General features: G+C 43.4%; 1 protein-coding gene across 4 annotated transcripts; it reads right to left on the reverse strand.

Moving 5' to 3' along the window:
• Positions 1 to 44,500: 44,500 nt before the first annotated feature.
• ONECUT2 (one cut homeobox 2) lies at positions 44,501 to 100,994 on the reverse strand. Of its 4 annotated transcripts, none has more exons than XR_006889977.1 (3): positions 99,337 to 100,994; positions 57,067 to 59,507; positions 44,501 to 56,418 (listed from the first exon to the last, which is right to left on the reverse strand). XR_006889977.1 is itself a non-coding variant. In XM_046670816.1 (2 exons), the coding sequence occupies exons 1-2, from the start codon at positions 100,565 to 100,567 to the stop codon at positions 59,221 to 59,223; spliced, it is 1,518 nt and encodes a 505-aa protein (XP_046526772.1). In that variant the 5' UTR covers positions 100,568 to 100,994; the 3' UTR covers positions 44,501 to 59,220. The 4 variants fall into 4 exon arrangements, 2 of the variants coding, with proteins under 2 accessions (XP_046526772.1, XP_046526773.1); XR_006889978.1 differs by having other exon boundaries at positions 44,501 to 51,992; positions 56,236 to 59,507; XM_046670816.1 differs by having other exon boundaries at positions 44,501 to 59,507.
• Between the last annotated feature and the right edge of the window lie 43,185 nt (positions 100,995 to 144,179).

Here is a 144,179-nt window from a genome sequence, read left to right on the forward strand (position 1 = left end):
GTTTCTTTTCAAAATGCACTTATTTCGGAAAGTATAAAGTGTGCGGAACAATATGGCACCGAGCGGAGTGGTGATTGCGGGTGAGTGCTCAAGAGAAATAGGTTGATGCTGCCAACGTTTGCTGAATGGCACTAACGTGATGAGCCATAGTGGGTGGTCCTGCCTAGTGGGACCTCCACTCCCTGCGTGCAGTGAGTCTTAGAAGACCTCTGGGAGGTGGGTGCCCTCAAGGGAACACGCTGCTAATCTGGGGTCCCCGGAGAGGAGGAAATGCTTTTGCTTTCACTGTGGGAATCTTATTAAGCCTTTCTACAGAGAAGAGGAAGTGGAAAACAAATGCGGCCATGACAATCAGTTTCTTACAATATACTTTGATAGCATCGGCTTAGTTGTTTTTAGCTGAAATCATTAGCTTCCATTTTTAGTATAACAGCTACTGGCTAAATTAGTCTACAGTAAGCCATCATGATGGATGCTGGAATTAAAAACATTTTTGGAAAAAAGCCTGGTTTGAGCCGTAGTTATAAGCGCTTGGGCAGGAATCGGGTGTGGTTTCTGGTTGCCTGATAGCTGTCACTCGTAGCAGTGAACTCCTGAAATGGGAACACATGACCAAGTGCCTTCTCCTTCCGGTCTCCCCTCTGGGTCCAAGCTTTCCTTTCCTGACATGTTAACAAATAAGAGATTTTGAAGCAGGAGTGTGCTGGCTCGTTTTAAAATTTCAGGTTGTTAAACACAGCAATCATTAAAAATTCTATATCTTACAATTAAATTATATCAAAAACAAAAGTAACAAATACTCAAAATTCATCAGTTCCCAATCGTTTTACTATATTTTATTATCTTTATTCTAGAGGTTATTTATGCTTATTGTACCCATAAGGTGGAAATACTTAAATTACATGAACTGCTCTGCCTCTCTTGCCAACTTTGTTCAGCAACATCACGTTAGTAGCTTGAAATGGGCTGTGATAGGACTATTTACACTATGGAAATCAGCACATACTACAAATTAGGACTTGATTGATGGTTTTGCTGATTATCTAGACTTAAGAAAGTGATGGAAAAATGTTAATAGTACAGATTAAAAGTTGTTGTGTCTGTAGCTGTTACATTGTGCATAGCACAAAAACTTGGGGAATATTCTCCCATTATTTGACAACTGCTATCCGATTTATCCAAGTGAAGTTTCTACATATAAAGAAGTTGTTTCATGTTTGTCTCACTCATCAATGTAAGCAAAAACTTCAGCATTCATGTCGGAACTATACTTGTTGATCACTTGCAACCATAGGTTGGCTACAGATGCAAGAGCTTGGTGAAAATCAACAGAAGCATTCTTTGAGCATCAGTTGACTGTATGGAATTTTCAGTAAAGAGTATTGTGTATTTTATTGTTATTTGTAAATTGTGTGTCCTATCTCTTTTACATCGGTAAAATTTATCGTAAAAGTACTCTCACACATACATGCATAGATTGTTTTCTGAGAGGGCTGGTTGGTGACTATCTAGGAGCACACTGCTGCCTGAAGAGGACCTTTTCTGGGATGATGGAAATGGAATATGTGGATTGCATGCTTACCTTGTTCTACAGTCATATAGAGGCAGCTCTCACTCTCTGTCACTGTCTATTTAGAATGGAAGCTCTTCGTGGTCACTAGATACTTTAATCTGTTTAGTAAGATTCCAGTTGTCTCCAGCAAAATCCCACGGGCCCGTTGCACTAACAGAATCCCTGAAGAGTGAATGTGTGACTCTCCCAACCAGTTCCAGGCAGAGGGCTGGAGGGGGAAGGACTTCCCAGTGGCGAAGTTCTGCAGAGCGGGCTTTTGTTCTCCCCATCTCTCGGCCCAGGAGAATCGTAGCAAGGGAGGACCACACGTGGCGGTTTGTGCTATTCAGGGAAGATGAATCGCTCTTTCTTAAGATGGGCACTGGTTCTCTGAGTGCCGGTTCTTGTTTCACAGGGGCCATTTCTTCATGTAAGGCGGAACCTCCTGATGTCCGTGACAGCTGGCGACAGTGAGGTTGAGCGCTGTGTCCAGGGCTGGCCCTGAATGCCGCCCAGGGTCCTCACTGATACCAGAGCGACCCACTCACCACAGTGTCGTCACTGTACCCTAGTGCCTCTGGTTTCACAGTTGCTGGTTTTCCCGAATCAGAATGATCTTTTCTCAGGACTGGCTCTGCAGACCAGCAGTTTATTTTATTTGTGTCTTTCTTATATTGAGTCCATGCCAGCAAAGAAAACCCCATGTCAAACTGTGAATTGCAACCTCCTCCTACGACTCAGAACTTGACCAAAATAAGACAACTACTCTCTGCAGCCACTTGGCCTTCTGGGCTTCTGCGGAGCTTTCTTTTGTTTCCAGTCCCATGTTATCCTTTCCCTCAATCCCTTGATCCTTGCGAGCTCAGGATATCTTCAGGGTCTTATGTCTGATCCCTTCCATATCCCCTGAAGGCCGAGTGTCCAGCTGAGCCGTGGGGGTGCTGTCCCATACGAAAGGTTAGCCTTGCCTGCCCTTTTTGAGAACTGAGTGTCTTCGGGAGCGTGCTCAGACGTTTGATTGTGGCTGCGCAACACGAGGTAGCATTTTGAGGGGATGTGGCAGCTCGGTTACAGTCACTTCTCAAAGAAATTTAAATGGATTCCCCCAGACTAAGGATATGCACCACCGAATGCTTCTGCCTGTTATTTCTGTCTGCATTAGCACCATCTGGACCAAATTATCTCCTGATCAAGTTTCACTCCCAGCTGACTTGCCCACAAGTGCCAGAAAGAGCTGAGATTGTTCCTGAAGCACCAGTGGAGGTGGCCTGAAGACTGGGAGGCAGAGCAGAAGCAGACAAGCCACCACACCTTAGGGACCCTGCGGGAAGTCTTGGGGCCAAGACTGTGGAGGTGTCTGACACAGACACGGCCCCTAAGTGGCGAGCAGGCCACTGTTCTTGATTCAGTCATCGTTTGGGCCCATCAAGTTTAGCAATAAGAGACGTGCACTAGGTGGTCTTTGACTCTGGATAGGGCACAGCCAAAGGAAACAAATTTAAGTGACAGTGAGGAGGGTGGAGAGTAGGCAAATTGGGAAGGTTTGTAAATATTGAAACAGTTTCTGAGAAATGTCATCATTTTAAAACAATATTCACTTCCTGCTTTAGTCTGTGCAGGTGGAATCCTGTTTAAAGCAGGGGCCTGGATAGGTTGACCCTCATTTTAGTATACAGATTTCTATTTCTGAGACTATCCAGTGGTGTGCTGGTCCCTGCTTAATGACTGGCTCTCTAGGATGGGGGGAAGACCCTAATTTATAGCATTGGCCGACTTCCATGGTGTAAATACTCCCATCATGGCCAATTCCAATCTACCTTTGTGATGTCACAGATGGCAGAGTTGGGAAGAGATGCCAATAAATGGCTTTTATGAGCCAGCACGAGCAAACTCCATCACACTGCTGACTCTATTCCTTGTCAGAGACTTTGCTTACCATGTCTTCTGGAATGTTCCTCCACCCCACTACCATCCTGTCCTGTGCAGAGCAGAATCCCAGAGAACCTAAGCACTCATGGAGGGAAAAGCTAAAGGAGGAATGGGGCAGATGCCTTTGAGAGCCTCGGATGCAGCCGTTGGAACTGGGTTCCCCACAGGGGATGTGAGAGCTTGGAGGAGACGGCCTGTGGACCGCAGCAGGGGCGGCCCTCCTCCAGAGAGGCCTGAGTGCGGCTGGCCCGAGGGGCGACAGGAGGCTCGGGGCTCTTACGCCGCGCGTGCTCTTTAATTTGTCTGGATGTTTGAAGAACACTTGCTCAGTCCACCCGCAAAGGTTGCGGTGAGGGTCAGCTGAGACAACGTGTGTAAGATGGCACTGTGTGTGTAACGAGCTACTGATAAGTTAACTAACATCTATGACTATTTGGACATGGTACTGAGGACATGCATTTAAAAAAATATTTTTATTATTATAAATTATGAAAAGAAAGTAAGATAAATAAAACAGAAAAAGTCATCCATAATTTCATGACACTTTGATGAATCTCATACCACGTATTTTATGCATACATATCTTACATACTTTAAATTTATAAAAATACTCATATTGTTCCTACTTTTCTATACTCTGTGTTGCTTACTGAATACTCTTTCATGAACATATTGTATCTGTTATTACATTGCAACATAGTTTAAATAGCTACACAACGTTATATTGTATGGATATATTGGAATTTGTTTACCAGCTCTCAATTATTGGAACTTTTTATTGTTTCTGTTGCTTGTATTTGAAAAAATCCTCATTGGCAAAATCTTTGGACATATCCTCAATCATTTCCAGAGGAAAAATTCCTAAAGGTGGATTTTCTGGATCAAAGGATATTTTTGCAGATTTTTAGAAAAGGATTAAATGAGGTCATGTGCATAGTGTGCTTAACACAGTGCAGTGCTTGATATGTGTATGTGTGTGCGTGTTAGATGGCAGCTGTTATTAACTTGAGTTATGCGTTTGGTTGGCAGGCTATCGCTGCGTTGTTCTCGCCGGTCGCTTTATTCTAGGAGTTGGAGCTTCACTGTGTTGTTTTTCGGGGGGTGTTACAAAGGGAGTGTGGTGGCAGAAAGTTCAGAGCCTCCAGGAATCAGGGATCAATTCTAGCCCTGCCTTTCATGTTCCTTGTTGTGTGTGCTTTTGGTCACTTGCCCTGAGAAGGTCATGGGTAGAGGGAGAAGAAACAGACTAAGAGCTGTCAATCCTTATTCGTCAATAACTTCGCAAAGAGTTTGAACGTTGGGAGAAAGTTGAGTTTCAGGTGAAAGCAATTTGGGGGATTATGCGGATTTGACTTAGCCCTTACGGGTCTGCAGGTCCCTGAGCATCGCCTGTGTGTGTCCCGCACGCCCTCCTGTCCCCACATGGCTCTGAGCCGGCTCCCAGAGGGCAGAGCGGTCCATCCAAACCGGGCAGGCTTCCAGCTCAGGTAACCACTGCACTTACGCCATTGTCCCTTTAAGAAAGGTCAGCGGGGAATGTGTTCCTTCCTGTTTACGCTCCTGAAGGTTTTCATGTCCACACTAACCCACTGCGGGCCTGGGCCAAGGCCAAGTTGCCATCAATATTTTAAAGTAGCGGTGTTATAAAATTTATGGAAGACGCACAAAGGACAATTCCCTGAAGTGACGAGCCCGCTGAGAGGGGATATTGGCTAAAAGGAGATGCCCCGCTTTGGAACAGTGTGAGATGGAGTGCCAAGCTGGGCAGAGGCTTTGTGTGCGTGGGCTCAGAGCCGAGGGGAGTGGGGAATCTGACCTGGTTTCAAATCCCACCTACAACTGTTAATTTATTTGGTTATCTATTAACAGTCTCCTGGCAGCTTACTTTTATGTTTAAAATTAAGTGCTTGATTGATTATTTTCTAGAACAGTGATGTGATGTTGTTCTATGCTTAAGCCAATCCATTAGTGGGCTCTCTCATTACTGATCTCTTTTCCTTCCTTTCTTGGTTCATTGTGTGTACATGTGTGTGTGCGTGTGTGTGCACTTGCGAGTGCGTATGTGTGCGCCTGAAGGTTGGGAGAGTTGGAGGGTGGAGGAAAGGCCTCTTCGTTCTGAAAATGAAGCAAAGTTGGGCTGTTATAGATTCCCCAAACTACGCAGCCACAAGGATTTTCCAGTGTCCAAGGAGGGGTGGGTATTTCTTGGCATGATTCACAGGTCGAAGCAGAGTCCCAGAGAATTTCTTGTTATGGTGATTTCATTGATCAAAAATCTTCGCATAAGCTTCTATTTTTAAAAACCTCTACTCTCCTTTTACCTGCTTTGGAGGTATCTTCAACTATTTACATATTTCTAAGATTTGCTTCTGAGGATTGAGACTCATTGTTTTTTAATTCGGTTTATTAAATATTAAATATATTAGAAAAATAACATCTATAAAGCAGAGCCTCTTGACTCTTGTGCTCGACAGGTTTCTCGGTGTTCTGCTTGCTTATTGGTCCCTCTGCCCTTGGGGTGGCCAAGTGTAGCCCAAGGTGGCCTGACCTCCCAGGCTGTTCACCTCTGGCCGCCCAGAGTAGTGCCCTTCCATGCTCCTCAGAGCAGCACAAGCAAAGCAGGATCTGACCTGCGTTCTACCTGAAAAGGTTGGGAAACGCTGGAAGAAAGTGTCAAGGATGAAAATCACATGAACATCTGTGTCCGCAGCACACTGTGTGAGAACTAACCTGTGCCGTTTCTTTTGTAACCTGCCCTGATGTGGCAGAGATGGTCCTTTCAGCTTATAGATGGGAGGAATAGGTACCCGGCAGTGTGATTCAGTCCCTCAGTGGTGAAGTGAGGAGATGCATCTCGCCCCACCTGCAGACGTGCTGCCTGCGGACGTGCTCTGTCGCAGAGCCGTCATATAAGGAAGTCCAGCTCCCTCCGCCCTTCATCTCATAACCCCAGGGCTCATCGTGAGCAAACAGCCCCTCTGTACCACGGACCATGCTTTCAAGAAGAGGCACATTCCTAAAAGTTTCCATGGAGACAGAAGTTTTGTAAATCTAATTACATTTAACATACATTTGGGAGGGATAGGAATCTAAAGGAGATCTTCGATGAGGTAAAGAATCTTTCTCTAACACACTCCTGCCTTGGCTAATCTGTAAGTCTAGATTTTTGACTCAGGCTAGAACCTGTCTGAGTTCCGCTGACATGTCTTATTAAGAGAAAGAAACTGGATTCCATTAGGTAAAAAGTGGATGGAATAATAGTCCCCAAAGCCATTATTGGAAGTTTTATAATGGTAAAGAACATGAGGATGGCCGGTGGGGGTCTGGGCTGGGGGATGGTGCTAATTTACCAGGTGACCTCTCAGCTCTTGTCCTTCCCAGAAGTTTGGGCATTTCAGTTTGAGAGGACCCACTGCTTTGGCTTCAGAAGCCTAAGTAACTAACTACTCTGGCTTAATGAGAACTATGATGCGGCAGATAGGTGGGGTCGACTCCGTCTGGAGCCACTCCTCCTAAAAGGGCACACAGCTCTTCTGAAAGGAAATCCTTATTCCACCCTGCCTTAGTGTCCTAGGGCTGCTCTAACAAAGTACCATAAACTATGTGGCTTAACACCCAAGAATTTCTTCTCTCACAGTTCCGAAGACCAGATGTCCAAAGTCAAGGTGTTGGCCAGGCTGCGCTCCCTCCAAGGCCCTGGGGAGAATCCTTCCTCGTCTTTTCCAGCTTCTGGGTGCTCCAGGTGTGCGTTGGCTTGTGGCTGCATCACTCCATCTCTGCCTCTGACTTCATGTGGCCTTCTTCTCTGTGTCTGTGTCTTCTCTTCTGTCTCTTATAAGGATACTTGTCATTGGATTTAGGGACCACGCAGATAGTCCAGGATGATCTCACCTTGAGATCCTTAATTATATCTGCAAAAACCCTTTTCAAAAATAGATCACATCACAGGTTCTGGGGGTTAGAACATGGACGTATCTTCCTTGGGGAGGGGAGGACCATTTAACCCCCTAGGCACTTTCTTCTTGCCTTTCTGAGAAACCACTCCTGGTCTGATGGGCTCACATCTCCTGCCTATGAGGCAGCATCAAATGGTCAGGGCATAGAAATGGGGTCAGTGCTGAGGTGGGTGGTTACAAGCACAGAATCCTGCAGAACCTGGCACCCAGTCCTGGCTCCCCCTGTGCCAGATGTGAGACCTGAGCAAATAATCAAACCTCTCAGCACTCCGGTTCCTCCGCTCTAAGATGAGAGAGTAATTCTCTCCCCTCGGCTTGTTGTGCAGACGACTGAGATGACGTAAAAAGCAAATACTCTGGACCAGAGCGATCCTCGCCGTGTAGCCATTATTATGAGCTGGGAACGGAGGAACCTGGGCTTCGGTCCTGCCTGTGACCTCTGGGGGGTCCTCACCCTCTCTGAGTGTCTGTGGAATGGGTACAGAAGAGGTGATCCGACAAAATGATTTCTAGCCTTTCCCACCACAGTGGCCTTGAGCCCTCAATCAGGCAGAAAGTGCCCAGGAGCCCTCTGAGGCTCTGGCAACTCCCAATTTTGACCGGCTTTAGTTTAGTTCATACCATCTCATAGCCTGGGCCTCCAAAATAGCATGGAGAATTTCGCAGCACATTTAAAAAGAATGTTTTTTTGCTCAGGTTTCATTAGGAAAATGGTTTCAGTGGGTTGCATTTCACTTCTCCTGAGAAGGAAACAGGTTGTGGAATCCCTGAGTTAGAGAATAGGATTCTCTATTTAGTCCATTCTCGTGTCCGGATAAGATCGTCCAGAAACAGAGAAATCGTAACAGGTTAGAGGCACCTGGGCAGCGCCTGTGCAGAGCTCGTCCTCAGAAAGCACAAGTGGGATTGGAACCTAGCGATTGAGAAATTGAAGCTCAGAGAGGTCAGGTGACCTGTCCCAGGTCACACAGAGAGGTCTTCCAACTCTTAGACCAGAATTCTTTTTTTCTAAGATTATTTCATCTGAAATCGTTTTTGGGTCCCACTGTTCAGAACACGTTTTTATTAAACACCGTTGTGCTACTGTTCAGATATAGTTAAAAGATATATTCACTCTTTCCAGTGAAATTACGATTTGATGCAAAGTTCAAAGGACAGGAGGAGCCTGGATGAGACAGAGCAGAGGGAAATCTTTCCAAATGGAAGGTCTGGGATGACGATCTGGACGCTCCTACACAATTTTTCAGTCTCACTGTAGAAGAGGACACATATTTTATTTGCAAACCAAATCTTGATTTAAGAGGATAAATCACATCTATGTTTTTCTTCCCACAGTCTGGTCTCTGAACAGGACTTTCGCTCATGCAGACTTATTTGGCAAAGTTCTCAAGATCTGTTTTCCAGCATCAGCATCTTATCGACCTGAGCTACATACACACACTTAGATATTTACTTTTTAGAGAAATAAAACTTCAATACTCATGAAAAATATGAGCCCTCCCCCTCCGACCCCCGACTTGCTCAGCTCCCTAACTATTGGAATAGTTTTTCTCATCAATTCAGAAATTAGTCTGACATTTACCTGGGGGCTGTGTGCTAGATATTAAGGGCTGTTGAGGGACAATCTGTGTAGTATGGGAGGTGACATCTGTTCTGCAGAATGTGGCCTGCCTCGTGGGGCCAAGCTTTCACCTGTGTGATGAGTCCTCATCTTTCACATTGGCTTCCTGCTCTACTGACTTTCAGTCTGTCTCTCTGGGAGGTTCTGGTGGCTGAGGAGAAAGCACTGGGCCTTTGACGAGCCTCACACATCCATCCAGGGCAGGCTTAGCCACAGAGCAAACCTTCAGAAAGGAAAGTGCCTTATTTTCCCCATGGTGGCGTGGTATTGACCAGCGTGTGTGTGAGTGTCTGTGCTTGTGTGTGGACAGGGCAGGAGGCGGGGAGGAAACCAATTTATAAATCACATCTTGCAAATCCTTCTATTCCGAGGTGGTTGTAAACTCATTTCTTTGCTTTTCCTGTGCTTTGATTTATGGATTGGGATGATGGGGACTGTGTCGCTTCTTCTGGCTGTGAGTTTGGATTTAGTGGGGTGCTTCATAAAAATGTCCGCTGATTTGCATGCCCTGGGCTGATTGAGTTGCATTCTTTATATGACCATTTTTAGATGGATTGTCTCTGTGGGCCTCTGTCCTTTTGTTTTCTGGGGTTCAGAGGTTACATCAAAAACCTCCCTGCCTGCTGCCTGGTGTGACCTTTGAACTCCAAAGGGCACAAGATCATGAGGCCATAAAATCAGGCACAAACACTAAAGGTGTCATTCTGATTGTCCTCTGAGGACAGGAGTTTAAGGCTTGATCACATGATTCAGGGTGGAGGAAACCCTGAGAGCAAAAAGCAGGGAACACATCTGAATCCCAATCTATAGCCAGGAAGGACAGAAAAGAGCCTCAGGGCATGCACACTGTGCAAATTGCTGCAAATGTCAGTTGTATCTTGCTCCAGCCATTTCTGGTGGGACAGCCCCGAGAATGTCAAGCATACCATATCAGCAGACTGTTAGGTTATTTGTTCAATTGTGTCATGATAAGCAGGCTCCCTTTTCTGTGTGCTGCCTGCCGGGGCCAGCCTAAAGACAGCAGGAAGTCATCGGGAGGAGTCCTATATGCTGGCACGCGGCATTCGAACCCTCAGGAAGGACAGCAAAGCGAGGCTGAAATGTGAGACCCGTGGCCTGCGTGGCTTACAAGGAAGAGCTTTAGATTAACTGTTGGTTTTTTAAAAGGGGAAGAAGCCCTGGCTCAGTGTCAAACCTACAAAGAGTGTGTCATTAAAAAAGGGAAAAATCTATTTGGAATAACGATAATGGTCTCCTTGTGGCTGGCTAGCATTTCAGGGCAAACCAAAACTAACATGCCGGGGAAATGCGATGGAACTCTGTAGGGCCGGGTTGAAAAGTGAAGGCTCAGGCTCAGGATCCTTGACACCAAATAAATTATCCAGAATATTCTAAAACCATAAATGAACTTCTACTGATTTATGCAGAGGTTTCCAAGGTCTTTCAAAAATGCATGTGAGGAGCATTTACGCTCCCCAGTGGCATGGAAAATGTTGCACAGCAGCAGAAAGGAGCCGGCTGAGCGGGGCTGAAAGCCTACAGCTGCAAATCAGCTGCCTTCGTGGAAAAAAGCCTGTGACAGGCTCAGGAGGTGAGGGAGGGGGCATCCTTGGAGAGGTCAGGGTCCACTCTGGATTGCACAGAGGGGGATACCGAGCCCCACAACAAAGGTGACCTAGAGACATCTGTCCCCGGATGTTATTCTCACACCCACACCGAGTGGAGGGGAGGGACATTTTTAAAGGAGAAGCGGATGTGTAGAAATCTGAGCTTCCCCCCAAGGGCACAGAAGGGGACCCTCCTGACCTGAAATGCTGACCAGAGGCTGTGGGTTTGAAGGCCTGAGAATTTTAGGCTAAATACTGAGAGCTGACTACAGCGAAGGAATGAGGGGTCCAGGGAGGGATGGCGAGAGGGAGAACAGGGGGTATGGGGCCACTGGAGGGGATGAGAAGAGCTTCAGAGAGCAGGTGGCTCTCTCCAGGGTGGCTGCTTCTTCTCAAGCTGGGGAGGGATTTGGAAAAGGAAGTCACTTTGTGTGGGGTGGAAGGCAGTAAACTGCAAGGCTGTAGGAGAGTAATGATCAGAGGACAATTTAGGTTGAGGAAGCTGCTGGAAGCGGGCTGGGGAGAGGGCAGAGAACACCTCTGGTAGGGCCAGTTTTTCACAGAGGGATGGGGAAGATGCTCCTTCAAGCATCCACATAGCTGGTTACCCTGGTCCGTAGGCCCTCGGTGGGCTGTCTGCCTTCTCCACCTGTTTGAAGCCCACGTTTCCTCAAAAGTCTTGGTTAATTACCCCCACCTCCAGGAAGTCCTCCTGGACCAGCCATTCCAGAGTGATCTTCCCTTTTTGATCACATGGAGTACCATTCATTTAGTGTGTATTGTGCTCGGTTTCCTGCTGTCCATCAAATAGACCGCACATGTGCATATGCATTTCTATGTGTCTGTATGATCCTCGACATCTAACCCCCTTCCGCAGTTCAACTAAAGGCTCCTCCAGAGCAGGAACTTCATCTTTCCTCTCATCCATCCCCTCTCTAAAAAAAAGTCTTGGAGAATTGTTCTATTGACTTCTTGGGTGCACTGCACATCTTCCTTTGGTGGATGTTGATTTTATTAGAAGCTTAGTGGGAGAACAATGATTCAAACTCCTCCCCAGCTCCCCTCCCGCAGTTCTCCATGAGTCCATGGATGTGTAGGATAGCCACACAAATGACAGCACTGTCCTATGTCACCTCTACACAGCGAGATGGGACAGGGGCCTCAGGTGGTGCCTAGGGCACAAGAGTTGAGTTTTGATGGATGTAAAGGGTAGGTCAGGCTGGGAACAGGGGCTCTGACACCTGGGCCCCACCCTCAGAGGTTCTGAGTTAAGTGGTCCAAGTTGGGACCTTGGCGTAAGTATTTCTTACAGGCTCCCCGCATGGCTCTAATGTGTAGCCAAGGTTGAGAATCACTGGTCTATCTGGTGAGGTAAGACCGTCTCCTGGCTCCCAGCTTTACCCCTCACAATTCCCACCCACACAGGTCTGCTGTCTCTGAATATCAACTCCAGATTAGTGGGAGAGGACATTTGATTGGCTCAGCTTGGGACCACGTGTCCACTTAGGTCCAATTGGCTATGTCCAGTGAAGGGTGGTGAAGCCATGAATTACAAAGCTGGCTGTTGCTACTCCTTTAAATTTGGAGTGTATTTCCCAAGACTGGGATGTTGTGAGTGGGGCAGACATCCCCAGAGATAACTGGTACAATTCCTTCTGCCGTTATGGTATCAAACTCTACTACGATTGTTTGCTTTGAGGTCTGTGAACTCTTCAAGGGCAGAGGCTGCCATTTGGGAAACCCCATATACGAATCAAATTTTTCGCTTTCTGTATGGTATGATGCTTTGACACCTTGGGGCCTTGCAGACCCAGGGAGGGACTGCCCCTCCCAGGGTTGGCTGATTCCTAGAGACACAAACAACTTGTCTGCAAACCCTCCTTTGATATGCAAACCAACTAATCCCAAATCCATGCACCCCATCCGCCTCCTTTCATCCAGTGCTGGCGGTCCAGGACATTATCATCCTGCCCCAAATCACACAAGAGCTGGGTCCCGGACAACTGGGGACCCCGCCAGCAGCCCAGAGCCAGCTGAAGTTCTTCAAACTATCCAATGCCAAGCTTGCTCAGCTGCTCACCCTGCCTCCCCATTCCGTCCCATGAAAACTGCAATAAAGACTTTTGCCCATGGTTTCCCCTCGCTCCTTCTGCTTCTGACTAACCCTGGTGCTTCCCTGTGTGGCCCTGAGTGGTGTGGTGTGGTGTGTTGTGCACCCTCTTCTTGGGAACTGTGAGTAATAAACTACCTTTTCTTTTCTTTTTCTTTTTTGCATTTGTAGTCACCCATGTAACAACCATGCAGAGCATCTTATATAACACTTTTAGCACCCCAGAAGGTTCCCCAGCACCCCTTCTAAGTCAACACCCACCCACCCATAGGTAACCACTATTCTGACTTCTATAAGTTTTAGATGTTCTTGAACCTCATGTAAATGAAACTCTTTTGCACCTGGCTTCTTACATTCATCCTTATGTCTCCGAGATTCTTCTATGCTGTTGCATGTATTTGTAACTTGTTCTTTTTTATTGCTATGTAGTATTCCATTGAATCAAGATGGAACCTATAGGACTTGCTCACGGGGTGTAGCAAACTACCTTTTCAGTGGCAATTGTCTTCTGATCTGTTGGCCTCACCGTAACTGAGTAAAAGCAAAATCCTTGGTACATTGTAAAACACCCCAGCGCCTGGCACTGTGCCTGCCACATAGAAGGTCAGTGATAAATATTTGTTAAATTGAATAAATGGATGGATAGATGGATGGATGGATGAGCAGACTCTTGAGAGTTCAGTGGGGGCATGGGTGTGACATTTTCTGCCTGATCCAGCCCTCAGTGATGGATTTCTGCACTTCTTCTCCCATGCTGCTTCCTCCATCATAAGAAGAACATAGGCAATTACAGTGGAATAACAGAATGGAGGGACCAGTAACTCCCTGAAGAATCGCAGTCAGACTGAAGACCCAGGGTAGAAGAAAAGGTGTGAGGTTAGCATCCCTGATCTTGTGGGAGCCCTTCAGAGGGTTTGTAAATAGAAATGATGAATGAGCATGCTCTGACATTTATGTCACGGTGCCAGGACTTTCTCTCCCCTTCTCCTCACATTCTTTCTCCGGGATAAAAGATACTTGGCACCCAAGAACAGTTGTCCCTTCTAGTCAAAACTGGGGGAAACTGACAAACTCAATCCTAGTTCATTAGCCCCTCGATGAATTATGGGAAATGGAGGGACATCGTGACTGGAGCACAGTTAATGAACCCAGGATCTCCAGTGATGGATGGATGGGTGGAAATGAACATTAATCTAGTCTCACCCACTGCAATGATGTCATTTTTAACCAACCGTGAACATCACCCAGAAACCAACCTGGAGACAGAGCAGTGATAATAGGGGGTGGGGTTGCCGAGGGAGAAATGTTAACCAGATTTCAGCATCCTGACAGTCGGTCCTGCTACAAGTTTAAATGCTCCGTTTAGCTCTTGAATTAAAACAAGACAGGGCTAAAACTTTAATCAATCCAGTTCAGCTGCCACACTCAGACATGAGCAGAGAATAAAATGAAGGTCACAGGAGAAGTCCGGGAGAGAGAATTTGACAGTCCGTGCAGATGAATGGGGTTATGCCAAACGGCCTTTGAGATGAAAAGGAGGCCCAGGCTGGCAGTTCATTTGGAAGACGAGTGGCAATCCGTCGATAGCTGGGGCCAGATTCCTGATCCCTGTTTTTCTAGAGCATGCAGGTGTGTGTGTGTATGTGTGTGTGTGTGTGTGGGTCTGTTCACCCGTCCCAGTGAAAAAATAGGTAAGAAACTGCCAAAAAAGAAAAAAACTCTCCTATTTCATGTTCACCAAATTTCAGGCTTATTTACGTTAGTTAGCAACTGATTTCCATGGAAGGTTAATTCATATTTTGATGTACATGGTACTCCATCTCATAATCAAATTGCTTTAGTCTGAATTCCTGAGCTCCAGGAAGAGGTGGGGATTTTGAAACCTGGTGCACACCCCTGGTAAGACAGGGCTGTGGCAGCGAGAACATAAGTAGCTAATAGGTTGCAAAGCAGGGAAGAAGGGGGCACCAGGGTCCAAAGACCAGCTTCTCTGGACTTTGCCCAGCATCCTGCAGGCACCCCTCCACAAGGTACAGGGGGAGGGGGCAACAGTCTCTGCGTGCTACGAGAAGCCCTGGGGGAGGGGGTGGAGGACAGTGGGCACAGGTGCCTGGCAGTGGGGAGCCAGGAGGATGGTGTGGAGACCTCAGGGACCATCGGTCACATCTGATGTCACTGCAGCCCAAACGCTCCCCTTGTGACACCCACCCTCATTGCGTTGGGCTTTCATAGCCTGGAACTTAGACACTATCCTGGGAAAGGAGGAGAGAGGCCCTGTATTAAGTAAAGCTGCCTCCATCCTGTCTGTCCAGAAAGGCTGGTTGTGCCCTGCCTGTCAGCAATCTCTCTGACTTCATCTCTTCCACCATCTCTCTCTCTTTTCTCAATCTCTCTCTGCTCTAGCCACACTGGTCTCCTTGCAGATCTGTGTATGCCAAGACACACTCCTGTCTCAGGGCCTTTGCACTTGCTGTTCTCACTTCCTAGAATGCTCTAAGCCCAAATATGCTCAAGTTCCCACACCACTTTACTGTATAAATGTCACATTTTCAAAGAGGCTTCTCTGACACCTTATTTAAATAACACCACTGTCCATCACTCTGTCTTGTTTAATTTGTCTTCGGAGAATTTATCACTACTAACGTGATACATGTATCTGTATAGATACATGTATCACATGTATCCTATCATATGTGTATGTATATATATGTATATGTCATATAAACCCCCATATATGTATGCATATATTTGTTTGTTTATTGTCTCCTTCCCCTCATTTGCATGTCAGCTCCACGAGAGCAAGTACTATTTGTAGCCACAGTGCTGGGAAGAGTGCATGCGCACGAACACACAGCCTGCTCCACTCCCCTGCTTGGGCACACGCGGAGCTCAGGGGACTTGGTTTCAATCTGCCCCTCAGGGCTGCTGTCACACACCTCTGCCTCCGGGACTGCCATTTAAGCCCTTGCTTCCTTCTCAACTTCTCCACTCCCTCAGCCCAGAGAAACTTTATCTAGCCTGGGGCAGAGCTGTCTGGCTCTGACTGATCACGTATTCTTCCAAATCTATTATTTATGCCTCAACCGTATGCCCTGAGTCCTTCAGGCCTGAGGCCTCTTAAGCTCAAAAGCCAGGCTTTGAAATACATAAAGCTTTTCCCCCCTTAAAACTTCAGTCTCTGCTGTGAGTTTCCAAAAGCGTATTTTGTAATGTAGAAGCGAAAACTTGATTCCTTTTACTGCATTTTGCAATGTCATCGCTTTCTTAATGCAGGACGTGTGAATGTCCCTGTGGCTGCCTATATCGGAGGGCAGGCCAAAGGGTAAGGAGTTGGGTGGGGTTAGTAGAGCAAAATATTATCTGCCACATACTCTAGAGGACCTGCCACTAAGTACTGCAAGTGTAAATAACCTCAGTAAAATCTCTTTAACGGCACTTTCTAATTGGTGCTAAGGAATTAACAAATATAACTAAAAATAATAAAACCCAGTGTGGCTGGCGATGTGGGGAAACACGATGCCTTGCTGATACTGCGCCCATTTTCTCCAGTATTCCTAGAGAGCAGTCTAGGAAAGTGTAACAGGAGCCACGCAATAGTTAATCTCCCGATGATGCATTGATACCGCCCCTGGAAATCCTCTCTGGGCCATATACTTATGAATCTAAACCAGAAGAAGCAAATGAAAAACCATAATCTGTTCAAAGATAATTGTGGCATTATTTAGCAAGAATGAAAACACCCAAGACAGGAAAGTGGCTAAGCAGACTATGATCTGTTAAGATGGTGGGATTGTAGCTAAGTCTTTGGGGTCAAGGAAGGATAATTACTTTAACAAACACTAAACCTTAGTGGCTTATCACAGTGCAAGTTTGTTCTTGCCCACATCCCAATCCCCTGTGGGTGGGGAGGAGAAAGGCGTTTCCCTGCTCTACAGTCACTCAGGGACCCGGGCTCCTGCCATTTAGTGGCTCCACCGTTTCCTCTCTGTATCTGCCAGATGCATGAGGGAACAGAGGGATAACAGAGGAGTGCAAGGGAGATCTCATGAACCAGATCTGGATGCCTGGAAACATTACTGCTACCCACATTCTAGAGGGCAGAACTCAGTCATCTGGCTGCACTTAACTGCCAGAGGGGCTGGGAGATGTCGTCTCACTACCTGTCCAGGATGAAAGGGTGGCAGGGTTTGGTGAACATGTGGCAATCGTTAAAACGATATGCGTGTTGACTCTGCTGACACATGGGAAATCAAATGTTAAGTTGTATTAAACAGAAAAAGCAGACCACAGAAGCACTAATTAGGACTAATTACTATTACTATTACTAATGGCTATGTAATTGCAACTACGTATGTTCACCAACTCAGAAGCGATTTTAGAGTACTGTGGGCTTTGTAGTTGTGGGGGGTCTTTTTTCCTCTTGTGAAATGAAGAAAGTGTGATCGGGTAGAAAGAACCGTGAACGTGGAAGGACGTGACTGGAGACTCAGTCCCATTGTGCCGTTTACCTTTTTGAGACTTGTTCTTTAAAAACACAGAGGCTTTTTCTCAATTATGTTTTTTTTCTGGCTATAAAATAAATGCCTTTCAATGTAGAAAATTAGAAATATGTTGTTTAAAGTATCTAATCGTTTTTCAGCTCACTGGTAACCACTGTTGACATTGCTTTCCAGTCTTTTTTCCAGGCCTATATTTACATACAGTCAAGCGTCACTTAACGACAGGGACACATTCTGAGAAATGCTTGAGGTTATTTCGTGGTTGTGCGAACATCATAGAGTGTACATACACAAACCTAGATATATTCCTACTATACACCTAGGCTGCATGGTGCTGATCTTACAGGGCCACTGTCGTATATACAGCCAGTTGTTGACTGAAACATTGTTATGCTGTGTGTGACTGCATTTGAGGTCTTACACTGTATGCCATTTCGTAGCCAGCATTTTTAACTTAACATCATCTCTTAAATATTTCCCCTTGCCACTAAAATTATTCAAAAATGTTAATGCCTTTATAATATTACATTTTATAGATGTGCCATCATTTAAACTACTATCTCATTGAGGGACACTGTTTCCATATTTTATTGGCATAAATTCCTTTCTAAGGAATGTCTTACCTATGTCTCAGCCCACATTTCTGATTACTCTTTAGGACAGAGTCCTTAAAGAGGGATTACCAGGTCAGAGAATATCATTATTTTCAAGGTTCTTGATACACATTCCCAAACTGCCTTACAGAAAGGTCACATAATTTATATTCCTCTCTCACTTCACCTCTGTAGCATCTGGTACTATCAATCTTTCTATTTTTTTACTAATTTGATAAGCAAGAAGCTATATTTGGTAACTTTGTTTTTAATTCGTTTGATTGCTTTTTGTGTCTGAATAGCTCTTCTTATGTGTATTAGGCAGATATTTATATTTTCTCTTTTGTAAATTGTCTATTTATAACATTTACCCATTTTTCTATTTTTTCTTATTGATTTGTATAGATGTCTTATATAGCAAGAATATTAACCTTTTACCTGTATTGTATATGGCTAATATTTTTCCAGTTTATTGTTTGCTTTTATTTTATTTTCTATATCTAGATATTTAAAATCTTTGTGTGATATAATCTGTTAGTCATTTCCTTTGTGACTTCTTGCATTATTTTATGCTTGGAACATTCTTTCATTGTGGGGATCAGATAAATAAATATTTACCTATATTTTCTTATATTTTCTATAATTTTGGGGTATTATAATTTGAACATATCGGCAATTTATTTTATTTTATGACATGAAATGAGAATTTAGGGGTTTCCCACCAGCAAGAGAGCCAATTTTCCAAAAATCACGTTTGAATAATTCATTCCTTCCTCACTGACCTGTAATACCTCCTTTGTTAGCCATGAGGCTCTTACTAAAGTGCAGATTTTATAATCTGTAAAATGGAAATAATAATCTGTTACTCAGCACACAGAGTTGTCATGAAAATCAAATGAGATAAATCTATGAAAAATTGGTTTCTCAAATTCTGGAACATTCTACAAATGCTTTGGGGGCTAATAAGACTTAAGAAATAGAGGGGCCAGCTGGGTTGCACAGCAGTTAAGTTCATGCACCCCGCTTCAGCGGCCTGGGTCCACCAGTTCAAATGCCAGGTGCGGACCTGCGCATAGCTCATCAAACCATGCTGTGGTAGGCAACCCACATATAACGTAGAGGAGGATGGGCACAGATGTTAGCTCAGGACCAGTCTTCCTCAGCAAAAAGAGGCACTATCAGCTCATGAGAATTTGCCGGTGTGCGTCCATGCTTTCAGTATAGAACAGAGTAGGTACTAGGTTAAGGAGACAACTGGAGTTTGCGGTCCAGCTCTGTTACTAAATTGCTGAAACAGAAAGAAAAGAAAAAATAAATGCCAAAATGCTTACCATTTTCCTAAAGAAAACATACATGATAACATACAGTCAACTATTGATTGGCTTGGGTTTGAACCACTGTGAGGGTTATAAGGCCCTTCATATTTTCTTCTTTCATGCTCATGTCTCTCTTTACTCATATTCACATCTTGCCAAAGCTAGGAGAAGAAAGGATGGACTGCTTTTTACCCCAAGTTTTATAAAGATGGGGAGGGAATGTTTTTTGGGGGGGAGTAAAGATGAGGGGTGGGAAGTTACAGTACAAGAAAAAATTAACAACAGAAATTACATTTGGGCACTGTCTAGAGATTTCAGTTCTCTCTCGTTATCCTTATCCCCTGGATCCCCAGATGAGAGCTGGCTGGATTCAACAGTCCAGTCAACTGAACAAGGATTTATTGAGATTCCGCCATGAGCAGTACACTAGGTCTTTCTGAGAGATACACTGAAATGGAACAGACTGTTGCGTGTTTAAGGAAAGAACACTGTAACCCACCAAAAAGCCAAGCGAACTAAGGCAATACATGGCCAAGGGCCAAATGGGGTCACAGAAGAGCCGATGGGAATCATAAGTGCTCCTGGTGATGGGAAATAGAAAAAACAAGATGGCCACTAAATATATGCCACTTTGTTTGTGTGATCAGTTTAGAAAAGAAGATGAAGAAATGACGGCCATAGGCAGGTTCAGAATACAAACAAAGACGACCGAAGTCAAAGTTAGGTCTGTTCCCCTAGGGAGCAGAGCAAATGGAGTTCTTCTCTTGAAGGAAATAGGCTCTCGGAGGGAAAGGCAGCAAGAAGCTAGGGATGAATGCTGGGGTGGAGAGCTGGAGTGATGGGCAGATTTGTTAGTCAATTCCTAAAAAGCTATTTCCCGTGAGCAGAAACTTAGGGATGGAGATGGGTTTGTGGGGTGAAGGTTGGGAAGAAAAGAAGGAGGAGTCATGGAGAAATGGCTGAACATTTTCGTGGTGTTTCATTTCATCATTCAAACTATTAGATGAAAGTGGTTTTCCAAAGATTACATGCTCCAAACGTTTAATCAGCTCTGGGCTGGTATGTTCCTGACAAACCTGGTCTGAGATTTTTCTGGAATTTTTGTCTCCCTTGGGTTTTGACAGCACCCCAGGAGTGGAAGGTGACTGACACTCTTACTGTCCCACGGACTTGACCACGTCCATCCCCGTACAGCCAATCTCAGGGTTCTAGTGCTCCCAGCTTTCCTGCTTTCCCGAATTTCTTTCTTCCAAAACAAAACAAAGCCATATTGCTCAGTATTCAGAAAGCTGTGAGTCTAGACAGGGGATTATTAAGTGGGGTTTTTTTTTTCGTGGAGGGCAATGGTGAGAGATCTAATATCCACTCCACATAGCCCTGGGTAATTTTTTTTCTGTCATCTTTAAGGATGATGCACAATGTGTGAATATGGCCCACAATTGAGGCCTAATTACGATTCTCCAGCGGGCGCGCAGCATTTTGGAGGAAGTCTTAAACGAGCACTTAAGCAGTAATGCCTCTGAGCACACCACTGTGGATTTGGAGGAGAGCTTTGATTCCTGTACCAGGAGCAGACTACTCCCATGCTGCTCCCACAAGCACTTTTATCACCAAGTTATTAGACCATTATGGTCTACGATTGTCTTTTACCGTCTTTGATTTTTTTCTGTTGTCAGACGTGAGGAAAGTGATGTGTAACACGATCCAAAATGCTCTTGTTTGTTTTAATCCACTGTTTTAATATATTATGGCTTCCTGCCATTACCCTTGTCTGGCAGGGCCCCAGGGCCCCTTGGAGACAGTGCGAGCCTGGAATGTGCCAGGCACTTTGGGGCTTTGGCACGAAATGTGGGCATGCGCACTCCTGCCAGGTGAGGACTCAGAGTTGGAATGGACCCTGGAGGTCACTAGGGAGGGGAGTGGCCTGGGGACTGGGCAAGTAGAACTGCTCCCCCGCCCAAGAGATCTCTTACAAGCTGTGCGTCCCAGCAGGTGCTTGCATGGATTTGGGATCCAAAGCGTTCTTGGGCTTGAGGTGTGTGTCAGTTTCCCCAAACCCAGCTTGGTAATGTTGAGAGAGACACTGACCTCCAGGAATTGCTTCAAAATGAGACTTTCATGGGGTGGGGATGGTCCCCGGTGATGAGGTGTGTGATGATTGCACATAGGCCTGAGAAACTCTAGATTGGCCCTGTCACTAACTGGGCAAGTCCCTTTCCCTTTCAGGGCCACTTGGTTCCTCACCTCTTGAAGGAGGACATGAGACTAAACAACCAAGGGCCCTTTCATAATTCCCACTTTTTCCTGTAGACTACTGTCTTCTCCCCAGCCTTCCTGGTGGTGACTGAGCATCTTATACATGATGGCAGTTTCCCTTCCACCACGTGATAAACTGTTGGTTGTGAAGGCCAGTGGCCAGTGAGCCAGGGAAGGCCATGACCAGAGCTATCTATGCCTCCTTTGCTTTTGTTGGTGATCACCAAAGTCATTTGGGAAAGTTCTCTGGGAGAGATAACAAAGCCTGGATGCTGGTGGGGAGAGTGATCATCCCTATTGGCCTTTACCTACAGAGCAGCCAGGACTTTAAAATGAGACTTTGACCCTTGAACTTGCCTTGAACCCCTCGTTTAACCAACCAACAAAATTTATTGAGAGCTGAATATGTGTCAGTGCAGTCGCTCTTTTCCTCCTTATATTGGCCCCATGAGACATGCAGGAAGAGTGTTTATGCCCTCTTTAAGATAATGCAACTGAGGCTCGGAAGTGTTAGGGAGCCATCGCCAGGACTGAGTGACTACACAGAGACTAGAATCCATGTCTCTTCACCATCAGGCCAGTGTTTCCCTGCTATATTGTACATAACAAAACACAGACAAACCCTTATTCCTCAGTTCCACCAAAGCCCTCATTGTTGAGGGTGAAGAGGAGAGGAAAGTGTTGGCAGTGTCTCTACATACTCTATAAAAATATTTCAGCTTAAAAATGTCTCATCTTTGGAGAGGAAAATTAAAAGACATCCATGTGCTGGGGCTCTGTTTAAACTTCCATTGAGACAGATCTTCATTTGACAGTGAAAAAATTACGTTTTGGCCAATGGACCTTTGGCCACTGTGAAAATCAAATTCAAAAGTCAAACTCTTGTTCATTGTCTTATGGGCAAAAATGGCTTTAGGATAGGAGGAATATTTCCCTTAAAGATGATTGGCCTTTTGGCTCAACATGGCAAATGAACACAAAATCCCAGTGAAATGACTGTGAAGAATAAATTTATAACAGCACTAAGAATGGAAGTGGGGAGGGCATCAGTGGCCCAGAGATTCTAATTTCTGTAAGACATTCAATTAATAAACCAGAGCAGAGGGATATGCAGGAGTGAACTGAGCTGTCTGGAGAAGGCCAGGTTTCCTCATGTGCGTGCTGGTGCCTATAATAGAACTCTTGAAAATTTTTGGCACTGAGCGGGGAAAGGGTATAAGGAGGTGTCAGCTCTCAAGAACTGAGTTCACCATCAGGCACCACCACTGCCCTGATTCAGGTCAGAGGCCAGGTCATGTGTGGAAATGCACATCTTCTTAGAGGAAACCCATCATGGCTTCCCACATTAGCCAACTTCATGTTCCATTCATAAATATGAATGGACAATCCAAGATTAGCAGGCAATAAAGGAAACAAGCAGCACACAGAGAAAACTAACATGGAAAACAAAACCCAAAGGAAAAAGATATCTCAGGAGTGGATAGAATTTTTGAAAATCTGATTAGAGTGCTCAGAGAGATCCAAGATCTTATGCCCATAAAGCAAGAACAGGCTGCTATGAAAAAAAACTCCAGAAAACAAAAAAGAATTATTGGAAATTAAAAATATGACTGCCAACATAAAAAAATTCAATAAAATAGCTGAAGATGAATTTGATAAATCTCTCAAAGCACAGAGAAAAAAAGGTGAAAATATGAAAAATATGAGAGGAAAATTACTAGACAAATTATCAGTCCAAGAGATCCAGCATTCAAGTAATGAGAGGTCCATAAAGAAAGAACATAAGGGAGAGGGAATGATGACATAAATTTTAGCAACGTGTGTCTAACAATGAAAGGAAAACACAAGTTTTAAAATTCAAATGGCACAATGATTTCTGAGCAGGAAGGTGAAAAAAGACCCATATCTTTAGGTGAAGCAATTAACCACAAAAATAAAGAGAAGATTCTAGACCTGCACTGTCCAAGAGAAGAGCCAAATGCCACATTTGAGCACCTGAGATGTAGTTAGTCCAGATTGAGATGTGCTGCATGTGTAAAATATACACTAGATTTCAAAGATTTAGAATTATGAAAATAATGTGAAATATCTAAATAACTTTTTTTTTTTTTGAGGAAAATTAGCCCTGAACTAACTGCTGCCAATCCTCCTCTTTTTGCTGAGGAAGACTGGCCCTGAGCTAACATCCATGCCCATCTTCCTCTACTTTATATGTGGGACGCCAACCACAGCATGGCTTGACAAGCGGTGCCATGTACACACCCGGGATCTGAACTGGTGAACTCCGGTCCGCTGAAGTGGAACATGTGCACTTAACCACTATACCACCAGGCCTGCCCCTCTAAATAACTTTTAAAATATTGACTACATGTTGAAATTCTATTTTGGATATATTGAAGTGAATAAAAATATACTACAAAATTAATTCCACCTGTTTCTTTTTACTTTTTTTGCTGAGGCAGATTCACCCTGAGCTAACGTCTGTACCAGTCTTCCTCTACTTTGTATGTAGGTCCGTGCCTGGCATCTGAACCTGTGAACCCGGGCTGCCAAAGCAGAGGGCACCAAACTTAACCACAATGCCATGGGGCTGGCCCTTCTTTTTCCTTTTTTAATGTGGCTGCTAGAAAATTTTTAAATTACATATGCGGCTCACATTATATTTCTGTTGTACAGTGCTGTTCTAGAAGCATCCAGAGAGAGAGAGAGAAAGAAAGAGAGTACTAACAAAAGAATAAGAGTATGATAGGCATCAGACTTCTTATTGAAACACTGGAGGACAGAAGATAATGGTCTTTAAATTTCTGAGTGGGGGGAAAAAAGACCTTAAATCTAGAATTCAATATCTAGCCAAACTATCAATTAAGTATGAAGATTTAAAAAAACACTTTTCCAGCTATGCTGGATTCAGAACGAATTTAGAATCTTTATTTATCAAAATAACTTTTCTTTCAAAAAACTTATTTGAGGATGCACTGTCCCGAGAGTACAGTAGAGAAAGAAGCAGCTTGTGGTCCACGAAACAGGGATAGCATCCAGGATGTAAAACGGAAAGGAACTGCAGGATGAAGCCTCTGCAGCAGACCTAAAAACACAGCTCAAATTAAAACACAAAGTCAAAGGACCTTAAAAAGAATTTCTCAGAGTGAGGATCATTTAGCAGGTCAGATAATTAAGAAGCTGGGAGTTCTTAGTCCAATGGGGAGGAAGACTTACCTTTTTTTCTCTCAATAAGAAAAATGAAGCACGATTAGAAATGCCAAAAAAAAAAAATTGAAAAGTTAGAGAAGAAAATTTTGATTCAAATACAAACCCAGCCTGATTTGGAGCCCCTGATGGAACATAAGAGAATCCACTTGACCTTAGCCTTTGGGGCCTTCTCCTCTGAGAGAATCAGTGACAAATGATCATATTTCTTTTTCAGTGGATCTAATCACACTATTTCTGCAGTGACTAATAGTTACACAGGCACATTTACATAATTATAATTCAATGGTTACTAGTTTCAGTTTTTATAATAAAAACAGAAGACAATTATAGTTGTAGAATAGAATGTGCATGTAATAATTGACACTGTCAAGGTCATGCTGTAGCTGGGGAATTCAAGTTGAGGGCAGGAGGAGTGGGCAGTGAGTGTAGGGTGCAACTTTCCTCATTTTACTTCCAGGTGAGACAAGAAATATTGTGTAAAGAAGTTGAATAAAAATAGAGGGTTATGTATATTATTTAAAAGTATAAAAGGCAACTAACAAAAAAACTAGACACACTAATATAACTAACAAAACCCAGAAGAGAGAGAGATGAGTGGAAATGTGGTGAGCTAAATTCCTCTTCTATCAAAGAGAACGGAGATGACTTGATATTATCTGCTGCTGGTAAATCAAGAAATTGAAATCTAAGCACATAGGTTAGAATTATGGTGGTAATGTATCAGAAGAATTAAAAACAAAAGGTTAAAATGAGTTTCCTATGAAGTGGGCGATTGATATGGAGAGTTTATTTAATGCCAGTCTATGCTGTTTGAATTTTTAAATTCTATGCATTTATTATTTTATAATATTTTTGAAAATTATTTATAAAAAAATGGAGTTAACAATAGGTGTAAAGAAAGCCCTAATTAAAGAATAGTTCTTCCCTGCTGGTGACATTTGCGAGCGTGGATCTTTAGCTAATGATGCTTCTACTTGTCCTTTGGGGGTCCCTGCTCTGCGGCTGAGTTCCTGTTCTTTGCATTGACACACTCCATCATTCTAAATCAACATGTGCACTTAACAGTGCTATTTAAGCCTTAATAAATATTGTATCAACATTCGCGGGGGATGGTATGAAGAGAGATGGGAGTTCAGGAGAGAGGGACTTTTCTTGTCGGGGCCATTGTAAGTATATTTGTCAGAGATGGACACAAAGAGGAAACAAATTTTCACTGAGACTTTGGAAAACTTCGTGGAAAAACTTATAGGTGTCCTTTTACATTTCCTTGGGACTGGGAGAAAAGTCAAGGGCTCTCTAGATTGCCCAGGGCTCATGCTCCCGGCTCCAATTAAATCTGCCTCCTTTCATTTGTTTTGTAGCCCCTGAACGTTCTCAGTTGTATAACTGCTCAGAGGCCATAGTGTCTGTGCGCTTCTCAGAGCCTTCCCACGGGAGGGAAACTCCCTCCCTTTCCACTCTAGCCAGCACTGGGACTTGCCCTGGCCAGAGAATGGTGTGCTCCACCAGAAGCTAACTTTCCTTGGCTCAGACCTGAGGTTTAGGGCCCCTCTTTCCAGCAGAGCACTGCTCATGCTCCCTCTCTGCTTCAGTTGGTTCTCTGCCAATGAATGTGCTGCTCACCCTTGGCTAGTTCCTGACCTCACTTCTCTTGCTTTGTTGGGTGGCTCCTGGCTCCTCTCTCCCCTGCATCTGACCCTTCCCATTCTCATTGTTTCCCACTTGCCTCTAAATCTCATGTTCCATTATGTGCAAGACAGGATGCTGATGATACAAAACTGAATAATATTCAGCCCTCTCTTCCAGGCAGCTCACAGGGCCATGAGGAAGATGGCGAGTTGTGGGGTAGGTCTCAGGCTAGTAGGAACATAGGGCAACATAGAAATGCACAGCAGAGACCCCTAAACCAGACATGTGTCTTAAATAAGTAGGAGTTCATCAGCCCAATAAAAGTATTCCAGAAAGAGGGAAGATCATGTATAAAGGGCTATGGGCTTGTGGATGGAGTCTTAAGGTACCTGAAAATGGCTCTCTAAGACTGGGCTCTAGGGTGGGAGGCTGGATGGTAACAGGTGAGGCTAGAGAGGTGGGCAGTTTTCAGATCAAGAAAAGCTTTGAAAGACATGCTGAAGACTTTGGAATTTATCCTAAAACATTGGAGAAACATTGAAATAAGTAAGGGAGGGACAAAATTACATTAATGATTTAGAAAAAGTGATCAGGCTGCAATGTAGACAGTGAATTAGAGTGATAGTTCCGGAGGCAAGAAGATTAGACAAGCTACTTTTAAAAGATCCAATAATGAAATGATGGGTGTGAAGCCTTGAACCAGGGCAGAGAGACAGAGAAAGGGGCAGATCTGAGAGATATTGAGCAAGTGGAATTGTGACCAATTAGGTAAAGGGATGAGGGAGAAAAAGGAGGCAAGGAGCACTCCCAGTTTCTGGGTTGGGCAATTGAGTGGCATGGTGCCATTCACTATGATGAAGAACACAATTAGGGCTGATTTTGGAGGAAAATGTTGGGTTGAATTTTAAGTAGGGTTTCTGAGTTTCAGACATCTATGGAGTACCTAATAGGGAATTAGATAAATTTATATGAAACCCAGGAGAAAGATTTGGACTGTATATAAAGTGTTGGGAGTTGTCAGGGTATGGGTGAGATCAGCCAGGAAGACTCTTTAGAAAAGACAGAACATTAGGGGTTTTCATGGCTGGTCTAAGGAAGATGAACACTGAGAAGAGACTGAGCAGGAGTCAGAGATGTACGAAAGCCCAGAGGAGGATGGTGTTTGGGGAGCCAAAGAAGAAGAGTGTTTCAAAAAGGAGGGAGTGGTCAACAGTGTCAGGTGCCGCATAACGTTATGGTAAGATGAGAATTGAAAGGGTCTACTGGGTTTACCAAGTAGGAGGTCTTTAGAGTTTTTGACAGGGCAGTTTTTCAGGAGGGTAATCCAAATGGATGTCAGATTGAAGTGGGTTAAGAAATGAATGAGTCTTGAGGTAGTGGTGACCATGAGAGTAAACTATTGTTTCAAATATCTTGATATACAGGGAAGGAGAGAAGGTATCCAGAGCCCAAGGGGACGGTTTAGGCTTAGACCGGATAGGTAGTATTCACTTTGGTGGAACGTAAGAATGAAAGCGAATACGGATAAGTTTGGAGGTTGGCAATTAGTCAAGAGAATTCTTTACAGCATGTTGGTGAAACTGAGAGTGAGGGTAGGTGGGGAAGTACACAGACTTGAGAAGAGTAAAAACTGTTTGTAAAACCTGGGCCACAGTGCAGAAAGTGGAGCTGACCCAAAGTATAGTGAAGGCGTGCCATGCCAAGGTGAAGGTTGCTGATTTTGGAAACCCTGACTGCGTGGTGGCAGCAAATGCACTGCTCTGTGGTTTTCTTCTTCAGCCTAAGGACCCAAGCATGTAGCAGAGAGAGCAGAGAGTAGGATGATTTCTAGGCTGGTTGTCTCAAGGTATGTGGCGTGGAAACTAAGAGAGGCAAAGGAGTTGAAGAGCTTGACAAGAGTAACACTAGAGAGTAAGTTCACTGCTCTAGACCAGATAGCAAAGGAAATCAAGACGGCAGGAGGCTGATAGAGTGAAAGAATAGAATAGATTGGAAAAAGCTCCTTCAAGAATAGATATTATTTTTGACGGTAGTTTAAAGTCATTCCTAGTCAAATTTGCTGAAGAAGGTGGGGGATCAGACAGGAAGCTATAGGATTAAAAACAATCACAAAAACCAAGCTCTAGTGTTGACGTAGAGAAATTGGTTTTCTTTTGTGATTGTTCCAATAGCCCTGGAACGAACCCTACAAAAGATCCAAACACATTTGAACCATGGCAGTAGTGTTGGAATGAGTTTTCTCCGTCAGGTTGATTACTCTGGATATGTACGTGTGATATTGTGATTCGTAAAAAGAGGTATTTATTTGGTCTTCCTCCCATTTCTGGCACAGAGCTCCTAAAACCCTTGGAATTTCCGATGTGATGAGAGCCTAAAGATGTCTCTTACGTTAATAAGGTGACTTTTGGACTGCACCTAAGGGTAGGGGTTAGTTGCCAGAAGAACCAGCCATGTGATTGGAGGATTGGGACTTGCAGACCCCCTGAGAGGGCAGAGGGGCTGGAGATTGAGTCCAATCATCAATGGCCAGTGATTTAATCAATCATGCTTATGTAATGAAGGCTCCATAAAAACCCAAAACGAGAGTGTTTGGAGAGCTTCCGAGTTGCTGAACATGGTAGAGATTCTAAGAGAGTGGTGCCTTGGGAGAGAGTACAGAAGCTCCAAGCTCTTTCTCCATACCTTGTCTTATGCATCCCTTTCATCTGGTTGTTCTTGGGTCTAGTTTGTGAAAGATGACATGAGTGGAGCCATATTAAAATAGAGTCAGAGCAGCCATTTCAGAGGAACCGGTTTGCACGTCTTGTTTTCTTTATCTTCCAAACTGGACCAAACCACTAACATTCCAAGAAGTCAGTAAGTCAGTAAGGACAAGGATATCTTTTTTTTTTAAAGATTGGCACCTGAGCTAACATCTGTTACCAATATTCTTTTTCTTCTTCTTCTTCTTCACCCCAATGCCCCCCAGTACATAGTTGTATATTCTAATTGTAGGTCCATTCTGGTTGTGCTGTGTGGGATGCCACCTCAGCATGGCCTGATGAGCAGTGCCATGTGCACGCCCAGCATCCAAACTGGCGAAACCCAGCGCTGCCTAAGTGGAGCGTGCGAACTTAACCACTCGGCCACAGGCCAGCCCTGGGATATCTTGTTTGTAAGGACTGATGGAACTGGACTTTACTAACGTCCAGATCGCTAACCAATCAGTGAAGTACACGTTTTGCGTTCTGCCTGATGCTGGAACCTCAAGCCAATCTATGAAGTATAAACCCAGCCTTACCTCACCTACCACCAACGAACTCTTCTTTAATACAGCTCACCTCACCCTCCCTTTTCCCCATAAAATCCCTGAGTCCCTCTCTTGTAATTGGGGCACTGTTTGGGTTTCTACCTGAATCTGTGATCCCCAAATTGTAATTCTTTGATCCCAAATAAACGCTTTGCCTCTGAAACTGGTTTCTGTTTTTGCAGTTTGTCAAGTGAGTAACATGTTTCTCTGAGTTCTGTGAGCCACTCTAGGAAATTAATCAAACCCAGTGAAGGGGTTGTGGGAACCTCCAGCCTATGGCTGGTTGGTCAGAAGCACAGGTGGTTAACTGGCAGCTAAAGCTGGGGGGACTGTCTTACAGGACTGAGCCCTTAACCTGTGAGATCCGATGCTATTGATGCGGATTAAGGCTGCCCCAGGTAGAGAAGCCCAAGGTGACCTGGCCTACATGCCGAACTATATGACCCGGTGGATTTTTACGGTATGAATTAGGGCTGCCCCAGGGAGAGAAACCTAGGGCCTCCTCACCTACATGCCGATCTATATGACCAGATTCGTGTCTAAAGTTATATGACCGCACAATAACCAGACCCCATCTGCACTGAAATCATTTAATGACTTTTTACATCATCTTTTCTTTTTCCAGTAAAAATAAGTCACGTACCCATGCCTTATAAATTTAGCCCTAACCCTCAACTCAGCGCAGCAGCAGGAGCTCTGACTGCCCGTGGGTCCTGTCCCCATGCTATTCTGTACTATTCTCTAAATAAAAGAGCACCACTGCCAGACCTTGAGAGTCCAAGAAATCTTTCTTTCGACTCCTCGGCTCACCGACCCCGCATCACTATCTCTGCATAGATAGTGTCAGAATTGAGTTAGATTGTAGGATACCCAGCTTGGTGTTCTAGAATTGCTTGCTTGTTGTTGGATATGTGGGGAACCCCCTCCCACATTGGAATTTGGATGTGGAACCCAATTAGTAGGTCTTAGAGTATTTGTTTAAAACACATTCACATTACTTTATAATGTTATTTAACTATTACGTATTTACCTTGATTCCCAATTGGATTAGGAGCTTCTGGAGGAAAATGGATTATTTTATACTTTTTGTGTACTTTTGGTTGCTAACATAGATGCTGGGCCCAAATGAGAGTGCTCATAATCATTCGTGAAAGGAATAAGCAGACGAAGTCCTTGTCTTGAGAATAAATAGAAATTAAATGCTGTGCTGTCTGGACTCTTATCAACAAGAAAGCTCTGGGAGTGGGCATTTTTGATACCCTCTATTGCAAATCATTGAACACAATCATTGAAATTCAGCTACAGCGCCAGCACATTTCAAAGAGGTCTGATAAAAATGCAAAGTTTATGCTGTCTCCGATGACTTCAGCTAAGTAAAAATAAGCCTAGAGGGGAAAATAAACTTTTTCTGAAACTTCACACAGGGAGAAAGCAGAAAGTTTCTCAAGTTTCTGAGCAATGACTAGTATTTCCAAAACAGAGTTTGATTAGGAATGTGAGAAGCCAGAGGTGGTTGTGAAAAATAATGGGGCAATTGGGAAGCACAGGTTACCTTAATCAGGCATGGAAGCAATAGAAATGCAAATCTAGGGCCCCCTCTGCATCCCCTGGCTGAACAGAAACACCTAGAGGCAGAATCAATTTTTCACTGTTGCCTGATGACTGCATTTTCTATAGGTTGAAAGCACCAAGGCAGGTAACTTTCAAAGTTCTCAGGAAATGACAGGTAAATAGATTAAAAATCCTTTGGTCCACCCACCCTCCCTGGCCTCTTTCCTCCACTGCAGAGGGTTTGGTGTCTCCGTCCAACCCTTTAGTCCTGGATACAGTTTTGCAAGCCCAGCTCCTAATCGGTTTGAGATGGTCTCCTGGCTTAGGAAGGAGAAGCAAAGAGATCTCAAGCTAGTGGAGAGCAGCCAGGATGGGCTCTCAGCAGCAGGAGGGCCTGGAGGGCCCCTGGGGAGAGCCTGGAAAGGCAAGAGAAAGGGCATCAAGGATAAATTCCATCTGCTTTGGAATTTTGCTGAGGGCCTGCTCTGCATACACACAGTGTGTGTGCATGTGTGTGTGATCTGGTGACTTGTTTTTCTTCTGCATTGAAGATTAAAGCATATTTAGGGAATGCTGGACCAAACTGCTGAGACTGGAACTTTTCTGGGAACTCTGGGACTGTTGTCTCCATTGTAATGGGAGATGAACAGAGACAGGCAACTTTTCTCAAAGATAGGGCTGCTCCTCTTGAGTCCAAGCTTGGAAAGACCTGAGGGCGGAAGGGAAGCTGGTTGCAGCTCCGTTTCACTGCAGGTGGGCTCTTAGCCCTCAGTCTAGAATTGCGCTGAGCTGGAGATTCTGAAAAGGTGGGAAACTGGGGGCAGGGAGGGGGTCAGAAGAAAGGCACCCCACTCCTTAAGTGTGGGCTGCACGTAGTGACTTCCTTCCAAAGAGTGTGTCATGGGGACAGGAAAAAGTAACTTTACAGTGGAGAAAATGGACAAACATTACCTCAGTCATGTGAGCAAGGTTAGCATCAACAGTCTAAGTCAGGTTGATAGTTTAAATCTTGATTTGATGTGATGAGAATGGTGCCTTACTTCTGTGGTCTTCCTCCCCCATGCCCATAATCCTAGTCTAATCAAGAAAACATCAGACAAATCCCAATAGAGGGACGCTCTACAAAATGCCTGACCAGTACTCTTCAAAACTGTCAAGATCAACAAAAATAAGGAAAGTCTGAGAAACTGTCTTTGCCTAGAGAGGCCTAAGGAGACGTGATACCTAAAGATAATGGCTCCTAAAGTAGGAAAAAGACATTAGGTAAAAACCAAGGAAATTTGAATAAAATATGGACTTTAATTAACCATAATGCGCCATTCTTGACCCATTAATTGCAGCAAATGTACTATACTAATGTAAGGATTTAATAGTAGTGGAAACTGGTTAGGGGGTATTTTGCAACTCTCAGGACTATCTTTGCAATTTTTCTGTAAACCTTAAATTGTTCTAGAAAATAAAGTTTATTTTAAAAAATAAATGTACACATGAGAAGATGCTCAACATCATTAGTCATTAAGGAAACACAAATCAAAACCAGAATGAGATGTGACTTCATACCCAATAAGATGGCTACAATCAAAAAGACAGACAATAACAAACGTTGGCGAGGATGTGGAGAAATCGGAACCTTCACATATTGATGGTGGGAATGTAAGATAACGCAGCTGCCAAAACAATTCATGAAAAAACATAGTCTTTTTGACAAATGGTGCTAGGAAAATATGCAAAAGAATGAAGTTTGACCCCTACCTCACTCCAAATATAAAAATTAACTCAAAGTGGATCAAAGACCTGCATGTATGAGCTAAAATTATAAAACTCAGAAGAAAACAAATGTGTAAATCTCCATGATCTTCATTTAGGGAATGAGTTCTTAGAACACAAACAATCAAAGAAAAGTATGATGTGAAGTAGGGGGAGCAAGAATGAACTAGAACCCATGGGGTGAGCTGGAACCCACACCTGTCTCTCACTGTCTGCAGACCACCAGCTTCCATGATGCGGGTGTTGTGGGGAAAGCTGGCACCTTTCAGCACGGAACGCAGCCAGCAGCCCGGGATGGGAGCAGCCGAAGGAAGATCTGGAGCAGGAGCTGCAGGCTGGGCCACCGCCCCGCACCAGCAAGGAGAGTCAGCAGATGGGTAGCCCCACATTTGATCTGCAACAGTGCTGGAGCCCTGTGCCGACCTTCCTAGCATTAAAAACAAAACAAGGCAGCTGCTTTCCTTCTGTCTTCCAAATTTTATGCAGAATGTCTCTTATGCCTCAGGCTAACCCAGAACTAAGTAGGGAAGCAAATTCTGGGAAATAAAGATGTAAGCAAATAGTTCAAATCCACCAGAAGGCCTTAGCATCTCCTCCAAGCGCTCTTCTCTATCGCCTAATCCCAGTGTAAACTCCCTGTGTCGTCCTTATTCCTGCATCATCTCTTCAGCCCTGTTTCTTCTATTGCACTTATCATAACTTTCAATTGTTATTCTACATGTTTATTGGCTTAATGATTTATTACATATGTCCCCATTACTTATCTATCAGCTCCCTACAAGCAAAGACTTGGTCTTATTTACTTCTGAATCCTTAGGATCTAATAATGATGATGATGATGATGATGGTCAACAGTAATATCGGCAATCACTTACATAGCTCACATCTTGTGCTAGGCCAGTTGTAGTGGTTTATATAAGTTAGTTTTTGCTTCTTGAACATGGAGCCCAGTACCTAGCAGACAGCAGGTGCCCTGCCTCTGACCTGGACTCCTGTGGGTGCCCAGTGGGATCCCCATGGCTCAGCTCAGTTGCCTAAAGATGTGGGAATGGATGAAAAGGGATAACCTAGTGGCTACCTCTTGTTTTGAGAGAAAAAACTTGCTAGAAACTAACTTGGAGTTTTTGCAAAATCCCTTTTCTTACCTGAAGGGTCTGTTTGTTCTAAACAGATTTTGTCCCTACCCACCTCTGAGAACATTTGGCCCTCAAAAGCATTGCCGACAGGAGCATAATCCTCTCTCTGGGGCTCTCTGCTGTCTGGCCAGCCCCTCCGACATCCCTAGATGGCCTCCCCAGCTGTGTAGTCCCATCTGCCTGACAATCAGGGCTCGTTGTCCACCACTCACTAACTCTGAAGGAATGGACTTTGGCTTCGGGACATCAGAGATGACCAACTTCAGTGTGGAAAGTCATTGAATCTTCTTTAAAATTTGCTTTCAAACACTCTTTGCTAATATATCATTGATAGGGCTCTGTTATTTGTGGTTATATCACTTTATTGATCCCTATTGCCCGTGGGCAAGCTGAATGACTGAAGAAGCACGAGCAGGATCATGGAGGAGCATCAACACCTCTCTAAAGAGCCTCGACCCTGATGTGCTTCTGATTCTCTGGGTTGTTCCTCTTGATTTATGCTTGAAGCTGTTTGTGGAAAAAGGAAACACCCTTCAAATTGAAATCATCTTAAAAGTTAAGGAAAAAAGTTTAATAAGAGAAGATACCAAACAACCCACCAAAATGGATGGTAGCAAATTCATGAGCAAAGGCAATTCTCCTGGGGTGGAAGGTCTGTCTTTGGATCCCTCCACCTCCTCTTTCTATTTGCTTCCCCTACTTTAAGCCTTTCTGTCCAAACTGCCTAGACCAATTAAGTTATCTCCTGGGAGGAAGATGGTCTGCTGAAATGAGTTCATCCTGAATGTGAAGGTGATTTAATATACTAACCTTGGCACAGGTTAGGTGCATTTTCAAAGAGAACACCTTTTAAATGAGGGCTCTAGGAAGACTTGTGCACTGCTGGTGTGAGTGTAGACTGGGGGTGTCTTTCTGGACAGCAGTCCTTCCATGCTTGGTCAAATTAACTATACACCTACATTATACCCAGCAATTCCACTCCCAGTATTTACCCTGTAGACAGTCTCACACGGGGCCACACGTGGCCATGCACAAGAATGCTCACTGCAGCAATGTTTATGGTGGCAGGAGTGGGAGGCAATCTGGGGTCTATCTCTGGGGGTGGTAGATGGTTAAATGTGGCGATGCACTCTGTGGATGACACTTAGAAGCAATGAATCAGAGCATACACAGCAACATAGATGCCCCTTTAAAATCGGGCAATGAATGAAAACTATAAGAAACAGAATGAGATCTCTAATATAATGTCATTTACATAAATCAAAAATACACGCCCCCAACAATAAACATTTTGTATGAACACATACAAACAAAATTATAAAATGGGTTTGAGGGAAGGGAATGGGGACAGAGCAGAGTGTGTCATTCTTGGCACTGCTGACTGAGGATTCTTTGCTGTGCAGGCCTGTCTTATGCCTTTTAGAACCTTTAGCAGCATCCTTGGCATCTACCCACTAGATGTCAGGAGCCCCTTCCCCCTAGTTGTGAGACTCAATGATGTCTCTAGACGTTGCAAGGCCTCCTCGGGGGAAAATCACCCCAACAGAGAATCACTGGTATAGAGAGCAAGGATAAAGGGAATTGAATGAAAATGTATATGCAAGAGATGGGCCTTAAGGGAAAACAAATAAGAATAAACACTCAAAAGAGGCCAATATTTAACCCAAAGAATACATTTGTATGGTGGAGTTTCAGGAACCAATGTCAGAACAGTTAGCATTTTTTCTACCGCACGCCATAAGGGCACTGTCCATTCTGCTTGTGCATAACGTTTTCCACTGCATGCAGGAGGGACAAAGTTATTCTTTGCTTCTTAGGCTGGTGGTGTTGTAAAGAAGCTGTGCCAGAAGGAATTGTCGGAGCGTGGCTTTATCCTGAGTACTACGTGGCTAGATTTGGTCTGGGAGATGCAGCTGCTTCTCTGAGGGGAGAGGAGCTGCACCTTTGGTCCAGTGGGCCATGAATTGTCCTTCCTCAGCCTACTGAGGACAAGGACCCAGGGCCTCTTGTCTTCTGCTCTGCTCTGCCCTATGGGTGGAGGTGGGCCACTCTAACCCTGCCAAACAGAAATGCCACAGGACTCACACTCTTGACCTTCCTTCTCCTCCGCTGGACCCGCCGTAGAATGCTGAGCAAGCAGAGGCCCAGCCAAGAGAGAGGCAGCCTAGGGGTGGTGGCCAGTCATGAGTAACTGTGTGCAGAGGATGGTTTTGGAAGCTGCCCGTGGCTCTGGATTTGACCTTCTCACAGCAGATCTTAGAGAAGATTGGTATTTCACTTTGGACAATTTTTCTTAGGAAAGAAATGTCTCTAATTGTAGCATAGGCCAGTTTCTGCAGAGAAGAGGCCTTTCAGCACACTCCTGCTCAGTCTTCCTTTGCCGTAAAAGCCAGTGGGAGAGGATCTTAGATCTTGTGAAATTTAAGTCTTACAAACATATAACGTCATAAAATTTAATCCATATGGATGATGTTGGGCTTTGTGGTTGGAGTAATGTTGAAGACAGATTTGGGGCAGCTACCCTTGGTGCACCTCTGGCAGAAGTGGCTGCTGAACCCAAGCCCTTACTCCCCAATTCTAGACCCTACGATACTATGATAAATGACATACTATCTCTCTCCTTCACTCTCTTCTCTTTTTCCCTTCCTCCTCCTCCTTCCCTGCCTCCTGTTTCTCCTCTTCTCTTTCTCTTCTATCCTCTTTCCACAAAATGTTAAGAGCAAACTACAGGACTATGTAAAGCGAAGCAGAAAAGTATAAATGACAAATTAATTAACCATAGAACTGAGGGGTCTTGACCGAGGTCCCGACCCAGGAGTATTTTCTCATACTGACTGTTACGAGTTGAATTGTGTCCTCCAAAAATTCCTATGAAGTCCTAAACCCCAGTACTTCAAAATGTGACCTTACTGGGAAATAGGGTCATTGCAGATATAATTAGTTAAGATCAGGTCATACTGGAGTAGAGAAAGCCCCTAATACAATACGACTGGTGTCCTTATAAAAAGGGGAATTTTAGACCCAATGTATAGAGAGAACACCCTGTGAACATGTGAAGGCAAAGATTGGAACAACGCGTCTACAAACCAAGGAACGCAAAAGACTGCAGCAAACCACCAGAAGCCAAGAGAGAAGCCTGGACCAGACCTTCCTCTAGCGCCTTCAGAGGGAGCATGGCCCTGCCCATACCTTTAGACTTCTGGCCTCCAGAACAGCGAGATAATAAATGCATGCTATTATTGTATTTTTCTTTAATTTTCTTATTGAGGTAACACTGGTTTATTAACATTAAGTAAATTTCAGGTGTATGTCATTATATTTTGATTTCTGTGTAGACTACATCGTGTTCACCACCCAAAGTTGAACTGCCATCTGTCACCGTACACATGTGCCCTATTATTCCTTTCACTCTCTGCCCTCCCCCCTTTCCCTCTGGTGACCACCAGTCTATTCTCTGTGTCCATATGCTTGTTTGTTGTTGTTGTTTTATCTTCCACATATGAGTGAAATCATGTAGTATCTGGCTTTCTCCATCTGACTTATTTCATGTAGCGTAATGTGGCAAATGGCAAGATTCCATCTTTTTTATGGCTGGGTAGTATTCCATGGTGTGTGTGTATATATATATATATATATATATATACACACACACCACATCTTCTTTATTAGTTTGCCCTGATTTGTTATGCAGCAATTGAATACTAATTCATACCCCAATCCCCATTCCCAGATGACCAGTCATGTTTCAACAGGGAAGTGGGAGGGAGCCAGGCTGAGCAAGATGGGGTGGCCTGAGCCATTGATAATTGGGAGCGTGATCAGGTAAAAATGGGGGCCACTTCCTTTGATGATTTTGTCTGTACTTCCATAATTTGCTTTCACAGTGCTTCTTTTAACATCTATTCATCATAGTTTTAACCATCATGTTAATATACTACCTAAAAAAAAGTTGTTGGAAAGGTACCAGTTTTGGAAGATGTGCTCCAGGTTAGCAACTATTTCCCAACTCTGTCTCTACCTTCAGCCTGCATGCCATGTTCATAAACTGACCCATCCTCAACACCTACACACAGGCTGAGGGTGGCTGTGATTTTCTTTGGTAGGAAGTCCTGCCCCACAGCTCTGCCACCTACTGGTGGCCCAGAACACCTAGGGCTGTCAGCCTTCATTAAATTTTGATCCCCCTTCTCGTGTAGCTAGGTCACAGTGTTAATTCAGCTTACGTCTTAGATATTTAAAGAGAATAGAGCCTCTTAATTTTCTATTTCTGATCTTCAAGAGTTCTATCCAGCTCTTCTGGGTAACGAGGTAGAAACTTAGTTTCACCATTTTATCATATCTCAATTTCTTGCTGTTTAAACCATCTGTTTTAGGAAATAGCTGACTCTTTTAGACTTCCTCCCCTTTCCTTCCTCCTCTCCCAGTTAATGTCTGTTTTTTTTTAGGGGAGGGAGGAGGGAGTGGGGGAAGACAGATAGGTAAGTGTCTTGGGTTAGGTTCCCTGGGAGGCAGACTCTGGGACTCAAAGACCCACATGCAGGAGGTTTATTGGGCAGTGGTCTTGGGAACAACCCCTGAGAGCAGGCAGGAGCGCAGGACTGATCAGAGAGAAAAGTTGGCTGGCAGTTTTGGGGTAAGTTCAACTCGGGAGGATTATATTAGGAGGCCCCTTTGGTCACAAATCCAATCCATGTCCTCCAATTCAGCTCAATAAAATGGATCAAAAAAAAGAGAGACTTTAATTTTTGTGTCTGATTTCTCAATTAATTCTGAACTCAGGAGGAGAAGACAGGAGGCTTGTTTATTGGTCTCCTGAAAATCCAGCCAGCATGATGAAGCCGAAGGTCATGATGACAATAACAGTGACAATGATGATAATGAGGACCATTTAAAACTCAAAGGAGGTTATGCAAAAATAATTCTTTTAGGAGATGTATCTGTAGCAACTGGTTCATACTGATACCTGGTACTTTTTTTGTGGTTTCAGTTTTGCAGCTCTTAGCATCTTTTAAAAATTCATTTTTGTGGGCACTTTGAGTACACACAGTCAACAGTGAAATCTTACCTGCACTTCAACATGCTTCTGTGTGGTTTGGGAAGTCCCAAACCATTAGTTGTCAGCTCCACGGAGTTCCATGCACGTGTCCTGGAGGGAGTTCCCAAAGGTGAAATGAAGACTTGGAAATGTGAGTAAGTTCTGAGCAGCAGTAACTACAGCATCACAGCTGTGAACGCATTTTTTGGAGATGTTAGAAGGGCGCTTGAACTGTTTACCTTCATTTCTACCCATCTCTGCTGCTTAGCAATCAGGACTTCCCTTCGAAAGAACACAGGAGTAGTCCCAAGCTGTGAGTACTAGTCTAAGCTCTGCCATTAACTAAAGGAAACTCTACATAAATAAGATCTTAGCCCTGGAGTCAGGCTGCTTAGCGTGTGAGCTGCAGCAAGTTACTTAATCTCTCTAAATGCCACTTCCTTCATCTGTAATGTGGAGATAATTATAGTGCTTACCTCACAAGGTAGTTGGGAGAACAAGATGAGATAAACTATGTAAAGTGTTTATCACAATGTCTAGCACATTGTAAATATGTATACATGTAAGCTGTTACCATTAGAAGAGTACCAAAAAGATGATTTAAACTCTTGAGGAGCACTTAACTATTCAATGGGAATAATAATAATATCTGCTCGTCAGGTCGCAGGGGAAAATGAGATGAATGAATGAATGGAAGAATAGAAAAGTATTTTCTAATCTGCAAAAGTATCATTATTTACATCAAAATTTAACGTATGTTCTCCCTCTTTTCTAACACAGGATGCAGATAAAACATGACCTTTTGTTGTAATGGCTATGACTTATTTTAACTGATCTTAGCATAGTTCGGTGTAATGTGAGTGTCAGTTTGTTCAAGCTTCAATCTGGGGACAGTAAGTTGTCCTAATCAACGGTGCTCAGCCCTGGCTGGTCAGTGAGCATTCTTTCTGAAGGGTCTCACCCCCAGGGCAGCCACACACCATGCTTCAGCAATCATCTCAGTCAACACCAGGCTCCGCTAATTAGCATCCTGAATGCCGGAAGTGGAGTTTTAATGTTGAGAATAGTAGCCTATCAATTATTAGGAGGAACTTGACACATGGACTTTGGTAACCAGGGCTAGATAACCCCTCTCACCCTCCCTCGCATGCACAGGGTGTAAGAATTCAGTGAAAACTTCAGCCTGCACCGTTGGGGAATGGAATTCATGGAAGGTCTGATCCCTACAAGACCCTGTGTTCCGTCCTCAGGTTAAGAGGTTGCCTGTTGCCTGATGCTGCCCAAGGGCCAAAAAAACCTGCCTCTGGAATGTCATTGGGTCTTATCTGGAGCTGGTTAGAGCTCAGCCTTCACTGAGCTCACATAGCAAGTAGTGTGCACAGTGTTGGGCCTATTTATTTGCTAAATAGAATTTGTTAAACAAATGTCTGTATGTGGCCGTGTTTGGTCTTGGACTCACTTTCTTTAAAATCTAGCAGAGTGTTGTGGGGAAGTGGGTAATTTTTGCCCATCTCAAAGCCTCTAGGGGGCTACCATTAGCTACCAGGAAGAGCCTAAATGTTATGCATAACCAAATTGGCTTAGTCAGTTCATGACAATTTTTATGAACAGTCATTTTGGGGCAGAGCAAGGAAGTTTCTTCCTTTACTAGTTACACTTCTATTGCCAAGGCTAATTCTTAAATAATACCTTATGACTTGGTATTCACAGGTATGCATTGCCCCAAGTGCCATGACCTGGCTCTTCTCCTTTCACTTGGGGAATCCGTGTTTAATAGACCCTTTCATGTGGGCTTTGAAGCTGACGGTCCTGGGCTCAAATCCTGGCTCCACTACTGTGTTACCTAGGGGAAGTTACCTAACCTCTCTGAGCCTCAGATTTCTTTTTTATAAAATGGGAGCTATCATTAACAGTTCACATCTGTATATATCTTTAACAGCTCACATCTGTATATATCACACTGATATTCACAATAACTTTGTGAACTAGGCTGGGCAGTAACACATTGCTATATTCTTATTCCTAATTTGTGGGAAAACTGAGGTTCAGAGAATTTAAGCGATTTGTACATATTAGTAAGAGGTAGTCCTAGGGCATAAATTCTAATCTGACTCAAAACCCCAGTTTCTCTCCCAAATCAAAGCTAGATATATAAATGGAAGCATGATTCAGACACCTAAATATTAATAATGTGAAGAACATGCTGCACATTTGAGGTTAGCTGTGTGGGGGAGGGATGTCATCTACTCCCACAAACCTAGATTACTTAGCCACGCATTGCATTGTGCTCAGTGAGGCTTGTTAATAAAATGTAATGCTTGGAAATCTCTGTGAGATGAGAGAAGTCTTTTCTGAGCAGCCCAGTTTGTTATGATCCCCTTTTCTTCTGAACACTTGGCATTTTTTGGTTGCTTGTGCCACTCATTTGAAATCTAGCAGAGATTCCTTGACAGTAGAAGTAATTTTGTGGTATCTGTTTTATCACTCCAACCAGAGGAAGCATGCCCCTCTAATCTCAGGGTCCCCGTGGTGCAACACAGAGTGACTAGGTGCAAGGGGATCAACTCTGACCTCTGCGTCTGAATGCCGGCTCTACCACTTTGTCCTTGGGTTTTTGCATCCTATTTCTTATTTGTCAGAAGGGCATAATGATCCCTGCCCCAGCTTACTGCACAGGGTTGTTGTGCAGTGCAACGAAGGAGGATTATGGAGGTGACAGCACAGTAAGTGTCTCCAGTGTTGGCTACCACCATTGTTATTACTTCCGGAAATAATTATGCTCAGTGAACAGTTGTGGACTGACCAATGTTTCCTTCTGCTTGACGGGTCTACAGGGATTTATTCTTTCTTTTTATCTTCCTTTTGCAAGGGCCTCCTGTTCTTAAAAATGCCCCAATTAAGGAGGGAAGAGTCCAGGGAGCAGATAAAAGTAAGAGAAAGGATTTGCAAGGGCTGTGGCTAATAAGTTTGGGTATTTTGACTAAATATACTCCATACCATCAAATGGCTTTAACCAAAGGCTAGACAAATAGCCTCAAGTCAACAAGCTTCCCAAGAGAGAAAGTATTTTTCTCCAATGAGCTCAATTCAAAGGGTCCACCTAGTCCATGAAATTTCTCGTTTTTGCTGTCCTAATGGGGCTAAACTGAGGCTGGAGATCTCTTAGCTTTGAAATTTGCAGTTTTAGCCACTGTTTCCCTTTCTGAGTAACAGTGATGGATTATTAGAGGCAGAAGATGGTGAGGTGGAAGAGTTATCAGTGATCATCTAGTTTAGACTTGGCATAGCATGTTTATTCAACTGCTCTCTAAGAGGCTTGACTAAATAAGGACTACCATTTGGAGAAGCATGATGCCAGTAGCAGAAAAGAGGGATTCCATCTTAGAACCAAAGGTCATGCTATTTGGCCTTCAAGATCTCCACGATTGGCCTCCAGGTAGTGCTTGGCCCAGTGCTGATCCCTGCATGTGCCTGAGGAAGCCCAGGATTCCTCTAGAGTCTTCTAACAGGAAGAACTCCACACGTGGCTCCTGCCTTCCCAGGGCTTCCCACCAGCCCTGCATATGGAATGGCTTAGTGAGCAGCCACCGGTAGCTGAGGCTGGTAGTTCATCTGCCAACCAAACAAGTGTCTAAATCGTTCCGGTTTGCATATGATCTTCTTCAACCATATAAAGTCAGCCTAGGGGTGATACCCACTTTGCAAGTTCGGGAGTTGTAGATTGTTTTTTCATAAAATGAGTCCAAGCTATACAATGAAGGCATTTGAAAGAGTTGGCACAGATAAGGGTTAGAATTGTGGGGAAAAAAATGGACAAACAGTAGGCTTTACAGAAGTGTTTTACAAATTTGGCTGGACATTAGACTCTCTAGGAGAGCTTTAAAAAATATAGGTTGTAGTAGATTGAGGCAGATTGTAAAATATGGCCCCAGTCTTTCACTCCTCCTTTGGCAATGTGCTTGTGCAGCTCTTCCCATCAAGAGGCGGAGTGTCTTTCCACTCCTCTCTCAGTATATCTGGGCTGGACCTATTATAATTTCTTTGGTCAGTAGGATACAGCAGAAGTGATTATGCCAGTTCCATGCCTCGGCCTCAAGGATTGTCCAAACAAAGGCCATCCTAGACCGGCCAGTCGCCAGTCATCCAGGGAGCTGACTGCAGATGCAAGAGTGAGCCCAGCCAAGACCAGAAGAACCACCCAGTTGAGAACAGCCCTAACTGACCACCAGCAGAATTATGAGCTATAACATGGTTGTTTCTTTTAAGTCATTATGTTTTAGAGGGGTCTGTTACACAGCAAAAGCTAGCTGATACATAAATGTTTGAGGTCCACCTCTGTTAAATCTGATTGGCCTGGGATGGACCTAAGTATCAGTATACTTTAAAAGCTCTCTGGGTGATTCTACCGTATATCCAGAATGGAAACTGCTAGTCTAGATAAAGGCACTTAGCGCTTCACGGGCTGGGTTATAGGTGGGTCTTTTTACTTAGACCAAGGTTTACCTAATGGAACTCCTTTGAAGTTAGGGAATATATAAGTTTAAAATGAATAAAAGAACTCTCTAACTCATTAACTTTTAGAAAATAATAAGCCAAGATATGACCTATACTAAAAATTCAAAACTTTTTGACAAAAGGTGGGACTTCAGATAAAACCCATCCTAACCTTAACCTTGTTGGAGAAACTCCAGCCTAGAAGAGTTTAAATGACTTGCTCAAAGCCATATACCCAATTTGTGGCAGAGCCTAGATTCCATATGAAGTTTCCTGGTTCCAAATTTGTTTGTTTTTCTCTATTCTTCTATATAGTGACAACAACATCATCCTTTTGGACTCACCACATGTGACCTCATATGGAATCTGTTCAAGAATAAGGTTAGGATAGATTACCTCTAAAGCTTTAATGGGTTAATAATAAGGTAATCTTTACAGGGGCATCCCTCACCTTTTGGGACAGATAACATGGATGACAGATTTGTTGATTATAAAATGTGCCTTGTGGGGCTGATCTGGTGGTGCAGTGGTTAAGTTTGCATGTTCCGCTTCTCGGCGGCCCGGGGTTTGCTGGTTTGGATCCCAGGTGTGGACACGGCACCACTTGGCAAAAGCCATGCTGTGGTAGGCGTTCCATGTACAAAGTAGAGGAAGATGGGCACGGATGTGAGCTCAGGGCCAGTTTTCCTCAGCAAAAAGAGGAGGATTGGCAGTAGTTATCCCAGGGCTAATCTTCCTCAAAAAAAAAAAAATGTGCCTTGCATCCTGTCAGAGGTAAGTAGTTGCAGTCTTACTAAGCAGAACAGCTTTGCTGTTCTTTATGAAACCACAATGGGAGGCAGTAGGGGAGGGATGCTTAATCCTTTTCATGAAAAGAGAAAGAAGCCAACTGAGCCATGGTCAATGAATGAAAGCAGTTTATTTGACATTAATTGCAGAATTTACAGCACTACCATTTAATGATAGGAATAAAAATAGAAAGAATCCAGTGTAAGCAACGTTACAGACAAAACATCAGGATGGGAAATGAGCAAAGTTGAAAATGCAATTAACATTCAAAGAAATCTTCCAAAAGACTGGGAACTTATCAAGGGGTAAGCAGCCCCTTGATCACTGTATGTGATCCTCATCCCCACCAGGATTTCAGGGCAGCCACTGAACATATACCCTGTTGACCATCCCTGGAAAATCTTTCAGCACAGTCTGACTTAACATGTCTGAGATGGGGCAAAATCTGAGTTTTGGAAATACAGCTCAGGGTGAAAAGAAAGTAAGAATGTGGATTAACTAGTCTGTGGGTTTTCTTTTTCAAAACAGAAGGGAGTGCAAATTTTAGGGGTATATTTTCCTGATTTTAAATATGAGAGGTGATGTCAAAGGAATTGATTAAAAATAAAAGTTTAAAGTTTTCCCCTGTGATTTTCTTGGAGATAATATGTGTAAAAGCAAGGAAAGTGAACAAGTGGTGTGCACTTGACTCTTTGATCTCTTGTCACCTTGGAATCTGGATAGAGACCTATGACAGGTAGCTGGGTTTCTAAAGGGCTGGGTTTCTGGAAGAGCTGACCTAGAAGCCATGTGGCAGAGCACGGGCTCTGACAGGGAGGGTTATTTCCCATGACTTAATGAGTCTCTTCTTTCCATTTTAAAACTTTAAATAGAGCTGGGGCAAACTCTTTTCTCTTTTCCTCTTCCTCCTTTCCCTCATTTTAATCACCTTTAAATACCATAAAGCAACCAACAGATTGGAAGAAAGGATTTAAACCCCACAGGCCAGCATGTGAAATTAAAAGGTGTTTTAATACCCAAAATAAACACAGCTGAGGTCAGGGCCTAAAGTGAGAAAACAGCCAGAAATGACTCAATCCTGAGAACAAAGACCAAGGAAGGGAAAGATATTGGAACTTGTTCTCGCTCACTTTGGTGGAAGGATAGTTTCTCTAGTAAGAATTCATTGACCAAGAAAGAATCCTACAGTGGCTCTACTAGTAAAATGTTAATTTGGGTAGAAATATTAGAATAGGAAGGATGAAAAAATCAGCTGGGTTCTTTCTCTGCAGTCCAGGAACATACCTGCTTGGAGAAAAGCAAAGGATGAAGAAGAGAACTAACTGGAATGTTGGTCAACCCATGACATTCTTTGGCATCCTAGGCAGGGGAGAAGAGACTGAACTGCTCTAGGATTGAGGGGGGAAAAATAAGACTTGGTGGTTGAAATTTTGGATTAAAAGAGAAACCAGCACCAAGATTATGCCTGTGTCACCTCAGTCCCTGCCCGCCAGACGTTCTTCATCATTTTGTCAGTGTGGAGGTTGTCTTCTTGTTTCAGGACCTCCAATTTGCCAGGCGTCTTACAACCTTTTGTGGTAAGACATTTGCTGGCACCACTGAGACTTGTGCAACACAAGATAATATAGAAAAGAAAGGAAATAATACTCTGGTTTCAAGGAAGTATCTGTTAATGGCATGACTACCTATCCAAAGCTGGATAGTCTTTCAACACTTAACCTTTCTTCCCAGGTAGCCGGTTCCCTGCCATAATCTGAAAAAACTTTCCTAGATAGTAAAGTAACTCTTAAGCTAAATGCTGAATTGAGTCAAAGCAAGAGAGACGGGGAAAAACCCCAAGTTCTACAGCTTTTTGAATATGACTTTCAAGTAGAGATCAAGTAGATATCAATGGGTCACGTTCTTGGTTAGCTCAAGAGCTGTGGTTCAGCCTGTCCTCTAAGAGAGATCAATAGCATGGGCAATGTGCACGGCCCCCTGAGAGAGGAGCAAGGCACAGAGAGGCAGTGGGGTCTCTTTTCCCCTCTTGAATTTTTCCGATCAAAGAACTGGGAATAGATAAAATATACAGTAGGAACAAAATGACAGCAAAACCCATCCATACCTTTCTTTGTTTACCAAATAATCATCTGCAAAAGTTATAGATGGGAGAGCTAAACCAGGATGCAGAGGACGAGTAATAGGGGGATTCTGATTTGGAAAAGCCCCACTGGATTGTGGGAACCTGGACCCTTTGCCATAGTCAAGATGAAGGAAACACCTTCAGTGGTGGCTCAGGGAAAGCCAACCAGTGGGCTGCCATGGCCTTGGGTGGTGGAGCCCAGCTTCGGGAAGGGTGAGTGCCTGGTGCCTCCCGAAGATTCAGGATTGCTATTTTCTTTTCCTTGCTTTTCCTGTAAGATACAATTGGGGTCTGCCTTCATGCTGGCATGTGCTTGAGGCCAAGGGATCTCAGAGAAGTGTTGGGGACAAGAGAGAGTGAGGTTAGAGAGTTTTGGCCCAGCTCTCTTTAAAGCTGATAGCTGTGGAGATCTCTTCCTAGTACCAAAACCTACCTTCTAGCCCATGACCTTTCATTTCCCAGGCCAGGCCCTCATTCCCCCATGAGAGAAGGGGCGAAATCCAGGCCAAGCTGAGGTAATTCCATAGTTCTGTGTCTCCAAGGAGAAGGACATCCACTGGCACAAAGCGTTGAGTAAAAACCCTTTAATAACAAAATAACATTCATGACGTAGCTACTTCAGTTGTCTGGAAAACTCAGCTTACACTTGATTCAACATGTCACTTTCCACAAAGTTAAAAAAAAAAAAGGACATAAAATGGCATAACAAAATATACCTCGAGTTTCATAAGACAAGTCTTCTTGGCAAATCCGAGTGAGCCAAACCCATGCGTTGCTCGTAATAAAAAGGCTGGGCACGCTCATGTCTCAGACACTCCTCTGTTTATTTTGGATCAAAAATGCATTTGAACTTTGTAGATACTACAATATCTGCACGAAGAGGAATAGTTTGTGGGTTTCTGAGTGTGAGGAGAACTTTACTGAAACAAATATCGATTTGGTTTATTGCGGAAGAACATATAAAGCTTTCTGGAAGATTAAATACTATTACAATCATTAACTGTCTCACAAAAGCCGACTTAAAATTCTTGTATCCATTCCCATCTTTGGCAGATTCATAAGGGGAAAAATAAAAAAGACTATACATTACAAAGCTTTCATTATCACAATCTACTTTATAAGGCCAAATAAAAATACGTTTCTTTGTATTATTAATGAAAGCGCATTCCCAACATATTCTCATTGCCAGGAAATATGAATGCTCCACAGTTGGTGATTTCCAGTATTCTGCACAGCAGACGGTTGCTTTCCCGCCGTTTCCTAAGCTGCACTTTCCCATGCAAAATAAAGTGTGATTGGCAGCTGATTTGGCTTTACGTCAAGCATACTGGTTTGGGAAATTGGTGAGAAACTTGACAATGGGTCTCAGAACCCAAATATAAGAAAGAACAAGTTTGCCCAAACCACTGCAACCGAAAAATACCTTTTGAGATATAGAGGTCTCAGATAACTGGGGAGTTTAAACCAACATGGTCTTCTGAAACTGGGTTTCAAAACTTCTTAGACTACCTTTAGGACAGGCGTAACGTTGTTGGGCAGGAAAGGGTGAGTTCCAGTCACCTGTGCCTCTAGGGGGAAGAGCCACAACATGGCTGCAGGGGGATGTTTGGGGAATGGCCATCTACTTTTGCCTGAATCACTGGAAGAGTTGGTGAAGTTGTCCAGGAGAGTGGACAAAAAAGCCAGAGAATAATTATTGATATTGATGCCATTTGAGTTTCTCTTGGGAACTGACCTGACAATAAAATACTAGAAGAAACCAAGCACAGTCAAAGTGGCCGTTCCCAAGCAGAGATCCAGGAGAGGCGGGAGCTGGATGAATTTGCATCTCCATATGCATGGCTAGTTAGGTCTGAGGTCGTGAACATAAAGCCAAAAGGACTCCTTTTAGCAGAAACTAAAAATGCAGAATTGAGATGTTTTTCAGTGCTTGTTTCCAAACCCCTCTTGGATACAGTGATAGAGCTGGGTTATGAGGATCCCAATTGTGGAATGTAAGTTGGCTAACTCAAACTTGGAATGACCTTTCTCATAAAATTTGAACTTGATTCAATCTGACTGATTCCAACAGATGGAAAGGTATTTTCGAGGTAAGACATCTCCCAATAAACCAATATTACCACTGTCTGAGGCTGAACTGTGTACATTTTCACAGTTTAATGTATACACAACTGTTCCACAACTGCTAACCAACGCTTGGCGCCCATGCATAAATAAAGTCCATTGAACCAAAGGGGGGGATCTAGTTCAAAAGGAAAATGTTGCTATTAAGACCACAATGCATCACACTGCTAAATCTTTAGCCTCATGCATAAAATTATAGCACTGATTGGCAGCTGCTAATTATAATACTACACTGTTAACACAGAACAATTAATTGGTCAGACCAAGTAGCACAAATGTAGAAAATAATAGTTTTTTTCCAACAGAGCAAATGAACACAGATTGTTTCTTCAGCAAAATATGTAACTGTAAACTTTGGGTTCATTCTGCAACTTTCCTCAATCCAGAATAAATAAAATCCAAAGGGGAAAAAAAGAACATACATTTTTTTAAGCGCAACTTTTCGTCTATTACAAAAGCACAACCTAAAACGTATAAAGCTTTTTTTTCTTTTTTCTTTTTTTAAATCACAGTTACCAAAAGAAAACAGTGAATAATTTATTACATACGCTATAATAACATTACTCTAAACACTATTATCTATGAGGTATATCTGAGAAAATTCGGTAAGGAACTGCGCGGTCTGCATTGCCAACATGCCCAGGTTCATATTAAAGCTTCGGAACCGTGAACTAGAAAAGGGAGAAGAACGGGGGAGGCGGAAAGAAGAGACACAGAGAAAGAACCTTTGGTATTAGTACAAATCTTGTTCTTTGCAGGTTGCTTTGCAAAGCACCACAGTACAATAAGCCCACCAATTTACTGTATGGAGGCCCAGTTGAAGCTGAGGTATTCACAGGAAGGATTAAAAAAAGCACAGAGAGGTCCAGACTGGCTAAATCGTTGCTTTGGTTCAAGCAAGGCACTCGTCCCGTGGTTATGTCACACTTTGCAAGTGAAGCATGAGGCTGAGGGGGGATTGCTGAGGAGGGGTCTGCCATTTGGGGATGTTTTCTGTGTTCAGGCTGCCATCACTCTCTCTAGGTTGCCTCTTGTAGGGGGTTGGTGTTGGAAGGCTGGGGAAGGTGATATTTGCTTATAGGGGAGCACTCTGCTGCTCATTGATCAGATCTTCTTTGTCGTGTCTCCCAGGTATCCTGAGAATTCTATTTCCAATAGGAATTTGAGAAGAAAACCAAAGCAATTCGCTGTTTGGAAGGAAGGCCTTACAAGTTTGCTTTGTAGAGGGGGAAGATGGAGCTTTGAGCATGTTTGGACAGGAGAGAACTTTCACATGTCAGTATGGCGCTTGGAAACTACAGAAAGGGGTAAGAGTGTTTCCTAAAGTCTGTTGGTCTGTCTTCTAAATTTCTGTACTAGCTACCCTCTGTTGATGCATGGAATGGATGAATTGATTGGTCTTTTCCCTTCTTAGCTTCTTTGTCTAAATGCTCTCTTAAAAAGCTCAGAGCTAACTACGCTACAGGAAGTACAAAATACTAGCACTCAAGAAAGAATTACATGGACTAGAGGTGGATCTTTGCATATGTCTAAAACCTATTTGGTCAAAGCTGAGAATGACTCATTGGCTAATATACAAATCACTCTGAAGAATGGATTCTAATAGTCATTTAATCATTTAATGGAAATGAAAGAAACTTAAAGAAGATCAGTTAATTTCATGAGTAAGAAGGGAAAAGAGAAGCAAATTTAAGTAATCATTTCTCAAACTGGCATGTCTATTCCTCTGAAATTTTGGGGTCATCTTTCATTTACAATAACTAATCCTTTAGCATCTAATGATGTAAGGCTTAACATTCTCTCATAAATACAGAGGTGGCCTAGGAACGAAATATAAACACCTAGAGGTCAGAGTAAAAGGAAAAAGCTGAAGAGCTTAAATGTCACATGTGCAAACAGTGATCAAATTCCCTTTCTCTGATAAATACTGACTTAAAAATATCCATAATAATTCAACTCAACAGACCAAGAATGAGCTTTCTCTTCTCACTGAATCAAAAGCTTCTATATAGGGGCCGGCCCCGTGGCCGAGTGGTTAAGTTCGCGCGCTCCACTTCGGTGGCCCAGGGTTTTGCCGGTTCGAATCCTGGGTGCGGATGTGGCACCACTCATCAGGCCATGCTGAGGCGGCATCCCACATGCCACAACTAGATGGACCCACAACTAAAATATACAACTATGTACTGGGGGGCTTTGGGGAGAAAAAGGAAAAATAAAAAATCTCCAAAAGCTTCTCTCTATATAACACTTTGTAATGGGGAGGTTCAACAGTGATGACACTGGATCAGCATGTACTTCCAGGGCAAAATTCCCTCTAGGAGTCCTAATATTTCAAAGCTGGCCATCTTTATAGATGTGACTTCATGTTGAGATTCTAATTAGACAGACACTGAAATGCCTGTGGCTATTTTTACAGAGTGCAAATGTTAAGTGATGAGCCCCAGGCTCTACTCATTGCTAAAGGATTGCTGTCTTCCTCTTTGCCAATGAGGGGCCCATCTCATACAGAGATAGCACTGAGCAATGGGGACAGCCCTGGAGGAGAGGCAGGAGCTTGTCTGGGCTTTGCCTATAGATGTTCAACCCGGAGAAACATTTCTCTCCTCCAGGCCTCGGGGGGCTGGACTAGGTGATTTCTAAGGTTGCTTCCAGCTCTGCTATTCAATGATTGAGTTTCTATGTCTAGTAATTGGAAATCTTTACTGTGACAGCTCCAAACCGGGGACAGAGGTTGTGGCTAGGACTGAAGGCCACTTCCAACCAGTCTTCTTCACCAATTTGGAAGTGGAATTTAAGGAATCCAATTACAGCAGCACCTGAACTTGCATCCTGGACATGTGGAGGGGACAGCGGACAAATGAGAGAAACACAGAAAATATCCCTTTTCAAATCAGCAGCCGCCATCGCATATATAATTATTTCTTTGGGGTATCTGAGCTGTGGCTGTACATACCATATGTCAGAGAGAATAGTTAAAATTATAAAAGAGCATAAGCAAAATGCAGACCGCACAGAGAAAGAAATCTTTGGTATCTTTGGTGTCATCAACACGATTAAAATTACAAATGGAAAAAGTCAGTGAGGTAGCCTTCTTTGGTTCTCACTAGAAATAGAAAGTTTTTCCTTTTTTTCTTTTTTCTGCTTTTTTTTTTCTTTTTTGTTTTGTTGTTTTACACACACACAGAGTTCATTCTTGGAAGCAGCTAGTATAAGGGTTCCTCTCTTTTTGCTGTTACGATTTTTTTAAAATTTATTTTTCCAGTTTCTGTATAGAAGCCCCGAAATCCAGGCTGGTGAAGCGGGGTCTCGGCTTCCGTTTTCTGAATGCACAGGCTCGGGCTGAACAGTCATCGCTCGTCCACCAACTTTGCTCTGTTGTTCTGACAGCAAATGAACGGCAGTGCTCTCTGTTGTTTTAAATAAAAAATATAAACTATACAGCGCACCTTTCTCAGGTGCTGAATAAGTTAAATAAATAAGTTACAATAGGAAGGCTCTGAGGGCCCCAATAATTAAAAGGGGAAGTTCGCCTGGTACCTGGTGGGGTTGCGAACTTAAATTAAATAATTTAATCATTGTTATTAAGCTATTTTAAAAGTTAATTCAAGAAGGAAAAATACCTCAATTTTTGTTGTAACCTGTATTTCTTCCCTGTCTGTAACAGAATTTCACTGCTTTATAAAGCAAACTAAACTTCAAGAGAATTCTAAAAGGGATTTTGCATCTCCGATGCACCATTGGTCTAGATTTTGATAAATAAGCACAAGGAGCAAAGTCAAACTAAGGAAGAATGATTAAATAATTACCAAATCCTATACATTTGTGTGCTAGAAACTAATTTAAATAAATTAATTACATTAATGGTACTTAGCTTGTTGGGTCATAACCCAAAGAGACAAGGAAAAAAGTGTTTCTTTTGACTGTCTTCATTGTTTGATGGACAAAATGGATAACCTCTTTTGATAGTCTAAATGAAAATAAAGCAGGAAATTATAACCTCTTTCTCATGTTCCTCAAGACCATTTAGATGTGACAAGCATGAAAGAAAAATCACCACTTCCCCACTCTAGCTAGCGCAGCCCCCACAATACCACATCACCATTGTCTCAACCCTGGAAACCAGAGCCCACTTTTTCCCTATTACTTTGCGTTTTACTTTGCTATTTTCTTCCTTCTTTCTCTTTTTTTGTTTTCTGTATTTCCATTTTTTTTTTTTTTGGTCCTTTTTCAGGTCTTTGGATTTAGCTTTAGTTATGAGAGATCCAGAATAAAGCTATTCAACCGAAGTCATCAAGCATGTGTATCTTACACAGATGATTACATACCATCCACTTGGAAGCTGAGTTTATCTTGAATGTGCCCAAATGAAAGGAATTCCAAGTGTACACAATGAAGATGCTGGGATACTGTTTTTTTCCTGCACTTTAGTTTTCAATGTTACAATAAATAATGAAAACAATGTACATTGCAGAAGTACCACATACATGTTAAATGATCACTTAAAATTTATTTATTGTAACAGATGACAGTATGTATGTATGGAGATGTTTGTGCACACGTGTCTGTGCTCAGTCTAGACACCCATGGGCCATGTGTGCTAAGGACATCTATGAGAATACATGTGAAAAGATGTATCTAAATCTGTATACATCCAAGCTGACAGACTGTATAAGTTTTACGCAAATTTATCTACCCAGGTTGATGCTATGTGAAATCCTGCCGCTAAAGATGGAGCAGAGTGGAAGACTTCCACAGGATGAACAAACCTGTAGCAAAGTGTTTTTCCTATACACACTTTCTCCACTAAAAAGGTATTAGCTGGTTGATGACAGTCAACCAAACTCAAAAACCTATAAGGAAAGCTTGGGCTCTAGCTTTGACTTGCCTCAGACTGTCAAGAGTCATTTTGGTGTCTGAGAACAATAAGCATTTCTGGTCCCTGTGGGATTCATCCAATAGCCCATCAGCGTCAATTTTGTGTCCACCTATGTGAGGCTCTATATTATTTTAATAATTGTTTTTGTATTTTATAACTTATTCTGAGACTTTCTGAAACAAATAAACAAAGCTTCCTTTTCCCCTACCCTTGTAAAGAAACAAATCATGGGTAGAAAATAGGCATTGGGACATCCATGTTTAAAGTCAATGTCACTAACTTAGGAGAGTTATACATCAACCTCAGGTGCCCCTTCTTCCTTTAGTAAGGATTTTGTGGCCTTATTTGAAAACTAGAACCTCCTGTTGTTTTAGAGGTGATTTGGGCTTAGCTAAAGGTACAAAATTATTAAGCTATCCAGTCTTGCAGGTAAATACCAGAAAGTTGTAGGCACACCAGCTCTATCCCCTCTCACTCTTCCTGGTCAGGCTAACACGTCTGCACCACACAGTATCAGCAACAACAACAAAAAAATCCGCTCCAATCTGTTAGGAATCGTGACAGTTATCCTCACAGCACTTGAGGTCAACCTTGACCACAGGCATCATCTCATTTTCTCTACTTTTTAATATAATACATTATTCTTCAACAACACTGGAGCTCAGACAGTTCTTTTTATATTTTTTAAAATTCCTACCATATAACCTCGTGAAAAATCAGAGTTCACCGCAAAGGTATATTGTCATGACACTTTGGTAGAGGTAATCAGACACTTCTATAATTCCACCAGCATTTTCAAAAGTGGGAAAGTGTGCCCCCCTACCCAAGTGGTAGTGATATATATTTTTTTAAATATGCTCAACTTTAATTTATTAGCACAAATAGGTGGGCACCCAGTACAGATTAGGTAAAATGGTTGATCATCTAAAAGGTATTTATATTTGGCTGTGAAGTACACTGCTTGACTTACAAAAATGCACGTGTGTGTATATATTGGTATGTGTATATGTATCAGATTTACCTTCCTAATTTTGATTTGGTTTTAGCTGGCAATGAAAGTTAGCTTTTCCTAAGCCCACAACTGCCAAGACTCTGCGGGAAGAGAGACGCTGCAGAAGTGATGCCCTGATCTCTCCAGAGAAAGCGTCACGCTGGGTCCTCCGTGGCTCATTCTCACCTGTACCTTTAAGTGGTACAACCTACACGCTATTTTACATTTTGGAAAAGCCTTTAAATATTGGGGTTGAGTTTTTATTGTTGTTGCTGTTTTCCTTTAAAAAAGAGATATATTGGCTCTTTTTAAAAAAATTTCCCAGAATGAAACAATTATATCCCCCATAACAAAATCACATGGAAAACAAAAGTAAAGCAAGCATATTTGCCTAAAGGAATAAAGAAAAGTATTTTTCCACTCAATAGCATTTGGGTTTCTGTTGCCTCAAGAATGTGAATTTTGGTTCAGAACTGTCCCTTCACACTTTTGTTGCTGATAGCAAAGGCATGCCTGGAATTCTTCTTGAACTGAGAAAATGGATCCTAAACTATAACCAAGTCCAAACAGTTTTCTCTGAAATTATTAACTTAAAATAAGTTTTAACAATGCTTGAGGAAATTCACTGGGTCAAATTCCATTACCTTTCAACTTGCAGGGGTTTTTTTCTTTCATATTTTTAACAAGTTGAAATTCTCTGGGGCTTAAAATTTTGATACATAAATATATAGATACACATATGTATTTATACATGTATGTGAATCATTTTTTAAAAGGAAGCACTTCTCTCTGGTGTGACATTATCTTGTATGAGACATTTGTCAAAAGTCCTTGGAGGGAAGTTCTTGCCTTTTTTACATTATGAGATCTTCCTCAAATCACCAGGAGCACTGAAGGCATATGTGACTACACCTGGTTTGGTCAGTGTTGAAATCTCAGGCCACAGAGGCAGCCTCTTTGGGTTTAGACATCTCCAGGGGATGCCAGAGACCCAAATGTCAAAGAACCACTAACCAAACCAAGAAGGTTTGGCTCCTTAATTCAATCTCAAGAAGAACAACCATTTCCATTGGCCACAAGTCACAAGGATTCATTTAGAAATACCCAAGCTGAAACTCATTTTTATCCACCCTTTTGGAGCATTTCCCTGCTGAAATATGCTCTTTTCTTGGTCATTTGACAAAGCAGACACGCAGAATGAGCAAGAGACAAAGGGACAAAGGGAAAAGTCAAGGAATATCCCCAGGTAGGATGAATTACAGAAGCCATAGAGAGTCACCTTCTTTCCCAGCTCCATGGCAGTTGCCCTGCAAACAGAGACCCACATGGTGGGAGAAGGGAGGCAGCACAATGGACAACGGGACTCCCAGGGGCAAGACTCTCGGGTTCTCCCCAAACCCTGCTTTGCATTTTTTCACCAAGATTGAGAATCATCTCCCCACCCAGCACCACTGCCTCACCCCAGTGCCAGCTGTGGTTGCACACAGGCTTGTCTATACGAATTGGTAATTACAACCCTGAGGAAACCTGATCAACCCATTGCAACAGGACTTGGACTTCCTCTATGAGAAATCCCTCTGGTGGATCGACTTACTGAGGGGGATCTAGAATACCCTAATGGGACAGGGCAGCTCCTGGATAACAGATTTCTGGGCTGGCTTCATCTCCATAACTGGTGGGAATGGACTACTGAGCCTTCCCAGCAGTTACAGAAGATGAGCACCCCACTGCCACTGGCCCTGGCCCAGTTCTGTTCTGGGTCTGGTGGATGAACCGTACTCACCATCTTGATCATGGTTGAGGCATAGAATAGAGATGACTCCAAATACAAATAAAACTCATTTGCACCACAGATCCATTTATCAACAGGTTAAATGCTGAAATGCTTGAACTCGACTTTCAACCTTTCCCAGGAGTTTTCACAGAAATCTGAATACTCCAAATCATCCACGGCGGCAAATGAACTCTGGGATGGCATGATTAGAGATGAGCAAAATTCTGAACTGAATACTTAATAAACAAAGCACTTGACAAAAACAAGACATGAATTTGGATAGCAATAATTTTGGGTTATCACCAATGTCAAGTTGAATCTATATATGTATTCCTATATTATATATATATCTTTCTTTAGAAATGCAACTTTACAGCTGATTTTTAAAAAGCTAATAGAAAAGTAGAAACTGGCAATTATTTTTACATGTTTCCCCCACCCTCAAATGAAGCCCTGTTAGATGTAGCAATCACACGAAAATGAGGCTGTCCATTCCTCTATAAACTCTTTGGTTCTGTGGCTTGGGAGAGGATGTGTCACCAAGACCCCTGACCCTGACCCTCACTCCCCTTCCCTCCCCTGATGATGAGACTCTGAACAGAGAAGCAACCAAGTCTAAGGGATAAGCAAAGAACATTCAAGTGACAGTATTATTCCTCGCACTCTGCAAAGCAGAGAGAAGAGAATCATTCAGTATCCCAACATCTTAAACTTGGAGTCCATGGAATCCTTTGAGAGATTCCATGTTAGGGTAGAAAGCCATAAAACAAAATTAAAGGGAAACAATGAAATAAAATAAATGACCCTTTCCTTTTGTTGCTCAGAAACAAAATTGATTACCTTTACACAGATCAATGGCGCTATTAGTATTTTAGCCAGGCAAGAGGATATAACGAACTGAAACAAGAGGTGTGAGAAATCCTCATCTTTGGTATTGTAGCTGTTGAGGTTTCTGTTGCTCTGTTCCGTGTTCTTTTGAAAACTGCATAGGCACAAATTAAAGACAATCTTCAACTTTAAGATTACCGCGTGAGTTGTCAAATGAAGCAGCCGCCACTGAGGCTTTTCCTTATTTCTATTCTTGTCTCAACCCTTTCTTTAGAATCTGCTTCCAAAAAATGTCCCAAGAGGTCTGTTTGAACACAGTGTGTCTCGCTGTTTTTTTTTTTTTTTTTTCTGGCGTGCTTCCTTCTTGTTGATGGTGATTTTCATTGACTTACGTATTTCGTTATTTATTCATTTTAATGGGACGGTTTTGTTTGTTGCAGAAGTAGGTGCAGAAAAAGTTTCTTTGGTTTCGATTAAGTAATTCATAAAAAAGTCAGTCTCAAGTGTCCGTAAAGAATCATTGCAGTGTTTGGCTTGCTTTGAACATCCCCATGGTGCCCACCTGGGGCCATTCACTGGTAAATATGCACATCGTGACCTTTGCAATCTCCCAGAGTCCCGTGGGCACTCTTCCGCTTGCTGTGGGAAGGTGACAGCCAGGAACCAGAGCTGATGTGGCAAAGCCACTCCCTGGGTGGCTTGGCTAACGTCCTTGGTGTAGCCAGTCTGCTCTGCCTGATGGCGAGCTGAATGTAAGAGCTGAATGCCATTTGGAGTTGCAGAGGTTTTCTGATTTCTAAAAGTAATCACAGTATTTTTAGGCTAGAAAATGGCAAGTAAGAAATGTCTTTGGTTTGCAGTATTCTGCTTCTTTGGTGTGCTGTGTTTTCTCCAGATTTATTCAGCTGTTTTTCTAGGATCATTCAACAATGGAAGAGATTTAGGACTAGATGACAGTCATGAGTAACATGTATGGTGGTTTGAATTACTCATTTTTTTCTTGCTAGAAAACACTGAAAAGATCCCTACCAATGGGATGGATGAAGGAACAACTTAAATCTGAAACAGTGAAAATGAATTATGTGGTGGTAAGAATGCACAATAGGAGGAACCAGGTGACTAGTAACCAAGAAAGATACATTAGTGATGTAAAAAAATGTACATCTTTTAAAATGCTGCATTTGCTCCATGTACCGTAACAGTTAAATTGGCCTCCTGAGTGTGCGTCTGCATTATGTACAAACAGAATTTGTAGCAAACTGCAAAATGTGCTTGAAGCCATATTCCCAACGATTCCCTAATGACTTCACAATCGGCGTCTTGAAAATCCAGATGTGATGAATCCAGAACCTTCCTGACTTCTCTCTTTATCTTTGTTGTGCTTGATACTTTGAGCTCAAGTGCACTGATTTGTTTTTTTGATGGATCCAAGACCACGTGAGATTTCCAGGAGGTAAGGGAAAGAAAATTGTAAACTGGATCAACTGAAAGCTTTCTAAACCATTCAATGAAAAGATGCCTGAGTTGGAAAAACAGGTCCTTGGATTTTTATTTTTTTTGACTTCCATATTTAAAACTTGTGCTCAATAATTATCATTCTGATGTTTTTTATGTTATGGCTGTGAACTTTGTGTACTGTGGTATGATGAGGCTAAGCACTTGGAAAGCAAATGAGGTCATTCTTGTTGCTAGATTCTTCCCTCATTGCAGCATCTTGGGAACCCAAACTCAGAGTTCTTACACGGGCCAAATTCCCACTGTTACTTGTGGAAATCTGACTGCAAGAAGCTGACGGGACCCAAAGCGGGACTGTTAACCTTTTAAGCAATCCTGAGCTTGGTTGCCACCACACTGAAATTAATTCGCTCCAGGAAGTCCCCCATTTGGGTTTCTGGGATGCTTAGCATGCTCAGAGGACAATGTCTGGTTCAAAGAGATTAATTTTCAGCTTGCACTTGGACTCCATAGCCATTAAAACAAACAAACAAAAGAACACCTGGCCTATGATTACAGCTAGAATAGAAGTTTCTTTTCAAGAGAATTGTGCTTTCAAATCACCAGTGAAGGGCCCCAGCTAAGAATCTGGTGTCTTTTTCCTTTGTGTTTTCTTTTGGTATCTGTGGTCCTCGCTTGGAGGTGACTTGTGCCAAACTGAGAGTCCTTCCATCACGCTTTGGTACAAGTGCTCGAGGTGGACGAGGAGCCCCCTGTGCTCAGGTCGTCTTGCCACTTCTCCAGGCTTCGACGCCGGGCGTTCATGAAGAAGTTGCTGACAGTCGTGAGCTCCAGGCCCAGCTGCTGGGAAATGGTGATCTGCATCTCTTTGGACGGACGTTTGTTCTCCTTGAAGATGGCAAAGAGTGTTCGGCGTTGGAGGTCGGTGAACACCAGGCGGGATTTCTTCTGGGAATTGTTCCTGTCTTTGTTAGGTTCTTGCTCTTTGCGTTTGCACGCTTGAAGGGAAAGAAAGAGAAGAAGGAGAGATTCAGTATGAGAGTGAGAACTGGCCTGAGAAGGTGATCCATTGAAAACATTGACAAAGTCGTACAAGGGGATGTAAACCGTTAAACTTTATTGTGCAAATTGCCCAGCTGTCAATAACCAGCCTTCTCAGTTCATCTCTGGTGATGGAAGGCATCAGTTAGTCGGGGAAGGGAGAAAGGAGGGAACAGCAGGGCTGTTTTACACAGTCTGGTTTTGAACCAATTGGGGTTGCTTTCTCTTTCAACCCCCAGCCCCCCCCACACCCTTAAAATTCTTGATCTCTGAAATCAGGCGCTGTGAAGGGAGTGAGGACTCCAGGTGCCCAGGGGAAGCCTGGCTCAGCAGCTCCCCTTCATACACATGCTCTAGAACTGTTTACGGCTGAGCTGAAATTACATTTGGGAGTCAAAACTTAAAAGTGCCTAATTTTTCAAAACCAAAGCTTCTACTCATATGACTCAAGAAATTGTTAACAGAATGAAATTAGAAGTGACAGAATGATGGTATCATCCTGACCCAAAGCTCCTTCTTCCAGACTTTTGAAAAATTAAAAAAAAACAAAACAACACAGAGAGGGAAAGATATGAAAATATTGGTTTAGCCACCTCTAATTCGGCTAAGTGTGAGGTGAAGCCAGTACCAGAAGACCAGGGCTGAGCGCAGTGGAAGAACCCAAAGTTACAATGTCAGGACCCCTTAGATATGTCAACAGTACGTGCAGAGTCTCTGACTTAGTAGATGTGTATCCACACCTGCATTGACATATACAGCCAGGACATTAATTTATGTGTCACTACCTCTGCCTTACCCTTCAAGTTCCCAGAAGGCAGGTGTCAGGTCTGTGTCATATTCCCAACTGGCTCTTTTTGGAGCCACGGACATAAATGAATGCTTGGGACACCGATGAGAAGTGGTGTCTTGGCTCTTTTAGGGAATCTGTACCCTTCACAGACAGATTTGGTCTGAGAAAAGTGACTCGTAAGGGTTAAATAATACAGGGCCCACAAATCACGAATTTAAACATGAGAACACGTGTTAAAATCACTGGAAAGAAATAGCTCCCGCAGGGTTGTGGTGCAGCTTCAACAGGGCTAATCTCGGAGCAGGAAGGAGGGAGCAGGGGCCGGCTTCACACACTCTTCCGGAAGCAAATCCCACTGGACATTCTGGCCCAGGTTGTGAATCTCTTCCTACTTGGACTGATGTTACCCCAAGCCTGGCAGTTCGGGGTGCTGCCTGGATGCTGTTCCATACTCCTCAAAGCCCTGGTTTGCAGATTTCTCTTCCAAGCCCTGGGTCAGGTTATTTCCTGCTCGTTGCATTCTGCAAGGAGCGCCGTGCGTAGTGGGTCTGCTACAGTTTGGGTATCAGGGGACTATCTACTGTTAGGTCTTAGGATTTAACCTGAGGACCAATACCCACAGAAAGGATATTCTGGAAGCTGAACTTCCCCCTGCCTAACTGGCCATCCTCCCTGGTGGATGCTATCTGACATAAATGAATCACTCTCAAAATAAATGAAAAGTGAAGACACTCTCAAAGGGCAGGAACAGGAGAACCCTCAAAAAGGAAAACTGTGGGGCTGTGTCAGCTTTGCCCAACTCTTTCTTCCTGATTTTTCCTTCTCTCATTTTAAAGAATGAAAGTAATCACATTGCCTTCGAAAGTTAAACACACACACACCCCCCTATAAAAACATCCATCCTAAAACCTATTCTCTTGGGAGATTTGGACTTTCTCAGATAAGGCGTCAGCTATGGCTGTCCTTCTCTCTCTATAGGAGTTTCCCGATAGAGTTGTTGTCTTTGCTCATTCCTGCGAGGATCTTGCATTTTTGTTGGATTATGTAGTTTATCATAACCTCACTTTCAGACTTGCTCTCTCTTATCCAATCTCAGTTCTTTACAACAGTGCTTCTAAGCTCTAAGGTGCAAAGGAATCATCTGGAGAGCTCTTTCAAATGCAGATTCGGGTGCAGCCAGCCTGGGGCAGGGCCTGAGAATCTGCATTTCCAAATGAGCTTCCAGGTGATGCCGATGCTGCTGGTCCACCTGCCTCAGTTTGACTAGCAAGCATCTACCCGATTTCTACAATCTCAGAGGAGCACCTTGATGGAACGGAAATCTCTGGAGCTAGACGTGCCTGGATTCAAATCTGGGCTCCTTTGCCTCCAAGACTTGGGATCTCAGATAATTACTTATCCTCTCAGTGCCTGTCTTCCTCATCTGAATAATGGAAATGATGAAGCTCACCTCAGCCGAGGCTTAAGTGAGGTAACATGTACATGCTCCTTCCCCACCCTCCCTCTCACTGGATGACCCCAGCAATCTTGAAGTAAATAAATAGGCAAAATTATTTTCATTTTAAAACAAAATAAATGGAGACCTAGAGGGCGTACACGATTGACGGAGCTCACATTCCAAGTTTGCTGCAGACCCAGGGCAAGGATCCGGTCCTTTGGTCTCTCCATCTTTCTCCTCTACAGAAATGGCACCCACGCCACTGGCACATGAAGGAACCTGTTTGCACAACAGCCTCTGGGGCTCCACCCCCAGAGGTTCTGATGTTCACCTTGTGGGGTAGGGTCCCAGAACCTGTGCTTTCACAAACCAGCTCGGGCTTTTCTGAGACATGGGAACCAGTGTGCTTGACTACACTGTCACGTTAGGTCCCCAGACTATTACTGTTCCTGCCCCAACCTCCTGGGACACCTGGTGCCAAGCCTTCATCTGGAGGATTATGAATAAATAGTGGTGCATGGTAATCTCCTGATAACAAAATCTGGGCAAATATCTTCTTCAAACATTGGCTGAGGTCCTCTGTCAATTCTTGCTCCTTTGGGTTAACCGGACAGCCCTCAATTTTCATACCAATATTGATTATTCTTCAGATAATGCTTTATTTGTGCTTTTAATAGGGTGTTTAGACAGTATTGGTGCAGGTCCATGTTAGCCTATCAGGTTATATTTTGTTTTATGCACAAAGACGCACATATACACACACATATAAACTTTAACAGAAAAATGTTAAAGGTTTAACGTTCAGCAAACTGCAGAGAAAGAAGAGATCAACAGATCCAGTGTATGCCTTCTCAACAGCTTTCCAAAGCCACCAGATGCCACACCAACAAATACCAATCTGTAGCCTGTGGTCTGCAAATGTACGGCAAGTCCAAAAGCCCAAAATAATGAGGCAGTAGGTACCTAAGCCCAGAGTCCTTACAGCTAGCAGTTGCCACCCCACGATTCTTACTCACAAAAGGCAACTGGTCAGGAGTTGAAGGAAAATAAAAACAAGGGAACACCTGCTTTGAAAGTCTGAGAAAAGGCAGACAGAGAGAAAGGTGTCGGGAAGCTGGTATGAGGTTGTGAACCTCAGAATTTCTCAGAACCAAGGTGTGAAGCCAGCTATGTCCACAGGCAGAGTCAGAGTATAAATGGTTTTGGTGTTAAAATATTACACTCTACAGTCAAGTACCCATTTCTATACAGCTAGTAAAATGCCAAGTAGCTCCCTATGACCTGGGAATGTGTGTTAGACACTCAATGAACAGCAGGTGCTCATCGGTGGTGTTCGTGGATCTAGTCTCTGCTGGGTCCCAGCCACTCAAGGTAAATTCTGCCCCTGGAAGGTGTGAGGTCAGCCCAGTCTCCTGCAGGCCACTTGAATCTGTTCCTTCTCCTCCATCTTCCAGGAGAAAAGCAGGAAGGGCATGCCCAGGGGTGAGGTGTGTATCACACAGGGTGATGGACATGGGCGTGGATGCAGACAGCCCTCAGCCATCCTTGACCTCCCTCCTCTCATGGGCAAGTGATCCCTATGTGGGCTATGGGAGTTCAAGAGCTCATTTATTTTTCAAAGAAGAGGAGAAATCATTTGTTTATCTACAATGAGGTTATCCACCCAGGCTACAGTGCCTCTTCCTCCCTTTTTGGGCAGGAGCAGCATGAACTCAGATTGGGAGTGCTAGCTGTGGACCGGAACCTGGGACTGGCAGGTATACACAGATAGAGGGATCTATGGTTAATGACAAAGGTGACAACCAGTCACTGCCTAGGAAAGGCAGGGTCCTGGGTAGACAAATTTTTCAAACCAGTGAGTTCTCAGAATGAAATAATAAGAGGCAAGTTCTGGTCCAAGGCACAAGCCCTCCCTGAGATCTTGACTCTAACTCGCCTTTTCCCTCTCGGCCACAGTGTTTTTCTCCCTCAGACGGTCAGAATCAGGACAAAGAAAGCGCATCTCTAAGGACGTGCCACGGCCTGTAGCTGATCCGAGCCAGGAGAGAGAGAAGAACTCGCCACAACTGAACCTTTCTCCCTGCCTGCCAAGCCCAGCTCCCTACCCACGCAAGCAGCTCCTGGGCATCCTTGGGAACCCAACTGTCCCCAGGCGCCCAGAGTAGCTGGCCACAGCTCTGCCCAGCGCTCAGACATGGGCAGCATGGAGGTGCGTGGTCAGGGCATGTGGCAAGGTTACAAAGCCAGAGGTGATTCACGGCAGGAGATTCAAAGGGAGGCTGCACAGGGTGAGGGACAGTACCAGAGACTGGAGAAAAATATTAAGGAGGCCACGAAAAGTGATGAATCATCCTGTGCTTTCCTTTCACTTGCGGCTGGGGAGGGGCCTGGTGCCGACCACAAAGGTCAGTGACTGTGTAGTTTCCCTGACAGAAAAGGCTCCTTTTCATGCACCACTAATTTCCCTTCCTGTGACAAAGGTCTTTTGATATTTGCATAGTGAGGGCTAAAGGGTTGCCGGAAACCAGGGCCTTGGTGCTGGTGGGGAGGGGAAAGGAAGGCAGAGTGGTAGAGAGAAGCAAAGTGGGGACAGGCACAGGGCCACCACCTGCTTGCCACCTGTTTCTTTTCCCCTTTGGTTTTCCCTCAGAGGGCTCTGCCTGGACATGGGTAGAGTAACTTCAGTTGTGTGTGTGTGTGTGTGTGTTTGTAGGGTGAGAGGGGAGTATCTAGTAGGTTCTGTGAGGCAGATAGAGGCTGGGGATCATCCTGCAACTACACTTCACCTTGACACCTGATCTCACAGGTGCTGTGTCTTCAGCTCTTCAAGGCACCTGCACATCTCTTACCTCCCACAACTTGATCCTCATCGCTCAGTCATAGGATCTTAAGACTCTTGTTAGTCTGGGGCTGTCAGTTTACATGCAGGGAGCCGGAAGCCAAGCGAGGTGAGTCTGAGCTGAAGCCATGGCCTGGATCCCCATCGGAACTTTCTTTCCACAACATCTTTGAGGGGAAGGTGGGACAGAGGTGTGGATTCCCATTTTACAGTTGGTGAGGGTTCAGTAGCTTGTTTAGGGTGACAGAACTAGTGTTGGAGCTGGGACATAGGCCTGGAAACCCCATCACAGCCTCCCAGGGTCCTGGGGAGCCTGTGAAGGAAGAGGGACCGATCACTGGGTCAGACTCCTCGGTCCTCCCCGCTCTGGAGCTTAAACTCCCCACGCCACTGGGATTTTGCCCCATGAATTCAGGTCCCTGTTGAACAATCTTCTCAGGATGGGGCTGGGACATTCCCATTTGATTTTGGAGAGTTCTGCCCAATGATTTGCTACAGAATCATTAATACTGGAAGGGTCCTTCGGGCTCCTGCACAACAGCCTCAGTTGACAGAAAAGAAAATGTCTCGTGGAAATGAATTACAATCCCAAGACTCGAAACAAAAGACTTTATAGTTTTATTTTTCTTGAGGCAACTGATGGAGGGAGAAGACTAAAATGGACGAAGGTGGGGCAGTTCCCATCCGACCATTCCCAGCTGTGTGACTGCGTGCGTGACCTGGGTGTGATCACTGTGCCTCTCTGTGCCTTCCTTTCCCTGGTGGTGACAGGACCAGAAATGACCCTCCAGGTCCTTTCCACCTTTGTGACGGATTTGCCTTTCATGGTCCTCTCTGTGTCTGGTACAGTTTTACTTATTTTCCCAAACCAAAGGCAAATGCTGTCTTTCTCAGTGATACCTCCTCTCACCTTTCCTCCAGTGGTCAGGAGAATTATGGAAACTGTAGGCTGTCACCTGCAAACCGTTATTGTACACAGTCCGTTCAGCCTCTGAAGTCCCACACTGGGCAGGTGCCTCTCCTGGGGACATTTACCCACCTACCTAGTGGAGAATGGAATCGGGAGCTTCTCTTTCCTCCCAGACAAGAAGCTTCAGGGTTTGGGGAGTACCCTCTTTGATATCTGGGGCCACCGTGCAGGGGTCATGGCAGGTGCTCATGAATTACGTGCTGGCGGAAGGTGGCCTGAGCACGTGCTGAGTGAGAGTCAGCAGCAGGGCAAGCGTGGTCGGATTTGGTCTCCAGGGTCTGGAAACATTGGCTTCCTTTGGCTTGTCCTTTCATCTCTGATCTTTTAGATTTGATTTTTAAATTCCCGTCTCTCCTGTTTCCTCTCAACTTGTTTCTTTTTCACGAGCTCCCAGGTTCATCCCAGTTCTCCAGGAATCCAGCTCTTCCTTACCCTCCTGGACTCTCCCCCTGCACCTCCCCCACTCATCCAAAGTCCTTTCCTGTGCAGACCGGGTTAGCACCTGAGTCCTGTGGAAATGGACTTTCCTTCCAACCCTCCTCCCCGGAAACCACAGGCACAGGGACAAAAGAGAGGTCCTTGCAGAGACCTGTGGGAAGGGGGGGGGGCAAACCCCTGGAGAGGAGGGAGTCCTGGTTCCACCAGCAAAACACATGTCAGCCAAAGATGCTGGGCAAAAGGGAGCCAGTCCTGAAGGGGATCCTGAAGAAGCACCAGTCTCAGGTGCCGGCAGAGAAGGATGGGCCTGCCGCCCCCACCCCCTGCCTCCCCTTCCTGTGCTAGCTGATGCTGAGAGCTGCCTGCTTTAGCTTAATCAGGTTGGTTGAAGGCTTAACCCTCGCCAGACTGACGGGCCCCCCTTCCCCTTGGGAAAAGAGCTGTTTTAAATTCTCCGCAGTCATTCTGCCCCTCAATATGCATGAGAAGGGGCTTGGAGAGGAGGGAGAGGAGGGAACTGAGGCTTATGGGAAGCAGGGGCCCCCAAGGGGGCAAAGCAGCCCCACGGAGGGAACTGAGGCAGACTAATTGCAAAATTGGCCCCCATTCTTCGCCTCCCACTGTCTATAACCCCTGTAGCGTGACTCTGCAGCTCTTCCCAGCACGAGGTGGAGTCTGTTCACTTTCCTGTGGATCTCGGCTGGCCTGGTGATTTGCTTTGGCCAACCAAATGTGGCAGAAGTGACAGTGTGGCAGTTCCAAGCCCAGGCCTCAAGAAGCCGTGTGCTTTGCTCAAGGTCTTGGAACTCTGCCCGGCTGCCACGTGACCAGCCTGGGTCAGCTGGCCCCAGCGGCCCCAGCGGCTGACTGCAGGTGCCTGAGTGAGCCCAGCTGAGACCACCTGAGCATGGTCTGGATCAGCAGAAGCACCTAGCTGACCCATAGAATCCTGAGAAAAATTAATGCTTATGGCTTTATGGGACGGGTTTTGTGGTTCTGTGTCATGTAACATTATTGTGGGGATAGATAACTGATATAGAAGCCAAGAACAATCTTTACCTTCCTGCCCAGAGGGTGAGTCAAATGTAGGGCAAGACGCCTCAGCTTGAAATTGAGACCCGGTTTCAAATTCCACATTCAAATTCCACAAATTCCACTTATCAGCCGCGTGAACTCGAGCCTCCGTTTCCTCCTCTATAAAATAGGGATACTAATGCCCACCACTCCAGGACATGAAGAGAACATGTAAGGCTCGGCACACAGTAGGCAGTCAGTAAATGTGAATATCCTTTCTTCCTTCATAGAGAAGGAGGAAAGAAGGTGTATAAGGTGAAGTTAAGAATTCATAATTTGAAATGATTTTCCAAGATTTACTCAATGGTAGATGAGCTGCCCCGAGGGCTAATGGCAAATAAAAGGTTAAAGATTTTTGTTTACATTGTGAAGTTGTCTCATAGCCAATTCCCAGCCTTGTAGAAAAGGTAAGACTGTGATGCGTTTTTACACATGTGTCAGAGATCCTAATAGGTTTTGGACCCCTGGTGTTTCCTAACATCACTAATTTATGTCCAAATACATTCTACATATGATGGGTATTGTTAGCCCCTAATAAATAATGCACGACTGCTCTATTCTCCTTGCATTCAGTAAATACTTTCCCTGAATAGTTCAATGTGATCTTGCCAGGACACAGGGTCAGGGTGGGGAAGGAAGTCATGTGATCTTGCCAGGACACAGGGTGGGGTGTGCATTTGTCAGCACAGACACTTAGCCTCCAAGTATGTGGGTTTGAAAACCATGCCTACAGGAGAGTCATTTCCGTCTTTCAGGTGGAGAGGCTGGAGCTGCTCTCTTACAAGGGCTTGTGCAAAAAGAGGAGAGTGACCCTCTCTAGCAAGGAGGGCACACTCTAAGGAGAACACAGTGGCTGGAGTTGGGTTGGAAAGATCTACTGAGGCAACCAACTGGAATGTGTTGGAAAAATCAGTTACAAAAGTAAGTTCGCATGTCTACCTCCAACGTGTTCCCTGAGAAACCTATGGGGTTTTTGAGATAAGAAGAAGGGAAATAAACTCCCTTTACGTCCCGGCTCTGAAGAGCTGGCCCCCTGGTACTGACAGAATAGCAAGCCCACAGGAGAGGTAACAGGGTCCAGGAGGACACCCTTCCTCTGAACTAATTTGCCTATTTAAGAGCTTTTAAATAATACTAGGATCCCCTGCATTCAAATAGGGAAGCAAGAATAGAAGAGTTACACACTCTGATAGTACATATTTAATGTTCAGGAAGCCATCAATGCTGATAAATCTTAGTAATGCAGGCTTCCTGGGGCCAGCAAAGGAATAGGTGCTGGCACATTGCTACAAGGACAAAGAGAGGAGGGGTCTGACACACAAGACTTGGGGATCAGGCTCTCAGCATTGGCCATGGAGGACCAGAGAGTGCCAGGGGCAATGATCACCCACCTGGGAGGAGGGAGGGCTTGATGTAGGGGAGAGGGGATGCAAGAGGCACGATGTTTCCAAATTGCTATTTGATTACCTTGTGCTCTCCAAAATTTGGAAACTACAGATAGTTCACTGTTAGATGCTTTACAGTTTTCTCTGCTTCTCTGAGATTCCTGACCTTATCACCAAAGGCCACCTTGGTCCACATTACTCGGAAGCCAGTACTGTGAACTTGGCCCAAGTGAGTAAACTCTAACCACTCTCATTTCTCCAAATGTCCCTGGCTGGAGTCAGACAGGAAGCTTAATGGCTGTGTCTCCAGATTGGGAGCTGGCTGTCCCCACTGACCAGATACCAATCCACTCAGGCAGGGGAGCCAGTGACATCCAGACCAACGTGCATCTGGGAAGCTAAGAGCGGAGACAGGGAGGAAGCTCTGTGCAAACGGACTTGGAACCAATCTCAGTTGCTGGGCTTTTTTCCCTCCTTTCACTCCCTTCCAATTGTGAGTGTAGGCAAAGCCATGGTGAGAAAAACCTCTAGGCTATATGGCAAATTATCCTGGACAGCCAAGGCACTCCGTGTTGAATAACCTGTGTGCCAGTGAGAGGGCTGCCACCTGGCTCATTAAAGCAAATATCCCGGGGTGGGGATGGGGGGATGTGGGAGCAGGAGGGAAAGAGGAGAGAGAGAAAGGAGAGAGAAGGAAGAAGGAACAAGAGAGCAGTGGGGCCACGCGTGTGTGAGCTCACGTCACATACATCCCTCATTCTGAAGACTCTGGAAGGGGGGTTATGTCCAAAGTGCAGAGATGCCAGGAGCCCCAGGAGGCTTGGCACTGCCCTTGAATGTCTGAGCCATGCCTTGGGTTTCACTTCTGACATGGGGCAAATTCCTGTCCATCTGGGTATTCCCTGCAGAAAGTTCAGTAAGGTGGTCAGTCACAGGATGGACATACAAAGGTCAATATTGTGTATACAGAGAAAATCCAAGAGAGTATACAGATAAACTATGAGAATTAATATGAGAATTCAGCAAAGTTCCCAGGCTCAAAATCAGTAGACAAAAATCTGTTGTCTTTCTATACAACACAAGAGAAAATGAAAAAGATGCCATTTACAATAAGATCAAAAGATCAAGTACATAGAAATAAATCTAACACTAGGTATTCAAGACTTTGACAGAGGAAACTATAAACTTTGCTAGAGAAATTAAAGAATACCTAAATAAGTGGATCGGGAGACTCAATATTGGAAGGGGTTTAATTTTCTCCATATTGATCTATAGAGCCAATCGAATCTCCAATCAAAATCCCAGCAGGTTTCTCTCTTCCTTTCCCTTTCTTCCTTCTTTTCTTTCAGTTGTTGGGATTCAACAAGCTGATTCTAACATTTATATGGGAAAGCAAAAATCAAAGAATAGTCAAGCATTCTTGATAAAGAAGAATAAGATGGGAGAACTTGCTGCATCAACTCTCCAGACCTTTAATAAATACACTTTCCGTGGTGCAGCACTGGGACGAGACAGACAGCCAGACCAGCGGAACAGAACGGAGCGCTCACTAGCTGATCCATACCCACGTGGACGCTTGATTTCATGACAAGATTAGCACTGCAGAACACAAGGGAAATGTGCTCTTTCCAATAATGGGCCTGGGGTAACTGGATAAGCATTGGGGCAGGCTGTAATTCTTGACCCCTACTTCACGTCATCCACAAAAAAATAAGTTCTGCATGAATCACAGACCTTAGCGTGAATGGCAAAAGAATAAATCTTTCAGAAAATAATATCGGGTAGCATCTTTACAATCACAGGAAATATTTCTTAAATGACTCAAAAAGTACTAACTCAAAAGAAAAAGACTTGGATATTAGGGTCTATTAATATTAAAAACTTCTCTTTATCAAAAGACACCAATAAGAGGGTAAAAAGAAGAGCCATGGCTATTAGTAATACATACGACTGACAAAGGGCCTGAATTCAGAATCAATAAGAATAAGTCAGACATCCCAACATGAAAACAGGCAAAAGACTTGAGCAGGCACTTCACAGAAGAAGAAATCCAAATTGCCAATAATTACATTAAAAAGATGCTCAAAATTATTAGTAACCCAAGAATTGCAAATTAAAACAACAAGATTACACATCCACCAAAACAGCTTAAATGCAAGTCTTTCCACACCAAGTGTGGGCGAGGATATGGGAACTCTCCTATGCTGCTATTGGGAGTGTAAATTGGTACGACAGCTTAGAAGACTGCTTGGCAGTATTTGATGTGATTGAATATACACATGCCTATGAGTCAGAAATTGTGCTCCTGGACAGAGCCCCTTGTTGCAGATGCTGCCATGTGCTGGCACAGTCCCTTGGCCTTCACCATTATAGTGCACGCCAGCCTAACTTCCAACTGCCGGCACCTTCATCTCTTTTCCTAAGAGCTTTCTCTGGCTGCCAGATGCTGCTCTGTCCATATGCAGGGCAGGCCAGAAGGGCTGGGGAACGAATGCCATCTCCCAGAAGCTTCGCCCAATCAGTGAAGGATGAGAGCTGCCAGATAAATACCCCAAGACCCTTGTTTCCCAGGTGGAAGATCTCTGAAGGATGCTTTCTGCGAACTTTCACAGAGTCACTCACTATGATTAGCTCCAGGTGCCCATGGTGGGAATGTGCTTGATAAAGCAACTCTTATTGGGTTTCTTCCCTTCTCTGTCTTCTCCACTCCTCCACCAGTGCTTTCTGGGGTCAACTTTTAAATAAACTACCTGTACTTGAATCCTCATTTCAGAGTCTGCTTTTGGGAGAACCCAAACTAAAAAAACCCTACAGAAACATATGTTTATGTACATTAATATATATGCCCAAGAATGTTCAGAGCAACTCTGTTTGTAATAAAACTGGAAAGAACCCAAGCACACATAACAGGAGAAGGAATAAATTGTGGCATATTAACTTAATGGAATACAATATAACTATGAAAAAGAAATTACTACTACTACATGCAACAACATGAAGAGAATGTTGAAAAAAAGCCAACACAAAGAAATACACACTAAGTGAGTCTATTCATATGAAATTTTAAAAACTGGCCAAACTAAACTACAGTGGTTAGGGATACATACTCGGGTGTTAAGAACTATAAAACAAAGCCAAGAGGGGATTATCCTAAAAGGCAGGTGATTGCTTACAGCTATGGTTGAGGGAGGGGTTTTTGATAAGGAAGAGAAATATAGAGGACTTCTGGACTGCTGGCAGTATTCAATTTGCTTTACAATAATTCATCAAGCTATCCATTTATGTTTTATGCACTTCTTGTATGCATGTTTTATTTTACAATAATACATTTTAAAAAGCTTTTCTTTGTTTTTTCATTTCATTTTTTTTTCCCTGAAGAATATTCACCCTGAGCTAACCTCTGTTGCCAATCTGCCTCTTTTTGCTTGAGGAAGATTTGTCCTGAGCTAACATCTGTGCCAAACTTCCTCTATTTTGTATTTGGGTTGCTGCCACAGCATGGCTGTGGATGAGTGGTGTGGTTCCATGCCCAGGAAGGGAACCCAGGCTGCTGAAGCGGAGTGCACCGAACTTAACCACTAGGCCACAGGGCTGGTCCCACTTTTACACTTTTTAATTGAGGTGTAACTGACGTTTCACGTGTATAACATAATAATTCAATATTTGTATATATTGTGAAATGATCACCACAATAAGTCTAGTTAACATCTGTCACTACGCATAGTTGCAAAATTTTTTTCTTGTGATGAGAACTTTTAAGATTTACTCTCTTAGCAACTTTCAAATATGCAGTACAGTATTATTAACCACAGTCACTATGCTATACATTACATCTTCATGACTTATTTATTTTATAAATGGAAGTTTGTACCTTTTGACTCCCTTTACCCATTTCGCTCACCCACCCCAAGCCCGCCAATGGCAACCACCAATCTGCTGTCTATATCTATGAACTGGTTTTTAAATTTTAGATTCCACATATAAGTGAGATCACACAGTATTTGTCTTTCTCTGTTTAATTTATTTCACTTAGCATAATGCCTTCAAAGTCCATTCATGTTGTCACAAATGGCAAGATTTCATTCTTTTTATGGCTGAATAATATCCCATTGTATATATATATGCCACGTTTTTTTATGCATTCATCCATTGATGGACACTTAGGTTATTTCTGCATCTTGGCTATTGTAAATAATGCTGCAATTAACATAGGGGCACATATATCTTTTTGAATTAGTGTTTCTGTGTTCTTCAGATAAATACCCAGAAATGGAATTGCTGGATCATATGGTAGTTCTATTTTTAATTTTTTGAGGAACCTCCATGCTGTTTTCCACAGTGGCTGCACCAGTTTACATTCCCATCAACAATACACAAGGGTTTGCTTTTCTCCACATCCTTGCCAATACTTGTTATTTCTTGTCTTTTTGATAAGAGCCATTCTAACAGGTGTAAGGTGATGTCTCACTGTGTTTTTTATTGTATTTCCCTGATGATTACTGATGCTGAGCATCTTTTCGTGTACCTTTTGGCCTTCTGTATCAGATCCTCTGCTAATTTTTAAATCAGACTGTTTCCTTTTTTGATATTGAATTATATGAGTTCTTTATATATGCCACAGCTTTTCTATTCACCAGAAATACCCTATTAGAAAATGCAACAGAAAAAAAATTCACAATAACAAGTACCTAGGAATAACTCTAAAAAAAAAATAAAAAAGAAAGCTTAAAACTAAAACTCTTCTTTCTTTACTGAGGATATAAATAAATATTTGAATAAGTGGAACTCTGTGTCCTATGTATAACTGGAAAGGTCAAAATAATATATAAATTCAAGCTGACTGTATAATTACTAAGGAAGAATGAAAGTGCAAGAAAAGTTAAGAAAATGTGGGAAAAAAGGATGAAGATGGAAAACATGCCCTGCCAGACATCAATACATATTATAAAGTAAAAGTACTTTAGTGTGGTGCTGACATGGAAACTAATAGATCAACAGAACAGAAGGGAGTCCAGAAACAGACCCAAGTATATAAATGAATTTAATAGATGACAAAGAAAGTACTGTATTTTAAATCATAAGGAAGGGATGAATTGTTCAGAAACTACTGTTGGATTAAGTGGCTGTACATTTGAGAAAAAAAAAATAGTTAGATCCCAACCTCACATCATTTACGAAAAGAAATTCCAGACAGATAAAAGAATAGATTAAAGCTAACATTATACTTAATGGTGAGAAACTTGGAGCTTTTCCACTAAGATCAGGTAAAAGGCAAGGCTTTTTCAACATTGTGCTGGAAGTCCTTGCTAATAAAATAAGGTAAGAAAAGGAAATAAATGGTATACAGATTGAGAAGGAAGTCATAAAACTTTGCAGATGATGTGATCATCTATGTAGAAAATCCAAAATATACAAAAAACCCTCCTGGAACTAATAACTATAGTAAGTTTTCAGGATACAGATTAATATACAAAAGTCAATTCCTTCTTATATACCAACAATGAACAAGTGGAATTTAGAATTAAAAACACAATACCATTTACATTAACATCCAAAAAAATGAAATACTTAGGTACAAATTTAACTAAATATATACAAGATTTATATGAGCAAAACTCTGATGAATGAAATGAAAGAAGAACTAAATAAATGGAGAGATATTCCATATTCATAGGTAGAAAGACTCAATATTTTCAAGATATTCTTGAAAGTCAGTTCTTCCCAACTTGATCTATAGATTCGATGCAATCCCAACAAATCATTTTATGGATATTGACAAACTGATTCTAAAGTTTGTACGGAGAGGCAAAAGACCCAGAATAGCCAAGATCATATTGAAGAAAAACAAAGTTGGAGGACTGACGCTCCACAACTTCAAGACTTACCATGAAGCTACAGTAACCACGACAGTGTGGTATTGGTGAAAGAATAGACAAAGAGATCAATGTAACAGAACAGAGAGCCCAGAAATAGACCCCAATAAATACAGTCAACTGATATTTGACGAAGGAACAAAGGCCATACAACGGAGCAAAGATAGTTTCTTCAACAAATGGTGCTGGAACAACTGGACTTCCACGTGCAAAAACATGAATCTAGACACAGACCTTACACCCATCACGAGTATTAACTCAAAATGGATCACAGACCCAAATGTAAAGCATAAACTATAAAACTCCTAGAAGAAAACATAGGAGAACTCCTAGGAGAAAACCTAGAAGCCCCAGGGTGTGGTGATGCTTTTTGGATAAAACACCAAAGACAATCAAGGAAAGAAATAACTGGTAAGCTGGACTTCATTAAAATTAAAAACTTCTGCTTTGTGAAAGACAATATGAAGAAAATTAGAAGACAAGCCACAGACTGCGAGGAAATATTTGTGAAAGACATATCTGATAAAGGACTGTTGTCCAAAATATACAAAGAACATTGAAAACTCAGCAATAAGAAGACAACCAGGCCCAGCCCAGTGGCGCAGCAGTTAAGTGCACACGTTCCACTTCGGCAGCCTGGGGTTCACCAGTTCGGATCCTGGGTGCGGACATGGCACCACTTGGCAAGCCATGCTGTGGTAGGCGTCCCACATATAAAGTAGAGGAATATGGGCATGGATGTTAGCTCAGGGCCAGTCTCCCTCAGCAAAAAGAGGAGGATTGGCACCAGATGTTAGCTCAGGGCTAATCTTCCTCAAAAAGATAAAAAAAGAAAACAACCAAGCAGATTAAAAAATAGGCCAAAGACTTTAACAGACATTTCATCAAAGAAGATATACAGATGGTAAATAAGTATATGAAAAGACGTTCCACATCATGTCATCAGGGAAATACAAATTAAAACAACCATGAGATACCACAACACACTCATTAGAATGGCCAAACTCCAGATCACTGACAACATGAAATGCTGGGGAGGATGTGGAGCAACAGGAACTCTCATACATTGCTGGTGGGAATGTAAAATGGTACAGCTACTTTGGAAGACAGATTGGTGGTTTCACACAAAACTAAACATACTCTTACCATACAATTCAGCAATTGCACTCCTTGGTATTCACACAAAAACTTAAACACAGATGTTTATAGCAGCTTTATTCATAATTGCCAAAACTAGCAGAAACGAAGATGTCCTTCAGTAGGTGAATGAAAATAAGCTGTGGTACATCCAGACAGTGGATATTATTCAGTGCTAAAAAGAAATGAGCTATAAAGCCATGAAAAGACATTGAGGAATTTTAAATATACATTACTGAGTGAAGGAAGCCAATCTGAAAAGGCTACATCCTGTATGATTCCAACTATGTGACATTCTACAAAAGGCAAAACTGTGGAGACAATACAAGGTCAGCGGTTGCCCGAGGGGAGTAGGTGTAGGAGATTAATAGGTGGAGCACAGAGGATTTTCTTAGGGGAGTGAAACTATTCTGTGTGATACTATAACGGTGGATACACGTCATTATTCATTTGTTCAAGCCCACAGAATGTACAACGCCACAAGTGAACCCTAATGTAAACTATGGACTTTGGGTGATTATGATGTGTCAGTGTAGGTTCATCCTTGGGAAAAAATGTACCATTCTGGAGGATGATTTTGATAACAGGGGAGGCTATGCATGTGTTGGGGGCAGGAAGCATATGGGAAATCTCTATATCTCCCTCTCAATTCTTTTGTAAACCTAAAACTGCTCTAAAAAAATAAAGTCTTTAAAAAAAGAATAGATTAAAGAGCCAAATGTTTTAAAATGACCAAGAAGCAAAACAATAACAACAAAGATTAATTTGACTGCATCTAAGTTAAAAGAAGCCTTAAGTTTCCAAAAAAAAAAGCATAGGAGAAAATATTTGTGACACATAAAACAAAGGATTAGCATCCAGAATATACAAAGAAGTACCCCTCCAAAAAAGAAAGAAAGTGGGGCCGGCCCCATGACCTAGCGGTTGAGTTTGGTGCACTCTGCTTCGGCAGCCTGGGTTCGTGGGTTTGGATCCCAGGTGTGGATCTACACCACTGCTCAGCGGTGACCCACATACAAAATAGAGGAAGACTGGCACAGCTGTTAGCTCAGGGCTAAGCTTCCTCAAGCGAAAAAAAGAGGAAGGTTGGCAAAGGATGTTAGCTCAGGGGGAATCTTCCTTAGCAAACAAAAGAAAAGAAAAGAAAAACCAATCAGCAAAAAAATGGATAAAGCATATAAACAGGACATTCTCAGAAAAGGAAATACATATGACCAATAGGTATATGCATATATTCAGGCTCACTAGAAATCACGAAAATATAAATGAATACAACCACAAAATGCCAGTTTTTACTGACCAAGTATGCAAAAAAATGTAAAGATGGGTAATATATGAACAGTTGCCAAGTGTGGGGGAAATAGGTGCTTTCCCACATTGCTGATGGGGGTGTATTTGGAGAACAGTTTGGTAAAATCAAAATGGAAACACATGCCTCTCCATGACCCAGCAGTCTGCTTCTCAGTGTCTGGCCCAGGCAGCAGTGGGGAATGTACACGGGGAGGCACATACAAGGTGTTCACTCAACATTGCTCAGCAAATGAGGCAAACAGCCACACGGTATAAACTAATTGTCCATCCATACAAGAAATGGCTAAAAAATGAAAATGCCCATGCCACGGGATACAAGGCTCCAGATTTCGGTTGGGGGAAACTCAATTATGTGTAGAAACTGAATAGAACTACCACTGAATGAAAGAAGCGAGCTGCAGAATGATGCATGCTGCGTGAGGCAACTTGTGTTAAAGCAAAACAATGCACAACCTATGGATAGACATCATTTCTCTGAGTACGTATGCAGGTAAATAAATGCACTAGAAGCACCTGGATTGGCAAGAGCCATCATAGTCATAAGAATGTTACTGCTGGGAAGTCAAGAAGGAGCCTGGGATCATAGGAGGTGGGCAAAGGGAACTTTATCCTGATCACTAGGGTTTTGATTTTTTACAAGGAGAACATTTTAATGCATTACTTAAGTAATTCAAAAATAATTTTAATAAAAGCAAAAGATTAATGTGGTTGTCTTCGGGTGGCTGAACACTTTTTTTTCTATATTTTCTATTTTCCAGTTTTCTAAATGAAGCAAGCATTACAATATAAATGAGAAAGACTTTTAAAATAATTATAGTAAGATACATATGCCACAAAATTTACCATCTTAGCCATTTTTAGGTGCACAGTTCAATAGTGTTAAGTATATTCACATTGTTATGCAACCAATCTCCAGAACTTTTTCATCTTGTAAAACGAGAAATTCTATATCCATTAAACAATGACTCCCATTTCCCCCTCCCCAACCCCTGGCAACCACCATTCTACTTTCTGTTTCTATGAATTTGACTATACTAGATACCTCACATAAGTGAAATCATTTGTTTTTTTGTGACTGGCTTATTTCCCTCAACATAACGTCCTCGAGATTCATCCATGTTGTGGCATGTGTCAGAATTTCCCTCCTTTTTAAGGCTGAATAATATCTCATTGTATGTATATACCACATTTCACTTATTCATCCAATGATGGACACTTGGGTTGCTTCTACCTATTGACTATTGTGAATAACGCTGCTAAGAATATGGGTGTACTAATATTTCTTTGAGACCTTGCTTTCAAGTCTTTGGGGTATATACTCAGAAGTGGTGGTATTGCTGGATCATGTGGTAATTCTATTTTTAAATTTTTGAGGAACTGCCAAACTATTTTCATAGCGGCTGCACTATTTTACATTCCCACCAAGAGTGGACAAGGGTTCCAATTTCTCCACATCCAACACTTGTTATGTTCTGGGGTTTTGGATAGCTGCCATCCCAAAGGGTATGAGGTCAAATGAACTTTTAATGAAAAGAACTGGACATCAGAGCTCTGAGAGGGAACCAGGCTTCTACAGTATAGGCAGTTCCTGGGCACTCATCTGCTAAAACTGAAGAGAATTTGCTTGCCTTATTCTTTTCCAGGTGCAAGTTCTCAGGGTAGATTTCTCTTGGCACTATCCTGTCCTTATCCCAGGTTCCAGAAGAGGTTAAAGTGATGTTCCCCTCCCACCAAGAAGCTCCGCCCCCACTCCTTTTTTTCTCCCTCTGCTGCCCTGGACCCCCTCCAGAGGCCCAGTCCTCAGTGCAGGCTTCCCTCTCTCCCTGCATCCAAAGGGCAGGGACGAGGGTGCAGTTGTAACCAGACCCCATCAGAGCCGCAGGAGCTGTGCCTGTGGATCAGAACTAATGGCATTAGGCTATCACTCAGGGAATAGAGCTGCAATTACCCCTTGGATGCTTTCTCCAAGATGACCACATGCAGAACACCAAGAGGGGAGAGAGTAATGAATCACCAAGTGAATTAACTGGAAGCCGCTCTAATTAGTGTTATAATTTTTCATGAAAACACTAATGAATATGAAATAATGTGGCCATGAAACCACTAGGACAATTAATGTTTGGGAGTAATTTGGGGTCAGGAAAGGATTCTAGAGACTGTTTAAATAGACTTGCTTTTGTGAATTCAGAGGCCCATGGCTTCGAAATCTTATATTAGCAAATAATTTGCTGCTTCAGAAAAAGCAACAGTGCGGTGTCTATGGGTTTTCTTTCTTTCTTTCTTTTCTTGTTAAGGCTCCGGGTTTGGGAACAAAGAGGATGGTGTGAACCAAAACAGGAGCCCTTCATGGGGTTAGAGGAGAACCCCAGTGAATGGACAATGAACAGATTTGAGGAACATGATAAAAAGGCAGGGTCCAGACATACTGAAACCAGAAAAGATGCTAAAGCAGAAGCTGTTCTCGGCACCTGTGTAGCCTCATGACCACCTGGATGTCTGAGAAAATAACTTTCTGATATGACCCCCAAATCTGCGGTCATGATGGAGATATCAGTTGGGCCTTGATGGCTGAGCTGCAATTTTTACATGTAAAATGTAAAATTCTATCACATGTAGAGTTTGTGTTCAATATGTACCACATTTACAAAATGGACTTTATCCCAACATAAGTCAGGAAGGATTCAGTCAGAACCTACTGTGTGCACAGTAGACTTCTGTGTTCTAAGCAAGAACTTAGCAAAATGCTCATGATTGTTAAGAGTCTTAAAAGGACACGGGAGTAGGGGAGTGAGCGGGGGTGGGGGAGTAAATAGTACTGCTGTGTGTTTGACAGTTTGCAAGGAGTGTATCCAGGGGCCAGTGTGGAGGCCGGCAATCTCTCTCACCACAAATTCCACCTGCAAAAATGACACACAAATTATGCTGGAGAATGGATGTGTCCATGTGAAATAGGGTGTCATCTGTAGTATGGAGGAAATAAGAGGGGCCAAGCGCCGTGCTAAGTACTTTGTGGTATCTCCTTTAAACTGCAGACCAAATGGATGATGTTGGCACCAACCTTACCCCATTCCATAGAGAAGGCAGCTGAGGCTCTCTGAGGTTAATCACAGCTAGTAAGTGGTGTAGCTGGGACACCAACTGGATCTGTCTAACCCCAAACTTCATGCTCTCAATGGCAATGTCAAGCAATACTCCTCATCTGTAAAAACTATGGGAGAGTTGGTGACTCAGGCCAAATCTCCTGCTAATATACAGAGAAGTTACAAAGGTAATATTAATCAATTAATAATAATAATAATGATAGCAGCTAAATTAGCAAGCATTCACTATGTACCAGTTGTTCTAAGCATCTATACGCATTAGTTCCTTTAAGGCTCACAATAACCTTATGATGTGCCTACTATTATTTGAGGCACAGAAACTGCTATGGGCTGAATGTTTGTATCTTCCCAAAATTCATTTGGACAACCTAACCCCCAAAGGTGATTGTATCAGTAGATGGCGCCTTTGGGAGATGATTAGATCATGAGTGTGGGACTCATAAATAGGACTAGTGCCTTATAAAAGAGGGCTCCTAGCCTCTTCTGCCATGTGAAGATACAATGAGAAGTCTGCACCTGGAAGTGGGCCTTCACCTGATCACGCTGACACCCTGATCTCAGACTTCCAGCCTCCAGAACTGTGAGCAATAAATTTCTGTTTATAAGCTACCCAGTCTGTGGTATTTTGTTATAGCAGCCCGAATGGACTAAGAGAGATAAACACATAAATCCTGAAGACCTTGAAGATTCCAATGAATTCTGAAAGGTTTAACGGCTAACTAGCAATGCAACAAAAAGTAGTTCTTTGGGACTATTTTTTAAAAATATTAAAGCAGTACTTATGGAATGCCAACTCTCCAGTTACAGCTCTATCACCATAGGTTCCCTTGCCACAGAGTTTAATGGAATGGCTGTCTCAAGGAGAGCCAGGGATAAAAGACGAGGAGGGTCTGTTTTTCTCGTCTTCAGTAGCAGGGTGGGTGGAGCTGAGAGATAAGGCCTTTCTTCTGTGTCTTGCTTCCAAAGATACAAAACACTGAGAATCACACCTCTTGCACTGGTGATGGATCCTCAGATAACTCACTCTATTTGCTTTCAAATCCAATCTGGAATTCTACCCCCTCAGCTATGCAATAACACTCTTGTATGCCTAAAGGAAGTAAGCCGCCTTGAGCTGGACTCTGAACTTGTAAACAGGAGTCCCAGGCCTCTAGCTAATCCATGAAAGAAGTTATGAATTTTGCTTACAACATTCAGCATCTGAATAAATCAGCCTGCCAAAGCACAGGCACAAAAACACAAGGACGTTTTGGAATTTCAGCGTGAACAAGTTCAGTAACCAGAGACAGCTTGTTATGAATAGCAGGAGACTACATCTGCCTACTAACAGTGTCACTTCTTCACATCCATGGGAAGTATAAGCACTGGGTATTGATTCATAGGATGCCATTTCATATGCACGCAGAACGAATCCAGCTAAACCAAGTTATCTGCCCAATGGAACTCAAAAATATTTCTCAATTTAATTTTAAACAGACCTCAATGTGAAGGAAATTTAATTAGGTAAGTAATATAGAACACAATGAAATGTCCATCAAAATTGCTTCCAAAGGTTTAAAATGTTTTCCTTTTCAGACAATGTAGTTAGAGCAGCTGAGATATCTATGTTAGTACAATGTCCTGAAAAGTGGGGCTCAGAAATCAATGTGATCACCTCTCCGAATTACGTATGCACAAATGAGAGCAACTGAGGTCCATATAAATCAGCTCAAGTGGCCCTCTGTGTACCAGACCATTAGGGGACAGGTAGACAAGAAGGAAGATGCAAATAAACACATTATCTGGGGCATACTCACTAATGGAAGGTCTTTCTTAACACCTGCATTAAAAATCAAGACAAAACTGTCAAGTATTTTTAACACTGCTTAAGATTTTTTAAAAAAGCATGTCCCAGATATAGAATTGAAGGTTAAAAAAGACAAAATCAACAAACCTTAGACACTGTAGAGTGACAAATGAGTAAATCTTTTGATCTCTTTGATATCACTGCCAAACTGCTTCTATTTTCCTTTGGCAAACCTAAGTGAAGCATTCACATGGTTTTGGTTGTGTTGGCATGGAAAAACTCAGATCTGAGTTGGATGGCTTAATTTCCATAGGTGGCAGATTTAGACTTTTGTTCCTCGAATGTTTGGTGACTATTTCAGTGGAAAAGAATAGAAAAGTTTAAATTGAAGCCATATTTTAAAATCCACGTAGAGCTACATGTGGTCATCTGGAGGGGTTGGAGGGTACCTCTTGTTGGGACATGAGAGCTGTGTGACTCTGGGGGACATCTGGCATTCCATATTTACTGAGTGCCGACTATGTGTCCGGATGGAGAGCAAACTCGGGGTCCCCACCTGCTACGAACTAGAAGAGCAGGGCAGGCACGTCCACAAATACTCATAGTATAAAGAAACATGGCTCTGTCAAGTTGGGCACAGGTGTGTTACTTGTGAACGTGAAATACTTCCACACTTATTTTCTATTTGTTGTCCTATCCCATCCCTACCATAGGAATGGCTTCCTACAAGAACACAAGTGTGCTAAAATATGCTCTAATTCACCCTTTTCTGTACCTATGCCCCTTGCCAAGTAACCTGTATGCCCTCCCACTCTGTCCCTGGGCTCAGCCATGTGACTTAGTTTCACCAATGGAAGGTTACAGAGTGTGTTATTTCTTGCACTTCCCGCTTTTTGTCATCGTCATGAGAAGGAGATGCCCAGGCCACCCCAGTGACCCCAGGAGAGGATGGGAAACGTGGAACAGAGCCACCCACAGACATATGGTCAAGCCAGCTGAACTACAGATGCATGGGCAAGCTGAGCTGGGACCAGCCTAGATCAGCTGAATCCTGCAGATCTGTGAGGAAAAAATATTTATTGTTGAATGGCATGAGTGTTGGGGTGGTGTGTTACTCAGCATTATTATGGCAATAGGTAACTGATATATAGCTCATAATAGAAGTTCAGTAAAATCTGTATTTTATTTCCTTTCTCTCCCCTTTCCCAACATCCAAAGCCATCTTGTCCCTCGGATCACCACTCGAGGCAAAGGATTCTGTGGGGTATTCTTGAAGACAGTTCATCAGCCTGTTACCTGACAACTACTTTATACAGATCATCTCTAATACTTACATCTGCTCTCCAAGGTAGAGATATTATTCTCATTTTATAAAGGAGGAAAATGAGACACAGAGAGGTTAAGTTAAGGTTAGTAAATGGTAGAGTTAGAATTAATACCCAAGTCCATCTGACTCCAAAGCCAAAGACCATTCATTCCACAATGCTCTGCTGCCACTACCTCTGCAAGATCAGCTCTGAGAGAGGGGGCTAGAAAGGGGTGCTTGGTGCCTCCAACTCCTTCCCAGCAGCATAGGAGAGAGGGATCTGGGTCATACAGACACTGTTCCCAGGACCTGCCATAGGCTTCCTCTCTTCTGAGCTTGGGACTCCTTCCCCATCTCAGATAGGGATGTTCATATACCAGGGATTTCCGGAGCTCTAAGGAGGGAGAACACTTGAGTTCTGAGTTGGTGTGGCTTACGGTAGGAAAGCCCACCTATCTCTACTGTGGATTTTCCTCCTTTTCCCCCCAAGTCATCCCCTACCTACTTTGCCCTTTAATGGCCTTTGCAGAATCTGCCTATGTCTGAGGTTCTAGGCGGAGAACTGGTCAGGGGGCTGAGCTCAGCAGTACTGACTCTTCAGTCTCCCACCTGATTCCTTTGGGAGGATCGCAGAGGAGGAGGCTGAGGCACTGGGCAGGAGAGAAAAGAGGAGGGTGTGTGGCCTTTGGTGCCAGCCATCTCCAGGCCATGGTGTCCCAGCCCGAAAAGAGGGCGGCCTTTGACTGGGGGTCTAAGGCTCTTCAGAGAGGCATCAGAGCTGCCTCCTGCACTGCCCAACCCCGCCTGTCTCTGCCTTCGAGTCAAAAGAAACTCGCTTTGGCTATGCAAGGCACACAAATAACAGTCACTTAAGTCGAGTGCTTACCGAGCGTACCTAATTATGCAGCGCAGCAATGCTTTCAATTACAGTCATCAGAAAAAAGAAGTCAGGAATATTTTAATTTTGACAATAAATTCTGTTCATGTATGCTTGGTCTTCATAGTTTGTCACTCGTGTAATATGAATGTCAAAACATAACTGTAAAAAAGATAAAATATCACAAGGCAATATAAATTTCCACATAATACATATAGGAAATTATCTTAGTTTCAGTTTCTTACCAAAGATGAGGTAATAATAAAATCTGCTTTCATTCAATCCTATATGGATACTGTAAAGGTAAATGAGGACTCATCCATTCAAATCTTAAAAATCCAGTAAAACCAAAGGTGAAAAAAGCTAGTTAATTTTTTTCTATTCTTAACTACTTACTTAGTTCAGTACTGCTATGCATAACTGTGTACATTCCTGAAAAATTCTGAGCTACTGGGTCTCAAAGATCTCAAGTAACTTTATTTATGTACTCATTTTCCAAAAGTTAAGGAAATGAGAATGGAAGAGAATAAACTTATAAAAATGTTGACCTCTGGCTTTTTTCTTTACAGGTAAATTTAAGTCAATAGCAATCTAAGGATTTGCAGGACATCTAGTAATGGCCATTTAAATGCAAATTTAGTTTATTGATAATTAAAATGACTTAAAAGAGGAAACTAGTCCCTCTGATTTGCTGATGTGTTTGCAGGCTCTATTGTTCTAAAATAGGTAACATCTTTGGCTTTGAGCGGAAGCAGCAAGCTTTGTTATTAACCATGCCAGCATGAGCAATGTTTTCTCCATATTAAGCTTATGTCTCATTTCAGATTAACATAGGAATCCATTTTTGGTTATGTAAGCAAGTATTTCTGTCAACGATCAAAGCATTTATAGAAAAGAATACTCCTTTTTAAAGAGGAGAGGCTAGAAAAAAATGCCAGCTTATAAGTACACATATACAACTGCTTCCCCCCAGAGTGACTGAAATTAATGGATTCTATATAGATAGGCAGGAGTCCATCAAATGGCTCACTTGAAAAAAATGCCTACTATGAGTCCAGCCATGGACCAGTGGCTGTGGGAGGCACAAGAATATGCTATCTCCCCCTAGACCACAGGGAAGGGAGACACAGAAGAGACCTAGAGAATGGTGTAAGACCACAGCTAAGAAGCTGCTACGTAGCTTGGAACAGATGATTGCAACTGGAGTTCAAGAAAGGGAGAGAAAAGAATGGGCTAGAGTTAGCTGGGAAGATTTCAGAGGAGGAGGATCGGAGGTGGCCAGAAGGATAGAGAGGACCTTGAGAGAGACAGATGAGATAAGGCATTCCAGGTAGGGGAAACAGAGTGTGCAAAGACACAGACACGGCAAAGAGGACAACATACAAGCAGAACAATAAGGAGAACTACCTGATTGGAGCAGGTTACCTTGGGGGACTAAAGCCAACTGGTAAAACGAGTCCCTATTCTAGTGTCTAGTGATGGTCATATCACATCCCTTGCCTCATTGCTGATAATCTGAAGCTTTAGATAAGATTTAACCCCACTTCAAGACTCTCTTTATGACTCACACATACCTTCAGTATCTTAGCTTAGGAAGAAAATGACATTGATGAGAACTTGGTATCGTGAAATGTGAAATATTGCTCCAAAATGATGCACCAAAACTGATGATTCTTTTTCAAATGCCATCTACTAACTTGGAGGAGTAAAATAGGCAGAAAGAGTGTCATACAAAAGAAAAGTATTTATTAATTTATTCACAGATATTTATTGGCAGCCTACTGTATGCTGCATCCAACCTTTGCTCTTGTACAACTTAAAATCTAATGGGGAGGGGCATTGACTAGTTAGCAGGTGATACCTACCTATGTTCTATGTGCAATGGGAGGAGCAGTCCAAGGGGATCCCAATTTAGGAGACCACGGAAGACTTCCTAGAAGCAAGGACATCTAAGCCAAGATCTGAAATTGAGTTCAAGGTACTTGAGCAAGGGGAAAGGTGTTTTAGACCAAAGGAATGGCCTGATGTGTTTGAGGAGCTACAAGTACAGCATGTCTGGAGCATGGAGTGAATGGGTGGAGTGATGTGAGAGGAAGCTGGAGGAGAGCAGAGGTCAGTCCATATAGGCTCTGGTACATCCTGCTCAGGGATCTGGACCTTTTTCCAATGGTCACAGAGAGCTAACAAAGAGTTTAAAACAAGAGTGTAATGTAGTCAGATTTGGGTTCCAGAAAAATCACTCTGGCAAGGTTGGAAAATGGATGGGAGAAGGTAAGACTGCAGATAGGCAGACCAGTTAGGAAGCTGTTGAAGTTGGTGATGGCCCCAACTAGGGCAGCAGCAGAGGAGACGGAGAGATGTGGACAGAGGAGGAATAATCCACATGGCTAGCATGGTTGACTTATGGGGAAAGAGGAAAAGGAAAAAATTTGAGTTGACTTCCTTGTTTCTGGCTTGAGATTCTATGTACATGATGTTATTGAAAGAGATAGGGAATAAAAGAAGAGACTAGTATTTCGTGGTGGTGGTGAGGGGGTCTGGAGGGTAAGAAAATGACTTCACATTGAGGCAGACTAAGTTTGAGAGCATTCAGGCAAAGATGTCCAGATACAGAAGGAAATAGGGACCTGGAGCTCAGGAGAGTTATCAGAGTAGAGACCCAGAAGTCCTCAGCATAGAGAAATGGTAACCAAATGGATGAGATCTTCCAGGGTGAGTGGGTTGAGTGAAAAAATAAAATAGCCTCGGCCAGAATGCTGAGCTAGATGGACAGAGCAAGAAGAGCCCAGAAAGGAGACTGACAAGGAATGGTCAGAAGGTTAAAAAGAAAAACAAGAGAGTATAGTATTTCAGAAGTCAGGGGAAGAAAGGGAGAAGAGAGAGTGGTTAGAGGTGTGTCAAATGCTGCGGAAAGGCCAAGTTAAGAACTGAGAAGGGTCCATTGGATTTGCCTATAAAGACCTCAACAGCAACACTGGTAAGAAAAGTTTAGTAAATAGGAGTGCCTGGAACCAGACTGCACAGGGCTGGACCTGAGTCGGGAGGTAAGAAACAGACGCTGAGTCACAGCAACTCTTTCCAGAAGTGTAGGGAGGGGAGAGATAAAGCTAGAACAGGTGTTGGGGGGGGGGGGGGGCATTAAAAAAATGATAGGAGAGACTGGAGCACAAAAATGCTCATGGAAAGAAGCTCATGGGGAGGAAGAGGTTATAAGCACAGAAAAGGCTGGGGTCATGAGAAGGCAGGGGAGGCAGGGGCCCAGAATCAGGTCGAGGAATTGATCTTCAACAGGAAGACTGTCTCTTCCCTTTCAGAAGAATGAAAAAAAGGATGAGAGAGGTTAGACACTGAGCATGAATAAAGAATTTATTGTGCCTTGAACATGAACTTAAGTGAACTCTGGTATACAATAGGAGACAACTGAATCCAAGACTTTTAAAAAAAATCTTTTAGATTTAGGAATCTGTCACACTGTTTCAGAAAAGCAAAAGTTCTTTTATTCCACACATTTTTTAGTATTTGGAGCCAAAGAAGACTATAGGAAAGGTCCTGTTTATATGGCAGTCTTGTCCAAATATCTTTTAAAGAAAGACTACATTGAGTTCACAAGAAAAGAAATGCATTTGGTACAAACCCTCGCAGAATTGACTGCCTTATTTTAATAAATGCAGTGATGCATATAAAATGAACTAAAAAAAAAAGGCTTTGCTTATGGTAAAATCTATGTTTTACCAGAAAAGCTTTTGATAGTGTAACCCAACAACTACTAAGAAATGCAGTCTTCAAATTTAAAGATCATACTACTTGAAGAAACTACTTTAATAAGTATTTTTTCATATAGATTTAAAACCAGTTCTTAGATCCGATTTAAATATACTCCTCATTTTTAGAGCAAAATTTTAGGTATTTAAACACGGAAAATTACTTTTTTCAACATAATAGTGAATGCTCTACCACATTTGTCTTGTTCTGGGCTGGATTTTCCTTCCTTTCATCGAAGAGCCACTGGAAATTTAAAGATGAATTGTCTTAGGGAAGAAAACCTCATTTATCATACCCTTGACTTTCTTTTAAAGAGGACACACTTGTCTGTCCCTATGCTCCACCTCCCTGAGAACCACTTTAGCAGTGATTAGGCTTGGACTAAAGTTCCTTGAAATAAAGCAAAAGTTTTACATTTTAATTAGCTTTGGGAAGTCAACAGCCATTTTAGAAACCCAAAGAGATGTGAGTTGTGCCCAATCATAGACCAGAAGCACCCACCTGCCTCTTTTCTGTAGAATAAAAACACAAATAAAGCAGAGGAACTGACTGAAAATGGTTGGGGTCAGAGGGTTAGCACCTACTATCAGCTCTCACGCTGGCTAGGGCCATATGACTCCACTGTGTGGTCTGGAGGAAGTGACTCAACTCTTGGCCCTCTGAAGGGGTGGAGAGGTTCTTTTTAAAAAGAACCCCATCAAGTATGACTCTCAAGAAATCAAACCCAGTTTCTAGATTTTCTGGAGGTAGTGATCTCCCATAGCTGGCTCTCCCTGCAACATTACTGCTGCTGTCACGTGGGAATACTGTTTAATATAATGAAAACCATGTTTTCAAAAATAATGAGCATGTAGATGGGGAAAAAAATGCATCCACTTGTGTACACCTGTGTGCCAGCCAACCAGACTGTAAACCCTGAAAGGAAACGCAAATCCGAAACACCGTGTTGAGCGCCGCAATCAGTAGAATTCTGTAGAAGGCAGTAATATTAAGAAAAACAGTTCAATCCCTTTTCCTCCCGACATTGGTAATGCTCCTCCTCTTCGGAGGGAAAGGGTCGTGTAGCATCTTTTGTCCTCTCACCCCTCCAAGCCGCTCTTTCTCCCTTTATCATGGCTGACCTCACACAGGGAACAGAAGCCGCGGGGTGCGTGAGGAAAAGCTGAGGCCCTGTTCTGTCTGGTGCGCCGAGATCTAGAGAGCTGGAGCTACTGATCAGGGTTGTGCTGGGATTTAAGCCCGGTAGAGGGTCCATCTCCTTTCTCTGGGTTGAGATGGAAACTCGCTCAGACAGCGCCTGGGCGCTCTGGCACTCGCGGATGCTCTGTGGCGCTGTTCGTGGTGCTGAAGCCCGGGCCGGGGTGGGGAGGCAGCAACCCACCCACAGGCGCTTGGCTGCCAGAATCTTTGGGCTGGGATCGATGCGAGGTGAGTCTGGAAACAGCTGCTGTCCACCGAGCTACAGCCAGCTCCACAGTCTGGCTCCAAGTCTAGCTCACTGGCTCACTTCTTTGCAATTGCAAAACGGCTGGTTCACTTTTTGTCTTCCTAGGGCATTTCACAGAGACCACCTCTGGCTCGCTGATTGGGCCTATCTCTTCCCTGATGTCCTCCCTGCCAATATTAATTCTCTCCCACCCATTTTCCACTGTACAATATTTTACCTTTGCAGAGCACCTTACAGTTGGCACGACCCTCACTGGCACCATCAACTGAGCCATTTCTCTTATACACATAACCATTCCTCTTCTCTCCCACAGATATTTTTTGTTTTCTCTGCCCCTCCTCCCCCAAGCACTTTCCAACTAAGCAGGAGACTATTACCTCAGTGCGAAGGGTGAGTGAGCCACCTCACCCATCAGAGCAGAACTGCTGAGTTCTCCTTGGCAATGAATTAGAAGAGGAAGAAGTTAGAGTCCCAAAGGATTAGGAAAAAGCTCCTTGAGAAATTTCGAGGAAAATCTGGGTAGTGGTCAGGAGAGTGGGGAATGAGGACACAGATACTAGGAACAAAGTGAAGGAAGGGGCTTGGGCCTTGGAGGTGCAGTTAAAGGACTCCCAGCAGGTGGCACTCTAGCTCAAGGTGCTCTCAGCGAAAGCCTGTGATCCCGGGCTCCACGTTGTGAAACCTTCTTTCTGCTAAACAACCCCACAGCCATGTTTGCAGGTTTGTATTCCTCTTGATCCAAGCACTTATCCAGACTATATTCCTGCTAAAAAGCACCGTTTGCACAATTCTATTTACTGTAATGCACAGTGATGAAGGAGAACATAAATAGAAAAAAGAGGGTCAGTGGGAGGATTTTTTTCCTGGTGTGATTGATGGTGCTCAGATCAAAACTGTTTAATCATCAATAACATGATTCAGCAACTGGGAAATGTAAACAAATTGTGCAACTACTTGCTTTGGTCAAAGCCCCGGAGGGGCCCACGGGGGTGGGCCAAGCTTGGGGAGGGCAATGCCAGCAGGATGGCCCCTCCCTCCCACCAGGGCAGAGCTGGTTGTGCCTACAGCCTGACTGGCGTGACCTTTGGCTTTTGAAGCACACGCACGGTTGGGCTGGGGTTAATGGCACTTTGCAGGGAGCTCCAATTGAGTAAACAAAAAATGCCTTGCCCTGTTCTAATGGAGCACATTATTCTGAGGCTTAAGCCTTCATCCAGGCCCCTGCAGCTGCTCTGCAGGTCAGTGCTACCAATAAAGCAATTAGCCAATGAGAAAACTCCTCTTCCCCGAGGGGGACTCAAGGGTTTTGTTGCAGTTGCTGTGCTTTGCTTTGGGTTTTTAAACAGGCAATCCAAGTTGATCTGAGCCTCTTACATCAGACTCTAGGATGAGAAGAGTGAAACTGTGTATTTGCTGAGTGTGATATTTTAGGGGACTAGTCCCTCGTTCCACACAGGCTGGAGAGCTCACTGCTTCCTGTTCAATTAACCTGAACCGTAGTTGAACTTTGCCCTTTGAACTCACTCAGCAGATAAATACATTAGCTCACCTAAGGAATCATTAATATTTTTCAATCACATAAAACAAACATGAATGTCTGAGCACAACCCAAGAGACAGCCAATTAGAAATAGCGCATGTACCATGTTGAAAAAAAAAAAAAATCACAAATGGATGTTATTTACAGAACAAAAAAGGGTCAAGGAAGAAATGAAACGGATCATGCCAACACTTCTGGAAACAAAGAGGATTTTAATTTTCATATCTGCAAACATGAGGGATACTGAGCAATATTTATCAATTCCTAGTTCATCCACACTGCTGTATAGGAAAAATATACCTTACTGTTGGTCTAGTTTCTACCCAGTTCCATCAGAAATCACAACTCCCAAGCCCCATCTCTTCTGAAGTGACCTTGGTGTCTATGCTCATACATGGAGTCCAAAATACTGCATTTCTGGGGACAATTCTATTCCTGATTTGCTACAAAGGAACCAAAATCATTTTTGTGGAAGTATTACTGCTTTTAAATGAACCAGCATAAATGAACCAAACTAGTGGCTTGATTGAAATAATTTTACAGTAGAAAATGATGTTCCTGAGATGTCACTACTCTAGCATATAAACAGATTTTTTTCTGTGTGGGGGTGGGAGGGGAAGAGAGATGCTAAATGCATCTATTTTGTCCTTACCCCTGCACGTCCGTCATCTTAGAAGAATGAGAAAACATCCCCAACTGAGTCATTACATATTTCAGTTTGATTCAATTTCACTTCCCACAATTCTGCCTCCTAACCCCTCCCATCCTACCCCCTTTTCATTTTTGTTTGGTTTGGAGTGTGGGCTTAATGCCCAGCTATCCTAGATGAGAACACTTAAAGGAATATCACAAGCGAGAAGGGTAAATCTATTGAACGAGGGTCTTTAACTATGTGGTTTCCTTAAAGGGAAAGGTTGGATCAATAGGATCAATATGAAAGGTTTCCCTGGCCCTGCATAAAAGGGTAAGGGCTTCTCTTTTCACTGGTTTAACTTTGCTCTCTGACAAATGCAAATCAATGGATCTGTGTTTACAACAGATTCCCTAACAGACTCAACTTGGGTAAAGCCCAGAGCCTCATCCTGGGGGTGGGGAGTCCAAGCTTGCTCTAGGGGGATGCTCTAGGGCAGAGCTTCTCGATCAAGGCCCCGGGGATGGAGTAGGGAGCAAGCCAGCAATGGCTACCGATCACCCTTAAAGAAGGGGCTTGCTGCCCACTGCGATCCTGCTGCTGCTGCCTGTGGCCTCTCCAAAGAGAGTAGAAAAATGGAACGCCAAACAGGTTCCCCCATAGATGTCTCAATCCAATGTAAATATAAAGCCAAGATTCCTGCAATCTGGTGAGCCAGTCAATCTTGTTTTCCTACCAGCATAGATTTGGGGAGCAATTGGAGTGAAATTACTACAATTGGAACAGCACAAGTATGTGAGCTCTAGAATGCTCTTTCTGTCCTTTCTTACGCGGTAACTGGCTCTCTTAGCAATGACAAGGCAAACCAGTAAAACTGTGGGTTCTTTTCCCCTTAATTTTACCTTTCCCTTTAAAATGTGATGCTTTCCAGAGATTACATGACTTCAAGTCAATACCAGTTACAGAGAAATTATTTTTCTTCCTGCAGGAGAAAGTATATGTATATTTGATTACACGAGCCAAAGTCCAATGCTGATTAAATTACATTGGAGGTGTGCTTCCAACCCAAACAAAGTCTGCTTTCTACAGAAGAGTAATGGATCTTCAAATGGTGAGAGAGGCGCCAAGGTGGAATGCAGAGCCTCCCTTCCCTCTGGGACAATTTGTGTGGGTCAGTTTTTCATAACAAATGTCCACAGCTTCTAGGAATCTTACTCCCCAAGTAAGACTATTTCTCTCTGCACAGCCCACGGCCTGCCTCCATGCCTTGCCCATCTGCAACTTGTCAGGCATCAGATAGGCTGAGTTACCCAATCAACTTCTCTACCTCCTCCCTCCCTGCCCCTACAGAAACCTGTGCACATTTTCTGGAGTCTTTGCCTTGAGTGAGACTTGGAAATCAAAAAGCCTTTCCCAAAGGCACTTAAGTGGGTTAGGGTGAGAGACTGGGTGATGAGGGGTGCTGGTGGGCCCCAGCCCTTCTTGAGCAGGCTCTGCACCTGAGAGCATAAATGACCCTATTGGGCTTCCTCATAATGGTCTCTCCCCACCAAGAAGAGTATCCCCCTGGAGGAAGTGACTTTCCCCAGGTCAGAAAAAACAAGAGTCTCTGAGAGGGTCGGGGGTGAACATAATCCAGTCTGTAGATAAAGTTTAGGGTTTAGGGTGCCTCAATATTCATCCTTTCCTCCAGGGCCCTTTATCTAGGCAATTATTTCTATTTATTCCCTCCTCATTTCCCTTCCTTTGGCAAGAACCCAGAAACTAAATCTCTTTGCTTCTCCTTTGAGGTTTTCATTCCTCCAGGGATCCCCTACATGATACTACTTTTCCTGAAGACAGTTTCTGCCAACAGCAGCCACCAGCCATAGTGTGGTGGGGCCCAGCACTTTCTTCCTCTGAGCTTCCTTTAGAAACAGGTTCTAAAGGCCAGAAAACCCAGAGGTGACCCTAAAATGAAGTTTTGAGATGAAGACTGCAAGAGAGGCAGGCTCTCCTTCCCTGAGTTCAGGCTTGGAGCTTGGGACGGTAAACTGACTCAAGGCCCTGCTGCCTCTGGGCAGACCTGGCTCCAGAGGGAAGGGGAGTAGCTTTCCTCCTGGAAACACAAAGAACCTAGGGGAATCAGTTTTCCCTCTGCGGCACCCTCACCATTCATCAGGAATCCGCCCTGTTTGGGGATGTTAAGATGGGGTGGCAGAGAGCCTAAGACTACTCTCCAGAAGCCCATTCCCGCCCCCCCCCCCCCAACCGAGAAGCCCTCATGTGGGGCATGAGGGGAGGGGCAGTTGTCTCCCTGACTGGAAGGAAACCACCACTCTCCTTGGTGTCCCTGTCTGGTCACCTGCCCTAGCTGACCGTAGTTTTCAGGACAGGGGTAGGGCACGTTCTGATGAGGAATCAAGGAGCCGTGTCAAAGCTCCCTTCTTTAAGGAAGGGCACTGGTGGGATGATGACCCCCACCTCTAGGAGGACAGAAAGAAATACCTGCTTACGCTCTGCCACACCTCAAAGAAGAACAATGCCAGATTCGGTTTCCTCTCTCCCCTTTTCCTTTTCGTTCTTGGAGAAGGAAAGAAAACACTCCTTTCCTTCCAGATTAAGACTTTCTCTTGAAGGAAAGCTTAGCTTTCTCCAATTGGATGATTTATAATTTCAAAATAACAGAACCGTTTAGTTCTCATCCCACCCCCACTACCATCCCAGCTCTTTCATTCTTTCCAGTAAAAGTCACCTTAGGGTCCCTTCTGGAAGAATAAGCTACCATTTGGCAAGGGGAGCTGTTGGCAGGGTGTATCGGTCTCCCCCACGCAGGAAGAGCTTAAAAGTTTTTTCTTTTCCAGTCAATGCAGGTGTCTCAGAGTAAACCTCCCTACTGGGGATCTCAGAGGGGAAGTTCCCTCCAGATGGTGGGAAGGGGAGGTTGGAGAGGGCTTCCCCAGACTGGTTATCTTACCTTCCTGCCCTGGCCGGTGTAGGGAACAAGATTCTTCCCAGGTTGACGCGATTAGCCCAGAGCGGAGCAGACCATTCTGAGGGATGAAGCCCAGGCCTTTGTTACTGGGGCCGCATCTAATTGTCTAACTAACGCATCTGTGCGGAAAGTCTGCCGATGGGAACATCTAATACGAATGTCCTTTTTTTTAACGATAACGAGGATGGGAAGGGATCCGCGGATCAGGAAGCCGCGCGGTTAGCAGGCAGCTTTAGAAACATCGTTTCCAAAATTTGGCTTGGTCGTTCCTGCATAGGGAAAAGGAAACCGAATTTCCTGGATGGTTTCGATGGAGCAAAGAAGTTGCTCCGGGCTCTGTCAGACGAGATGCAAGCTGCGATGGCCGAGGGGCGAAGGCCCCTCGAGAACGAGAGGACTGAGAGGACTTGGGCGCCGTCCCACGCAACGCCTTCGTGGACGCAGCCTCCGGGAGAGCCCGCGGCGAGGAGCGCAGAAAGCGGCGTGGGCGCGCGGGGTGTGGGGGAGAGGGTAGGCAGCCATGCGACGTGGGAAAGCCTCGGGTAGGAAGGGGCGGGCTGGGGCCACGCTGGGGAGGAGCTGCGGCCAGACCGGAGATCCCGCCCGCCCGCCCGGAGCTGGGGAAGCGGCGCGACTGGAGCGCCGGGGAGCCGGGGCGCAGGGGAGCCGGGGAGCTGGCGAGCGCTCTGCTGGGAAGAGCGCTCCGTCGGGCTTACTGGAAACGCGCCGGCTCAGGTTCCAGATCAATGAAATCTGGGTCCACACGTTTACGTTATTGTTGCCAGCATTAATGCTCTTTTAATCTTCTAAACATTATCAGCATCGATCTCCCTCCATATACACATTTGTTTGAGAAAGTGACATAACCACACGGTGGAAAGCCTGGAATAGAAACAAATGCGCAGCCTCTCGCGTGGAGGGCACCCGGCGGCCTGGGGTCCTTCTGGAGCTCGGCTTCGCCTCGAGTCCCGCCTCCTCGGCCTGCTCCCGCCCACCTAAGGCGCGTTAGGAAGGTGTTCTCCAGGCCTCCCGGACTTGACCAAGCAAGGACAGTAGCGAGCTTTTCAATTATTAATCCGAGCAGCCCGCAGGCGAAAATATGTGTTCCGTACCGACGTGGGTTGCGTTCGGCCTCTCGGTCTCGGATCCCTAACTAAACTGCCTGAGAGATCGGCTGAGCCGGGCGGGAGCCGGACCAGTGGGAGGGGAGGTGGGGTAGGGGGCTCTGCGAATGAGGTCCCCGCCCCTGCCCTCGACTTAGGAGATACCTGTCGGCCAGCGGAGCCTAAGACGTCCCCGGCACCAAAGAGACACGCACACACACACACACGCGGTGCCACGGCAGAAGCCGCTGCGCTCTGCCCCGGCCATGCTGCGCCGCCGTGGCCGTCAGGTGGCCCAGGCGACATCCTGGCCAGTTGGTTAAGGGCCCTCGGCGGCCTGAACAGAGTTGGCTCCAGACTGGCCCCTGGGAGTTGCTGCCTGAAGAGGACCGTGCGTCTGTCCGCAGCGGAGACAGGAGGCAGGTTCCCCGCAGGCCGCCCTGGAAGCCCGGGTCCCAGGAGGCGGAAACCTCGGCAGGGTATGTCGTCAGGGGCTCTGCTCCGTCTTTTGGGCTTTGGAGGAAACCACTCCCCCCCAAAAGGTCTCGATTTTCCTCCGCGGGGCGTCTGTGCAGGTTCTTGCCTGGGTTCTCTCAGGCCCTCCTTGTAGGTGTTTGTGCTTGGTTCAGAGGCTTCTTGAGCTCAAAGCCTGCAGGTTTGTGCTCGAACCCGGGGGCGTTTGTCCTCGCCGCCTCTAGGGCGGTTAATAAAAACCGCGGACCAGGCCCGACCAGGCGCGGTTGCAACCACCTGCTGCCAGCGCCACCCTTTCTGAACGAAATCGTGCACTTGGAGTCCATTTCTCTGAAATCTAATGTTGGGTCAGTCTGAAGTTCCCCGACTCCCTTCCCCTTTCAAATGCTACCCAGGGCTGTGGGTGCACCGAGGCCAGCAGGAAGGAGAGCCATGGGACGCGGGTGGGAGAGGAGAGGAAGGACCTGCTTCGGTCGTGACGGGGTGTGCTTCACCTAAGGGTGAGATTTGCGGGCGCTGGCCCAAATCAGACAGCTTAATTGTGTAGTCCCTCAAATCCCTGTCTGCCTGGGCCTCTGGCAAGACCTAGAGGGGCCCAAAATGAGGAAAAAGAGGGCAACTAAAAGGAGAATAGGAGAGAGAGAAAAGAGGTCTGGTCGGGGCGAGCTGGGGGTGCCGGCGCCGTCTCTTCGAGGCGCAGGGCTGGGAGTGGGGGCCAGCCGCCCTGGCGACCCACTGGGCTTGTTTAACCCCCGGGGCCGAACGGTGTGGGTCCTCAGCGGCGACCCGGCGGGGATTCCGATCGATACTCCTGGCAGAGAAGGCCTCTGCTTTTCTTCTCCATTTGCTCCTGTCGCCTAGCGCTCCTGAGCACATAATACCTACTTACCAGTCCCAGCTTCTGCGGCAGCGTCTGAAGAGACTGATCTCCTGACCCCAAACTGAAAAGCCTCCTATGTAATAATAACCACTCAACACTCTTGTAGTTGCTGATAAAATGGCCAGATAAAAAGGCTAAAGCTCTTGTCCCTTTTCAACTCGGGGTAATAAAACAGACACACATTTGAATGCTTGGGCAAAGCGGGGTCCTCAGCAGGAATTTCCCGCTCGCTGAAGGGGGCTGTCAGTCTCCCGCGGAGGCGGATTCAGTGCTCCTCCTCGGAAAAGCCCGGTACTCCTGAGGCCAGCCCCTGAGGAGTCGCCCCGGGGTAGGTGGTGGGACAGGGAAGCCCCAGGATGCCATATTCTCCCTCATCCCAGAAATGTTGAGGCCCGTGTAAAAGCTGAGACGCCCTAACACGTAAAGCATTACCTTCCACATCACTTTCAGACGTACATAGGCAGAAGGCACGTGTTTTCTAAAAGCTGTGTCCTTTGCGCGACAGGCGTGAGGGGGCGGCAGCGCTCTGAGATGGGCTGGAGTAGAAGAGCTGTCATCCTGCCTTTAACTGTACCACCCCACCCCGCCGCAGGCTGCCAGGTTCCTTCCGGCCGGCCGGCCCCAGGAAGCCAGCCCGTGCTAGAACTCGCCCGAGAGGAGCTCGGGGAGTTTTGGGGGCCTAAGACAATGGGGTACCACAATGATGGGAACTGTCAGTAAGCCTCCAGTTTATTTCTCACCGCTACTCTCTATTCACTGCTTAAACTTTGCTAGGAACCAAGAGCAAATCAGAGAAAACTGTAGGAGAGGATGAAGAGTAAGCTAAAGGAGGAGGAGAAGGTAGATTTCTAAATCCACGCAGAAGTATTTGAGTCCACCTACTTCAGGAAGCTCTTTCAGGGGAAAGCTAGTTTTCTTTACCTTTTCAGATCAACACTGAGGGGCAATTACTGACTGGAAATCGGAATCCTCCAACAGCAGGCAAAGGCAGAGGCTGTCAGAGCGGAAGCGCTCGCTCCCCAAGCCTGGGTGAACACGTTGCTTGTCACAGCCCCCAGCTCCAACAGCCGTCAGTGGAGTGGACCCCATAAGACAGGCTCAGCGGTGCGAGGAAAGCCCCAAGGGAGAGGGAGAGGAAGCCTGCGTTCGCCGCTCCGGAAGCGCGTTGTGTGCTGCCAGCTCGGAACCGCGCGTGTCCCACTACCTGCCCCTACGTAAATCACTGCCACCGTGAATTGTCCCCCAGAAAGCCCGCCGATCCGGAGAGGTTGCCCCAGTGCAAGAGAAGCTGCCCATCTCGGCTTGCACTAGGTTACTGTATGTCCTCCCCAGCGGGGCGCCTGGACACTTTGTCTCTCTTGGCCCGCGGCTCAATCCTGAGGGCAGCGCAACTGCCACGCGCACTGCGCTGGGTCTGTGCGCACAAAAGCGCACAACTGCTTGCCAGTCGCAGCCACTGCTGCGTCTTTCTCTCTGGCTCCCGCCGCCCACACAGCAGGTTTCTGCGCTCCTAGAACAATAGAGGGCTGTACCTCGCGGCTTGGCCGCTAGAGGAGGCACAAAGAGCCAAGCCGGCTGCAGAACAATGTAACCAGCGCGTCGACCCGTCCCCTCCCGCCGGCCGCGAGTTCTCCTCGCCGCCGCGCTACGCGCGCAATCAGCGTCCGCTTAATGCAAAGGCGGAGCCTGCAGCCCGCGGCCAAGATGCATTAACTAACCTGCATCTTAATTTCTCAGCACCTCCTCCCGCGAGCTCTTAGCCTCTACCCGGGGCGAGCCAAACCTCGGCAAATCCCCGCAAACGCTGGGAGCAGGGCAAGGGCGGCCGGCGAGTAAGGCAGGGCGCTCTCCACTCCTAGTTTCTTCTCTCCCGTCTTCTCAAAGAGGTGAATGTGGCAGTGCCAACCTTCGCCCTTGTACCCTCCTCTCCCTATGCGCAGTGACACGGGAGCTGGCCCAAGCCCGCTCTTTCCGTCAGAAAGTCCCCGCGCCAACGCCAAGGCCGGAGACGAGCTCGGGAAGCGCTGTTGTACACTGGCCACCCGTTCCCCACACGGGCAAGGCTGTGACTCCTGCCAATGACCAATGAAGTTTGGCTGATATGGTGGGTAGGAGAAGAGCAGAGAGAGCTTTTTCCCTTCTGAAAGGCAAAGCCTCTCAACTGCCTCCACTTAGGAGACTAGTCAGCTTTGAAAACTGAAAGGTGTTGTCTAAACAAGAGTTCAAGTGCACGGGGTTTTGACTAAGGGCAAATCCCGGTCTCTGTGAGTCCTGGAAAGAGAGGGCTCCTAACGAACACCACGCACCCCCATCCCGCCTCCCACAAGTGGGGAGGGTCGGAAAGAGAGGGCAAAGTTGGCCCATTGAGGGGAGGGCGAATGAAATGGGGGGGGGGGTCGGTCAGTGAAAGCTCGGAGACAAGGAGGAAGGAAAAGAAGTAAGAAAAAAGAGAAGAAAAGGGATAACAGAAAGAAGAGGAGGCGAAGAGAAAGAGGAAATGGAAGAAGACATATTACCGAGAAGAAATAGGAAGTGTGTAGGGGAGAGGAGGAGAGAACCAAGGGAAGTGGCTAGGCGCGCTGACCTGGGGCCACAAACACCCCGAAGCCGTCTCACTAGCAGTCTGGCTCCACGCGACCCTCTGGGCTTACCTGCCAGGCGTAAGGCGGACATGCGCTGGAACTCGGGCTCCTGCAGCCACTTCCACATCCTGCGGAAGGTCTCCCTGCCAGATTTGAGTTTACTCCACGGTTTTGGGTTCCGGAGCAGGTCGGAGAGTGTCCCCTGAGACCGGCACAGCACCCTCTGCGCGAAAATCGCCTGTGGGATGCTGTAGCGCTTCAGCTCTGCGGTGATGCGCTGGGCCACCTCTTTGGTGTTGATCTCCTCCAGCTGGCCCGATGTGGCCACCTGCGAGCCCGACGAGGACGAGGGTGGCCGTTCGCGGCTGGGCGCCAGCACGGGCCCATGGGACTGAGCGTGGCTCGGGTGGTGCAGGCCATTGAGGTGCGACATCATGGCCGCGGGCGGGGTGCCCAAGCCGCGGGACAGGTGCTGCTCACCGCGGGTCAGCATGGCAGTGTGGTGCGCGTCGAAGTTGGGGCTTAGCATTTTGTCGTGGCCCGGCGGCCCGTAGTTGGGCAAGCTCTGCTGCGCGTTGTGGAGGCCGCCTAGCCCGTTGCCCAGCGGCGTGGCAGCCAGAGGGGACAGGCTCTGGCTCATGCCGGGCATCTCCTTGTAGGGGCTGTAGAGGTTGTTCATGGCCGGGAGCCCGCGCTCATCGCGCATAAGAGTGAAGCTGCCGCTGACGTTGCCCGACAGGCGCTGGTGGTGGTGGTGGTGGTGGTGGTGCGGGTGGTGGTGCGGGTGCGGGTGGTGGAACTTGTCCGACACGGTGGAGATGGGCGGCAGAGGCTGGAGCGGCGTCAGCGTGGTGTAGGTGTTGCTCATGCCCATGCCGGGCGGGGACGAGTCGCAGGACATGCTCATGGCGTGATGGAGCGGGATGGAGAGCTCGGGCCGGTAGTCACCGCCGTCCAGGATCGAGGCCATGCTAGTGACCATGGCCGAGCGCGACGCCGCCGCCGCTGCCGCTGCCGCGGTGCCCAGCTCCTGGTGCGCCGTTGGCGGCGGCGGCGGCGGGCCCCGCAGCGAGCCAGCGGCGCCACGGCCCGCGTGGTGGGGGCTGGGACTGGCCAGCAGCTCCTGCTCATGGCCCGGGCCCCCGCCGCCGCCCCCGCCGCCCCCGCCGCCGCCCCCGCCGCTGCCGCCGCCGGCCGGCCCGTGCAAAGTGCCCAGACTTTCCATTGTCAGCTCCGGGTTCATGGCGCAGCCTTCTAGGTCTTTGGTGAGGCATCGATAGGCGGTGTAGGCAGCCTTCATTCAGTCCATCGGGGCCCGGGGGCGGCGGGGGCGGCGGGGGCGGCCGGCGGGCTGGCAAGGCGCGCGTGGCGGAGCTCGGCCGCCGGAGCTGGGGAGGGCGCGGGAGTGCGTGAGTGTGTGGAGGGGGAGCGTGCGTGCGGGTGTGCGCCCCGGGCTGCGGGCGAGCGGGCTGGCTGGCGCGCCCGGGGTGGGGGCGGGGTGGGGGCGGACGGGGCGTGCGTGCGGGAGAGGGGAGGGGGCGGGGAGGGAGGGAGGGATCACCGGGCCCCGCCGCTCGGGCCGGCGCGCTGCCTCGCCATGTCCGAGCCCGCTCCGGCGCCGACGTCTTCTGTTTGGGTGAGCGGGAGCTGTCCAGAAGGGCTCTGCCGCTCGCCGGGGCAGCCAACCTACCCTCCCGGACCCGGGGCGGGGCAGCGCCCAATGGGCGCCTCGAGCAGCCACTCAGAGGCTGCGGCTGCCCCGGGGGGCGGGCCTCCTGTGTTCATCCACCAATTGCTGAGGAGGGGGCGGGGCCGCGCGTTTCACGTTTGGCTGACGGCTCTGTGCTTTTTTTTCCTCCTTTGCCACTGGAATCAAACGTCAAGGAGAGGGAGGGAGAGAAGGAGGGAGGGCAAGAGGGGTAGTAGGGAGAGAAGCGAGAGTGCGAGCTGAGGAGAGAAATTATGTTAAAGATGCCGCGCTGTGTCCCTCCCGAGCAGCTGCGATCTAGGGGAAAGGGCATTGCTTCGGTTCCCTGCGCCCCACCCCAAAGCTTTTCTCGAGGCTAGTAAGCCGGCTGAAGACTCCGCTACGTGCTGGTGTAAAAACAAACACGCGTCTGCTAGCAAGCCACTTCCCAAGCATCTCTAGCTGGAAGCCAGTAGTGTAGCTTTTTAAAATGCAGGCGCTAATATATTCTAATGCCGGGCAAATTCCCGAGACTGGGGCATGCATAATCTACCGGGCGAAAGGAACTCCAGCGCCCTCGCCACCTGCGAGCCTCGGCCGGCGGATACAAGCCCACAGGCGGCGCGGGCCGTCGTAATGCATGCAAAGTTACCACAATAACATCATTTAATTACCCGGCGAGGCCATAAATCTTCCAGTTATGAGGCTTTCGAAGGTCCCTTCTAGATTGCAAAACAAAACTAGAACTCCCAGAGCTGCGATTTCAAGGTGACTAAATGCTTGCTCCATTAATGACTTATAAAGGGGGGGAGGGGGGTGGCAGGATTGTTGCAGATGCCTATAGTGAGCAAACTTATCCTAGGGACAGAGAGTATGTAAACCGTCTGAGACGACACCCGCGGATCTTTCCCCTAATACATACACACACACACACACACACACACACACACACGCTTTTCTCGAATCCCAGGAGAGGAACGCCCCGGGTTACGACTGTGGGTGGAAGACGTGGAGCCTCGGCCAATACCTGTATATTCAAACCTTGTTTCCGAAAAAACAGAGCCCTGGCGAGTTCTAGAACGCTGGCAAGCTGCAGCTTTAGAAAGTGCACCTTCGCGTACCCAGAATTTCCGTTGTTTGGTAACCCCTGGTCGGGGACTGAGAGTGGATCGGGGTGGAGAGGAGGTGGAGATTTCCGTGGCCCGCGTCGGGGTGGAGGGGTGGTTGAAGACAGAGAGCCACCCTGCACTGAAAGCCTTAAAAGTAACAGATTCTTCCAAAGCAGGTTGCGCTCTGTTTGCCTCCGAAGATCCAAGCTAGCTGAGGTTGCGCAGATGTTGCCTTTGTTTAAAGAGACAGTAATTAAGGACAGGGTGGACATAAGTTTGAGAAGCGTGACCTATTTTCTTTTGATCAGCTGTCAAAAGAAGAGCAGGGGGTCTCCTTAAGACTGCCCCCTCCAACCACTTCCAGCTGTTAGAGAAAACTTGATAAGAAAACAATGACACAGACTGGAATACTGTATGTGCCTTCCTGGCACTGGAGAAAGGTTTAATTCATTTGGAAAACAGTTCTTAGTCTCCGTGACCTTTTATAGCTGCCCTCCTCTCTCCTCTAGCTGCAGAGCAAAAAGATCCACCCCCCCACCCACACCATCCTGTCACATGAATGTATGGTGGTTATTCATAGATCAACTTTATTGAGCTCTGGCCAATTACTCTTTCAAATAGCTTCTTCTCTGTGATATCAAAGCCTGGGTAAGAAAGTGGACAATCCCCTGCTTTGCTAGACAGACTTTTCTAGCATCTCACATCTTTAATGTCACAACACTAGACAGGTAAAATAACTCAATGTTCTGTTTCTCGGCCTGTCCTCTCCTCCTCCCCCTCTCCTACTGTCTTTCTTCTTACTTCCCAACTTATACATGGCAGCTGGACACTTGGGATAATTTGAAACAGTTAATGTTTGAAATACACACCAAGTTGAACAGAAGTTCACAAGAGTGCAACCTCCTGTTGGTCCAGGAGTGCTCAGAAACCGAAATAGGGCAGGAGAGGAGCAAGGCTGCGGAAGAAGTTGGTCTGCTGTGCCCCAGTGCTGAACACAGACTCCTCTGCCCTGGCTTCAGGCTCAAGGAGTGGCCAGTGACCCCAGGCTGGGACATCGGGTAGGAACAGCCTCCATACAGAAACTTAAGTATATAAATTGCCTTTTAAATATTTTTTCAAAATGATAAACTCATTTACCAGGCTACCAAGATAAATCTGCTCCTGGGAATTACATTTCAGTGTGCCTGGGAGGAGTCACGTGCTGGGGAGTTGAAAGGTGAGTTGCATATTCTCGCTGCCTCTCTCACTCTCTCCCACCCTCCCTCCCCCTTCCCTCGATCAATATTGGCGATCTCAGGGAAATCATGAAATCGTATTGGCTTCTTTGTGTATAATTTCATTGGGCTAGATTAAAGCAGCTTTTTCACGTTGTTTTTCTAATAATGGTTTGAGGTTTGTATTTCAACCCAAAACTCATTTAAAAGGAAAATTAAGGTGCATATTTAGTCAGCATCCTGATTTTTACTGAATTAGGTTTGCATGCCCTTTCGCTTTTTTTCTAAAAAGGAAAAATATTTATTTTCTACTTGAAGACAATTTAAAAAATATCAGTACTAATAAGATTTTCAAATATGTTTTGAAATATCTTTGATGTTTCTTTCTCTGTAGTTCTTTAAGAAAATAAGAAGGAAGGGTAGCTTTCTACCTAAGGTTAGCACATACCCTAACCCTCAGAAGTTCTGCGACTCAGAATTTTCTCTTTTAATTTGAAGTTACCGTCCTGTTTCTCCGTCCCCTCAGCATTTGATTCATAAATAGACTGTACAGAAATGTGGTAGCGGGAGTGCAGGTTGAGGACTATCAGAATCTGGACGAACAGTTGCACCAGCCATTGTATCTAGAGGAGGATATCCATTTCTTAGCATACCACATTCACAGGTCCAATTTCCCTCAAGAGCAGACACTTAAATTGGTCAAAAGAAACCTGTAAATAAAATGCAGCTTTGACAACCAATGTAAGCTATTGCACTGTAAAAGAAAAGAAAATCTGAACTTGAGTTAGCAATTGCAGAAAAAGACTAAAAATTTTTACTGTCATAGCTTTTCATATGTGTGTTCACATTAAATTTTTTTTTGGCTCTGAGAAGCAGAGAGAGGTGAACGTTCAACTAAAACAAAGACCCTATAAATTATTCACGAAAAAAATAAACAGACCACAAGTAAACCCAATCTGGATAAGGGGCCCCACAGCTTTGTTTTTACTAAACAACAGTAACCACAGCCCAAATTCAGGGAAGAGGGGGGCTGCTTATTTCCACCCAAATGTTCAGAATCCTGAGGAAGGTTTTGTTTTGGGCTCAATACATTTGTGCTACAACTAGGTTTATCAGAACAATACAAAAAGACATAATGGTGGGTTGATTTGGACTATTTTATTTTTGTCCTTCCCCAAACCATCTGGCGTGTGAGTGTAGGGGTATTGATCAGGATCTGTGAGCTGCAGACCCCATGCCAATCCATAGCGTTTCTGGCAATCAGCGTCGCCCAGGAATTGCAGCTGTCTGTGCAGCTCCCGAACAGAAATCTTCAAAAAAGTCCCCTCCTTATCAAACACATCATCCGTTCAGGGGTAAGTCAATATCATTTCTTTGTCATTCCGTGAGCGAGGATTATGCAGGAGAAAGTTTTTGTTGTCTGTTGTAGCTGCTGCTGCGCCTGCCCTTTTTTTGTTTTTGTTTTTTTTAAAGGAAGGAGAGCAATTTTCTAGCCATTGAATGGTAATGGTTTTCCAGAAAGGCCTCAAGCATTGTATGAATCAGACAACAAATGCCGTTTCAATATTGTGGGGGAATTTTAAGAGGAGGGGGACATTCTTATGTTGCTATACATAAATAATAATAGTGGTAATAGAGAGTTCCTTTTAACAACGGAGAATTTTCTCCCCTCTTCTCGGAGCCCGTGGTGATGAAGACGCCGCAAGTCTCTGTGATTACACTTGCCGACGGACGGTGGGTGCTGATGGCGGAAAAGAAGCCTTCGGGATTGTGGCTCTGTTTGATATCTCCATTAGCTTCAATTTTCTTCTGCCTGAAAGCTCGGGCTGGTTGAGCACAGGGAGAAGAAAACTAAAACCGAAGCCCGGCCCCACTAACTCGCTTCGGCCTCTCAGCTCAGAATTTCACTAACACTTTTCAGATGCCAGTTGAATCTAGAAAAGTCCAAAAAAAAAAAAAAAAAAGTTTTCTAGGTGGTCAAGTCAAACGGGTCCTTTTTCATCTCCCACCTCCTCCGTGTTGATCTTAACATCTAAAACGCCAGGTTTGTTAGCAGAGCTGGCAGGGGACTGCCCTTAACTTTTGGGTTGACAAAGGACACTTTGCGCTGGGGTTGGGAAGGGAGAGTTGGAGTTTGTTAGTGTTCTTCCCACCCTCAGCTGGTCTCTTAGGAAGAGAAAAGTGAAGCTACCGGAGCCCTGCCCGCCGGGAGAGCGTTCTCTGGAAGCCCCAAGCCCAGTCCTGGATTCAAAGGTGGGGAGTAGGGCTTCGGGGCGAACCCAACGAGGTGGCTGGGCTGGGGCAAAACCCACCACGGCCTCGCTTTTCCCGGCGGGGGGTGGGTGGGCGGGGATGGGGGGAGGAGGAGGGGGAGACAACCCCCCCCCCCCACCCCGTTGGCACCTGCTCCTGGGGCGGGGAGTCTGCAGAGACGGCGGCAGCCGGAACCCGGGGCCCCGCAGAGCTAAGCTGCTTGCCGTCCACCTGCCTACTTTTAAAGAAAGCCGGGGACTAGGTCCGCCAACCTTGGTCGCCCCCGTCCACTCCCATAGATCGGCACTGTTGGAGTTTGGTGGCCTCAAGGACACACACACACATACATTTCTGTCCTTCACCTTCCCTGCCCTCTCTGGCTTCCCCCGCACCCTCGCGGCGGGAGTTTGGGCGGGAGTGGGTGCCCGGACCTCAGTTCCGGACGTGAGGTAACTGTCGCCGGGGCTGGGTGCCCGGACTGTCGCCCCTATTAGGGCACTTCCTTTCCCCCGAATTCGGGGCCCGCCACAGAATCTTCTCTGGTCTGTTTTCGCGGCTGCTACCACTGCGGAAGCTGATGGGAGAAATAATTTGACTTGGAAAATGAAATTCAAAAAAGTGAAGGGGAATTTGAGGATTCGAACCCGCAAAGATCAGAGGGCTTCTTTTTTTTGGGCTGGGGGTAGGGCTGGGACCCAAGAGCGTGGCTCTCACAAGAACGTAGCTTTTTCTCTAAAAGAAGGTTGCACTTGTTAGCCTGAGAACGATGATGCATTTTCTCACTGGCTTTCAGTTCCTGCCCCGTGATCTTTCTCCCTCAAAACCCTCTAGCTTCGGTTTTAAAAGGTGTAGATCTGCGGTCGCATTTTCTTTTTACAGTGGGTTTCCAAAAGTATGATTCAAGTATGCTTAAACTAAAGTTTTCCTCTCTTCTAGTTGTCACCCCACAAAAGAAAAACTGGCGTGAGGTTCTTTTGTTCAGGTCAAGTTGTGCGTGAAATCTTTTTGTTGTCCTTTCAAAGGGAAGGCAAAAGTTGCAGTTGATTGTAAAAAGGACAAATTTAACTTTCTGAAAGTGGAGCTGTTTTCAAGTTGCTCTGAGACGCTAAGCGCGGCGTCACTTTTTATTTATTATCTTCTTAAAACGATCATTTATTTACTCTAGATGTAACCATTTTTGATTGAAGATTCGATATTGTTTAGGCATTCATACAAATACCTAGCACTTACCCTCTTTATGAAACTGGAAGAGTTTAAAGATCCTTTTGTATAATTTCAATTGTCTAGCCAGCATGGAATTTTTAAAGAAGTACAGAGAATTTACCAAAAAAAAAAAAAAAAAAAAAAGAGTTGGCCAGATTTTAAACTTGAGAAACATTATTTCCCATTTCAAAAGATAATATTTCTATTTGAAAACTAACAAAACCAAACGAGGGGTTTAAAATATTTATGCGAGTCAGACCGTTTCTTAAAAAAATAAATTACATGATATATTTTTTAAATTCCTCGGCCGTCAGCTCCCAAAGATACTAACTAACCAAGTGAATCTGAGTTTGTCTTTCAAGGCAACACGATCAAAATAGAGAACATTCGGATTATTTTAGGAGAATTTTATTTTGGAAAATCGCCTCGATGCCACTTGCTAGGAATTTGGGATTGTTTGGCTTCCAAACGGGTAAGAAAAAGCAACTCTTGGCCGACCGCAGGGTTCCGAGGCGGCCGTTGGGTGACTGTAGGGGCCGTGGTCTTTCGAGGAGCGGGACATGGTCCCCGCGGGCCTCTGGAACCAGCGCCGGGGCCGGGCCGGGCCGATCACAGGTGGTTTGGCTGCTGCTACAGACCCGGCCTCCTAGGGCGTCCCGCAGCCCGGGCGGGAGAGTGGCGCCGGCGGCGCTCCGGCCCCCGGAGAGACTCGGGAGACCTGTTGGCCTCGGGGAAGCGATGTCGGCGTCGAGGCCGCGGGCGCGCGGTGGCCGCGCGGGGGGCTGCGAGCGGCTCCCCCGGCGGCACGCGCCCTCGCGCCGCCCTCGTCCTGCCCTCCCGGCCCCGCGGAGCCCGGCGGCCCCGGGGCCCGCGCCCGGCCGCTTCCTGGGGAGGGGGCTGCCGGCCCCGCGGCTCGGGAGGCGGAGGGAGCCGGCCAGGATTGATGTCTAAATCAATGACGTTTCTAGGCGCTTCTCTCTGCTCCTCTCCATCTTCCTCAAAGGCAGATCGCCTCCCGAGGGAGGGTTTCCTCTCCCTTCGCAAAGTCAGCGCGAGGAGAGTGTCCGCACGAACGGGAACGGCAGCCCCACGCGGGCCTTCTGAGGGGCAGGGGCATCTGGACAGGCACCCACGTGGGGGGAAACCGCTAACCCGGGAGCGGGCCTCGGCGGGGCGCCCTGCTGGTCCCGGCTCATCCTCTCTTCCCCAGGCCACCCCCGCGCATTCCCTGCGCCCGAGTTCTTGCTGCCCTCGTACCCCCCGCGCGGGGCCGGCTCGGGCCGCCCTCCCGGCCGCGGCGCAGGGCGAGGCCTGTCCCCTGTGTGCCCTCCTGGCTCCCAACTGCGACCCCAATTTGCTGGGATCTGGAAGGGGAGACCCGTCGTCTCCGACGCCAAAGCGGGCCCCGCGCAGGCAGGCCTGGCTGCTCCTGATTTAATTATTCACTGATGAATTAGACAGCTGCAATTGTCGTGAAAAATCAGCGGCCACTATTGATTCCCGGAACGAGGAGGGGGTGAGGAGGCCGCGGGGCGCGGGGGAGGGAGCGGAGCCGGCCCCGGCCCTCGGGTGCCCTCGCCCGGGCGACCTCGCCTGGCCCGCGGCTCGGCCGAGGCCGCGGCACGGCCGGGCCGTCAGGACTCGGGCTCCTCGTCGGGCCCTGGGCCCGCGGGCCGCCTCTGGGGTCCGGGCGGGCGCGCATGGCGCCGTCAGGCCTGGTCCCCCCTCGGGCCTGCTCTGGCCTCCGAAGGAGGAGACGGAGGGGAAGCGAGGCCCGGGGCCGGCGCGTGGAGCGAGGCTCCCTCCCGGCCTGCGGGGGCCGCCCCAGCTCCGGGCCCCGCACCCGCGTCTTGGAGGCGGAAGAGCGGACGGCAGGCGCTTCCGGTCCCCGCACACCGGGGCGCTGGGCTTCCACGGCCGCGGCCCAGCTCCCGGCCCGCCCGGCGAGGGTCCGAGGCTCGTGGGACCGCGCGGCAGACGCCTGGGCGCTGGGCCGCCGGGTCCCCTCACGGGCCGCCCTCCTCGTGGGCCTGGCTGGCCAGGCTGGGTGAGTGCCCGCCATCCGAGCATCGAGTCCTGGTGTCCTCGAGGCAGGAGCCGGGAGCCCCGGGGGCAGTGGATGCCACTTCCCTGTCCTCTGCCTCGGAACCGAGTCAGGAATGTTGATCTGTGTGTCCTCAGAACCAGGAGCTGCCGCAGTTGTGTGGAGAGCACATGCTAAAGAAACCATTATATTGACACAAGAAGGCAGAAGGGTTGATGTATTCAGAGTGTACGAAAACACTTTTTTTTTTTTTGGTGACTATATCAGAAAAGCACTGGAAGCCAGGGGATAGCCTTTTGGTATATACGTTTTCTGCCTCTTCTTTGGTCGTCTTAGAGCCATGTGGCTTTCCATTACAATTTGAAATGAGTTTTTATCCTTCATTTAATAGGAATCACAAATTATACAGGAAATTTATAGGCTTTGTAGAACAAAAATGTGAAGGATTTAGTGTTCCTCATCCCCATTGTTTCATTTTTCTCTTTCTGTCTTCTTAAAACTACTTTCAAGTATTTACTATCTTCCTTTGTTGGTGAGATGTGTCTTTTGCACTTAATCCTGGAGAGAGTTGAGCACTGGCTCCCTAGAGATCAGATATAGAGTCAGAAAGGGACCTAAGCACTGCATTGCCTGCTTCATAATCCACGGGACTGGGTATAGGTCACTGAACACAAAATGGCCTTTCCTCTCTTGCTTACTAAGAAGATTTCATGCATTTTTGTAGTGGTTTTCCAACTATCAGACTGGGGAAGCCTGGTTTTGGGGCTTTGTGTTCACGAAAACCAAATACAATGCACTATGTGACGTTCTTTACCCTATCAACATGTGTTGGTAACAAGAAAGTGAAATTTCTTAGGACAATTCTGAAACATCATGTTTCGAAATGCCATGTTTCTAACATGGCTTGTCATTATAAATGTGGAAAGTCCTTAAAATTTTCCATTTAGTTGATTCTGGGCTTGGCGAAAGTTTTCTAAAAATCCCTTAAGTAATATTCTGTGTACATCTGCTGCAAAACTATGATATTTGATGTGAATGCAGTTTTTAGTATTAGTCTCCCCTCTCCTCTTTTTTTTTTAAGTAGAGGAGTTTTGGGGGAAGGAGTGAGTTATGGTTGATTTCAAGTAGAGGCGGGGTGAGTGGAAACATTTTGAAGGACTCATAAACCAAGTATGGTTAGATGGAGTCATATGATCAAAGCAAAGATTTTTTTGTGTGTGTGTGTTTTTTTTTAAAGATTTTATTTTTTTTCCTTTTTTCCCCCAGAGCTCCCCAATACATAGTTGTATATTCTTCATTGTGGGTCCTTCTAGTTGTGGCATGTGGGACACTGCCTCAGCGTGGCTTGATGAGCAGTGCCATGTCCGCGCCCAGGATTCGAACCAATGAAACACTGGTCTGCCTGCAGCAGAGCGTGCGAACTCAACCACTCAGCCACAGGGCCAGCCCCAAAGATTTTTGTGTTTTAAGGGGACCTAGTTTTTGCCTTTGCAGATGCTGTTCCCTCAGTGCTTGGTGTTTTCCACCTCTAGTGCACGTGGTGAACGTCAACTCATATCTGAAGTTTCAGTTGCCAGTTTTAGACTTTTTTGAAGCTATTTGCATATTTAATTTCCTTTGACAAGAAACTTTTTTAACCCTTTTTATGCTCATGTTCTAAACTTCTCTTTTTGTAATTATAAAAAGTTATTTCATAATTCACATACATAAAGTTATTTCATAATTATATTACTTGTTATTTAAATAATACTGCTCATAGTGGTATATAACACCATGAGCTATCATGGCATACTTTGGGGAATGACTAACACTAGTTTAGTTAAAAAAATTTTGTTTTACTTGACTCTTGCATCAAGGAGATCTTGTCTTTTTAAAATAGTCAATTAAATATTTAAACATAAATGGGCTAGCAACCAGGTATAATAATCAGAATATGGGAGAGTTCTTGGAAATTGTAAACTGTTATACAGAAAATTATGGTCAATTGAGTCATTAATTCATTTTTTCACTTAAGGAATATTTATTGAATGCCTACTAGGTGCCTATTAGAGCTTTTGGTTGCAGACAAGAGAAGCTGCCTTAAACTAACTTAAGTAGAAAAGAACTTCTTGGAAGAAACCAGAGAGCTCACAGAAATGATAGGAAAGCAGGAGATTCAAGCTTGGAAAGCAAGCAGGAAACAAGGGAGAACAGGAGCAGGGGCAGAGTCAAGGTCACACTATACAGCAGACTGGTTAGGAAGCCTCTGTGGGCGCTGTTGTCTCTGTTGCTGCTGCCAAGAGTAACTTCTGTGCAATCCCTGTGTTTCCATGTCATCTATGCAAGAGCCATTGCGGGGTATCCTCTCTATAGTTTATACCAGGATCCTAGCTACCATAGAGTGAGAAGGGGGGCGCTGCCTTCCACATATACTGGACATTGTAGGGAGTCACTTTATAATAGGAAGGGTTTTTGGAGAGTGGGCAGCAAAAAAACCCAGAAAACAAAGAAAAAGCACCCAGAACTATGTTACTACATATGTCCTGGAGATGGAACAACAAACAGGGTAGATGTGGTCCTTGCTCTCAAGAATCTTACATTTTAGTGGAGTGATAGTGTTGACTGTTCATTTTTTGTATAAAGGAAGGGGAAGAAAAACAACAAAGAATTATTCAGATCCTGTCTCAAAGTAATGGGCGAAGTTTCTCCCTATTTTTTTTCTTGTTCTTGTTTGGGTTTGGTTGCATGTTGGTCAGGGGAAGTTAGAAATTACCGATTAAGGAGGAGCTGTGTCTAGTTCACCACCCTCAATCTCGGGGTTAAGGTCGTGGTGGAAACAAGCTCTGAATCTGGAGGCGGAGCTTTGCATTTCAGTCCCAGTCCTATTATTGTCTAGCTGTGTCGCTTTGCGCTGCCTCCTCCTATAGATGCTCTCCAAGGTTCTTTCCAGGCTTGCAGGCTGATTTGATATGGATTTGCTTTTATCAAAATGGGGTCTTTATGATGATTGGGTTAATTTCCTGAGGGCTTTTTAAAAGATGTTCTAAATCTGAATCCAGGTAGTTATGGGGCTTATAGCCTTAAAAAGCTATTTCTGATAAGATACATTTGTAATAATTGACTTCATATTCCAAAAAGCTTTCAGGATTCTCTTTTTCAAAAATGAGTTTTCTTTTATTTATAATTCCAAGTAATCTGATTCAGTGAATGAGTTTGTGGCTTTCTTTTTCAAATTATGTTCTGAGTTTTTGGTTCCTACCTGTAACTAATTTTCAGACCAAGAAAGAGAAGGAACAGAGGACAGAGAGTGGAGAACAGAAACTGTCATGATTTAAAGTGATTGGTGAGACCAGAATTGTTCAGAGTGATGTCATTTTTTGATATTTACTAAAAACTTTGAGATATTTATTTTTAAGATTTTAAGTTTGATGTAAAAAAAATTACTTGATGGGGTGACATCCTTATTTAAACGCTGTTTCTTTAAAGTGGAACCATAGTGATATTTACTGTATCATCAAAGTGTCCTGGCTGGGAAGATGTGGGGCAGTTTCAAGGGTCATGTTTAACATTAGGTTTGTTACACAATATGAGCAAACAGCAGCAACTCTGGATATTTTGTATTCTTGGTATTCTGAAAAAATTGGGTGTCAATCCAATGAACATATATTAAACCAGGTCACTTGCCTTGTAAATGAGCCCTCTGTAGGACCCATTTTAAAAGTGAATAATACCTTGGAAAACCAAACAATCATTTAAAAATATATACACTTAAAGTGTTGATTTCTGCATGTTGGGGTTGCTTGCAGTGGTGGGTGGTTGGGGTGGGGTGGGGGGAATGAATCTGGCAGTGGGAGGAGTTCCATCTATAGGAGTTTGTTGATCCATAATGGGGTAAGATTTTTTCCTTGGCTTATTCGCCCCTTCTCTATGCCACTTCATATCCTACTCATCCTTTAATACTGTGTTGTAAGCTTTCTGGGTGAGATCCATAGTAGGAAATGGATTTTATGTTGCAACTCTAGTACCTATATATACACATTTCAGGAAGGAGAGACATCTTTTCAAATGCTCTATAGTAGCCAAGCTTGTTTTTGAAATTATTAAAGTACAGAGTCTTGTCTGATGGTTCTGGGATGTTATTTTCTTCTCTGTATAGCATTTGTTTTTCTTACTGCTCATTTAGTACATGTTATCTAAAGCTTGGTATTATTTGTGTATATGGTTCATTGACTGTTTTAGACAGTAAGCACTTGAGGATGCCCTTCTGGAGGGAAGTCTTTAGTGGCATGCTGTAGGGCTCTTGATCCTATCTTGTTCAATATTTTTATTAAAGTCTTTACTGAAGGTTAGAAGGACTGCTCACCAAATTTGTAGGTGACACAGAGCTAGTAGCCACAGCTAATATATTGAAAGGTGAAATCAAGATTCAAAATAAAATATAAATGTTGGGGTAAAAACCCCATTATGATATAATTTATATATTTATATAATAATATAAATTATGATATAATTTAACAAAGACCTATATAAAAGCCGTTTGTTGGGACTGAAAAATATAAATCAAGGGAGATTCCTGGATTTTAACACAATGCATGTGAAAAGATCAACGTATTAATCTACTATAAATGCAAAACGATCCAAAAGTATTATGCTCCATAAGAAAGTTAATGCAGTTTTAGGCTACATCAACAAAAATATGGTACATAGCTTACAAGGAAGGTGACAGGTTCCCTGTGTTCTGGGCTGGAGATTTGACTAGCTTTAGCTATCGCATTTTGTGTCGACATTGATAAGTTAGAGATTAGTATGGGCTGTCAGGATGTGAGGGAAGAGGAAACCACGCTTTATGTGGAAGAGTTAGAGCAAATGTTTAGCCTAGAGAAGAGGCAAATGATGTGGTATGTGATTGCCACTTCAAATATTTGCCTAGCTGTCACGTGGCAGAAAGGATAGAGTAGTTTTTCCTGGTCCCAGGGCAAAGTTAGGACAAAAGGGTAAAAGTGACAGAAGAGCTGACTTTGATTCTGATAAAGTTGTCCAAGAGAACAGTGAGTTGCCACATAAAGGAGTGAATTCTTCACCCATAGGCATATTCTGCAAAGGTTGAGTGACTCTCTGGCTAGGATGCTATTAGTAGGGATCAGCTGAATTAGACAGCAGGCTGAAATAGATGATCTCGCTGGATGAATTCCAGAATTTGCTAAATTGAATATTTAAAAAAGTAACGTTGTGAAAGTGATTTTATATAGATGATTTTATGGGATAGATTAATATTAATATTTAAGCTTTAAGGACTTTAAATGTACATGGTAAAGCATTTTCTATCTCAAAGCACTATAAAACTATTCCTTTATTTATGAAAAATACAACTTTATTCTTTCTTGTCTGCATTTCTAAAATCCAAAAAAGCTCTGCAAACCAAGTTTTTTGGATCTCATATGTTGAAATAACCTCAAGTGAACTGTTTCAGTCTTTATTCCACTTAGAATGAGCATTCATACACACTTCTGCAGAAATATTAATGTGTTTGATTATAAGGTTCTGTCCCAGACCTTGTTGGGAGGTATGTAATATATGATTTTTGCTGCTAACACCTTTCAAATATCTGAAAAATTCTCAATTCTAAGATTTTTATATTTTTCCTTCTTCTTCGCAAAGCTCCCCTCAAGTCTAAACCATCTGTCTCCAAAGGATTTGGTTAAGGAATTGTTATTATTAGTTATCCTATAATTAGATAGTTCTTGTTTTCTCAGGGTAACTTGATTCCATTGGCCAGTAATTTAGACAATAAGCTACATTACTTCCTCATGCTCGAACAATTCCCAAGAACTATTTTAGAGTCCCTGAAACTTGTCACAGAAGGAATTTGCTCCATGAGCCAAATTTACACTGTATAATGAAGTGGTAAGTTGCCCTGCCATTTCCGTATTTATTTTATGAAGAGGTCAGTGGCAAAAATGATCAATGTCAAGGGTCTCCACTCAAAGCATATCTGATGTTACTTAAGGCTGGCTCTGGGTGACAATATCATACTTTTCTGGCCTAGGTGGAGGATTTAGTAAGATCAGTTAATTAATGGCTTTCATTTTACAAATCTTTTCTATAACTATTACTCATTCTTTAGTAGACGCTTATGGAACACCTTCTCCAGGCTTCCTCTAAGTTAGGCAACAGTGTTACAAAGATGAGTAAGGTGAAGATAGTAGTCTTAATATGCTCACACACTCGTTTGATCCTGAAAACAACCTGTAAGATATGCAGGGCAGATATTGTCATTCCCATTTTAAAGAGGAAAAAATGGAATCTCAGAGAAGTTAAGTGACTTGTTTAGGGCCACACATCCAGTAAGTGGTAGAACAGTACTTGAATGCCAGGCTTTACTTCAGTCTAGTTATCTTTCCATCATGTTAACATATATTGAAAACCTGTTGTTTGCCATAGAACATGTATCTTCTCCTCACCCAACCCTTATCATAGACTTTTACTTTAACTTGGCTGCTCAGGATTTGTAGCCACTTTTTGTGTTTGGAGAATGCACTGTGAAATGAGCTTTTATGGGAGATGGGTCTCCACTTCTTACTATGAAAGCCAAAAGGCCCAAACTCTCCCTTTGCGCATCCCCTGGCAGTTGGGACTCAGGAACGTCAACTAAGCTCAGCCAGTAAGATATGTGTCCCTGGAGGTAAGACACCAAAGAACAAAAGAGTGGGGTCAGCCTAGAATTCGTGCTGTGAAGATGGTGCATTGGGTGTCCAGCAGTGGCAGATCCTCAGCCGGGCTGGATCTTTGGCTGTGATTCCTTATGCCTAATCTTCACTGATTTTAGACTATTTTCTGCACTTGGCTTTCATCCCTTTTAGTCTATTCTGTGAGCCATCTAATTTGCTTTCAATAAATTTGTCTGCAAAGTTAGCTTAAGTCAGTTTCTGTTGCTTTCAACCAAGAACTTTGACTAGAAGAGATCCATTTTATAGATGAAGTAGTGAGTATTGATCAGATTTTGGACATATTTTGAAGAGAAAGCTGGCAGAATTTTTGAAGGATTGGATAAGGAGTGTGAGAAAAAGAAGTCAAGGATGACTTCAGAATTTTTGGTCTGAGTAACTGAAAGTAAAGCTGCTATCCGTTCCAGTTCTGTGTTACTACAAACCACTCTCAAAATAGTGGACTAAGACAACAACCATTTTTATTATCTCCATTGGCTTTGGCTTTTCACAGCATAATGGCTGGGTTTTGAGAAGGTGTGCTCCCTGAGGGCAAACATTCCAAGAGAACCTCTAAGAAGCTGCATAGCCTTTTATGACCCTCAGAACTCACACAGTGTCACTTCCACCATATTCTATGGATAGAATTATTCACAGGCTCATCCAGACTCAAAGAGGAGGGGACATTGGAGCCATGTTTTAAAATTGTCATGCTATTTATCAGGGAACTCGAAGAAAAGTGGGGAAGATGGGGAGAGGAACAAGTTGAGAGGGGGAGGTTATGTGTTTGGACATCTTAAGTATAGATGTCTGTTAGGCGTTCAAGAGGATATATTGGGTAGGTAACTGGATATGAGTCAGGAATTTAGCTGAGAAGTTGAGGCTAAAGATATAAATTTAAGAGTTGTATGTGTATAAGTGGTATGAAAGCCAGGGACTCGTTGACATAGATCATCTAGAGATGCAGCTTTATAATATATTTTGAAATCAAGGAGTGTGATACTTCCAGCTTTGTTCTTGCTCAAAACTGCTTTTACCGTTTGGGATCTTTTGTGGTTCTGAATGAATTTTAGGATTGTTCTTTCTATTTTGGTAAAGAATGCCATTGAGATTTTGATAGAAACTGAGTTGAATCTATAGGTCACTTTGGGAAGTATGGACATTTTAATAATATTAATTATTCAAATGCATGAACATAAGATGTCCTTCCATCTATTAGTGTCTTTTAAAATTTCTTTTGTCATTGTTTTGTAGTTTTTAGTGTACAAGTCTTTCATGTCTTTTATTAAGCTTATTCCCAAGTATTTTATACTTTTTGATGCTATTATAAATGGAATTGTTTTCTTAGTTTCCTTTTCAGATAGGTCATTGTTAGTGTATAGAAACACAACTCATTTTTGTATGTTGATTTTTCATTTTGTGGCTTTATTGAATTTGCTTATTCTAACAGTTTTTGTAGAGTCTTTAGGGTTTTCTACATATAAGATCATCTCATCTGCAAAGAGAGATAGTTTTACTTCATCCTTTCTGATTTGGAGGGCTTTTTGTTTTCTTTTTCTTGCCTAATTGCTCTGGCTAGGACTTCTAGTACTATATTGACTAGGAGAGGTGAGAGTAGCAATCCTTGCCTTGTTCTGGATCTTAGAGGGGAAGCTTTCAGCTTTTCATTGTTGGGTATGATGTTGCCTGTGAGCTTTTCATAAATGGCTTTTGTTGTATTGAGCTAAGTTCCTTCTATACCTATTTTGTTGAGAATTTTTGTTATAAAAGGGTGTTGAATTTTGTCAAATGCTTTTACTGCATCTATTGTGATGATCATGTGATTTTTATCCTTCATTCTGTTAATGTGGTGTATCACGTTGATTGATTTGCATGTGTCAAACTATCCTTGTATCCCAGGGATAAATCCTGCTTGATCATGGTGTATGTTTCTTTTAATATGCTATTATATTTGGTTTGCTACTATTTTCTTGAGGATTTTTGTATCTATGTTCATCAGAAATATTGGCCTGTAGTTTTCTTTTCTTGTGATATCCTTGTCTGGCTTTGATATCAGTTTGAGGCTAGCCTAATAGAATGAGTTTGGAAGTGTTACCTCTTTTAATTTTCGGAAGAGTTTAAGAAGGATTGGTATTAATTCTTCTTTAAATTTTTGGTAGAACATGAAGCCATCGGGTCCTGGGCTTTTCTATGTTGGAAATTTTTTGATTACTTCTTAAATTTCCTTACTTGTTATTGGTTTGTTCAGACTTTCTATTTCTTCTTGATTCATTCTTGGCAGTTTGCATGTGTCTTGGGGTCTCTCCATTTCCTCTAGATTGTCCAATTTGTTGGCATATACTTGTGTATAATAGTCCCTTATGATCCTTTTTATTTCTGTGGGATCAGTTGTAATGTCTCCTCTTTCATTTCTGATTTCATTTATTTGTGTCTTCTTTATTTTTCTTAGCCTAGCTAAGGGTTTGTTGATTTTCTTTTTCTTTTCAAAAAACTCTTAGTTTTATTGATTTTTAAAAATGTTTTTCTATTCTCCATTTTGTTTATTTCTGCTCCAATATTTATTATTTCCTTCTTTCTGCTAATTTTGTGCTTAGTTTGTTCTTTTTCTAGTTCCTTGAGGTGGAAAGTTAGGTGATTTATTTGAGACATTTCTTCTTTTTCAATGTAGGTATTTATTGCTATAAACTTGCCTTGTAGTATTGCTTTTGTTGCATCACATAAGTTTTAGTATGTTATGTTTTCATTTTTGTCTTGAAATATTTTCTAATTTCCTTTTTCATTTCTTCTTAGATCCGTTGTTTAAGAGTGAGTTGTTTAATTTACATATGTTTGTAGATTTTCCCATTTTCTTTCTATTATTGATATGTAGTTTCATTCCATTATATTGGAAAAGATACTTGGAATTATCTCACTCTTATTAAATTTGTTAAGACTTGTTTTGTGACCTAGCATGTGATCTATCCTGGAGAATGTTCTATGTGCATTTGAGTAAAATGAGTATTCTGCTGCTGTGGGATGAAATGTTCTTAAGATGTGTGTAAGGCTCATTTCATCTATGTGTTGTTTGATTCTGCTGTTTACTCATTGATTTTCTGTCTGGATTATCTGTCCATTATAGAGACTGGAGTATTGAAGTCTCCTACTATTATTGTATTTCTGTATATTTATCCCTTCAGATCTGTCAATGTTTGCTTCATATGTTTATGTGGTTTGATGTATATATATTTATAATTGTTACATCTACCTGTTGAATGGACCCTTTTATCATTATATAATGACCTTTGCTTCTTACGACAGTTTTTGATTTAAAGTCTATTTTGTATGATATAAATCTAGCAACCCCTGCTCACTTTTGGTTACAAGGTGCATGGAATATCTTTCCCCACTCCTTTACTTTCAGCCTATGTATGTTCTTAAATCTAAAGTGAGTCTCTTGTAGACAGCATATAGTTGAGTCTTTTTTTTTAATCCATTTAGCCACTCTATGCCTCTTGATTGGGGAGTTTAGTCCATTTACATTTACAGTAATTATTGATAGATAAGGACTCGTTAGCGTTTTTGTAGTTCTCCTGTTCCTCTCTTTTTCTCTTGTTGTCTTTGTTTGTGTTTTGATGATTTTTTTAATGATGTGCTTTGATTCTCTTTTCTTTATGTTTTGTGTATCTAATGTACTTTTCTTTTTCATGGTTGCCAGGGGCTCACATTGAAAATTTTATAGTTAGAGCAGTCTGTTTTAAGCTGATAACAACTTAACTTCAATCACATATAGAAACTCTATACTTTACTTCCCCTCTCCCACACTTTATTTAATGATGTCAGATTTTCCTTCTTTCTATATTGTGTTGAGTTGACATATTTCTGTGGTTATAGTTATTCTTACTATGTTTGTCTTTTAACTTATATAACCAGTGTTAAAAGTGATTTACACACCACCATTACAGTATTAGATATTCTGTTTTTCTTTGCATTTATATTTAGCAGTGAGATTTTTGCTTTTATATGCTCTGATGTTGCTGTTTAACGTCTTTTCAATTCAACTTGAAGGACTCTCTTTAGCACTTCTTATAAAGTACATCTAATGGTGACAAACCTCCTCAGTTTTTGTTTGTCTCTTTCCTTCTTAAAGGAAAGTTTTTCTGGGTACAATACTCTTGGTTGGCAGGCTTTTTTTTTTTTTAGTATTTTGAACATATCATTCCACTTTCCTGGCCTCCAAACTTTCTGTTGAGAAATCTGTCTAAAGGGGGAAGGGGGGGTGTCCCTTTTATGTGACAAGTTGCTTTTTCTTTTTTCTTGCTGCTCTAAAATTGTCTTTTTCTTTGACTTTTGACAATTTATGATGTGCCTCAGTGTTGCTCTCTTTGGGTTCAAACTATTTGGAAACTCTTGGGCTTCATTAATCTGAATTTCCTTTTCCTTCTCTAGATTTGGGAAGCTTTCAGCCATAACTTCTTTAAGCAAGCTTTTTGCCCTTTTCTCTATCTCTTCTCCTTCTAGGAATCCGATAATGCATATATTGATTCTTTTGATGGTATACCATAAGTCCCATCAGCTTTATTCACTCTTCTCCATTCTTTTTCTTTTTGTTCCTCTTACTAGATAATTTCAAATGACCAGTCTTTGAGTTCACTGGTCTTTATTCTGCTTGATTGAGTCTGCTGTTGAAGCTCTCTATTGAATTTTTTAATTCAGTCATTGTATTCTTCAGCTCCAGGATTTCTGTTTGGTTTTCTCTCTCTCTCTTTTTTTTGTGAGGAAGATCAGCCCTGAGCTAACATCTGTTGCCAATTGTCTTCTTTTTGCTTGATGAAGATCTTTCCTAAGCTAACATTTGTGCCAATCTTCCTCTCTTTTTTTTTTGTGGAATGCTGCCACACATGGCTTGATGAATGGTGTGTAGGTCTTCACCTGGGATCTGAATCTGTGAACCCTGGACTGCTGAATAAGAGTGTGTGAACTTAACCACTATGCCACTGGGCCGGCTCTGTTTGGTTCTTTTTTATGGTTTCTATTTCTTTATTGAACTTCTCATTTTGTTCATATATTGTTTTCCTGATTTCATTTAGTTGTCTATCTGTGTCCTCTTGTAGCTCACTGAACTTCTTTAAGATGATTATTTTGAATTTGTTAAGCAGTTCATAGATCTCTGTTTTTTTTTTTAGGGTCAATTCCTAGAGCTTTATTAATTTCCTTTGATGGCTTCATGTTTGCCTGATTCTTCATGATCCTTGTAGCCTTGCATTGGTGTCTGTGCATTTAAAGGAGCACTTACCTCTTCCCATCATTACAGATTGGTTTTGGCAGGTAAAGGCCTTCTCTTTCCAGATCCCTGGATGGATGAATGGATGGGACTGCCTCCAGGACCCCAGTCTAGTGGTGTTGCAGCCAAGCCATGGGGCTGCTTCTGGCTTTGCAGTTGGGTCTGTGGTTGGTGGGCCAATTACCAGGGGTGTGGGATGGTAGGGCTGATGACAGGACCTCACACAAGCAGGGCCAGAGTGGAGTCCGTAGGGGAACAGGGCTACTTCCAGGTCTACAGCCAGGCAGGTGGTTGGTGGACCTGCTACTGAGGCATAGTTTTACCTTCTCAAAGTGGCTTCACTAGTCTTTAGCTCCACTGAGGTGTCAGCCTCCTACCTGGATCCTGAAGCTCCCACAAAGGCACTTTTGTCTATGGTTGGTTGCCAAATATGTGTTTCTGTGGGAAGATAAGAGATGGGACTGTCCTATTCTGCCATCTTGCTGACCTCCATTTTTTAAAAAAATCCCAGTCTCCTTAATCCCCAGAAACCTCTAATCTGTTCTCTATTTCTATGATTTTGTCATCTCAAGAATGTTATGTAAGTGAAATCATTTGCAGGCAACCTTTTGAGATTGGCCTTTCACTCAGCTTAATTCTCTGGAGATCCATCTGGATTGTTGTTTTTATGAATAATTTGTCCCTTTTTATTGCAGAATAATATTTCATAGTATAACTGTACCACAGTTTATTTAACTGTGCAGCTTTAAAGGTTGTTTCTAGTTTTGGGCTATTTTATGAATAAAGCTGCTGTGAACACTCATGTACAGGTTTTTGTGTGGACATACCTCTTCATTTTTCTGGGATAGATGTCCAATAGTGCAGTTGCTGTGTTGTCTGGTAGTTGCACGTTTTATTTTTTAAGAAACTGCCAACTTTTTTCCAGAGTGACTATACCATTTTACTTTTCCACCAGCAATGTGTGAGTGACTCAGTTTCTCCGCATCTTCATCAGCTTAGGTATTGTCAATATTTGTAGTTGTCTCAATTGTAGTTTTAATGTCTCATCGTAATTCTAATTTGCATTACCTTAGTGGCTAATGATATAGAACATCTTTTGATATGCTTATTTGCCATTTGTATATATGCTTTAGTGAAATGTCTATTCACATCTTTTGCACATTTTCCAATTGGATTGTTAGGTTTTTACTGTTGAGTTTTGAGAATTCTTTTTATATTCTGGATGGTAGTCCTTTGTCATATAGGTGGTTTGCAAATATTTTCTCTGAGTCTGTAGCTTGTCTTTTTACTCTTTTTTTTTTTTAAAGATTTTGTTTTTTCTTTTTCTCTCCAAAGCTTCCCCAGTACGTAGTTGCATATTTTTAGCTGTGAGGCGTTGTAGTTGTGGCATGTGGGATGCCGCCTCAGCATGGCTTGATGAGCAGTGCCATGTCTGCTCCCAGGATCCGAACCAGCGAAACCCCAGGCTGCCAAAGCAGAGCACGTGAACTTAACCACTCGGCCATGAGACCAGCCCCTGCTCTCTTAAATAGGACCTTTCACAGAGCAAACCTTAATTCTGATGAAGTCCAATTTATTAATTTTTACTTTTATGGACCATGCTTTTGGTTTCAAGGCTAAGAATGCTTTGCTTAGCCCTAGATCTATTTTTCACATGGTTATTTTTTTCTAAAGTTTTATATTTGACATTTGAATCCATGATTCATTTTTAGTTAATTTTTGTACAAAATGTGAGGTTTAGAACAAGGTTCTTTTTCTTTTTATTTATTTTTTGCCTATGGATGTCCAATTGCTACAGCTCCATTCACCGAAAAGGTTATCTTTCCTCCACTGAATTATGTTTGCACCTTTGTCAAAAGGGCATAAATCAAATGGGCATAAATATGTGGGTCTACTTCTGAGTTCTCTATTCTGTTTCATTGACTTATGTGTCTGTCCCTCAATTAATATCACATAGTCTTGATTACTTTAGCTATATTATAAGTCTTGAAATCAGGTAGACTAATTTCTTCCCCTTTGTCTTCCTTTAAATTTTTTTTAGCTATTTAAGTTCTTTTGCTTTTTCATATGCATTTTAGGATAATCTTGTCTATATCTGCAAAAAGTCTTGCTGAGATTTTGATAGAAATTGTGTTAAACCTGTGTGTAAATTCAGGAATAATTGATGTCTTTACTCTGTTGAGTCTTCCAACCCATGAACATGGTATGTAGCTCAATTTATTTATATCTTCTTTGATTTATTTCATCCAGATCTGTAGTTTTCAGCATATAAGTCCTATACATATTTTGTTACATTTTCCCTAAGAGTTCCATTTTGGAGGATGATTGTAAATGATATTGTAAGTTTTGGTATCCATGTGTTTATTGCTATATAGAGAAATACAATTAACTGTTGTATGTTTGTCATGTCTCCTGCAACCTTGCTGAACTCACTTATTAGTTTTGTGGGTGTGTGTGTGGAGTCCTGGGGACTTTGTATGTGGATGTTCATTGTCATCTGCAAATCAGGACAGTTTTATGTCTCCCTTTATAATCTGTATAAATTTTATTTCTTTTCTTGCCTATGACACTCGCTAGAACTTCTAGTACTGTGTTGAATAAGAGTAGTGAGAGTGGACATCCTTGTCTTGTTCCCAGTCTTAGGAGGGATCAGTTTTAGTCTTTCATCATTTAGTATAATGTTAGTTGTAAACGCTCTTTATAATTTGAGGAAGTTCCCCTATATTCCTAATTTTATAAGAGTTTTATCATGAATGGGTGTCAAATTTTGTCAAATCAGTTTTATGCATTGATCAGGATGATCAGGTAATTTTTCTTCTTTTGCTTGTTAATATGGTGGGTAACATTGATTGATTTTCTTATATTGAACTAGCCTTGAATCCCTAGAAACAAACACCACTTGGTCATTGTGATAGTTTTATGTGTCAACTTCACTGGGCTACGGGATGCCCAGATAGCTGATAAAACATTATTTCTTGGTCTGTGAGAGTGTTTCTGGATGAGATTAGCATTTGAATTGGTGAACTGAGTAAAGTAGATAGCCCTCCCCAATATGGGTAGGCATCATCCAATCTGTTGAGGGCCCAAACAGAACAAAAAGGCAGAGGAAGGGCAAATTCGCTCCCTCTCTGCTTGAGCTGAGACATCCATCTTCTCCTGCCCTTGGACATTGGTGCTCCTGGTTCTGGGGCTTTCAGACTCACATAGGAACTTACACCATCAGCGCCCGCACCCACCCCCCACCTCAATTCTCAGCCCTTGGATTTAGACTGAATTAGAGCTTTCCTGTTTCTCCAGCTTGCAGATGGTAGATTGTGGGACTTCTCAGCTTCTATAATGGTGTGAGCCAATTCCTATAATAAATCTCCTCTTATATATGTATCTATGTATATCCTGTTGGTTTTGTTTCTCTGGAGAACTCTGACTAACATAGTCAGGTGTGTAATGCTTTTTGTAGACTGCTGAGTTCTATTTACTAATATTTTGCTAAAGATTTTTACGTCTATATTCGTGAGGGGTGTTGGTCCGTAGTTTTCTTTTTTCATATTGTCTTTGTCTGGTTTTGGTATCAGGATAATACTAGCTTCATAAAATGAATTGGGAAGTTTTCCCTTATTCTGGAAGAGATTGTGTAGAACTGGTTTTAATTCTTCTTTAAATGTTTGGTAGAATTCTATAGTGAATCCATCTGGACTTGGAGAGTTCTCTTTTGGGAGTTTTTAGGTTGCAAATTTAATCTCCTTAATAGCTATAACACTATTCTATTTTTTTGATATTGGATGCTAGCTTGTGCTTTTTGAGGAATTGGTACATTTTATCTAAGTTGTCAAATTTATGTATATGTAGAATTGTTCATAGTATTCACTTAATATCCTTTTGACGTCTGCAGAGCCTGAAGTGATATTCCTTATTTCCTTACTCATATTGGCAATTTGTTTCCTCCGTTTTTTTCTTTTGGTCAATCTGTTAGATGTTTGTCAATTTTATTGATCTGTTTTCAAAGGACTAGATTTTTGTTTGATTGATTTTCTCTATTATTTTTCTGTTTTCAATTTCATTGATTTCTGCTTTATATTTCCTTCCTTCTACTTGTGTTGGGTTTATTTTGCTCTTCTTTTTCCAGGTTCTTGAGGTGAAAGCTTAGATTGTTCATTTGAAACTGAAACTTTTCCTCTTTTCTAATGTAAATATTTAATGCTATAAATTTCCCTTTCAGCATTGCTTTAGCTGTAACCTACCTATTTTGGTATACTGGGTTTTCAATTTCATTCAGTTCTATATATTTTAAAATTTCCTTTGAGACTTCCTGATGGAGTATTTTCAAGCGTGTTATTTAGTTTGCAAGTTTTGGAGATTTCTTTTTATCATTGTTATTGATCTCTAGTTTGGTTCCATTATGGACGAAAAACACACCCTATCATTTCAATTGTTTTAAATTGGTTGAGGTTTGCTTTATAGCTTAGGATATGGTTTATGTTGGTATATGTTCCATGGATGCTTGAAAATAATGTGTATTCCGCTGTTGTTGGGTGGTGTGTTCTATCAGTTAAATATTGAGTAGATTCTGTTGATGGATGATATATCCTTGCTAATTTGCTGCCTAGTTGTTCTATGAATTATTGAGACAGCAGTTGTTGAGGTCTCCAAATATAATTGTGGGATTTATCTATTTATCCTTTCAGTTCTCTCTTTCTATATATTTTCTATATCTATTGTATATATTCTCAACATATTTTGCTGCTCTGTGCATGGTGAAAACATTTAGGATTGCTGTGTCTCCTTGTTGAACTGACTTTATTATCATTATGTCATAACCTTCTCTCTGGTGATTTCCTTTGCTCTGAAATTTATTTCATTGCTCTTGAAGTTTATTGGTAGTAATACAGCCACACATGCTTTATTTGATTAATGTTTACATGATATATCCTTTTCCATCCAACCTATATTGTTATATTTGAATTGAGTTTCTTGTAGACAGCTATAATTGGGTCATGGTTTTTAATCTGCTCTGCCAATCGCTGTCTTTTAATTGGTGTATTTAGACTATTTACATTTAATGTAATTATTAATATACTAGGGCTTAACGTTTGTATTTTGTTTGTTCTCTGTTTTTTTCTTTATTTTACTTTCCTGTCTTCCAATGTGTTGCTTGAACATTTATTAAAATTCCATTTTGATTTCTCTCTCTCTCTCTCTCTATTTTACATGACTGTGTAAGTTTCAGGTGTACAGCATGATGGTGTGATACATATATTGTAAAATGATTACCACAATAGGTTCAGCTAACATCCATCATCTCATATAGATACAATAAAAAGAAAAAAAATCCTCCTTGTGATGAGAATTCTTAGGATTTACTCTCAACAACTTTCCTACATATCATACAGCAGTGTTAACTATAGTCACCATGTTGTACATTACATCTCTAGCACTTATTTATCTTATAAGTGAAGGTTTATACCTTTTGACCACCTTCCTCCAACTCTCCCTCCCCTCACCCTCTACCTCTAGTAACCACAAGTCTGATCTCTTTTTCTATGAGTCTTTTTTTAAGATTCAACATATAAATGAGATCATCCAGTATTTATCTTTCTCTGTCTGGCATATTTCACTTAGCATAATGCCTTCGAGCTTCATCCATGTTGTCACAAATGGTAAGATTTCCTCATTTTTTATGGCTGAATAATATTCCATTGAGTATATATGTATATATTTACAACTTCTTCATCCTTTCATCCGCTGATGGACACTTAGGTTGTTTCCATGTCTTGGCTATTGTATATAGTGCTGCTATGAACATGGAGGTGCAGATATCTTTCTGAATTAGTGTTTTTGTTTCCTTTGGATATATATGTTCCCAGAAGTGGAATTGCTGGATCATATGGTGGTTCTATTTTTAAGGTTTTGAGGATCCTCCATACTGTTTTCCATAGTGTCTGTACCAATTTGCAATCCTACCAACAGTGCACAAAGTTTCCTTTTTCTCCACAACCACACCAGTGTTTGTTATCTCTTGTCATTTTGGTGATGGCCATTCTAACAAGCATGAGGTCATATCTCATTGTGGTTTTAATTTGCATTTCCCTAATGACTAGTGATAGCATCTTTTCATATACCTGTCGGCCTTTTGTGTAGTTTCTTTGGAAAAGTGTCGATTCAGGTCCTTTGCACATTTTTTTTTTAAGTTCATTGATTGATTGATTGATTTTGAGGAAGATTAGCCCTGAGCTAACATCTGCTGCCAGTCTTCCTCTTTTTGCTGAAGAAGACTGGCCCTGAGCTAACATCTGTGCTCATCTTCCTCCACTTTATATGTGGCATGCCTACCACAGAATGGCCCGCCAGGCAGTGCCATGTCCACACCCGGGATCCGAACTGGCGAACCCTGAGCCGCCAAAGCAGAACATGCGAACTTAACCTCTGCGCCACCAGGCCAGCCCCCCCTTTGCACATTTTTTAATTGGATTATTTGTTTTTTTGCTATTGAGTTGTGTGAGTTCTTTATATATTTTGGATATTAACCCATTATCAGATATATGGTTTGCAAATATTTTTTTCCTATTCTGTAGGTTGTCTTTTTGTTGATGGTTTCTTTTGCTGTATAGAAGCTTTTTACTTTGATGTAGTCCCACTTGTTTACTTTTGATTTTGTTGCTTATATTGTTTTTGAATTTATATTTCTGCATAGCTTCGTTAGTGGTTGCCCTAGGTAGGACATTACATATACATAACGTCGCAGCTTACTAGTGTTGACATTTATCCAGTCTAAGTGAAATGTAGAAATCTTAGCTCTCCTCGTTTATGATATATTTGTTTTAAAATATTTCCTTTGCATCCACTTAGCACCATATCAGACAGTGTTATAATTTTTGCCTCAACTGTCAAACATGATTTTGAGAACTTTATGCCGTTAAGCCACTTATCCTAAGTGTCTGTTTTCATCTATAAAATAAGAGGATTATGTTTCCTCCTAGCTTTCTGCATTAGGAAGTAAGATGTAATTATCCCCATTTCACAAATGAAGTATGTAAGATCAGAGAGGCTGAGTCACTTGTCCAAGGGCACACACAGCATACTGGTCAGGGACAGAAATAGGACTCCTGCTTCCTGGGCATTCTTTCTCTCTCTCTCTCTCTTTGATTTATTCATTAATTTGATCAACATATAAACATTTCAAAATTAATACAGAATATGCTTGACAGAAAAGTGACCATCTACACGGTATGATCTGAAAGACTGATGGTTTCTAAACTTTTTGCTCAAAACTGACTCTTTCCTTGGTTGGCCATGGCATCTGAAATTTCTATCTCGTCTCATTTCTTTAAGTTCAACTGTGGAAGACCTTGTGAAAAAAGAGGTGCCCCACGGAAGACGCACATAAAGTCCGACCCCGAGACCTCGGCGCTAATGCTTACGTCATGTTGCGGCAGCATCGGGCAACCACTGAGGGAGTGGAACCAGCAAGGATGTTTTCAGGGACTGCACAAAAGCCGATATGAGACATGGCCGCTGTGATTTATGGGAATCAGTGTCCCAACTTAGTCAAGTACGAGTGAGTCTTACAAGTCTTTCAGTGTGATATCAATGTAGATCATTAATGGGAAGAAACATTTTATAATAGGAGTGAATTTAATGAATTCTGCGGTATGTTTCCTCTGTGCGATGGAGACCTGTCATTCAAACTCCAAATGCAACTCAGTGTCTTAGGTAATTATTGTGTAATTATTGCAACTGTTTCCGTGATAGCAAGTAGCTGCTCATGCCTTGGGCTTAGTCCTGTGGTGAGGAACCAAGGCTGAGCAACGTTTCTGGTCTCGCTTCCAAGTGGTCATTTACATGGGGGGAAGTTCCAAGTTTCACCAAGTGGGATGTATTCTAGAAATGAATGTGTAATAGGAAGGCATAAGTAGGAAGTAGGATTTGAAGTGGCTCTGGAAAAGAAAGCTGTTTGGCTGATTCATGGACTGGGGATACTAACACAGATAAAGAGAAGGAGACGAGGTAATGAAGAACTTAGCTTTACTCACAGGAAGGGAATACAGAGTTTAGGGCTGTTTAAAGATGAGATGAAACGAGATGGGTTGGACTGACAGAGTTTTTCCAAATCATCCTGATCTGGCATTTGTTTGAGTGTTTTTTGAATTTTGATCAGTTTTCTCATAATACATATACCAATACTGAAGTTGTTTAGTGACCCAGGGATCCGAATTCATGGAATCACTTTAAGGAGACAGATAGACAGGTTTCTAACCATGCAGCTATTTGGCTCTATTCAAATCCCACTTAAGAATATTACCCAGATTTAAGATAATCCTCAGAGGATTTAGGTTCCATTAAAAATTTTGAGCACAGGATAGATATAATCCTTGATTCTTCATTTAATAAAAAATAAAGGGAAGTGGGTGCATACACACTAACACCCTGAAATAGCCATGATTGGAAATAACTTGATTGGAATACATGTGACAAATAGAAATACATTTGAAATCATTGTGTGACATTTCAGGTGGTTTGGGGAAATGTACTTCCCTTTCCTCTTTTTCAGTCTGATAAAAAAAAAAAAGAAAAGAAAAGAAGAGTCTCTCTTTGACAGAGTTTTACAGAAGCATTTGCTCTTGCCGGTATTCATGGGGTGCCAAGGCGTGGTATTACTCACTGGCTCCTGTCTTGTGAGTCAGGGAAAAGATTTCAAGCATCTACCAGGTGGCAAACACTGCACCAGTTGCTCTGAAGTTAAATGAAATGGAAGAGAAGGACCCTGTTCTTGTTAAGGAGACAAGGCTAAACCTCTGAAAGAATGTAAAACATTACAAATTAAATATATTGTGTTGTAATCATAATTGCTGGCATTTTTTTTTGTAGCATGTTGCAGTTTTCAAAGTAGTTTTGCAAGCGTCTTTTCATTTGATACTAGCCGTATATGGAGTGTTTACTATGTGCTGGATATCAGAAATATTATTTCATTTAGTCTTTCTAAGAACCCTGTGAGGTAGGTGCTGTTAATCTTTACAGATGAGATCCTTTGGCAGTTCTGAGGGTAGTCCGAACAAGCTTTTAAAATAGATTCAGAAACAGGCTCATGGAGGATAAAAGACTTCCACAGGGTTGTTCGACTTTAATGACCTCCTCCTCTTAACCCTTCCTCATGGACCGGTCTACAGTGATGCCAGCATGTGAACTTTCTGACATTAAATGTCCTTAATATTCTTTCTACCAACGCTTATTTATATTTTTAGTCCAACACTTTGTGTGAAGAGGCAGGATACTTTGCGACGGGTTTGTTTAAGGATCTGTGTAGCCTCCTAGTTCATGCCCTCTGCCATAGGTCATCCACATGCCTCTGCCCAGACCTCCTTTTCCCCGAGCTTCCAAATTATCCCCTGCCTGGCCCCTGACTAGCCAGCTAGCCTCTGTCTGTGAGTTAATGTGTACTTTGGCCCCTGACCGTTTGTCCTGCACAGAGTGGAAGACGTGCATTGCTTGAAGCTCCGGCCGCAGTGCCGCAGCAGCTTCGCCTCTTCCTTCCTACGTCACCAGGTCCTGAGGTCTTTCTCACGCAGCCGTAGGAGAGGTCCTGGTCGACAGTACTGGAGGACATGTGGTCTGTGCCACTTACTCACGCAGCCTGCATGTTACTTCCTTGAGCCTCAGTATCATACATTGAGAGTATTGAGTTTGATCACTAAGCTCCTTTCCAGTAAGAAAAGTACCTGATTCTATGAAATAGGAGGCATTGACTCATATGCTATCAGATCTTTGCATGGCTGGCTTCTTGTCACTCAGGTCACCTAGTCACTCTAACGTATGACCCCAGCTTTTTTTTTTTTTTTTTGGTGAGGTAGATTTGTCCTGAGCTAACATCCACTGCCAGTCTTCCTCTTTTTTTTTTTTTTTTTTTTGCTTGAGGAAGATTGGCCCTGAGCTAACATCTGTGCCAATCTGCCTCTGTTTTGTTTGTGGGTTGCTGCCTCAGCATGGCTGAGGATTGGTGTAGTCTGTGCCTGGGATCTGAACGCGTAAACCTGGGCCACCAAAGTGGAGTGGGCCAAACTTAACCACTATGCCACCAGGCCGGCCCCCCCAGCTTTTAATTTTAGATAGTGATATGTGCAAGGAAGAAATTCCTTCCTTCCCTTCCTTCCATCCTTATTTGTTTATTTTCTGTCTCTCCTCACTAAAATGTGAACTGCAGGAGGTCAGAGCCAATGTTTTATTCATGGTTGTATCCCCAGCATCTGTAACAGTGCTTGGTGCATAGTAGATGCTTTATAAATATTTGTTCAATGAATGAATGAAGTCCATTAAACTGGATAAATCCAATTGTACTTAGATTGTTAGTAGCCAGACTCCTCACATTTTAGAGGAGTTCTAATAGTTCATCTCATCTGCCATCTCGTGCTACACGTAGCTTAGGCTGGGTAAATGGGTTTCCTCATTGCCAGCAAGTCCCTGGGCAGGAAGTGCCACAGCACCGTCAGCTGCTTACGCATTATGTTTGCCATGCTGTTCCTTTTGACTCTTGTTAGTGCACTGGCTTCTTACAGCCTAGCTAGCTTCAGGAACTGTATGAAATAGCAGTTCAAGCCTTGTGGAGATGATTTGAGGATTTATTTCAATTTATGAGTTCTTTGGACCAGTCTTCTCTCCCTTTCAAAGCAGGTCTCGAACCATCATGTGGTAAACCCTGTTGATGCATTTTCATCTCGTACTTGCTGGTTCATTACACTGTCTGGTTTGCATGGTCTCCCAGTAGATTGTCAGCTCATCTGTATAGCAGTTTATTCCATCTGCAATGCTTCATTATTTTCGAAGAAAAATGCTATTCGCCCTTGAGCATGGCTGCAGATCTTGCTCTGCTGGGGTGCTGAAGATGAAGCAGCTCTGCAGATGAATGCTTGCTTGAGGCCCAGGAAGTGGAATTTAGTACCTTTCTGAAATTGAGTGCTTTGGGTAGGATGGTTATCTGGAATATCTAGGGCATCCAGGATGGAAACAAGAGACGCTTTAAGTCTAACTGTGGAACAAGGGCAAGGGGAGGGTGGGAAGAATGGCAAGTATGTACCAGGGACTGTGTTGTGCACAGTTATCTCATTTAATCCCCTGGCAAACCAAAGGAGAAAACCGGTGCTCATTGATTTAAATACCCACCAATGAATAGGCTGAGCTAGTGACTCAACAGACCTGGCTGACATCAAAGGCCATGACTTTTTTCACTATACCGTGCAGCACCCAGGACAGTGCCTGGTACATCAGGGAGTGTTCATTGAATGAATGAGTGAATGAGTGAACGAACGTTGACCAAGCTTGGTTTTACTTCTCTGTGATTTCCATTTTAATGGCCTCTTTTGCACTCTACTCCAGAACTGTCGGCTACCTAGCTCTCCTCCGTGACTTTGGTGCTCCTTGTGGGTCTGCCCTTCTCTTAACTTGATGATCCATTTTTCACCTTGCATACTCAGCTCCCCTCCCATTTAGATCTCTGGTTTTGCTCCTACTCTTTTCGGAAACTTTGCTAAGAAGTTGGTAAAATAAGGTGTGCCTCAATGTTTATGGTGATCATTATGCACTTACCACGGTCGGGAAGAATTGCTTTATGCAAAAGTTTATCTCTGAGAGCAGTTATTTCGAGGACAGTTGTAGTTAGGTAGAGGGTAGACTTTGGGTGGGAGGGAATTTGACTGTCTTTCAAATCATCCAAGGCTGTCTGCTGCTTATTCTACTTATGCTGAGTGCAGTGAAATTGAGAGGGAATCCTAGGTACAAGGAGGCTGTGTTTGGAAGATAGAACAGGGGATTTAAGGACATCCCAGCTCTGAGGAAGGAATCATCAGCTGGCAGACCAAGAATTTTAAGCTTCCAGTGCTGAAGAATGAAAACAAAATGTCTTCTCCAGATTCCGTCCCTTAAAGAATTTAATGAATAGAATGGAGATTTGTTTTCCTAGCTCTTTAAGAAAATGTGGCTCTGTGTATAACAATCTACCATATGGTAAGAACCTATCCGTCATAAATAGGGAGGTTTAGGAACAGAGCTTTGAAGACTTAAAAGCTCCAAAACTACTGCATCAATGGTGCTCACTTCACACCACCTCCCAGCCCTCCGGGGGTGCCTCCTTCCTGAAGACCGACCCCAGGATCTGAGAAGCGTAGAACCTTAGAGGCTGGCCACTCCTGTTTCCTCCCAGTGCGAGAATCTCCCCAGGGCCGACCTGTGGCCGGCGGGTGGTGTGGCAGGGTGGTTGGGTTTGTGCACTCTGCTTCCGCGGCCCAGGGTTTTGCTGGTTCGAATCCTGGGCCTGGACATGGCGCTGCTTGTGGGCCATATTGGGGCGGCGTCCCACATGCCACAACTAGAAGGACTCACAACTAAAAATACACAACTATGTATGGGGGTTGGGGGGCCTTTGGGGAGAAAAAGGAAAAAAAAAAAAAGAATCTCTCCAATAGTTTCTGTGACATCATCTTGAAAATCATCACCACCTAAATCAGCCCATTCAATTGCTTCCAGGCTAGTAGGGTTAGGAAATCCTCTTCTTAACTTGTGACTCCCACCCCTTAGTCTGTGTTTTGCCCTTGGGAGGAGAACAGAGTCAGTCCTCTGCCTCTGCCAGGCACAGCTCTAGCAATCTCTTGCTTCCATTACAAGCCTGCAGAGGGTTAATTATGCATGCAGCTCTGCTCTGCAGAGGAAAAGCACAAAAGGCAGTGTTGAATTAAAGTCACAGAAGCAGTACTTTCTAGCTAATGGTACTGCCCCTCATCCCCAAACAGGTAAGTGGGGGTAAAACGTACAAACATGAATCACAATTTTTCTGTTGACTTTGTGACAGACTTTCTGCCTCTGGGCCGCTGCACCCTCATTTGGAGTTTCTGGCTTTACCTTCAATGACTCTAAGCGCTGTCAAAATAACCCCTGCTCTGTGTGTGTGTGTGTGTGTGTGTGTGTATGGTGAGGACTAGGGTGGAGTAAGGTGTTAGGAGGGAAGAAGGCTGGAGATCTAGATTATTCTATAATTGACAAAGAAGGAAGACCCTTCTGAAATTTTTGCAGAGTCCTCAAAGATGCTGCACAGACCGTAGCCATAGTCACTAAATTTGATTCATCATTGAAGACAGAGTCCAACTTTTAAATGTTCTCCCTCTGGACACAGCATCATTCATGTGTTTAGTTGGTATTTACTGAATGCCCACTGAATGGATAATCCTATTGCTTGTTCTGCATGGAATGCATTATCTAAGCCACCTGCGAGTTTGAGATTGACTAGGAGAGAAAAGTCAGTGATATCAGTAAAATTGTAGTAATTATAGCTACCATTTATTGAGTGCCTACTCACTAGACAGATAGTATATAATTCACGTAACCCCTGTTCCCACCACCTTTCACTGTAATATCCTTACAAAGTGGATATTATCAGAGGGTCTGCAACCAGCACGTGTCCGAGCTGGAACTGGAGTCCAGGCTTTTCTGACAGCATAGCCTTGGTTCTTTCTGTGAAACTACACTGTCTCCCTACAGGGACAGGGGCAGAAACCAGTTACAAGGTAGCAACAGCAGCTTTGTGCTGAAAGCACTGTGAGTTCAATCCAGTCCACACAACCTCACTGAGCATGTAGACATCTCATTGGGTAAGTTTAGTCTAGGCAGACGTCCTGGAGGAGGTGTCTCCTTGGCTAAATCATACAAGGAATGCAGAATTCGAATTCATGAGGAAATCACTTGGGCTTGCCTTGGATTTGGTTTGCTTAGGGATCAAACACAACTGACAAATGGAAAAGCTCCCCTCCTTCCACTTCCCTCCCTTTTTCCTTCAGTAAGGAGAGAAAGTCTAACTTAAAGCAAGTGGGGAGGGGTCTCTTTTTGTCTGTGCTGAGGTAGGAAAACCCATCTCCCTATTCATCTTCTTCCTCCCTCTCCCCTTAGACTGGAGTTCCCATCCTGCACTTTGTGGTTTTCACTTAACGAATGTTAATGAGATGGCATTGTAATCACCAGATTTTATAAATATCTCATCCACAAATTGGACCACAAAACCCAAATGAGCCAGCTGAGCATCTATATTCCATGAGCCTGTGTTTTCCCCACAGTCTTAACCAAAGGATGTAAAATGTATTCTTGCTTTGAAGCTGTTCAGGCCCATGGGTGTTAGATGCTGAGGACAACTGCTGTTTGCCCGGCCCTAACTCAAGTGGCTTGTTGGGTATGAGCCTTTCACACAGTCCTGGGTGATGTAAGGGATTTAGGCTTGATCAATTATACCCTTTTCAAGTTAACGCTAGAAAAATGAGAAATTGATTTTTTTGACGAAACAATATTTTAGAAATTCAGGATATAAAAATGGGATTTGACCTCTCTTATCAAGTCAGCTCTCATCATGATGATTACAGTCTCCAATTATGCCATATTTTGTATGTCATGGCCGAATGCGATCAGCTTGTCAGATTTGTTCGGGGAGAGGGTAGAGCAATGATAATGCATCCAGCTGTGACTGCTTTGTGGTGTGAAGGGGAGAACCTGGAGGATCCATCTTGTTCGGCAAATCTGCTGGAGTGAGCATCCTCAGACACAGGCATCAGATTCTAACAATCCTGCTTAATCTCTTTGCAGAGATCTAATGAGCAAAAGCTATATTGAGTAATTTTTCTGGTGCTTCGTTATTTTTACCTGGTATTTCTTACTTTTACCCAATATGCTCCTATTATTATACTCAAATTGTAACCGAACAAGAAGTGAAGAGCTTACGTACATTGCAGACAGTCTGTTGACTTACTGGTAGGTTAAACAGCATTTTGAAGGTAGGACCAAGCTTGACTCACTTTTTATCCTCAGCACCTAGCACACTGCTCGGCCCATAGAAAGGACTTAATTCAGGTTCATTGAATACTTTAAATAGTAGTCCAGCCTTGGAACTGTCTGGAGAATAGTCCTCAGGCTTCTCCACTGCAGTAATATGAAAGAAACCCCAATTCTTTAAAATTCGCCAGAAAAAAATGTTGCTTGCTTTGGGTAAGTGACTGTTTGCAAGGTGGTTAGTTAATACAAACATTCGAGTGATTGGATAACTGAAATAAAAAGTAAATATAACGGAAGGAGAACATGACAGATTTTGTTAAAGATAACAGCTTCCACCTCTCTTAAGATGTGGGAACCTGAATGACTATAACTTTAACTTTCTTACTATTCATTTTCCACTACTTGGGAATTTTTTTCATTGCCATTTATTTAATCACTGATTTGAAATATCATTATAATTACACACTGAATTCTTGGATCTGCTTTCAGAATTTCTGTTCTAGAACAGAATATATTGATTTTTCTGTCTACTCATTCACTAATAATACACTTTTAATTATAGTAACTTTTTTATTTGTTTTACTATCTGCCAAGGCTAGTCATTCATTACTAATTGTTTTCCAATAATTTTTTTGTTATTTTTGCATAGCTCTTCTTTAGACTGAACTTAATAGTCATTTTGTCAAGTTAAGTTGTTCTTTGCTTGTTCTCTGCCTTCTCTTCCAAAAATCTGCTTAGATTTTTTATTGGAATTGTGTTAAATTTATTTATTAATTTATGGGAAAATTGACTAATTTATGATGTTATATCTCTCAATTTGATGTTATTTCTCTTGCTAATGCTACAGAGGCGACACTGTGTAGCAGGGAAACAGCCAGACTATGAATCAAGGCATGCAAAGTTTAGTATCTGTCCTGTTGTAACTGTGTGCCTGTTCATGCCCCAGTTTTCTCATGTCAGGTGTTGAAAACCATAAATACTTTACAAATCTGAGGCTTTATTATTTATGGGATTTTTAATGATTCAGTATCCTTTATTTGATAGAATATGGATACCCTTCCCTCAATTCTAAGATTTGTGTCAGATAATAAAAAAGAGGTTATAATTCAATACATAGAAGACTTCCAATTCTAGTTAGGGAGTAAGAAGTTACAAGAGACCACTGCTTCCACCCTAAAAAGGAGAATAAGCTAGATAAGCTACAAAATCATAACTTTAAAAACTCATCAGACATACTAGCAACCCAAGTGTCCATAGATGGATGAGTAGATAAATAAAACTTGGTATATACATACAATGGAATATTATTCAGCCTTAAAAAAGAAGGAAATTCTGACACTTGCTACAGTGTGGATGAATCTCCAGGACATTAAGTGAAACATATGAGTCACAAAAGGACAAATATGAATGATTCAGCTTACATGAGGTATCTAGAGCAGTCAAATTCATAGAGACAGAAAATAGAATGGGGTTGTCAAGGACTTGGGGGAGGGAAAAAGGGGAATTATTTTTTAATGGGTACAGAGTTTCAGGTTGGGAAGATGAAAAAGTTCTGAAGATGGTGGTGATGGTTGCACACACAATGTGAATGTATTTAATGCCACTGAACTGTGGACTTAAAAATGACTCAAATGGTAAGTATAAGTTATGTATATTTTGCCACAATTGAAAAAAAACCCATCAGAGAGATGAAGACAGAAAGAAACTTAAAAAAAATACAATCCAGGAAGTGTTGAGCTATTCCTAGGAGGGAAGAGCAGGGCAGTGGGAAGGAGAGGAACCTGCCAGAGGCAGGAATAAGAAGCCAGCTGAACTTCAGATAACTTAAAAAAAAAATAAGCATTTTATTAATCTATAATTGACGTATAATAAATTTCAAATATTTAAAGTGAAAAATTTAATCGGTTTTGACATCATTATACACCAATGAAACCATCACCACAATCAAAATAATGAGCATATCTTACCTCCAAAAGTTTCTCTGTGCCCCCTTGTAGTCCTTCCTTCTCAACCCTCCCCATCCCCAGGCAACTAATGATTTATTTTCATCACTATAGATTTGTTTGTATTTTCAAGAATCTTATATAAATGGAATCATGCAGTAGGCATTCTTTTAAGTTTGGCTTCTGTCACTCAGCATATTTATTTTGAGATTCATCTACATTGTTGAGTGTACCAATAGTTCATTGCTTTTTATTGTGGAGTAGTATTCCATTGTATGGCTATAGCACAATTTTTTATCTATTCATCTGCTGATGGACGTTTTGATTGTTTCCAGGTTTTGGCTGCTACAAATAGAGCTGCTGTATTTGTGCACAAATCTTTGCATGGACATATGCTTTCTTTTCTTGAGTAAATAAATACCAAGGACTGGAATGGCCAGATGATAGACCAGGTATATGTTTAAGTTTTTAAGAAACCACCAAACCATTTTCCAAAATAGTTGTACCATTTTACATTCCCACCAGCAGTGTATGAGAGTACCAGTTTCTTCTTGTCCTCACCAACACTTGGTAGAGTTAGTCTTTTTAATTTTAGCCATTTAAATGAGTATGTAGTGGCATTTTATTGTGTTTTAATTTGCATTTCCTTAATGACTAATGATGTTAAGCATCTTTTCATGTGCTTATTTGCCATCCATATATCTTCTTTAAGTGTCCATTCAAATCTTTTGCCCTCAATGAACTTTTAGGCCAGGCCACATGTGGGCTGGCATGACCAATTAGTATATTAAGGAGCCCCAGCCACACAGCAGGTCTGCACCCACCTATAAACACTTTCTAATGGGCTTCACTGAGTACATGGAGATAGGACACTCAATTAGTTTCCTAGGGCCGCCATAACAAAGTACCATGGCTGAGTGGCTTAAACAACAGAAATTTATTCTCCTATATCTCTGGAAGCTAGAAGACTGAGATAATGGAGTCAGCCAGGTAGATTTCTTCGAGGGCTGTGAGGAAGAATCTGTTCCATGCCTCTCTCCTAGCTTCTGATGGTTTACTGGCAATTTTTGGTGTTCCTTGGCTTGCAGAAGCATTGCTTCAGTCTCTGCCTTTGTCTTCACATAACATTCTCCCTGTGTGTGTGTCTGTGTCCAAATTTCCCCTTTTTGTAAGGACACCATTCACACTGGATTCTGGACCCACCTTACTGCGTATGGACTCAACTAATTATATCTACAATGACAAATAAGGTCACATTCTGAGGTACTGGGGGGCTAAGATCTCAACATAAGAATTTTTGAGGAACAAAATTCAACCTGTAACATATACCAAGGGCTGGAAGCAGGGAATGAAAGCTAAGAGAAAGTTCCTTTGAGACACATGTGCAAGGCCATGGCACTGAAGGCTGTGGGTGGACCAGGAGACCTGAGAGAAGTCCATCCAAGTTACTTTGAGTCTTCACTGAGTGCACTGCAGCATCCTACTGAAAGCTAGGGGCCCAGAGGAGAACATTAGGAGCTTATACTGGTCTTCACCAAGAAAAAGGAAGTACCTGTGAATATAGGGAATGGGGCGGTGAATGCCCCTCTGGCCACTTTAGACCTTCACAGTGTGCATTACAGTGGTCCTCTGAAGGCTGGGGACAGGGAAGCATGGCAGAGAGAGATATATTTCAGTGTACATAAAGCCAAGGGCAGGACTGGAGAACAAAGAGAACTCTCTAGTTACCCTAAATCTGGTAGCAGGGCGGTAAAGAAAACAAAGACATCCTCCATGGTTTGGAAAATGGTGGTTGGGCTTTCAAGCATAAAGAGATCTTCAGAGTCTTGAATTGCTCAGATTCCAAGTCCTACTGGATGGAAAGTCTTGATCCTGTCCACAAAACCTCTGAAGCCAAGTGATGAATTCAGTCTAACTAAAGTTGCAGCAAAGCCCAGACTTACCTCAACTCTACATTAGTTTGACTCAGTCTCTCATACTAGAGCTTGAAAGGATATGCCCCTTTCTGGGAGTAAATATTATTTAATCCCTACCATGCTTTAAAACACACAATGTTTGGCATACAAAAAAAATTGCAAGACGTAAAAGGCAGGAAAATGTGATCCTGGTGAAGAGAGGAGACAGGTAAGGACCTGGAAGTGCTAAAAATGAAAAACATAATATCAGAAATGAGTTCATTTGACACACTTAATTGCATACCAGATATAGTTGAGGAAAGAATAGTGAACTTGAAACACATCAATAGAAATTACTCAAACTGAAGCACAAAGAAAAATTAGAGTAGGAATAGAAAAAAGGATCAGTGGACTCAGAAATAGAAAATATCTTAAATCAGTGCAAAACCAAAAGTGGACTATTACATGTATGATTGGAATAACAATTAGAAAAGAGGGAGATGGGACATTAAATATTTGAAAAGATAATGGCCAAGAAGTTTCCAAAATTGATAAAAGGCATTAACCCACAGATCCAAGAATCCCTGAGAATTCCAATGTAAAGAAAACCATCTTTAGGCACATGTTAGTCAAGCTGCTGGAAACCAAAGATGAAGAAAATAATCTTAAAAGCAGTCAGAGAAAAATGAATATATTATATACAGGTAAAAAACAATACAAAAATATCCTGACTTCTTGTCAGAAATAACAGATTACAGAAAACAATGAAGGAATAACTTTAAAGTACTTAAAGATAAAATAAAAACTGTCCATCTAGAATCATGTATCTCATGATGATGTCCTCCAAGAATTAAGGTAAAATAAAGACATTTCCAGAGAGACTGAAGCTGAGAGAATTAATCTTCAGCAGAATGCCACTACAAGAAATGCTAAAGGAAGCTCTCCAGGCTGAAGGGAAACGATATCAGATGGAATCCTGGATCTTCAAGGAGATTGAAGAGCAACAGAAAAGATAATTATCTGGATAAATATAAAATACCTTTAAAAATTATTAGATAGATAGACATATCTATATGTATCTGAGTGTATATTTACGTTACTTTAAAAGAATATGGGCTGCTTAACGTAAAAGCAATAGCAATATATTCTTGGGTAGTTATAACATATGTAGAGGTAAAATGTATGAGAAGAAGAGCATAAAGGTTAGGAAAGGGAAAAATTGGATTATACTGTTCTAAGTTCCTTACAATGTTAATGAAGCTGTATAGTATTATTTGAAAGTAGACCATGATAGGTTAGAGATACATAGTACAATTTCTAGGGTAACAAGTAAAAAACTAGAGCTAAGAAGTATAGCTAAGGGGGCTGGCTCGGTGGCCCAGTGGTTAAGTTCATGCACTCTACTTCAGTGGCCTGGGGTTTGCTGGTTCAGATCCTGGGGGCGAACCTACACAGTGCTCATCAAGCCATGCTGTGGTGGCGTCCCACACAGAGGAACTAGAAGGACTTACAACTAGGATGTACAACTATGTACTGGGGCTTTGGGGAGAGAAAACAAAAAAAGAGGAAAGAAGTACAGCTAAACAGATAGTAGGGGATATAAAATGGATTACTAAAAATACTTGATTAACGTGAAGCTTGGAAAGGAAGAACAGAAACAACAAAAAAGACAGAGAACAAATACCAAGATGAAAGTCTTAAATAGATGCATATATATGATTAATTAAACGCAAATTATCTAAATACTCTGCATAAAAGGCAGTGGTTGTCAGACTGGATAAAACACACACAGTCTATATACTATTTACATGAAACACACTTTAAAAATAAAGACACAAACAAATAAAAAGTGGAAGGGTGGAAAAATACATACCATCCACATTCTAAGCATGGGAAAGTTGCTGTAGCTTAATATCAGAAAACATGACTTCCAGGCAAGCGTCTCACTAGAGATAAAGAATGATATATTATAACGATAAAGAGATCAATTCATCAAGAAGATTTAATATTCCTAAATGTGCATACACCTAATAAGAGTACTTCAATGTTATGACACAAAATTGATCTTTCTAAAGGGAGAAGTAGACAAAGCTACAACCAAAGCTGATGATTTTACACCCTGTCAGCAATTGACAGAAAAGATAGACCAGAAAATCAGTAACTCTGAGCTTCCTGGGTCTATAGTTTGGTGTCATTAATTTTGGAAAGTTCTAGGCCATTATTGCTTCAAGTATTTCTCCTACTACATTTTCTTTCTTCTCTTGATATTCCAATTATGTATATGTTATACCTTTTGATATTGTCTCACAGTTCTTGGATATTCTGTTATTTTTTTTAATTCTTTTTTTCTCTTTGTATTTCCATTGGGGAGTTTCTGTTGACCTATCTTCAAGCTCATTGATTCTTTCCTTGGCATGTCCAGTCTACTGATGAACCCATCAAGGCATTTTTTGTTTCTGTTACGTTGTTTTTGATTTCTAGCATTTCCTTTTAATTCTTTTTTAGTTTCCATCTCTACCATTACCCATTTGTTCTTACATGTTGTCTTCTTTTCCGTTAGAGTCCTTAACATAATAATCACAGTCATTTAAAATTCCCTGATACTTCAGCATCTGTGTCACATCTGAGTCTGGTTCTGATGATTGTTTATTTGAGACTTTGTTTCTTCTTTCATTTTGGTTTGCCTAGTGATTTTTCCTAAAGCTAGGCCTACTGTTTTGGGTACTAGGAACTGAGGTAAGTAGGCCTTTAGGTGAGGATTTATGTTAATCTGGCTAAGACGTGGACTGTATTTAATATTTGCCATAGTTACAGGTGCCAGAGAATTCCGCTTCTTCTAGAGTCTTTGTTTTTGTGTCCTCTTGACTTTGGGAAAAATCTTTTTCCTGGAAAGTGAACCTCTGTTATGGATAAGGCTCTGGCTGGGTGTATTTTATCATTACTCTTCCTCTCCCCCTTCTAGAGTATAAGCTGTATTATTCCTTTTGTATGAACTCCAAAAACAGGGAAGTAATCTATGGGGATAGAAATCAGAATGTGTTTGCCTCTGGGGTGGGGGAATTGACTAAAAGGGGCTGACTGAAAATTTCAGGGTTGGTCAAAATATTCTATGTGTTGTTTTGGGTGTCAAAATTCGTGAAACTGAATACTTATCTAAATACTTTATTATATGTAAATTTTACTTCAATAGGAAAAAAGGAAAATCCAGTCTATAGATATGGGAAGACAGAGTAATGTGAGCAAAGTGTCTGTAATCATGGATGGAGACACTAGTATAAGCCCAGATGAATAGCATGGGAGACGTAAGTTGGTGCCATCCCCTTACTTTGTGGGCTTGTATCAGTCACTTCATTTATCTGGGTTTTAGGTTCTTCTTTTATGAAAAGAAGTGGTTGAACCAGATGATCAGTAAATAGGGTGATCTTATTGTTATGTATTGTCCACATCGTGACATTCTTGAGAGGGAGATGAAGCTCCCTTAATAATTATGCCAGGAGAAGAGTCGTAAACTGCTCCTGTCCTGGGCAAATGGGGAGGAATAGTTATCCTGTCAATAAGGGTCTCTGAAACATCTAAACCGTGTGAGGTGACAGCCTCAGTATCAGCAGCAGTCTGGCTCTAGGAGTCGGATCTTACGTGTGATTTCATGGGTTCTGTTTGAGCTTATGATGTGTCAGCACAGCTGCTTGCAGGGCAGTGAGAGGGGTTTTCGAAAGGCCTCCAGCCCCTCCAGTCAGTGGGCTGCCACCTCCCATGCCTGCGGAATAATAAAGACTTTCCAGTGGTAAGACATTGACATTTCTAGGTTAAAAACTATTGTTGAAACGGAGCTAATTTCTCAATAGGGTGAAAAATGGATCTCGCTTTCCTCTGCTCTGATAATATGAAAATAATGGGTCTCCTTTACAACAGTTGCCTTCCTTTTTTCCCCAATCTTTGGAGGCAACTGATTAATCTGTATTTATAAGACTCAAGATTACAAACTATTAGTGTCACCTCTGTGCTGCCAAAGCTTTGAAGGGCCTGAAAGAAGGTCCTAAGTGACTAGGGTTCTAGCCATTCTGAAATATAATGTCACATTGCTGGAATTCAGTTTACTAAAAGAGACATCTAGCTAGAATCTATTCCTAGAAAGAATCCAATGGGTCACATACATTTGTATATAAAAGCAATAGAGACTAGAAAATATCTAGCAGGTGACTGGAAAACGCTCCAGAAGTTCCTGAACCTCCCTAAGGTCTTGAGAAGGGAGTGGGATTTAGACAAGAGAATAAGCACTGTGCTCAGAGTTGGGTGGGACCAAGACTCCTGTAAATAAATAAATTTATTTATAAATAAATCCAGTATCTTAGAGCAGGAGGCAGTCTTCTAATTTGGGTGCTGCTAAATAGGACCTCTTTGTCCCCAGACATGCCCCAGTGGATGTATCCTGTGCTAAGAATCAGGAGAGGAGATTCCAGTCCCAGGTCTGCCCAGGGAAGGTCAGATTGCCTGATGGTTAAGGGCATGGACTTCATCAGCATGACCTTGGGAGGTTAGTAACCACCTTAGAGGGTAGCACAGAGGATAAAATGAGATAAGGATTTCAAATCCTTTAGCGTACCTCCTGATGCATCATTCCACAAATTCCAATACCAGAAAGTTAGTTTCTCAGGTTCTGCAAGGTGCCTCTATAGTCCATAACTTTGATATGCTGCTGTCTGTCTTTGGCAGTCCAGTGAAGCCTATAAACCACGTCTCATAATTTTTTTTTTATTTTGAGGAAGATTAGCCCTGAGCTAACGACTGCCAGTCCTCCTCTTTTTTGCTGAGGAAGCCTGGCCCTGAGCTA

This window comes from Equus quagga, chromosome 9 (assembly GCF_021613505.1).
Source record: "Equus quagga isolate Etosha38 chromosome 9, UCLA_HA_Equagga_1.0, whole genome shotgun sequence".
Classification (NCBI taxonomy): domain Eukaryota; kingdom Metazoa; phylum Chordata; class Mammalia; order Perissodactyla; family Equidae; genus Equus; species Equus quagga.

Coding starts and splice junctions, on each gene's coding strand:
- ONECUT2 (XM_046670816.1), bottom strand. CDS start 100,567: ATGAAGGCTGCCTACACCGCCTATCGATGCCTCACCAAAGACCTAGAA. Junction 59,508..99,336: donor GTCCGCCTTACGCCTGGCAG/GTAAGCCCAGAG, acceptor TTTCCCTTCAAG/CGTGCAAACGCAAAGAGCAA.